At 41.7% G+C, this 130665-nt stretch overlaps 1 protein-coding gene across 6 annotated transcripts; it reads left to right on the top strand.

Annotated features, from left to right (window-relative positions):
• The first annotated feature begins 29693 nt into the window (after nt 1–29693).
• TEX15 (testis expressed 15, meiosis and synapsis associated) lies at nt 29694–123652 on the top strand. Of its 6 annotated transcripts, none has more exons than XM_051834099.3 (11): nt 29695–29953; nt 46316–46391; nt 59400–59550; nt 64347–64512; nt 78172–78409; nt 87883–88029; nt 92500–92662; nt 103331–110637; nt 114008–114066; nt 116504–117765; nt 121832–123652. In XM_051834099.3, the coding sequence occupies exons 3-11, from the start codon at nt 59412–59414 to the stop codon at nt 121867–121869; spliced, it is 9519 nt and encodes a 3172-aa protein (XP_051690059.3). In that variant the 5' UTR covers nt 29695–29953; nt 46316–46391; nt 59400–59411; the 3' UTR covers nt 121870–123652. The 6 variants fall into 6 exon arrangements, with proteins under 6 accessions (XP_089183453.1, XP_051690059.3, XP_008250521.3 ...); XM_008252299.5 differs by lacking the exon at nt 29695–29953 and adding an exon at nt 30437–30658; XM_008252281.5 differs by lacking the exon at nt 29695–29953 and adding an exon at nt 30665–30903.
• Nucleotides 123653–130665: the final 7013 nt, after the last annotated feature.

Below are 130665 nucleotides of genomic sequence, written 5' to 3'. Positions count from 1 at the left end.
TTTTTGTTTCTTTTTCATTATTTTTCATTTCTGGTATATAATAGTGATTAACTTGTGTATATTAACTTTATATGCTGAAACCTTGATACAGCCACTAATTGTGCTAGGAGGGTATTTCTACATCTTTGGGATTTTCTACATAGCTTCTTCCACCTGAGAATAAAGTTTTCTTTCTTCCAAATCTATACATTTTTTTTTTTGACAGGCAGAGTGGACAGTGAGAGAGACAGAGAGAAAGGTCTTTCTTCCATTGGTTCACCCCCACAAATGGCCGCTATGGCCGGTGCACTGCGCCAATCTGAAGCCAGGAGCCAGGTGCTGGAAGAGGAGCAACCGGGACAGAATCTGGTGCCCAAACCAGGACTAGAACCTGGGGTGCCGGTGCTGCAGGCAGAGGATTAGCCTAGTGAGCCACGGCACCATCCTATACATATTTTATTTCCTTTTCTTGTCCTATTGCATTTTCCAGGACTTTAAGTGAGACGTTGCATAGGAGAGGTTGGAAGGGACCTCTTTAGCAGGGTCCCAATCTTTAGAAGAAAGCACACTGTGGTGCCGGTGCTGTGGTGCAATAGGTTAATCTTCCACCTGTTGCGACGGCATCGCATATGGGTGCTGGTTCTAGTCCTGGCTGCTCTGCTTCTGATCCAGCTCTCTGCTCTGGCCTGGGAAAGCAGTGGAAGATGGTCAACATTGTTGGGTCCCTGCACCTATGTGGGAGACCCAGAAGAAGCTCCTGGCTGCTGGCTTCAGATCGGTGCAGCTCTGGCTGTTGTGGCCATCTGGGGAGTGAACCAACGGATGGAAGACTTCTCAATGTTTCTCCCTCTTGCTGTCTATAACTCTACCTCCCAAGTTAATAAATAAAATCTTTAAAAAAAAAAAAAAAGAAAGAAAGAAAGCATTTCGTTTCTCACTATGTACTCTTCTGAGGTTACCCTAACAAAGCACTGCTGCCCAATGGCTTAAGCAACAGAAATTTACTGTCTCAGAATTCTAGAAGCCAGAATTCTGAGATCAAGGTGGAGGCAGGATTTGTGTCTTCTGAGGCCTCTCTCCCTATCTTGCTGTTGGCCATCATCTCTCGGTGTCTTCATATGGTCCTGCCTCTACCTCTCTGTGTCTCAACCTCCTCCTCTTATGAAACCGGTCATATTGGATTAGAGCCCACCATCACCACGTCATTTTAACTTACTTTCCTTAGATACAGCCACAGTTGGAGATATTAGGGGTTAGGACTTCAACATATGAATCTGGGAGGTGAGACAAACACAATTCAGCCCATTACACTCATTGTTAAGTATGATATGCTGTCAGCTGTAGTTCTTCTTCTTCTTCTTCTTTTTTTTTTTATTTTTATTTATTTTTTTTTTTTTTGACAGGCAGAGTTAGACAGTGAGAGAGAGAGACAGAGAGAAAGGTCTTCATTCCATTAGTTCACCCCCCAAAATGGCCGATACGGCCGGCACACTGTGCCAATCTGAAGCCAGGAGCCAGGTGCTTCCTCCTGGTCTCCCATGCGGGTGCAGGGCCCAAGGACTCGGGCCATCCTCCACTGCCTTCCCGGGCCACGGCAGAGAGCTGGACTGGAAGAGGAGCAACCGGGACAGAATCCAGCACCCCAACTGGGACTAGAACCCAGGGTGCCAGCGCCGCAGGCAGAGGATTAGCCTAGTGAGCCGCGGCACCGGCTTCTTTTTTCTTTTTCAATGATTCATTTTATTTATTGGAAAGACAGTGTTATAGAGAGACAGAGAGACAGAGAGGTCTTCCATCTCCCAGTTGACTCCCCAGATGACCACAATGGCCAGAGTTAAGCTGATCCAAAGCCAGGAGCCAGGAGCTTCTTCCAGGTCTCCCATATGGGTGCAGGAGCCCAAGGGCCTGGTCCATCTTGTACTGCTTTCCCAGGCCATAGCAGAGAGCTGGATCAGAAGTAGATCAGCTGGGACTTCCACCGGCACTCATATGGGAATGCCAGTGCTGCAGGTCGGGGCTTTAACTCACTGCGCCACAGCACTGGCCCCTACAGTTCTTTTGATAGATGATCTTTGTCGCTCCCCCTCTTCGTGGAGGAACGACACAGGACCCTGCGCTGTTCTTTTGTCTGCTCGGCCCTCCCTGGGTTTGCTGCTGGTTCTTCCCGGGTTGGCTACTGTCCCTTCCACCTCCATGGAAGGGCGGTTCCCCCTGGCCACTTTCCCCACTTCCGCAGGGGAGCGGCACACCGCCGGCCGGCTCTCTCGGGGGCTGCACAGGTGTTCCCCTTAGATGTTCCCCTTAGATGTTCCCTGGTGCATGCCGTCTCTCTCCTCCTTTATAGTCCTCCTCTGCCAATCCCAACTCGGCTGCCCACACGCCGAGCACGCTGCTCTCCTCCAATCAGGAGCAAGTCCTACAGTTTATTGGCTGAACTGGAGGCAGCTGTGTAGAAGCTGTTTTCTTCTCTCCCAGCGCCATATTGTGGGAGAGCAGATGCATAGAATAAGTCTTAATTCCAGTAACTTAGTCTAGTCCGAGTTGCTCCCCACAGATCTTCATCAAGTTGAACAAGTTTCCCCCATTCTTAGTTTGCTGATGTTTAGATGTGCATTGTTGAAAGTAACAGCAAAGGTATCCTCTAGGGATCCTTAGAAAACATCAATCTGATCTCATCACTCCCTAGTGTAAAACTGCTCGGGACTTCCCATTTCTGCTAGGAAAAAAAGCTGGCATTCTAATTGCGTCCCCCAGGGATGCCTCTCCTGAGCTCTGCAGTCTTACCGTGGGCCACGCTTTACTTCCCTTCCCTCTCGGCCCTGAGCATCCTGGCCTGCTTCCCTCTCGTCTGAAAGAAGCAGAGATAAAACTCCCTCGCTGCTTCCCACTCCGCCTCTGTAGCGTTTTCGCATGTTTTTATGTTCAACGCCTGCCTTCCTTGCTGTTCTTGCTATAAGCAACACGAGGCAGAGATTGTGTCAGTTTCGCTCACCATCAAAAACTGGCAAACATGTAATACAGGAACCTGTAAACTTAGGCTAGTTTGATTGACCTACTTACCTTATCAAGTTCTCTATCTGTGGAGTTCTGGTTTTATATATGACATATTACACAGATGAAAGGTGCCATTATTATAACCTGCCTATACCTTGGCAGGGGCGGGGGTTGTTTTCCTGTATACCTTGTCCTGTCTGTCCTTCCATAATGTCCCCTCATGTCTCAGGTTTTTTTTTTTTTTTTAAGATTTATTTTTTATTTATTTGAAAGGAAGAGTTACAGAGAGAGGAGGGGAGACAGACAGAGGAGAGAGAGTGAGAGAGAGAAGAGAGAGAGAAGAGAGAGAGAAGAGAGAAATTCCATCTGTTGGTTCACTCCCCAGATGGCTGCAACAGCCAGGACTGGGCCAAGCTAAAACCAGGGGCTTGAAGCTTCTCTGAGTCTCCCATGTGGGTGCAGGGGCCCAAGCACTTGGGCCATCTTCTGCTCTTTTCCCAGGCACATTAGCAGAGAGCTGGATCAGAAGTGGGGCAGCCTGGACTTGAACCGGTGCCCATAAGGGATGCTGGTGTTACAGGTGGAGGCTTAACCTGCTACGCCACAGGGCTGGCCCTCATTTCTCAGTTTTATCTCAACTGTCCTTCACCCTTACTCACTGTGCTCTAGCCACTCTGGTATTTTAATGCTTAACCCTTATTTTTAATCTCATAAAAGCAAGCCTTAAAAAATTCAAATAGTATTGCAAATTTTCAAAATATAAAGCAGCAATTCCCAACTCAGGCTACAGTTTGATTCTACTTGTCTGATAGTTTCTACGTTAGAAATATTTTCCCTTAAGGTTTAAAGATATTTCCCCTCTGCTTTATGCTTCCAAGATTATTGCTTCTAAGTGTGACACATTTTTTATTCTTGAGCCTTTCTGAGAATTTCGAGCTTCCACTGTATTAGAGTGAGGAGGATTCTGGGAAGAGAGCAGCAGCAGTAGCTGCAGCAATGCTTCTGAATCCTTCCAGATCCCCACATTAAAACACAGTAATTATAGAGCAAAACTAGGTGACAAGATAGTCCTACAGGGTCGGAAACGGAGCGGCCAGGATTCAAATCAGCACCCGTATGGGACCTATAGTGCCGGCTTTACCCACTGTGCCACAAAGCCGGTCCCAAATCATGGATTTTTGAAAGTCAAAGTTAAAAGAGGCAGAGAGAGAGAGAGAGAGAGAGAGAGAGAGAAAGAGAGAGAGATCTTCCATCTACTGGTTCACTCCCCCAAATGGCCACAACAGCCAGGGCTGGGCCAGGCTGAAGTACGAATTCAGGAGCTTCCTCCGGGTCTCCCATGTGTGTGCAGGGGCCCAAGCACTTGGGCCATTTTCCACTGCTTTCCCAGGCCATTAGCAGGGAGCTTGGTCAGAAGTGGAACAGCTGGGACTCAAACCAACGCCCATATGGGATGCTGGTGCTGCAGGCGAAGGCTCAGCCTACCGGGCCACAGGGTTGGCTGCACCAATTGATCCTTTCAATGGTTTTATGGAGGTGAGCTTGCTCCTTTTTTGTCATTCTCCAATCCCATCCTGTAGGTTTCAGCCTTCTCTGCTCTTCATTATCACCCTGTCTCTGCTTCCTATCTCCCAAAAAATGTGTTAATATCATCAGTCCATTGTGGGTTGCCTCTGCATATCTGTAAACAGATACAATTCCAATTCATTTTCTGTCCTTTCAATGGGTACTTGGGAGGAAGGCATTATACACGTACCTGTTCAATTTAGGCTTACATGGAAGCCCTGCTTCTCTTTCATGAATGAAAGTATTGTTTTGTTTGTGGGTTTTTTTTGTTTTTTTTGTTTGTTTGTTTGTTTTTGTTTTTTTGACAGGCAGAGCGGACAGTGAGAGAGAGAGACAGAGAGAAAGGTCTTCCTTTTTTGCCGTTGGTTCACCCCACAATGGCCGCCGCAGCCTGCGCATTGCACTGATCTGAAGCCAGGGGCCAGGTACTTCTCCTGGTCTCCCATGCGGGTGCAGGGCCCAAGGACCTGGGCCATCCTCCACTGCACTCCCGGGCCACAGCAGAAAGCTGGAAAGCTGGACTGGAAGAGGAGCAACCGGGACAGAATCCAGCACCCCGACCAGGACTAGAACCTGGAGTGCCAGCACCACAGGCGGAGGATTAGCCTAGTGAGCCGCGGCGCCAGCCCTGAAAGTATTGTTACCTACAGCAGTCTCCAGACCTGCTGTTTCCTCCCTTAGAAGGCTCTTCCTTTTTATTTCTTCTCTTCAGGCTGCCCATTTCCTTGATGCAGTGGCTCAAACTGTGCATCCAAGAAAGACATGTCCAAGCCCTGATGCTTGGTATCCATGAAATGTCATCTTTGGAAGTACAGTGTTTGGAGATGTGACTAAATTAAGGGTCTTGAGAGGCGATTGCCTTGGGATCTATGCTAAATCCTGTGAGTGGTGTCCGTATAAGAGAAAGGAGAGAGAGCTTTGAGACACACTGTCTCAAAGTTGAAGAGAAAGCAGAGGGAAGGAGGTCATGCCAAGACAGAACTCGAGATGCAAGTGAAGATGCTACAAGCCGAGGAGTTCCAGGAGGCATCAGAAAGAAGAGAGACAAGGAAGGGTTCTCCCGCTTGAGCCTTTGGAAGGAGCACGGCGCTGCTGACATATTGATTTTGGACTTCTGGCCTCCAGCACTGGGGGTTTTAAGCCACCAGAACTGTTGTTGTAAGCCACCAAGTTCACGGTCCTTTGTAGCAGCATCCCTAGGAAATGAATGCACTTGGATAATAGCAATTCACTCTGTCTGAACATCACTCTAATGTGAGACTCCCACATCAGATCTCTTTCAAATATTCAAATACGACCGCACTGCACACTAGTTTCCTTCCCTTCGTAGTATCAAACAATTCTCACTGTATGATTACTTACGTATTTCTTTTGTACATGTCCCTCTTATGGAGTAGGACTGTATCAGTATTGCCTCTCTTGTACCCACAGGCCCTGGCACAGCACCCTCATGTAGCGGATGCTGCATTCACTCATTCACGCACTATTCTGAAATGTCAATGTCTTTAGCTCTATGCATCTTTGATGGTGTAGCTGCAAAACATTGCCTTGATATTCTGACTATATTATTGGTGATCTGAACTTTTACTATTGTAATGACTTTTTCACGAGTGCATAATTTATCGCTCCAACTCTATTATAAGATCTTGGCATTTCCATTACTTTGTCAGTCATTTATCCACAAATACTAGTAAAAGCTACCTATATGTAAGCTATTGTACTAGCTACTTTCTGTTACAGAGCTGACCTTTGGATTGGTTTGGTTATTTTGGTAGCATTGTATGTGCTGCTAAGATGCCTGTAAATCAAGTCTTAACATTGTATGGATGCTGATCCATTCTCCATCCACTGTTGTATTTGCTTTGTGATTCTGTACATTAGCCTGCTGTGGCAATTCTTCCACAGTGAAGCAAAGGACAGGAGCAGCTCTAGTCTTCCTTAATGCAACTACTGCTATTGGAATGTGAACAAGTGAATCCTGATGGCAATTAAACAATGAGGGATGCAAGTGTGGGTCCAGAAGAAACCTGCCAGTTCCGAGGAGTCCACACACACACACACACACACACACACAGATTCACCATCTCAATTCAACAGACACAATGCAAACAGTCTCCTGGCATGGCCCTGCTGTTGCCTGTATGTTTGTGGTTTGCTCTCCTCTCTCGCACCAGAGGTCCCATTGCTCCATGAGTCAGGAGAGTATCTTGGGAGAGCCTCCAGTGTAACACCATGGCAATCACTCTGACCAGGGCAGAGGGAATTGGGGGAGGCAGATCCTGTCACATTCATTTAACCATTTCTAAGGTCTCTGCCCCCCTCTTTGCTTCTGACAGCCCATCCCAGCAACTCCCTTCAGAGTCAGTTAACAGTTAGTGGATTCAACGATGCACTGGAATGGAGACTTAATTAATTAAGGCCTCTGGTAGGTGGGCTTGGTGGGAAGTCTTTAGGTCACTGGGAGCTCACTCTTGGATGGTAGCTCTCGAAACAGGGTTGGTTGGTGGACTGAGTGTGCTTTTTGTGTGTCTCTCTCTCTTTCCTGGCTCACCATGTGATCATTCCTCTGCACCTACTCTGCCAGTGACTGTCCCCACCAGATGCCAGGATCATGGGGCAGCCCCATCCTGAGCTATGAGCTGGCTTAGCTGCTTAAGGGCTACTAGTGCCAACCGGCGCCAGCTGGTTCACACTTGCAGCGTGGAGGTTTGCCTCTCCCTGATGGAGCCCTCCTTAGCCAAAAGCTGATGTGTGTGTGTGTGCCCATGTGTAAGCCCATCTCGCTTGTCCTGAGGGGGTCTATCTTTTTGGGTAGTAAACACCTCAGAGTGAAGCTCAGAATTTCACATGTGCTTCATTTCTCCCCTTCCCTATCCTGCTTCCCTAGTTCCTTGGGGTTTCTCCCAAGATGCCTCCTTCTTACATCACGTGCTCACAAATCCTTGTCTCAGTGTCTGCTTTGGGGGAACCGAGCCCAAGGCACTTGGTTCTGAAAGGGGTGCTAGGAAGCTGACTGAAGCCTGAGGTTCTGGAGTTACGTCACCTGCCCAGCAAATGGCAGCCAGGGCTCCCTGATGATTTGCATGATTTGTCTGCTGTTGGAGAAGGAGAAGGGAAATAGCAATTATAAGAACGATGAAGTTGATTATTCTGGGGCATTACTGAGACACTGAGAAAACGGCAAGCTTGGGTGTGAAAGTCAGAGGCCTCCTGGGTAACATTTAAATACACTTTCATTTCCAGACATCGTGTGCTAAAGATCATGCTAGCTCCTAGCTGTATGGAATAGCAGAACTTCAGAGAAAGCTGAATCTGCAGGCTCACTGAGTCTCCCAGACCAGAGGCAGGGCCAGGTGGGGCGAGGAGTGTGAGCCTGAGATTTGGGATGCAAACATCCGTTAGATACCCTGGGGCACATGGAGCTCTCTGCTGCAGAAGAGAACGCCCCCTCTTGCTGGAAAGCATCAGCCTGGCCCTCACCTGAAGACCGGGTAGAGGCCCGTGCCTTGTGTTTCTCAAGACAATACAAGGACTCAGCTTCCACCAGTCCAGCAGCCTCCTTGCCTGTTGGCCACAAGTCCAATGATGAAGGACCGGCCACACTGCCACTGCTGCCTAATTGGGAAAGTGTCAGCCAACCAAGGAAAGAGGGGAGTGACCCTGGAGGAGTTTCAAGGTCTGGCGGGCATGTCTGGGAATAGATATTCAGAGTGCTGGAACAAGTTGGGGTCGATTAAGCTGGATCAAGGAGGATCTTTAAATGTGGGCATGGTCACGATCTCGGGGCTCGGAATCTGGCACTGGAACCAGTCCTAATGCACTGTTGAGATGGCTTTGAAACATTTACCAGGAGAAATGGCCCCCATGAAAAGAGGCAGCGATGGCAGCAATACCTTGCAAGGATGTTAAGAATGGTATTGGAGAGCTCAGCGATAAGAACCATCAAAATGACTCCTTAAAGACTCCTGGGCCCACTTACTGTCCATGTTCTTTGCGAGGGCCCAGCGGACACTCCTTTCACCAATGTGACAGCCAGCTTGTCGTCATCTTCACTTAAAGGCCTGTGAGGAGCTTCTTTGGGAAATAAAAGGTTGATTTTGTCTTACAGTTTTGAGGCTCATAGCTCAGGATGGGGCTGCCCCATGACTCTGGCATCTGGTGGGGGCAGTCAATGGCAGAGCAGGTACCGAGGAATGATCATCTGGTGAGCTAAGAAGGGAAAAGATAACACAAAAAGCACACTCGGCCCACATAACCATCCCTGAGAGCTACCTTCCAAGGGTAAGCCCCCAGGGACCCAAAGACCTCCCACTAGGCCCACTTATCAGAAGCCATAATCAATCGAGTCTCACCTTCAATGCACCATTTAATTCATTAACTGCTAACATAAGACTTTGGGGTTTAAATGTCTGCACACATCTGGGAGTCAAGTCTCGGTCAATCCATAACATACCATAAGGAATACACTGAAGAGCAGACACAGCACCCATGAGACACTCCATTGTGGGCTCCTCCATCACCCAGGGCAAACAGCCCCAGACGCCATTACAGAACTGTTTTCCCCGAGGACAATGAGAATGATAGAACGAAGCAAGCTAAGTGGTAGCTCTTGAACACCAGAGAGGCAAGGGGAATTCAATTACTATCATGGTTGGCAAGGTTGGAGTGGTTCAGAGATGAACACACAAATTGACTAGGGTACACTACACACCCATCTGAGAGTGGCCCTGAAAGACAATGGTGGAGGACATCCTTCCCAATGGACTGAATTTTAGGAAGTCCATGGGATCATCCACTTTGTGCAGAAAGAGAACTGATCTGAAATAAAGTCGTTGTGAACTCTTGGGCAGAGAGCCACCAAGTTTGGGATAGGGCAGTGGGAACAGTCCACTCCTGTTAGGAGGAACACTCACATTGTTTAGGACTACCACTGTACATTAATAATAAAAGGCAGATGACTCCCAGGCTTTTATTGTTTTTAGTATTTATTTCTTTTATTTATTTGGGAGAAAGAAAGAGGGAACAATCTCCCATCTCCTGACCCACTTGTCAAAAGCCACAGCAGCCAGGGATGGGACAGGCCAACGCCAGAGCCAGAAACTCAATCCAGGTCTCCCACATGTGTGGAAGGGACCCAAGTTCTTGAGGCATCACCTACTGCCTCCCAGGGTGTGCATTAGCAGGGAAGTTGGAATCAGAAGCAGAGCTAGAACTCAAACCCAGGTACTCAGATTTGAGGCGCAGGCATCCCAACTAATGCCTTAACCACTAAACCAAGTACCTGCCCCAGAGCTTTTATTGTTGTTTGTAAATTCTCTACAGACAAGGGACACATGTCTTGCCTAAACAGGGATGGACAATTCCACCACCACCTCCTGGTTCAGTGCTGCTCATGGACAGGTGAATATGAGTAGTTCTGTTGGTTTGTCAGAGATCTGAAGAGTAGGAACATGACACTTTGGGTTCCTATAGGAGTGGACTCAAAGTACAAGGAGCCCACCAGAGAGGATTCATTGTGGAGGAAGAATTAAATAACTAAGGACTTGTCCAGACAGCCTCTGGCTACCTGTGCCTTAACAAAGATGCACTTAGCACAGATGGGCTCAACAACAAGAATTGTTCTCGTCAAGATCAGTTTAGCTATTATTTCTGCTGAATGCCTGGTCTATCTACAGCAGGGACGGACACTGAACTCTCAATCTGGTACTTCTCTCTAGGAGACCGACCATCTCCACGGTGGCAAGCGGATCACTTCATCAGAGAAAAGGCAGTGATTGACATTGCCTGAGACTGACGCATTCTTTGGGCCTCATTTCCTTGACCACAATACCTTGTGAATCTCTCATAATAAAGCCACAGATAAAGAAGTCACAGGTTGGGCCCCTGGCCGCAAGATCCACAGGTCGTACCCCAGGCAGGCCTGGCAGGTCTGATAGAGCATTGGGATGTCCTTACGGTGCAGCTGTGTGAGGACAGGCATTGTCCTTAAACTAACAAATCCTGCAGGGTTCTATGTGCCCCATAGGTAGAGCACAGGAGCCTAGAAACCCAGCAGTGGAAATAGAAGTAGGACTGCTCTCCCATCTAGTGACTCCCCTTGGGAAATTTATTCTTCCGTGCTCTACAAGTTCAGATTCTATGACTCTAGACATCTTAGTTGCCAGAGTGGAAATCACAGGACTTCATAACAGTCTTAATAGAGCCGGCACCGCGGCTCACTTGGCTAATCCTCCACCTGTGGCACTGGCACCCCAGGTTCTAGTCCCGATTGGGGTGCCGGATTCTGTCCCAGTTGCTCCTCTTCCAGTCCAGCTCTCTGCTGTGGCCCGGGAAGGCAGTGGAGGATGGCCCAAGTGCTTGGGCCCTGCACCCGCATGGGAGTCCAGGAGGTGGCACCTGGCTCCTGGCTTCAGATCGGCACAGTGCTCTGGCCGTAGCAGCCATTTAGGGGGTGAACCAACAGAGGGAAGACCTTTCTCTCTGTCTCTCTCTCTCACTGCCTAATTCTGTCTGTCAAAAATAAATAAATAAAAAAATTTTTAAAAACAGTCTTAATAAACATAAAATTACAGCTGCTACCTGGTCCTGGACTGCTCCTTTTTCCTGTAGAATAAAAGCCAAATAAAGGAGTTACTTCCCTTTGTCACAAGGAAGTGGAGCTGCTGCCCCAGAACATAGCAAGCAGAATATCTTTGGGACTCCCAGGATACAATAGGGCAGTATGGTGTTCTTATCCCCAACTTTAAATCTGAGTATACAATTGCAGCGAAGATGGGTGGATATGGGCCTGGTGACCAGGGTTCAGGCCTCCTGGGTCCCCTCAACAGGGAAACCATGCAGACCAGCAGAAATCCTCACTCATGGTGAGAAAGTAATGGACAGCAGAGAAGGAGGGTGACAGTAAGTATCAGGTCAGTTATGACCTCAAGACCAGCTTCAGCAATGGGAGCTTTTACTGACTTCATCAGTTAAACTTCGTAAGTTGTCCCTCCAGAAATGTGGTCAACTATCACCTTGAAGGAGCTGTGACAGAATGAAGTGACCTTAAACTGAGACCCAGGTGGCTCTAGGTATTAGAACTGAACGGCCGTACTGACTATATTGCTAGTGATTTACCCAGCTTACCAACAACTCCTTAATTCATCCTGAATTCTCTTCCCTCATCTTAAAAGTCCTTTAAAAAAATTTTTTTTAGTTGAGAGGCAGAAACAGAGAAATGCCTGCAGCAGTCCTAGGCCAGACCAAGGTTGAAGCTGGGAGCCAGGAATTCAATCCAGGTCTCCCACGGTGGATGAAAGGAGCACAACAACTTAAGCCGTCACCAATGCCTCTGCTTAGGAAGAATCTGGAGTCAGGAGTGGGAGTTGGAGTCAAACCCACGTGCTCCAATGTGGAACAGGTGCATCTTCACCGTTAGGCCAAATGCCCGGCTCTCCTTTTGTTTGCAATGGCCTGAACCTGCAACTTTCTTCATACAACTGCTTAAGAACTATCAGAGACCGGCGCCGTGGCTCACTAGGCTAATCCTCTGCCTTGCAGCGCCGGCACACCAGGTTCTAGTCCCAGTCGGGGCGCCGGATTCTGTCCCGGTTGCCCCTCTTCCAGGCCAGCTCTCTGCTGTGGCCAGGGAGTGCAGTGGAGGATGGCCCAAGTGCTTGGGCCCTGCACCCCATGGGAGACCAGGAGAAGTACCTGGCTCCTGCCTTCGGATCAGCGCAATGTGCTGGCCGCAGCACACCACCTGTGGCAGCCATTAGAGGGTGAACCAACGGCAAAGGAAGACCTTTCTCTCTGTCTCTCTCTCTCTCACTGTCCACTCTGCCTGTCAAAAAAAAAAAAAAAAAACTATCAGAGCCTCTGTCCATACTTGTGGAGAGCCTAACGTGCCTGCAAGTTTATTTCCCTTGGAGAAACTTGGCTGGGGACTGACAGAGAGAACATGAAATCCACGTTGCCTGGCCTCAGGTTTCCAGAATTGTGAGGTATAATTTGCACTTCATAGCTCCCTATGGGAATCATAATGAGGATTATAATATCCCTGAATAGACAGAATTCCAAGACGGCAGCCAATAACCCACATTCTTACATAACGGCCTCCACTTGAGTGTATGCAGGGCATGCAAATAGGCCATAGCATCACCGCCGTGATTATGCCATATTATGTGGCGAAGGGAAAGGATTTCGTAGATGTAAGTTCCCTAAAGTTAACTTTGAGTTTATTAAAGAAAACAACAACAACAACACTGAGTGGGCCAAATGCCATCAGGGGAGTCTTTAGAAGAGGACTTGGGGGCAGGCATTAGCACAACAGTTAGACACTGTTTGGGACACCTACCTCCCATATTGAAGTGTCTGGGTTCAAGTCCTGGCCCCACTCTCCATTCCAGGTTTCTCCTAATTCATATCCCAGGAGGCATCGGTGATGATGGAAATACTTGGTTGCTTGGAACCCATAAAGGAGACCTGAATTCAATTTTAAGCTCCTGGCTTCAGCTGCTGTGAGCATTTGGGGAGTGAAGTAGCAGGTGGGAGATCTCTTCCTGTCTCTCTGCCTCTCAAATAAATAATAAAATAAATAAATACTTTTTAAAAAAAACAAAACAGGCTTAAGTCTCCCCCAAGATCGAGGAGATGCTCTCTGGCCACCCAGAAGAAGCGAGCCACCATGAGTTTCGAGCAGCTGCAAGAAGTAGATTCTGCCAATGTGAGCCATGTGAGCTTGGAGCAGGACCCTGAGCCTCAAATCAGACTGCATCCCAGATGTCACCCTGGCCCCTGCAGCCCTGAGCAGAGCCCTCAGTTACAGGTGCCCAGACTTCAGACTTACAGAACCTGAGGAAACCATTGTTCGAGCCATTAAGTTGGTGGTATACAGCAATAAAAATGTTAACATGGGGGCTAGCGCTGTGGAGTAGCAAGTAAAGCCACCACTTGCAGTGCCGGCATCCCATATGGAAGCCGGTTCGAGACCTGGCTGCCCCACTACTGATCCAGCTCTCTGCTATGGCCTGGGAAAGCAGCAGGGGATGGCCCAAGTCCTTGGGCCCCTGTACCACATGGGAGACCAGGAAGAAGCTCCTGGCTCCTGGCTTTGGATCAGTGCAGCTCCGGCTGTTGCAGCCATCTGGGGGAGTGAACCAGTGATGGAAGACCTCTCTCTCTCTCTCTCTCTCTCTCTCTCTCTCCCTCTCTCTCTGCCTCTGCCTTCAAATTAATAAATAAATCTTAAAAAAAAAAAAAAAGTGAACATGGCACCCGAACGCTGATGGCTGCTCAGCTCCTCTCCTTTCCCTGGCCTGTGTGCCCTCCCTCCTCGCCAGTTTTTGCTGGAAGCACTTCTTTCATAAATTACTTGCACATGAATCCTTGACAGAGGATCTTCTGGGAACTCAGATCCATGACAGTCACCTCGCTTTCCGAGTCCGTAGACAGGCACTGCTCAAAAATAACCTCATCTCATTTCCCTCTCCCTACTCCTTTAATTTAATTTTTGTCCTCAAATGCTCTCTTCTTGAAAAGCGCAGCTTGAGCAGCACAGTTAGCTCAGGTCACTTCCCTGCCTCATTTCAAATCTGCACAAAAGGATGTGGCAGCGGAGGACTGGGTGTGCCCCTGTCTCGGCAGTACGACTGCATTGAAAACCACCCCATCTAGTCTGTCCCATAGGAAGTAGGCAGCGTTCCATTAGATAATAATATATGGGCTGTAGGAGAGCAGTATCAGAATTGCGTCCAGCAAGTGCTGAGCTTGTGCACTGTGCCCTGTTTCGTATCTAAAACGGGCTATCTAGTCAGTGACACTGACGGCAAAAATCAGAATTTAAGGAGCAAAGGGGAAGGAAGAAATCACTGGAGGTGACCTTGGCCTTTTCATATTATTGGCCAAGCAAAATGGAAGTCATCTGAGTTAATCATATTCATATTCATAGTAGAGGCCAAATCCTGAAGCTGGTTTTTACCCATTCCTCGTACATCCTATGTGGGTGAATTTAGTTCATTAAAAGGAGCCAGGGGCGGGTGTTTGGCACAGCAGTTAAGATGTCACTTGGGAAGCCCACATCCCATATTGAAATGCCTGGTTCGAGCCCTGGCTCCACTTCCAATTCCACCTTCCTGCTAATGCACTCCCTGGGAGGCAGCAGGTGATGGCTCAAGTACTTGGGACTTAGTTCCCAGCTCCTGACTTCAGCCTGGATCCACCCTGGTTGTTGTAGGCATTTGGTGTGTGAACCAGCAGATGGAAGATCTCTCGCTCTTGCTCTCTCTCTCACTCTCGCTCTCACTCTAGCTTTGCCTTTCAAATAAAATGAAAATAAATAAATAAAAGGAGACAGAACGGTGTAAAAATTAAGATCCCAGTTGATCCAGCTCTGTCTGATTTTCTACTCCAATTTCCCACTCAACACAAGATGGATCTTCACGGAGTCATAATATTTCATTGATGAGGAATTCGTTTTCAGACAGCCCTATTGAACAGAACCCTTTTTTTTTTTTTTTTGAAAGGCAGGGTTAGACAGAGAGAGAGAGATGCAGAGAGAAAGGTCTTCCTTCTGTTGGTTCACCCCCGAAATGGCCGCTACTGCCGGCGCTGCGCCGATCCGAAGCCAGGAGCCAGGTGCTTCCTCCTGGTCTCCCATGCAGGTGCAGGGCCCAAGCACTTGGGCCATCCTCCACTGCCTTCGTGGGCCACAGCAGAGAGCTGGACTGGAAGAGGAGCAACCGGGACAGAATCCGGCGCCCCAACCAGGACTAGAACCCAGGGTGCCGGCGCCACAGGCAGAGGATTAGCCTAGTGAGCCATGGCGCCAGCCGAACAGAACCTCCTTCTCTATGGAGAGTCAGGTCTGCCTCCCATGACTCTGCTCTTGAGTCCTTGTTCCAGGTTCTGCAATGGCAGCAGAGAACACTACTCCCTCTTCCACCGCTGGCTGTCACTCGCCACTCACTTGTGTCCTAACCCTTTGCAGACTCAGCCCTGCCCATTTCTTAAACCCATTAAAAACCCAGTCTTGCAAGAAATAAGATGCTTTCCCCACTTGTGTGTGGGCTATGGAAACAATTTAACACCCCTGGTGAAGCAAGCCTGTGATGTCTGCGTGAGACCTGAGAGGCAGCCTATCTGTGTTCTACTTCAGCAAACACACAGCACTCACGTATCTCAGTCAGTCTGTCCAATTGATCTGCCAGAGCTACCTGCCCCATGCAGATTTCCCAGTGAAAATCAACCTTGGCCCTGAATCCCAGCGTGGGAGACTATAATCCAGATACCCTCCACTGAGTTCCCCAACTCTTGGTATTCCTCCAGTAGCTCTCCTTGGATGGTCCTCCCAGATTTATGATCCTGGAAACCCACCTGACGCCTGGAATCGCCACTCTCTGGAAACCCTGCACACAAGCTGTGCCCACTGCTGTTGCATTAGATATCCAGTGACCTGCCCCTCTTGCAGAGTACTGCTGACCTAGATGCATCCAGAGTTTGCCACATCCCCAGGGACTTGCTGACTTGTCTGCACACTCTTTCCTAAGGGAGAGTCGGTGTGCCTGCTGGTTTCTCCATGGCACTGCCATTCTCTGGCCCTGGCTTCTATGAATTAGAATGTCCCAGCATGTCATGTAGCTCTGATTGTAAATTATGACACGTGAGTGAAAGAATGTTGGAATTTAAAGGAACCTCCTTTTTTCCCCCAAATTTTTGTTCATATATTCCAGAGGCAAAAAGACAGAGAGAGAATGAGAGCATCCATCTGCTCATTCACACTCCAAATGCTAGCAATGGACAAGCATGGGCTTGACCAAAGTTGGGAGATGGGAACTCAATCCAGGTCTCCCATGTAGGCTTAGGGACCCAGCACTGCTGCCTGCAGGGATATGCATTGGCAGAAGCTGGTGTGAACAGCAAGAGCCTGGACCCCAACCCAAGTACTCTGTTAAGGGCTGTGGACACCCTAACCAATGTGTTAATTACTAGGTATACTGCTCACCTCTTAAAGAAATCTTAAAGATCATCTTTTCCATTGGTTCTCAACTTTTTCTTTGAGTTGCACCCCGGAGGGTAAAACAAGAACAACAGCAGATGAGACCTTCTTTTTAAAGACAAGAAAAAAATCAAGAGGGTAAGATTCTTGCCAAACATCTGACAGCCAGTTATGACTAAAAATCAAGTACTTCACACAGAGGATAGCATTTTGCATATCATTAATAGTCACATTCATTTGGGCCTTTCTTTCTGTGGAGCTGGGCTTACAGCTAACACATGAGAATTTTTGAAATTAGTATGTGTACAATTAAAATTAACTCAAACCATTTTTTTTTTTTGACAGGCAGAGTGGACAGTGAGAGAGAGAGACAGAGAGAAAGGTCTTCCTTAGCCATTGGTTCACCCTCCAATGGCCCCTATGACTGGCGCGCTGTGCTAATCCGAAACCAGGAGCCAGGTGCTTCCTACTGGTCTCCCATGTGGATGCAGGGCCCAAGCACTTTGGCCATCCTCCACTGCCCTCCCGGGCCAGAGCAGAGAGCTGGACTGGAAGAGGAGCAACCAGGACTAGAACCCAGGGCCCATATGGGATGCCGGCGCCGCAGGCGGAAGATTAGCCAAGTGAGCTGCAGCTCTGGCCAATTCAAACCTTTTTGATCTATAGCTATCTGTCTATATTACATACATTAGGGGCCATGTTAGATATCAAAACACAATGATATTCATAAGATAAAGTTCTTATGATGTTTTTAAAAAGCAATAGCTTCATCTGACGACTGCTTGAAAAGACCTCATAACCTCATAGACTGATAAGAAGGGCCACCATTTTTCAATCTGTATTCAGATGCATAAATTTAATACAAAGAGTATAAAGAAAACAATGCGAGCCGGCACCGCGGCTCAATAGACTAATCCTCTGCCTAGCGGCACTGGCACACCAGGTTCTAGTCCCTGTCGGGGCGCAGGATTCTGTCCCGGTTGCCCCTCTTCCAGGCCAGCTCTCTGCTGTAGCCCAGGAGGGCAGTGGAGGATGGCCCAAGTGCTTGGGCCCTGCACCCCATGGGAGACCAGGAGAAGCACCTGGCTCCTGCCTTTGGATCAGCGTGGTGCGCCGGCCGCAGCGCACCGGCCGCGGTGGCCATTGAAGGGTGAACCAACGGCAAAAAGGAAGACCTTTCTCTCTGTCTCTCTCTCTCACTATCCACTCTGCCTGTAAAAAAAAGAAAAAGAAAAAGAAAAAGAAAGAAACAGAAGCTGCATGCTTGGGGCCTGGGTTGTGCCACTGAAGTTTAAGCCACAGCCTGAGATGCCGGCATCCCATACAAACTCGGGTTTGGTTCCAACTGCTCCACTTCCCATCCAGCTCACTGGTAATGCTCCTGGGAAAGCTGGGGAAGATAGCCTTAATGCCTGGGCCCTGCAACTGACACAGGAGGCTCCTGGCTTTGGTGGAGCCCAGTCTCAGCCATTGGAGCCTTCTCCGAACTGAATCACTGGACGGAAGATCTCTCTCTCTTCTCTGGATCTCTCCTTCTTTTTCTGTTATGCTGCCTTTCAAATAAATAAATGAATCTTTTTTTTAAAAAAAAATCTTTATGCTTTTCTCTTGTTGATCTGTTAACCTGTTAATCTCAGGTTCAGTTTAAAACTCTAAAAGGATACAGGTAATGTTTTATATCCCCTGCAGTTGGAGAAGCAATTCATGGTATTATTTTTTAAAATGTTCCAACAACACAGGTATATGTATAAAAATTAAAATCTTACCTACCTATCCTACTCTTATCAACCTCATTCCCATGCAGTATGGTTTATCACCTAAACAGTCTGATGTGTTTTCTTCCAGATCTCTTATTAAGTGTGATACTCACAAGCATGGCCACACATACGCACACACAGTTACTTTTTAAATAAATATTGGGAGGCCAGCGCTGAAGCGTAGCAGGTAAAGCTGCTGCCTGCAGTGCTGGCATCCCATATGGGCACCGGTTCAAGTCCTGGCTGCTCCACTTCCAATCCAGCTCTCTGCTATGGCCTGGGAAAGCAGTGGAAGAAGGTCCAGGTCCTTGGGCCCCTGCACCCATGTGGGAGACCCGGAAGAAGCTCCTGCCTCCGGCTTTGCATTGGTGCAGCTCCACCAGTTACGGCCATCTGGGGAGTGAAACAGTGGATGAAATATCTCTCTCTCTCTCTCTCTCTCTCTCTGCCTCTCCTTCTCTGTGTAATTCTGACTTTCAAATAAATAATTAAATCTTTTAAAAATAATAAATAAATAAATAAATAAATATTGGAAGATACTATGTGTTTAGCTCCTCAAATATAACATGAACAAAAGAAAGACACAGATGAAATAAGAATCGCAGAATGCTGGTAATTACCAATGCTGAACAATGGATAGATAGAAGTTCATTATTCTTGTTTGGGGATTTCAAAATATCATAAAAATCCTTCAATATGAGTAAGTAGAAAAAGATCGGTGTGTTTTTAGTGACCGTGGTATAAATGCATTATACTTTTCTACCTCCCAACTAATGAGTGCTCCTTTTTTCTCCTCCCATTTTTGACTCATTTACTCTTTCATTAATTTAAAAATATTTATTGAGGTCTTACAGTATCTGTAGCCCTGGGATTTTTATTCATTGTTTTCTACATCTACATAGAAATATTCTAGTAAAGTGGAAGCTATAGCAATAATTATATTTTGGTACACTCATAATATAAGTTTATCTGTTCTATTGTTAATTTATTTCAATGTGTGAATTCAACATATAGTTATTTAGTACAGCAACCGTTACAGAGGGAGATTTATATTGGGATAACTGAGTTTTTCATATGTTACATCAGATTATGTCTAGTAACTCTCTTTCCTGCCGCCACTTCCTTGCCCTACATCGGGTGGTGCTTTATCCGTAGCATTAATTCTAATTCAGAAAGAAAGCGCTGCAGGAATCCTAACCCAAAGCACTGTGTTTCACATCATCACGTCTAGTATTTTGCATCTCTGAGACTCTACTTAAGTTACTGTGCCAGCATCCATCTGTCTTGTTCCACATTTCTGGTTCTAATCTTGGTGACCTTTCCAGGGTGACACTGTTTGTAGGATTGAATTCTGCATGTTGATTCTAGTGGTTGATACCTCCGGCTCCCAGTCTGGTTTTCGTTGCTCCCAGAAGTCACCTTTACGTATTTCCAAGCTTCACAAAGCACTGGCTACCCTGCTTTAGACTACCTTGAGATCAATCTTGCTGGATTTTCTGGATCTCTTGAATCCCTTAAAAATTTTATTTCTCAGGGGCTGGCACTGTGGCTCACTTGTTAATCCTCTGCCTTGCAGCACCGGCATCCCATATGGGCCCTGGGTTCTAGTCCTGGTTGCTCCTCTTCCAGTCCAGCTCTCTGCTCTGGCCCGGGAGGGCAGTGGAGGATGGCCCAAGTCCTTGGGCCCTGCATCCCATGGGAGACCAGGAGGAAGCACCTGGCTCCTGGCTTCGGATCAGCACAGCGCCGGCTGTAGCAGCCATTTTGGGGGTGAACCAACAGAAGGAAGACCTTTCTCTCTCTCTCACTCTCACTGTCTATAACCTGTCAAATAAAAAAATTATTTCCCTACAAGCTGGATGTTTTCCCACCCTTCCAGGGATGCTGATTATCATTACTGGAGGGCCTGGACTAGCTTCCAGGCCTAGCTCTAGATCTGGATATCCTGTCCTTTAGTGATGGTTTAGATCTGTAATGACTCTGAAATGCTCAAAGACCAATATCTACATACCCCCAAAAATTACAGGAGCTGGTGTTTAACCTAGTAGTTAAGATACTGGTTAAGATGCCTACATCCCATTTTGGAACAACTGGGTTTAATACCTGGCTCCAGCTTCCTGCTTATGCAAACTGAAGAGCTGTGGTGGTGGCCCAAGTAACTGAGTCCCGCTACCCACTTGGGAGTCCTAGTCTGAGTTCCTGCCTACTGACTCAGCCTGGCCCAGCCCACACCCAGTCACTGTGGGCATTTGGGGAGTTAACCAGTGAATGAGAATTTCTCTTTCTCTCTCTCTCACTCTCTCTCTCTTCAACTTCTCTTTCTGTCAAATACATAAAATTTTTTAAATATTAATTTTGAAGGATTTCATACATGTTTCCAGAAGTGGAAGGGAAATGGAAAGGAAGAGGCCTTCAGAAGAGAGAGAACCCAGTAAGAGTCAGATTACAGTAGTTCAGGTGAGGTTGAGAAAGACCTGATCTGTAAGTATAGTGATGTGCATGAGTGATCTCAGGAGGGTAGTTAAGAATGAGTCTTTCGGGGCCGGCGCTGTGGCATAGCCGGTAAAGCCACTGCCTGTAGTGGCGGTATCCCATATGGGCACCGGTTCAAGTCCTGGCTGCTACACTTCTGATCCAGCTCTCTGCTATGGCCTGGGAAAGCAGTAGAAGATGGCCCAAGTCCTTGGGCCCCTGCACCTGCATGGGAGACCCGGAAGAAGCTCCTGGCTCCTGGCTTCGGATCAGCATAGCTCCAGATGTTGCAGCCATCTGGGGAGTGAACCAGCGGATGGAAGGATTGGCGTAGTGTGCCGGCTATAGCGGCCATCCGTTGGGTGAACCAACGGAAGGAAGACCTTTCTCTGTCTCTCTCTCATTGTCTAACTCTGTCAAATAATAATAATAAAAAAAATCCAAATAAAAAAGACAACAACAAAAATGAGTTTTCAGGAATAACTGCAACCCATGGGGACTAAGAGATCATATAGTTAACAAATAATATATTTCACAACATAGAAATCCCTGGCCAAAATAAAATTTAAAATAGAAGTTATCATCAAAAAATAATTTTAAAGAAAGTAATTTCCTGGAAATAATAAATGACATCTTTAAATATCTCTTGCATAAAATAGAAATTAAGACTGAAGTTATTATTACTTAGAATAGCAGTAAGATACTCTACATATCAAAACTTTCAGGATATAAAAAAAACTAAATTTAGAGAAAAAAATAAAATCCATAAATAATTACATCAACAAGCAAGAAAAAAAGCAATTGAGCATCTACATCAAGAAACAAAAATTCAAAAGAAAATAGGATAAAGGAATATTCTAAGCTATACACTAAAATTAGAAACTATAAAAAATTGACAGGCTGGACTACAAAACTTACTTTTAAACTCTAGAGAAAAATATGCCATACATAAAAATAAAATACAAATGACAATGTGAGAAAAAAGCACTCAATATATGCAAAAATATCATACTATATTTAAATGTATAACTATCTCAAATCAATAAAAATGAACAAACACCTCAGTAGAAAGTACATGAGGGACTGGCGTTGCAGCATAGCGGGTAAAACCACCTCCTGCAGGGTCGGCATTTCATATGGGCACTGGTTTGAGTCCCGGCTGCTCCCCTTGCTATCAACTCTCTTCTGTGGCCTGGGAAAGCAGTGGAAGATGGCCCAGGTGTTTGGACCCCTGAAACCACGTGGAAGACCCAGAAGAAGCTCCTGGCTCCGGATTGGTACAGCTCCGGCTGTTGCAGCCAATTGGGGAGTGAACCAGAGGATGAAGACCTCTCTCTCTCTCTCTGCCTCTCCTCTTTCTGTGTAACTATGACTTTCAAATAAATAAATAAATTTTTTTTTGACAGGCAGAGTGGACAGTGAGAGAGAGAGACAGAGAGAAAGGTCTTCCTTTACCGTTGGTTCACCCTCCAATGGCTGCCGCGGCCTTCGTGCTGTGGCAGGCGCACCGCGCTGATCTGAAGCCAGGAGCCAGGTGCTTCTCCTGGTCTCCCATGGGGTGCAGGGCCCAAGGACCTGGGCCATCCTCCACTGCCTTCCCGGGCCACAGCAGAGAGCTGGACTGGAAGAGAAGCAACCGGAACATGATCCAACGCCCCAACCGGGACTAGAACCCGGGGTGCTGGCGCCGCAGGTGGAGGATTAGCCTATTGAGCTGCGGCGCCGGCAAATAAATAAATCTTTTTAAAAAAAGCACAATGAAGATATAGCATAAAATAGACAGGAAAAGAAACTAAGAAGTTGTTACACAGATGAAAAGATACTTAACTTCACCAACAACCCAAGAAAAATAAAGAAAAAGCAAGAGAACAGCTTTTCAATCTGTGACGCTAAGGAAGATTTAAAGGAGAGATTTTCATCCGGAGCTGGCATGGGAATGGGGAAATTGGCACTCTCATCTGCTGTTGATAAAAGCGTAAACGAGTGCAAATTTTGTTTTGGAAGGTTGATTTTTGACAATATGTTTTAAAATTTAAAGCTCGTATTTTAACTCATTAAAGATGGTGGTCTAAGCAAATGTGTTTATCGCTCATCCCTGCCAAAATCGCACTGAAGTGATAGAAAATACATTGAAGGAGGTCCTTTGCCTGATGGAGAAACCACAAGGAAGCTGCAGCCCCGGAGGCCTGCTGCACAGCTGAGCGCCACGCCCCCCCATGGTTTCTAGGAGGCATTCCATGTTCATAGTGAGTTGGCTTTGTAGGGAGTCATGAAATCAGGTAATTAATTGTGATGTTTGTATTTAGAAAAACAGGTTGAGACATCCACACTCAAGTTAGGGATGTTAAGAACAAATTTCTAAGTGAATCAGAAGACCAACAGAGAGGATGCCAGCGTCCAAGAGGGATGAAAAGCAGAACCTGGTGTGGTTTGCAATTCCGCGGTAGACACAAGGGAAAAAAAGAATTAGAGCAAGCTGCAGGGGGCGCACTATATGCATACACTCAATCTCCACTTGAGGTCTGCCTAAACCCTGCTGGGCTCTTTCCACCTGTGTGATCTGTACACATTCTCAAAGGAGCTCTGTCTGTCAGCACAGCCCTGCCCACTCTCCTAAAGCACGTGTCTCCCCTCCTAGTCACCGTAACAGCTGCCAGAACTTCAGAACTCTGCAGGTACCCTAAGCCAGTGAATGTACTACACAACCTACTGTGTCATTGACTATGGGGGAGAGAGATCCAAGATGGCTGAATAGGGTGTAGCCACACTAACTTCATCTGCTCTGAGATCTGAAAAGAACACATTGCCAGGGGTCTGACTGATGGGAATTTTTGGCAAAGAATTGAAAAAAAAAAAAAAAAAAAAACAGTAGAGATTCTGTGGACAGGAGGAGAGAGCACAGGGACACGGCTGCAGCCAGCCACTTGGTGCAGCCAGCTGCCGGCAGCGAACCACCATCTTACGACGACAAGGTAGGAAGAAATCGCCAGTTTTAGCTGAGAGGGAATTCCACAGTCAGCCATTGACTTTTACTTCTGAGCAAATGCGGAGCTTGGAGCAGGGAAGCCGAGCTGCTTCTTCCCCTCCACAATCTATTTCCTTAAAGAGAAATGAGAGCAGGCTGCAGCAGCCTGTGTCGCTGGTGATGGTGCCTGAGGGAGAACCTTGCAGACTACACGGACTTTGAGCGTGACACAGACTTTGAGTGTGACCTGGAGCGCGAGTGGGGTGCAGGGTGCCCCCCTAAGCCCATGAAATGAGAGCGCATTGCCTGCTTCCCATCCCCGCCACACCCCTGAGTCTTCAGGTCTTTTTTTTTTTTTTTTTTTTTTTTTGACAGGCAGAGTGGACAGTGAGAGAGACAAAGAGAAAGGTTTTCCTTTGCTGTTGGTTCATCCCCCAAATGGCTGCCACAGCCTGTGCATTGCACTGATCCGAAGCCAGGAGCCAGGTGCTTCTCTCGGTCTCCCATGGGGTGCAGGGCCCAAGGACTTGGGCCATCCTCCACTGCACTCCCTGGCCACAGCAGAGAGCTGGCCTGGAAGAGGGGCAACCGGGACAGAACCAGCGCCCCAACCGGGATTAGAACCTGCGGTGCCGGCACTGCAGGCGGAGGGTAGCCTAGTGAGCCGCGGCGCCGGCCGAGTCTTCAGCTTTTGCAGGCACTTTTAGTAGACCGAGCCAGGGTGTTCATGCAATTGCTTTTCATTGTTATTGGGTTTGGTTTGCAATCTCTCAAATTTATCACCATTCTGAGAGGCTGACAGAGACATGCAAACAGTTGACTTTAGTTTCTTTTTCTCCTATGTGCCAAGTATGATAGAAATGGATGTGCAGAACCGGTGCTGTGGCATAGCAGGTAAAGCCATTGCCTATAGTGCCAGCATCCCATAGGGGTGCCAGTTCGTGTCCTGGCTCCTCCTCATCTGATCCAACTCTCTGCTATGGTCTGGGAAAGCAGTGGAGGATGGCCCAGGTCCTTGTGCCCCTGCACCCGTGTGGGAGACCCAGAGGAAGCTCCTGGCTCCTGGCTTTGGATCAATGCAGTTCTGGCCATTTTGGCCATCTGGGGAGTGAACTAGCAGATGGAAGACCTCTCTCTCTCCCTGCCTCTCTCTAACTCTTTCAAGTAAAACAAATAAAAATAATTTAAAAAGTTCATGAAAATGTGTATTATGAGAAAGCTACGCATGGATTTCCATTTGTTGCAACAAAAGAAATGTGTCTTTTAATTCTAGTTTTCCATGAGTTTTTTTGAAGCCCCTTGTGTGCATGTGTGTGTGTGTCATAGACATTATTGCAGCTCACTGACAATATCTTTTTACCATATGGGAATAATCTTACCTTTCTCCTCTATACAGTTTTTATGAACACAATTACTTTTGTTTTCTTTGATAAGCAGATTAGTATAGGATATGAGCCAAAAATTCATATAGAAATTATTTTTAAAATATTACATTAATGGAATATGTCAAAAAGAATATAAAAATGCCTAGAATATTTAGAATTCTCTGTAAATGTATCAAGCCATCTGCTATAGATCAAAAAAAGAGATCACGTGGATTGATTTGTTTTTTCAAATATTTTCAGGTTAGAATTCCACATTCCTGGAGAGAAGAGAGGATGAGTTGAGATTCTCACTGAACTTAACAGTAAGAATCTTTTACACTGATGGATTGATCTTGGTTCTGTATGCATTGGCACTGGCACGGAACGGGAGAGGGGACATGGGGTAGCAATGCTGTTAAGTAGACACCTGGAGGTATAGGCTTTTTTTTTTTTTTTTAATTCAAACGGCTGCTTTGCTCAGCCCTGCTAACAGGATTGCTCTGTGCAGTCCTCTGTGCACAGCTGCCCTCTCCTGGAGGGAATGACAATGTGCCCAAAGCAATCTGAACTGAAATTAACCTACCCACCGGTTCATTAAGCTCTCACCAAATATTTATGTCTATCTCAGGTACCTGTTGAGCTTTAGGGATACAGAGATCTGGAAAAAAAAAAAAATTGCCTGCCCTCAAATAGCTCACAGAAAATGGGGAGAAAACAAGAAAATCAGTAGTTGTATTCTAGTGCTACATACCGGAATAGGGGTGAGCATAGATAGTACTAAATTGCAGAGAAAATATTTTTATAGTCCACTTTTTTTTTTTTTTTTTTTTTGACAGGCAGAGTGGACAGTGAGAGAGAGAGACAGAGAGAAAGGTCTTCCTTTTGCCGTTGGTTCACCCTCCAATGGCCGCTGCGGCCGGTGCGCTGCGGCCGGCGCACCGCGCTGATCCGATGGCAGGAGCCAGGAGCCAGGTGCTTTTCCTGGTCTCCCATAGGGTGCAGGGCCCAAGCACCTGGGCCATCCTCCACTGCACTCCCTGGCCACAGCAGAGAGCTGGCCTGGAAGAGGGGCAACCGGGACAGAATCCGGTGCCCCAACCGGGACTAGAACCCGGTGTGCTGGCGCCGCAAGGCGGAGGATTAGCCTAGTGAGCCGCGGCGCCGGCCATATAGTCCACTTTTTAAAAAAGAGTTATTTATTTATTTATTTGAAAGTCAGAGTTACACAGAGAGAGAAGGAGAGGCAGAGAAAGAGAGAGGTCTCCCATCCGCTGGTTCACTCCCCAATTGGCCCCAATGGCTGGAGCTGCGCCAATCCACCGCCAGGAGCCAGGAGCTTCTTCCAGGCCTCCCACATGGGTGCCGGGGCCCAAGGACCTGGGCCATCTTCTACTACCATCCCAGGCCATAGCAGAGAGTTGGATTGGAAGAGGAGCAGCTGGGACTAGAACCTGTGCCCAAATGGGATGCTGGCACCTCAGGCCAGACCTTTACCCACTAGGCCACAGCGCAGACCCTTTATAGTCTACTTTGACTTACTAATTGGTCTGACTCCTCTTTGAGACCTCACCTGACAAAAATACCAAGGAACTCAGTATCTGCTCTGCATATAAGCTACAGACAAGCAGATAAACAATGCACAAGCTTACTTTAAAAATTATTTGTTGTATTCATTAATTTGTTTATTGCTAATTCTAGCAGCCCTATTTGTAGCTCCTAACTTTGAACTGTCCAGGACCTGCAGGTCAACTTAGGAATTGCCATTTATATGGATTTAAATCAATCATATTTGTTGAGCAGCATTTTTTACTTTTATTTATTTCAGAAGCAGGGAGACAGAGAGCTCCCATCTTCTGGTTCACTCCCCAAATGCCTGAAACAGTGGGGTGGGCCTGGAGTTGAAGCTGGTTTCCCACGTGGGTGGCAGGGACCTATGCATTGAACCATCAATACTGCTTCTCAGGGGCTTCACCAGCAGGAAGCCGGAATCAGGAGCAAAGCTGGGACCTGAACCCAGGCACCCAGTATGAGGGGTAAGCATCCCAAGGGCCATTTTAACTGCTATACTACAAGCCCAGCCCTGAAAATTCTATTTTGAAGTGCCATATTTAAAATTAGGATACAGGGGTTGGCACTGTGGTGTAGCAGGTAAAGCCGCCGCCAGCAGGGCCCGCATCCTATATGGGCATCAGTTCCATCTCAGCTGCTCCACTTCCGATCCAGCTCCCTGCTATGGCCTGGGAGAGCAGTAGAAGATGGCCCAAGTCCTTGGGCCCTTGCACCCATGTGGGAGACCCGGAGGAGGCTCCTAGCTCCTTCCTGCCATTGTGGTCATCTAGGGAGTGAACAAACAGATGGAAGACCTCTCTCTCTCTCTCTCTCTCTCTCTCTCTCTGCCTCTGCCTCTCTGTAACTTTGCCTTTCAAATAAGTTAAATAAATCTTTAAAAATATTATGGGGCCAGCGCCATGACGTAGCAGGTAAAGCTGCCGCCTGTAGTGCCAGCATCCCACACGGGTGCCATTTCGTGTCCTGGCTGCTCCACTTCCAATCCAGCTCTGTTCTGTGGCCTGGGAAAGCAGTAGAAGATGGCCCAAGTCCTTGGGCCCCTGCACCTACATGGGAGACCCAGAAGAAGCTCCTGGCTCCTGGCTTCAGATCAGCCCAGTTCCAGCTGTTGGGGCCAACTGGGGAGTGAACCAGAGGAGAAGACCTCTCTCTGCCTCTCCTCCTCTCCTCTCTCTGTGTAACTCTGACTTTCAAATAAATAAATAAATCTTTAAAAAAATAAAGTTAGGATAAAGCAAGATTTCCACATAAGATTTAGAAATATGTAATCAAGAAATACTGTTTGTGTTACAGGAATTTGGAGAATGATGACATAGACAATAAAGGATGGTGAGTAAAGCACATGAGAGCAGATTTTGTTGAGAAACAGAGACTCCTGCTTGTCAGGAGGGGTCCCTAAGGGAGGGGCTATCCAGGTCTGGGCATTGGGAGCTTCTATAGGGAGTGCATAACAACTGGTCAATTCTTCCACACAGTTTCAGTATGCCAGGGGCCTACTTTGTTTTTTTCCTGTCTCTAGAGTAGCAGTTCTGGTTCCTGACCAGTTTACAGACGTTACCTCGTCAACCACTTGGGAGATGTAACAGTTGAGAAATATTGTTGACCTGACCAGTTAAGGCAGGTTATACCTACCTGCTCAGTGGCTATGCACTTGAGACACGCTGCTTTGTGGTGTGTTCCGGTATGGTGCCAGAGCCTAGTTTCTCACATGGTTACCTAGGGGTGTGGACTCATTGTGTTCCCTAGCAATCTTTACATTTTTTTGGAACAATGTCTTTTGTCTAATCAGCTGATGTCAGGTTTCATATAAACACCTCGTTCCTTATTCCTAAGGAGCCTGGCTTCTGCTTGACCTAATCCTACTGTGGCCATTTGTAGAGTGAACTAACGTATGCAAGATCTCTTGGTCTGTCTCTCCTTTTTAAATAGAATGTTTAAAAACTATATCATGATGTGCTATATTCAAGTTGGAAAATATTCTTAAAACTTGCTTTATAAAAAGTGATTACCAGGAAAAGGACTAGCGCATGTTTTGGGTTCCCTTTCCCACATCTTTACCCACAAATAGTGAATGACAACGAGTGACTCTCAGGCCTGCAACTGTGAAATAAAATCTGAGGGGCTGGACGGCAGGACGTGGATTCTACAATCCACATAGCACCTGAATGGGGCCATAATAACTCATGCTATAGCAGCAGAATTTTCTGTCTGCAAAGTCTTTTTTTTTTTTTAGATCCCCAAAGTTGTTAATTAGCTCCCAGTTTTAGCCTTACCCAAAGGAATCGGCCAAGAGCTGAGGAACAGACAAAATATTTCAAAACTTCCAAGTGCTTATGAATGAAAGTGTAAGACCATAGTAGAATGTTCTAGAATGGGCCAGCACCGTGGCTCAATAGACTAATCCTCCACCTGCAGCACTGGCACCCCGGGTTCTAATCCTGGTCGGGGCACCGGATTCTGTCCCGGTTGCTCCTCTTCCAGTCCAGCTCTCTGCTGTGACCCCAGAAGGCAGTAGAGGATGGCCCAAGTGCTTGGGCCCCTTCACCCACATGGGAGACCCAGAGGAAGCTTCAGGCTCCTGGCTTCGGATTGGTGTAGCTCTGGCCGTAGCGGCCATTTGGGGGGTAAACCAACGGAAGGAAGTCCTTAGAAATAATAAAAAAAAAGCCGGCACCGCGGCTCACTAGGCTAATCCTCCACCTGCGGCGCTGGCACACCAGATTCTAAGTCCCTGTCAGGGTGCCAGATTCTGTCCTGGTTGCCCCTCTTCCAAGCCAGCTCTCTGCTGTGGCCTGGGAAGGCAGTGGAGGATGGCCCAAGTCCTTGGGCCCTGCACCCCATGGGAGACCAGGAGAAGCACCTGGCTCCTGGCTTCAGATCGGGGGCCATTTGGGGGGTGAACCAATAGCAAAGGAAGACCTTTCTCTCTGTCTCTCTCTCACTGTCCACTCTGCCTGTCAAAAAAAAAAATGTTCTAGAATGATCTTTCTAAAGCCTAAGGACCAGGCGGCACTGTGGCATAGTGGGCTAAGCCTCTGCCTGCGGCACCGGCATCCCATACAGACACCCGCTGCAGTCCCCGGATGCTCCACTTCCGATCCGGCTCCCACTCGGGTCTCCCAGAGCCGCCAGCTCAGCCCACTGCGCAGGCGCCGAGGCGACGGCCTGCCGGCTCCGCCCCCTCGCGTGCTCGCGGGGCCTGCGGGGGCGTGCTGCCTGTGTTCCTGAAGTTTTCTGGGACGCCGTGGCAGAAGTTGTTCTCTTGTGAGATTTGCCTTCTAGGGAGCTAAACGAGCGGAGACGGGACCTCAAGGTGTGTAGGGGATTCGGCTGGTGAATGGGAGGTTTAGACGCTAACAGGGGGCCAGGTAGGCTCAGGAGGCAAGATGGTTAATTGTTCAGCTCGAGGATTCTTAACTTGGGCCCCAGGACAGGCCTTAAGGGGGCTGGGGCTGAACGTGAAAGCGCGCTTCTGTCGGAGGGGCTGCACTCCATAATTCATCCCACCCCCCGGGGTCGCCTAGCGAGCAGCAGCCGAGGTCGCACGACGCCTCCGCTTGCAGTCGGGGCAGCCCGGGCGCCCCGAGGAGAAGGCCCGCGGCTCGGACGGGGCCCGGGCTGCGACCCCTGGGAGCCGCTGCTCTCGCAGGGCAGCAGCCCGGAGCCTCCACGCCCCGCGCGTCGAACGTCCCACGCGCCTCGGTCCCAGGTCGCTGCCGCCCCGTCTCTTCCCGGGCCGCGGGGCGGGGCGGGGTCTGCGGTGGGCGTGGCCCCGCCGAGGCCCCGCCCCCCGCAGCCTGCAGGTGGCAGCCGCCCGCCGGGGCTCCCGCCAGACCCGCGCGACGCGGGGGACGCCGAGGCACGGAACGCCGCCCGGGTGACCGGGCTCTCGCGCCGCCGCGAGGCGCCGAGCCGCCCGGGCCGTCCGCGCCGACGAGAGCCCGCGCCCGGAGGATGCCCGCCGGCGCCGGCCGCCCGCGGTCTCGCTGCAGGAGCCGGTGGTCGTGGGGGAGCTCTGGTGGGTGAGCGCGGAGGGCCGCGGTGCTGCGCCCGGGGTGCTCGAGGGGCACTTGCCCCGACTGCCGGCTCGGCGGGCGGCCGCCGCGTGTCCCGGCGCTGCGGCCGTTGTGGGGCTGCGCGGAGGTGCGGCGAGGCTGGCTCGCCCTGGGACCTGTTGGTTTCTTCGACTCGGCTCTGCGATCTTACGGGGACGTTTCGGGTCCCGGCGTGGCCTGGGTGCAGAGGAAGCCCCCGGACCTCCAGGTAGTGACGCGCCCCACCCGCCTCTGGGGCCGGGGCCGGCTCTTGGCGCGCTCGGGGCTGCCTCTCGGTTTGTGCGGTGCCGCTGTTAGCAGCAGGTCGGAGGGTCGAGGGGGCTGTAGGAAGTCCAGGGCTTTGCGCGGCACCCCAGGCGCCCGCAGCTTCTGGGTTTTCGGGTTTTACCTGGGCTTCAAGCCGGGTGTGTAGCAGCCCAACACCCTGAGTGCGCTGTGTGCCGCTGGAGTGACAGATGAGTCTGAGACTATTAGGAAATTATAACTTTTATTATAATTTGAAGAGAATTTGAAAGTAAAATTATACGAAATTTTAGAAGTGATTAGCTTACAGTTTTGAATTTCCTTTTTTTTGACAACTGTGTGTTGCGTAGAGGGGTTAAAGTGGTACAGGCTTTAAGGAAAGTGTCCTTGAGCTCACGTTTACAAAACACGGGAATCTGCTTACTGGGTTTTTCTGTAAGGTTTTAGGCTTCGTTCAGAGAATATCAGGTAGAATGCGTTTTAACATTCGAGGTTAAGGAAACTGGCGAAGTAGTTCAGTGTGTAAAGATAGTTTCAGTGCTGTGGCTTTGCTCATTTTCTGAAATGCTGTGGTTAAAAAACAAAAGTCTGTCTTTACCACCCACGTATTTATAAATGAGCCGTATCTAATAGCCATTAAGATGTCAGAAATTATGAGTGATTCAGTGTCTTGAATACCCAGCATTTTCTTTCTGAAAAAAATTAAAGAAATGTGTTAAGTACATAAAAAATAAGGAATTACCTGTAGCGGCCTTGATAAGAAGACTAACTTGATAACATTATTACATTTTACCCCTAGCACCTGGCGATAATTTCAGTCTAAATATATATCTTATAGTTTAATAAATGAAAAGTGCTTTTCACAGTCAGTTAAATGTTACAGGAATACTTTTTTACCGCTTCCAAAGACCTGAGAATCACTTTTGTCTCAGCACACTGGAAGTACACTTTATACTGAAAGGTGACCTGCTGTATATGGGTTGCAAAATGTTCCAAGTTAGGGAAAACAGTCACCATTGTCATAGTACATAAAGATCAGTTTTAGAAAATTGGTAATTACGATTTTTGGTGAATGTACTCTCCAAGACCTAGATGTGTTTGAAGTTGTTTTCCTCTAAGTCTACAAAATATTCTAACAAAGGAGAAAAATAACCTTAATTTTTTTTCCATTCATATGTTATTACTTTATTAGAAAGGAACCTTTTTGGTTCAACAAGAAAACCAGAGGGTTTTTTTTTTTATTGATATGATGTGTTTAAAAGTGATGTACTGGAGTGATTTACTGATTTTTTGAAAAGCAGAGAGATGCAGATGGACAGAGATTTCCCACCTGCTGACTTACTCCCCAGAGGCCCTATAACAACTGAGGCTGGGCCAGACTGAAGCAGGGAACCCATAACTCACTATAGGTTGCCGGTGTTGGTGGCAGACCCCAACTACTTGAGCCAGTACCTGCTGCCTCTGAGGGTGCACATTAACAGGAAACTGGAATCGGAGGCATAGCTGGAAGCCAGGCACTCCTGTACCAGATCCAGGTCCGCACATGCCAAACTGTGTCCTCATGGCTAAACCAAACGCTTAGGGTGATTTTACTTTTGCTTATAATACTTTATGAAGTTAATCTAGTAATGGGATTAGTTGGTCAGAAATTGACTTTTTAGGACTAGCTGTGTTTTACAAAGTGAAGTAAAGTTGCATAATAAACTTGGCAGCAACACCCAAATTTTTAACACACACACACACACACACACACAAAGTAAATTTGATGATTGCTTTAATGAGCAAATTTGTAAAGATAGCCCCCTTAGTCTGGTAGCAATTCTATATCCTTGGAATGCGTAAACTACATAATATGAAGTCTTTGTAATTACTGTCCGTTAAAACTAATAACAGCTACTTCAGGGGTGGTGGTGGGAGTCTGTCTTTAATTACAACACCTGAGACTTTGGTAGAGCTGCGGCTACTGCTTTCGCCAATACAGCTGTGAATTTGTAAGTGTTTGGACAGTTAAATTACCTGAACCTAATTTTTGCTTTGGGTAGCTTTGTTAGTGTTTATTAGACTGTAAGATATACAACATACACTTTTTTAACATTCTTTGAGAGATTTAACTTACATAACTCAGCTTGAAGATTTGGAGGACACTGATCAAAGAGAGAAAATTACTGGTTTGAGCATCTAGCTTGTCAGGATATAAATTTGAAACTACACTCTCATGTCTCAAGAGAAACAATACTTTTGTTAATAAAGATAAAAGTTCATATCTTTCACACTTTTAGAGGCATGAGCTTGTTTGCGTTTGTAAATTTATAGAATGAACAGCATGATTAGTGAGTGTGTGTGTGTGAGAGAGAGAGAGAGAGAGAGAAGGGGGGAGAAGAGAAATGAGTAAATGGCATTTTTAGTATTAAATTAGCAGGAACCTCTAGAGATTATAAACTTGGGATCCATGGACTTTGTAGATTATATTTGTAGGTGTGAAAAATATAATACTTTTTAAGAAAGATTTATTTATTAATTTGAAAATCAGAATTAGAGGGACAGACAGATTTTCCATCTCCTAGTTCACTACCCAGATGGCCACACTGGGCCAGGCTGGAGCCAGGAGCTTCACCTGGATCCCCCACATGGGTGGCAGAGTCCCAAACACTTGGGACATCTTCCACTGCTTTTCCCAGACTCTTATCAGGAAGCTGGATTGGAAGTGGAGCAGCCAGGTGGAAAGCCAAGACATTGTGGCAAAATGTCCTACATGAAAGATTTCTGTGAGTGAGACCCCAGTGGAAAGTGGCCATCAAAGAAGGATGTACTTTTCTCTGAACGGAGGAGAAAAGTACATTTTGTTTATGGTCCTGTCTAAATCCTGACAGAGATTGCGGATTCAAAAGGCTTCCATAGCCTTGGCAGCTCATGTCAGGAGCCTCGGGTGATCACTGATATCCTATGTAGAAGTGTTAATTGTTAAATTAACACCAGGAGTCACTGTGCACTTACTTCCCATGCAGGATCTCTGTCCTCAGTTTTATTATGAGAATTAGCTGTAAAACAGTGCGTGTGTGTGTGTGTGCGCGTGTGTGTGTATAAATTGTTGAAATCTTAATGGAGAATGGGAATGGGAGAAGGAGGAGGAGGTAGGGTGGAAGGGTGGGTATGATGGGAAGTTACTATATTCCTAAAGTTGTACTTACGAAATTTGTACTCCTTAAATAAAAGGTTTCTTTGGGAATAAATAAATAAATGGAGGTGGGGGAGAAAGTGAAGCAACCAAAACACTTAACAGGCTTTACCCACTATGCCACAGTGCCGGGCCTGGGACATCTTTTCTCAACCATCATAACGGTCATGATCTGTACTTCGATAGTAAAAGACAGGTTAACATGAGGAAAGCATGACACATTTCTTTAACCAGACTTGTACGTGACCTGAGAGCTTTCAGAAAGGGAGACCCAGAGGAAACTTTATTCTTAGCTTAGATGAAGAATGGACAGCCATGTAGAAATGTTTGAATTAGACAAAAGAGTATAATATAATGGTAATAGATGGAGGGAGAAAAAGCCAGCGAAACATGTCCATTCAGATTCTTCTTGGTCACTCGGTGGCAGCATTTCTTCACCGCATGTACAGGTCAGTCCCCTGTAGAGTCAGCTCACGGTAGAAGAGGGCCGGTCACGCTGGGTTTTACGGCTTGCTTTGGAAACAAGAGTGCAGTAGAAGATCAGAAAGAGACTGCCTGTTAGGCTGCTTCTGAAACCTCCTAGTCTGCTTTAGTTCACAGAACTCAGTACGCCGAGGTCTGCACTTCGGTATATTGTTTTCTGAGCCCCAACACTTGATGCTCCAATTGGAAAAGGTGTGGATTGTGTTAGTTTCTGTTGAGGAAAAGCTATATGACTTGAAATTCTCTTAAAGAATATGAGACATCCCTCCAACCAGAAAAACATTTAGCAGTAATAAAATTTGAGAGATTTTAGAGGATCACATTTCAGTTTTATAAACCAGAGTAGTTATATAATACAGAGCTAGGACTCAACACAGGCTTTTTCCAGTGCTTTGCTTCCATTATTCTGTATTGCTTGCTTTTTACAGACACCTTTTTTTGGAAGGCCAGTGTTCTCCACCCTGTGGCTTACTAGTGACACCTTATAAGACATTTTGGCCGGCGCCACGGCTCACTAGGCTAATCCTCCACCTGCAGTGCCGGCACACCGGGTCTAGTCCTGGTCAGGGCGCCGGATTCTGTCCCGGAAGTATCTCTTCCAGTCCAGCTCTCTGCTGTGGCCCGGGAATCAGTGGAGGATGGCCCAGGTCCTTGGGCCCTGCACCCACATGGGCGACCAGGAGAAGCACCTGGCTCCTGGCTTCACATTGGTGCAGCGTGCCTGCCACAGCAGCCACTGGGGGTGAACCAACGGAAAAGGAAGACCTTTCTCTCTGTCTCTCTCTCACTGTTCACTCTGCCTGTCAAAAAAATAAAAAAAGAAAAAAGAAATTTCAAGCACAGCCGGCACCGCGGCTCACTAGGCTAATCCTCCGTCTGCGGCGCTGGCACCCCGGGTTCTAGTCCTTGTTGGGGCGCTGGATTCTGTCCCGGTTGCTCCTCTTCCAGTCCAGCTCTCTGCTGTGGCCCGGGAGGGCAGTGGAGGATGGCCCAGGTCCTTAGGCCCTGCACCTGCATGGGAAACCAGGAGGAAGCACCTGGCTCCTAGCTTCAGATCGGCGCAGCCTGCTGGCCGGAACATGCCAGCCATAGCGGCCACTTGGGGGGTGAACCAACAGAAAAAAGAAGACCTTTCTCTCTGTCTCTCTCTCTCACTGTCTAAAACTGCCTGTCAAAAAAAAAAAAAAAAAAAGAAATTTCAAGCTCACATTTTAATTTATGATTCAGCAAGAATTATGAGCGGAAAAAAAAACAATTATCTTCACTAAAGGAGAGATATGGGCAAATATTTCCTCAGTGTATATAAAAGAAAACATTACTGTAATTTTATCCAATTGATAGAGCAAATTTTAAAAGGGAGAAAGATATAATTACATTAGGGTTGTGTTGGTCAGGGAAGTCTAAATCTTTGGAGCTTAACTTTTACACCTTGTGTGATATATTTTGTGTGAAGTCACATTTAGCCAAGGAATAAGTAGCAGCTTAAGTGAAGAAAAAAGGAAATTTTAGTCTCCACAAACCCATCTTTGTCTAGAAAATCATTTTTTATGTGTCTTTCAGGCCATTTCAGTCAAGTCTAGTGTCTTTCCGTGCCTTGGTGTTTTTATATGTAAAACTGGTAAATGAATAGTATCTACTTGGTTATTAATTCAGAATCAGCCCTCTCCTGTATCATTACCTTTCATGTGTCCTTCAAGCCATTTTCAATTAAACCTAATATTTTAGGTTTTCCAAATTTATTAAGTACTTGCTTGTCTGAAGTATTTAGCCGTTACCAACACAAGTACTTTACACATGCCTGTTCTCTCTCTTCTCCCTCTCTCTCCCTAATGATCTATTTTGTTTATTTGAAAGACAGTTCAGGAGAGACAGATCTTCCATCCACTAGTTCACTCCCCCAAATGAATGCAACAGACAGGGCTGGGCCAGGCCAAAGCCTGGAGTCTGGAACTCCATCTGGCTTTCCCATATGGGCAGCAGACCTATTACTCAGACCATCTTCCAGTGCTTTCTCAGGTGTACTAGCAGGGAACTGGATTGGAAGTGGAACAGCCAAGACTTGAACGAGGCACTCAAATGGGATGCTGGCATTTAGGGAGTAAGCTGCTGTGTCACAATGTCAGCCTGCTTATTCATTCTTAAGGGTAAAACAGCAAGTCAGTATATAATAAAACTGTTTGGAAAAGAGTGGAGAGATGTTAGTTAGCATTAAACTGTAATGATGAAAATAGTACACTACTGATTAAATGTGTACTGATAATAGCGAACACTTACATAGCACTTAGTGAGTTAATTATTGCTTTGTTTTCCCTGTGTTAATTCAATTGGTCAGCATAACAAGATGGGGTGAGTTAACCTACTAAATAGTTACTGATTTCTCCCCATTTAATAAATGAAGAAATGAAGGAACAGAGATATTGAAGTAACTGCTCCGAAGTTAGTTATTGTGTGCTGTTTTCCAGTGAGGTTTGGAACCGCGAGTTGAAAAATGGGCAGGGACTACTGTCAGAGCAATAGTTAAACTTTATTAGTTTTACAAGGGCTTTTATACTCACACAATCACAGCATACTAATTTTCTCAGGGGATTAGTACTAGGAGAACAAGGCTAGTTCAAGGAAATATATTTTCCTTTAAAGGAGATAATATTCATGTTTCATATAATCTGAAGGAACAATCTGTATTAAAAAGGTGGCCAAAATATTTGCCTTCAAGGACAGATATAGCCTGCAGCTGCATGAGAAAAGGAGGTTGTGTTATTGGCCAAGGAACATTCTCATACTAGTACATGATGCATGGTGACTTTTGCCTTGTTCCCTGAAGTGTCCTTAAGGCTTCTCATGTGCATCTCAGATTTGACCTTGTCCAGTCTCCACAATTAAAGGGCAGACTGAATTTGGAACCAGGAGGACTAGTTCACCAAAATGCCGCCAAAAATAGTCTCTTATCTATGGCATGAATAAATAAAAGAATTTTCTTTTAAAGATAAGCTATCTGAACTATTTATACCTGTTTTCTAAAACAGAAATTATTTACTTGCTACTAATTTATTAAGTCTGGAAATTATTCTTTTTTGGTCACTTGGACAATGTAAGAGTAGGACTAAAATTTTTAGTCTAAAAAAAATACCATCACGAGGGTCAAAGGAATGATTCTAGTTCATCTCTCTATTTAGGATGCTATGACCAGTACTCCAATTTCATTTCCTCTGTGGATTCAATAATGTTTGAGTTTGGCCTGCATGTTTCCTTGAAGTCTTTTATGTCTCCAGTTGGTCTACTTTGTGTAATCCCCACAATGTTTATTGCCATATTTGAGACACTACATGATTAAACTACATCAAAGAATTTTTGAGAAACCTGTATGCTATTAATGACAGGTAGAATCTGAAAGTGAATATAATGTTAAAAGTAGACAAATTATATTCAAATTCATTCCTAATAGGAAAATTAGTAAAAATATACATTGTTAACTTGTTGATTTGAAAGAAAATTTTTTCTTGCCTTCTCTCTCTCTTTTTTTTTTTTTGGACAGGCAAGAGTTAGTGAGAGAGAGAGAGACAGAGAGAAAGGTCTTCCTTCCATTGGTTCATCCCCCAAATGGCCCAAATGGCTGCGCCGAGCTGAAGCCAGGAGCCAGGTGCTTCCTCTTGGTCTCCCATGCAGGTGCAGGGCCCAAGCACTTGGGCCATCCTCCACTGCCTTCGTGGGCCACAGCAGAGAGCTGGACTGGAAGAGGAGCAACCAGGACAGATTCTGGTGCCCCAACCAGGATTAGAACCCAGGGTGCCGGCGCCACAGGTAGAGGATTAGCCAGATGAGCTGCGGCGTCGGCCACATTCTCTCTCTCTCTCTCTTTTTTAAGATTTATTTATTTGAAAGGCACCCTTACAGAAAGAGGAGAGACAGATGTTCCATCTATTGGCTCACTCCTCAAATGGCTGCAACAGCCAGGGCTGTGCCAGGCCAAAGCCAAGAGCTTCATCCGGGTCTTCATGTGGGTGGCAGGGGCCCAGACTCTTGGACCATCTTCTGATGCTTTTCCCAGACCATTCGCAGGGGGCTGGATCAGAAATGGAGCAGCTGGGGGATACACAGCAGACTCATAGAATGGCAGATGTCCTAAATAGCACTCTGGCCTCAGAATCAGCCCTTAAGGCATTCAGATCTGGCTGAAGAGCCCATGAGAATATTTCAGGCATGGAAAGCCAAGACACTCTGGCAAAAACAAACAAACAAACAAAAAACTAAACAAAAGATCTCTGTGAGTGAGATCCCAGTGGAAAGAACGGGGCCATCAAAGAAGGAGGTACCTTTCCCTGAAGGGAGGAGAGAACTTCCACTTTGACTATGACCCTGTCTGAATAAGATCGAAATCGGCAAACTCAAAAGGCTTCCATAGCCTTGGCAACTCATGACTAGGGCCTAGGGAGATTACTGATGCCATAAACAAGAGTGTTAAATTGTTAAGTCAACAACAGGAGTCACTGTGTACTTACTTCTCATGTGGGATCTGTCTTTAATGTGCTGCCCAATGTGAAGTAATGCTATAACTAGTACTGAAACAGTATTTTACACTTTGTGTTTCTATGTGGGTGCAAACTGATGAAATCTTTACTTAATATATACTAAATCGGTCTTCTGTATATAAAGATAATTGAAAATGAATCTTGATGTGAATGGAATGGGAGAGGGAGCGGGAGATGGGAGGGGTGCGAGTGGGAGGGAAGTTATGGGGGGGAGCCATTGTAATCCATAAACTGTACTTTGGAAATTTATATTTACTAAATAAAAGTTAAAAAAAAAAAAGAAAAGAAATGGAGCAGCTGGGACTCCAATTGGTGCTCTTCTGGGAGGCCAGCATCACATGCAATGGCTTTACCAGCTACGCCACAACACTGGCCCCTATTTTTTGTTTATAACCAGAAAACAAGCCAGTGGTAGAAAAAACATTGTTTTAATATTACTCAATCCTAGCTAGAAATTTATTAATTTCTAGTTAGCAATTTACTGTCTAGTTATTTTTCCTTTATTGATCAAAATGAATTTTGTGTTTTTTAGTATGACCAATTTGAGAGATAACTTTGTTGAGGGAAGTAACTGATATATCTTCTGCAAGGATTAAATAATGTGCTCTTACTATTATTTTTCTCTTACAAGAGATGGATGTTATTAATTCCCTTGAAAATGGTGTTATTATCTTTAATCATCTGATTATTCCTTTGTATTTCCCTAATGTCTTTTTGAAAGTCTCATAGCCGTATAGATTAGTGACTAATCTTATCCTTGTGCTTTTACAATAATTCCCAACTCTTTGCCTGTAATTTCCATACGCCTAGCAGAGAATGCACTGTTTGGGACTATGCTGATCTGTTTTTCATCTTTCACAGCCTGATAGTACAATTAGCTTTCATATTTTACACCTTTCTAGTAACACATCTTATTTCCAGGACCTTGAACAGCTAGTTACCTTTCTGTTTATAAGCTACATAGGGAAGATAAGTGGCTTTAAACTGGCAAAGTGGTGACTCTGCTATTCGCATCTGTCTTTCAGTGTATTCTTAATACAGTAACATAAAGGATTTGTTACATTTAGTACTTGTACTCAAAATAAAATAACATGGATATGTAAAAGAGAGGTAATTCAGGTAATATTCCTCACTGTGGAATAGGTTGCAAATTACCCTTTGCTAGTTTACTCCAGGTAGAGTCCTATTTCATTGAAGCCATCAGAGCTTGCATTTGAGAAGATTAGAGGACTAGAGCTAGAATATTGATTCAGTGAAGAGCTGAGCTGTTTTCTCACCTTCCTCCATAGCCAGATGACATTGGCCTCTTTGTGGAACTTGATATATTTTTACCACAGCTCCTAGACTCCAAAGGGAAAGAAACCAAGCGAGTCCTAACCCTTTGGGAGCTCCTTATCTGTAATTATTCCCCTGATGAAAATCAGGTGGACTGAAAATACTCCTTCTCATAACGTAGGCTCTTGGGACAGTCTTTTAAGCTGGTAAATTACTTTTAACTTTATTCTCATTTGGCTGTATGTAATTAGAGGTAGGATTCTTCTTGAACCTGGAAGAGAGCCTGCCCCACATTTTTAGAGAAATCTATCTGTATAATATAGATCATTAAAACAAAATTAGAACTAATTTTTGAAAGGCAGGACATTTTTTCCCCATTTTAAATTATTTATTTTTTTCTTTGAGAGAGAGAAGATCTCCTAGCCACTAGTTTACTCCCTAAATGCTTACAACAGCAAAGACTGGACAGGGCTGAAGCCAGAAGCCCAGAATTCAATCCAGGCCTCCCAAATGGGTGACATCACCACTGCTTCCCAGGTGGAGCGTTAGCAAGAAGCTGGAATCAGGAGCAGAGTTGCGACTGAAACCCTGGGCACTCCAATTTGGGATGCTAGCATCCCAAGTGGCATCTTAACCAGCACATCAAATGCCTGTTCCAAGAACTTTTGAGTCAACACAAAATCACGGGAATTGTTGGGTGTTAAGTTTTCGCTTCTGGGTTTGGGAAACTGCATGCATAATCCCCTCTCTTGCCTGTTCTCTTTGCCCCACAACAACAGACAAAATCTGTGCAATGATTTTGAAAGCCTTGAGAAGTGCATTGGCAATCATGAGATTTCTCCTTCCTAGGGTACCAAAATTTTATCGGACCTGGTCATCTAGATTGGTGCTTCTCAAAATATGGTCCCTCCCCTAGTAACATCAGGAGGGAATTTTTTAGAAATAAAAATTCTTGGAATTCAGTCTTGAGATGGGACCCAATAATTTGCATTTTATAAAGATTTACTTATTTATTTGAAAGGCTGAGTGAGAGTGAGGGAGAGAACAATCTTCCACCCACTGATTCACTCCCCCAAATCACTGCAATAGCCAGGACTGAATCGGGATCCAGTTCTCCCATGTGGGTGGCAGGGGCCCAAGTACTTGGGCCATCCTCTGCTGCCTTCCCAGGTACATTAGCAGGAAGCTGGTACAGAAGTAGAGCAGACAGGACTCAAGCCAGCATCTAATATGGGACGCCAACAGAGCACACAGTGGCTTAACATCTGTGCCACAGCATGGAGCCCAGTAATCTGCATTTTAGTAAACTCTCAGTGATTCTGATAATACATTGATGTCTGAGAACCATTAACTCTTGGTTTGCAGAATGAGCCATGGTTTTCTGTTATGCTAGTTTGTTTCTTGAATGTAAATAGGAAAGTACTTTAGAAAGTTTGTGGGAAAATGGAGTTGGGATGGGCATTTGACACAGCAGTTAAGACACCATTTGGTATGTCAGCATCTCACATCAGGGTGAGTAGGTTCAAGTCCCAGTTCCTCTCTCCTCCTGATTCCAGCTTCCTGCTACTGTACATCCAGGCAGATGATGGATCAAATGGTTGGGTCCCTGCCTCACACGGGGAGACCCATATTGAGTTCCTTACTCTGTCCTCAGCTCAGCTCAGTTCTGACTATGACCTGGATTTGAAGAGTGAACAAGTAGGTGGGAAATACCCCTCTTCTCTTTGTCTTTCAGATAAATACAACTTTCTAGATATATATATATATATGTATATGTGTGTACATATACATATATATATATGTATAGGGAGGTTGTCTATATTTTAGTGCCAAGATTTTTAAATCCAACGTAGTTTTTCTTGTGTTCTTTTCCATGAACTTTTTGAAGTCCTTTTATATGGATGGATTTCTAAATTTTATTTTAATATTTTTGAAAGGATTTATTTATTTACTTATTTATTTGAAAGGCAGAGTGACAGGGAAAGATAGAAAAGCATCTTTGATCCACTGGTTCACTCTCCAGATGGCCACCACAAGCAAGTCTGGGCTGGCCTGAAGCCAGGAGCTAGGAACTACACCCAGGTCTTCCCCATGGGTAGCAGGGCCCAAGTGCTCGGGCCATCTTGCACTGTCTCCCTGTATCAGCAGGGAGCTGGGTTGGAATGGGGCAGCTGAAACTTGAACTGGCTCTCCTATATGGGATGCCAGTGTTACAAGCAGCAGCATAACCCACGGTGCCCCAACATGTATACACAGATGTAAACATTTTTTGCAGCAAGATTATCTTTTTTTAGAAAACTTTTATTTATTAAATATAAATTTTGAAGGTACAACTTTTGGATTATAGTGGTTTTTCTCCCCATAGCCACCCTCCCACCCACAAACCATCCCATCTCCAGCTCCCTCTCCCATCCCATTCTTCATCAAGATTCATTTTTAATTATCTTTATATACAGAAGATCAACTTAGTATATACTAAGTAAAGATTTCAACAGAGGCAAAATTACCTTTTAATTCCATTTCCCATAAACTTTGTGAAGTGACTGTATACTTTGCTACCCTTGTGGGTATCACTACATATGTGTTTACCAGGAACAGGCAACCTGTATTATTAGTACATCAGTGAATGACACCCAAGATAAAATTGTTGGTGGCCTTCACACTTCTTTTCTACTTCCTTGCCTGGAACAAGATTGAGAAAACTTGACAAATGTTTGTTAAATGAATTAAGTGTCTGCCTTCAGTCTCCTCCTCCCCACTCCCTCACCTACAAAAAAGCAAAACCATAACTCTTTTTTCCTTTTAGCTGCTGCTTCTGCAGGAGGATTAGACCTGAAAGTGAGGTTCCCAGTTAAGAACATTTATTTTCCATACTAGTGACACCAGCTAAAGAGGTGGTTTTGGGACCAACATTGTGGCGTAGCACTAAAGCCACTGCCTGCCATGCCTGGCATCCTGTATGGGCTCCAGTTCATTTCCCAACTGCTCCACTTCCTATCTTCTGTCAGCTGGTTCATTCCCCAAATGGCTACAATGGCCAGAGCTGTGCCAATCTGAAGCTGGAAGCCAGGAGCTTCTTCTGGATCTCTCATGCAGGTGCAGGGGCCCAAGCACTTGGGCCATCTTCTACTGCTTTCCCAGGCCACAGCAGGGAGCTGGATTGGACAAAGAGCAGCTGGGTCTAGAACTGGCGCCCATGTGGGATGCCAGCACTGCAGGCGGCAGCTTTACCCACTACACCACAGCGTCCCAAGATCACTGCTCTTAATTCACTAGACCAGAAATGCAGGTGGTGTCATTAATGTGCTTGCTAGGTCCCACCATTTGCATAGTCCATGATCTGTAGTTAGAAACCAAAGTACATACCTGAAAAACTTCCTGAATAATATTTTTTTCCTAGCTCTGTGCCATTCTACCTTCTAGAGATACTTGTTAATATCTTTAAATGCATACCTTTATTTTTAAAAGATTTATTTAGTAAAACCTAGCTCAAAATTCTCCTACCTTATTTAGAATTTGAATGGAATGTATTTTGTAAAAACTTTTATTGACTAAAATTTAAAAGATAGGGTGGGGTTCAGGGACAGATATCTCCATCCACTAATTCACTCCCAAATGCCCACTACAAACACCAGCCCCTGAAATAGATGTTTTTCCCTAACTCCTGCCATACTGATCTGCATCTTTTCATTGTAAGCTAATGTAATTTTTTACTGTAATTTTATACCCAAACATATGTTGCTTTGTCTTTGTAATAACTTTTGGTGTTTTGTCATCCTATACAAATACCCAAAGAATGGGAAATTGATAGTTCTTTTGGATCTTTTTTCTCAACTACAGTTTTTGTAGTCTTGACTTGTCACTTAAATTCATGTTACCCGACATATTCTTAACTTCTCATATTTTACTGGATGTTTCACTAATAAAATTACTTTTTCTTAGAGAATGAATGGCATTTTAATCATGAATTAGTACCCTATATTATGTATGAGTATAAAACCATGTAATAGTATTCTTTTTTTATTTATAATTTTTTATTTTATTTTTTTTAACTTTTATTTAATCGATATAAATTTCCAAAGTACAGAATATGGATTACAATGGCTTCTCCCCCATAACGTCCCTCCAACCCGCAACCCTCCCCTTTCCCACTCCCTCTCCCCTTCCATTCACATCAAGATTCATTTTTGATTCTCTTTATGTACAGAAGATCAGTTTAGCATACATTAAGTAAAGATTTCAACAGTTTGCTCCCAAACGGAAACATAAAGTGAAAAATACTGTTTGAGTACTAGTTATAGCATTAAATCTCAATGTACAGCACACTAAGGACAAAGATCCTACATGAGGAGTAAGTGCACAGTGACTCCTGTTGTTGACTTAACAAATTGACACTCTTGTTTATGGCATGAGTAATCACCCTAGGCTCTTGTCATGAGCTGCCAAGGCTATGGAAGCCCCCTGAGTTCACTGACTCTGATCGTATTTAGACAAGTCCATGGTCAAAGTGGAAGTTCTCTCCTCCCTTCAGAGAAAGGTACCTCCTTCTTTGATGACCCATTCTTTCCACTGGGATCTCACTCGCAGAGATCTTTCATTTAGGTTTTTTTTTTTCCCCCAGAGTGTCTTGGCTTTCCATGCCTGAAATACTCTCATGGGCATTTCAGCTGGATCTGCATGCCTTAAGGGCTGATTCTGAGGCCAGAGTGCTGTTAGGACATTTGCCATTCTATGGGTCTGCTGTGTATCTCACTTCCCATGTTGGATCATTCTCTCCCTTTTTGATTCCATCAGCTAGTATTTGCAGACACTATTCTTGTTTATGTGATCCCTTTGGTTCTTAGTCCTATCATTACGATCAATTGCGAACAGAAATTGATCACTGGGACTAGTGAGATGGCATTGGTACATGCCACCTCGATGGGATTGAATTGGAATCCCCTGGTATGTTTCTAACTCTACCGTTTGAGGTAAGTCAGCTTGAGCATACCCGAATTGCACATCTCTTCCCTCTCTTACTCCCACTCTTATATTTAACAGCGATCACTTTTCAGTTAAGTTTCAGCACTTAAGAAGAATTGTGTATTGATTACAGTATTCAACCAAAAGTATTAAGTAGAACAAACAAAAAAAATACTATGAGGGATAACATATAATAGTATTCTTATATTAACATAAGTTAAAAGTTACATAGCTTACATAAATGTAAAGCTAATTATAACAGATTATTGAGATTTGGATTAATTACCATTCTTTATAAATGTTTCTGTGGTACCTGTGATAAGAATTAAGGTTTAAATGACCCCAGAAAGAAACCTAGGAATTGGATTTTGGATAATGTAGTGATTTAGAATCCAGGCTTGGGCATCAAGCCTGGACTTGAAAACCAACTTAGCAGTTTGGTAACTTTGGGCAAGTTAGACTTTCTGAATCTGTTTCTCATCTGAAAATGAGCCTAGTAATACCAATCTTGAGGATAAAATGAGATAGTATATATGAAATACCTACACAGTATATAGTATGTCTCCTGTGCATAGTGATGATTAATTAAAATTCTGCTGTCAGTATTACTTAGTGTTCATTTTTTGCTTTGTGAAAATACGACAGCAAGCTCATCTGAAGTGTCAGTATTGTTTTCTCTGCGAAAGGCTGCATGAATAGCAGAGGAGAATGTGCTGAAGGGAAGAAAAAGAAAAAATCCCAATGAGAAAAGAGGAATGGAGGGAAGCAAAAGAATGGAAGGGTGTGAGAGAATAAGCACTGAGATAGCAGACAATAGACATTGCCCTCCCGTCCAGATAGACAGGAATAAAAAGGCAGAAATGAGGGGAAACAGTTCATGGAGAGGACAGTAAAGAGATGATTCTGTAGGAAGTTAGTTCTGACCATAATCCTCTACATGTTTCCTTTTTTTGTAGATATTCCTTTATCATCTTTCATGTATGGGCTGAGTCCTGATCCTAACTGTATGATGCTAGATAATATTGAAGAGTGGTAAGTATTTCAAGTAATGGTTTGCTACTGCATATAATACTGTATTGATTTTTTAAAATCATCCTATAATTAATTTATAAATAATTTTGGAAATAAGATATATAAAGAATGTGTTTTGTCACACATTGCAATACTTCGAAAGTTTGTAAATATTTATCATGGGTAGAAATATTTACTTGATACTGTTTTAGTCCATTCAGGCTGCTATTATAAAATAGCATAAATTAGCTAACTTATAAACAACAGAAATTTGTTTCTCATGGTTCTAGAGACTGTAAAGTCCAAGATCAAAGAGGTAACAGATTGAGTGACTAATGAGGCTGGGAAAAGGGATTGGCTAATTCCCTGGAACCTCTTTTGTGAGGGTGCTAACCTTCATACCTAATCATTTTCAAAAGACTGTGGTTCTTAATACTGTAATGTTGATGATTAGGTTTAAATACATGAATTTGGGGTACACATTCAAACCATAGCGTGTACATATTTTATAAGGACCTATACTTTGTGCAAGAGATAGGGAAATGAGTATGTTATAGTCCAGTGAAAAAGTGAGGCCAATAAATAAGTGTTCTTAATGTAACGTAAGAATTGAACCTTTAATAACAGAATTGGAAAGTCATACTGATATGCAAGTATTGCTTAGAATACTTGTGGTATACAGGGTTTGGAATTGGCATTTTGAACTTACGCACAAGTAGAACACAAAAATAAATTATTTTGTAACCAGATTTTTTCCATTTTTACTCAAAAGTGATATATCATATAGATTTTAGTTTTTTTTTTTTTTATTTTGACAGAGTTAGACAGTGAGAGAGAGAGACAAAGAGATAGGTCTTCCTTCCATTGGTTCACTCCCCAAATGGCCGCTACGACCAGAGCTACGCCGATCCAAAGCCAGGAGCCAGGTGCTTCCTCGTGGTCTCCCATGTGGGTGCAAGGGCCCAAGCACTTGGGTCATCCTCTACTGCCTTCTGGGGCCACAGCAGAGAGCTGGACTGGAAGAGGAGCAACCGGGACTAGAACCCAGCACCCATATGGGATGTTGGCGCTGCAGGCGGAGGATTAACCAAGTGAACCACGGCGCCAGCCCCAAGTCTTAGTTTTTAACTATTTATCTGAAAGGCAGAGTGACTGAAGAGTTGGGGGTAGGAAGATAGAGATTTTCCATCTACCGGTTTACTGTCCAAATGCCTGCAACAGCCAGGGGCTGGGACAAGCTGAAGCCAGGAGCCAAGAACTCCCATCTCAGTCTCCCACGTGAGTGGCAGGGACCCACGTGCTTAGGTCATCATCTGCTTCCTCTCAGGTACTTTTGTAGCAAACTGGATTGGAAGCACAGGCAGATGTGGGATACAAATGTTCCAAGCAGAAACTTAACCTGCAGCACTATAATGCCCACTCCAATAATACTATTTAGTTAATTCTAAAAATGGAGTTTACTTTCCAAGGATGGAAATCAGACTCACTGTTCACATATTGCAGAAGAAAAGTGCCATAGTCGGGGAATGAAATAATTCTAAGTAAATACATTTTCTATGTAATTTTGAAAATTAGGGGAAAATCTGAGCTGTTTAACATACAAAGTTACCAAACTGTAAGGCATTAACTAGCATCTCCAGCTTGGCCCAGCACTGGCATTGTGACCATCTAGGGAGTGAACCAGCAAATCTCTTAAAAAAGAGAGAGGGAGAAAGAGAGAGAGATTTACTTGTTTGAGAGAGTTAGAGTTTCCATCTACTTGTTCACTCCTCAGATGGCCGCAATGGCCAGGGCTGAGCTTTGTCTGAAACTAGGAGCCAGGAACTTTATCTAGGTCTCGTACATGGGTGGCAGGGGCCCAAATACTTGGGCTGTCTTCCTTGCATTACTCTCCCCAGGCTGTTAGCAGGAAGCTGGATGAGAAGTGGCGCTACAGGGACATGAACCAGCCCCATATAGGATGCTGACATTGGAGGCAGCAGTCCTGCCTGCTATACCACAGCCCCGATGTAGCGTATCTTTCTAAGGAAGTAGTTAATATGACTGCTGATTTTAAGAAGCACACAGGTTCTGCTTGTTGGGGCCAGTGTCGTGGCGTAGTGGGTAATTCACTTAATTGGGGCCAACATTGCAGTATAGCAGGTAAAGCCACTGCTTACAGCCACTGTCTGCAAAGCCAGCATCCCATATAGGTACCGGTTCATGTCCTGACTCCACTTCTGATCCAACTACCTGCTAATGGGCTGGGAAAAGCAGTAGAAGACCTTGGGCACTGCTGCACTCATGAGAGACCTAGAAGAAACTGCTTGCTCCTGGCATTGGCCTGGCTTAGTACTGGCCATTGCAAACATCTGGGGAATGAATCAGTAGGTGGAAGATTCTCTCTCTCTCTCTCTCTCTCTCTCTCTCTCTGACTTTCAAATAAATGAATCTGAAAAAAACAAACAAACAAAAAAACCCGATTCTGTTTGTCTAAATCTTTTAAACCTGAGTAAAGTATCAACGGAGCAGGAATGTTCACTTGGGAGTTATATTGACTTTAAAAAAAAAAAAACAAACCTTTGTTATGCTTACTAGTTCAGATGACTACAGGTATTACTGTGCAGTTGTTATAAACCTTTGTCCCTGAACCACAATGCCCTCTTGAGAAACAGAACTCAACAGATGGCTCAGCTAATAAAAAATAATTTGTTTATGTATACATAGCATTCATTCTAAAAGAGTCTGAGATTGGCAGTGGCACAGAAAACAAGATGAGAGAAAAATTTAAAATAACCCCTGGTGGTCATTTTAATTAAAAACATAATAGAACTACCACTCTGCCTCCTTTGCTATTTTGATTCCAGTTTTCTGTTAATTTAATTTAAAGGAATGGGGATAATCTAGAATCACTTTTTGTTTTAATTTGTATTTATTTGAGAGGTAGAGTTACAGAGAGAGAGAGAAAGGCCTTCCATCCACTGGCCCACTCCTCAGACGGGCCACAACAGCCAAAGCTGAGCTGATCCAAGCCAGGAGCCAGGAACTTCCTCTAGGTCTCCCTTGTGGGTGCAGGTCCCAAGGCTTTGTGCCATCTTCCACTGCCCTCCAAGTCCACAGCAGAGAGCTGGACTGGAAGAGGGGCAGTCGGGACTAGAATTGCATCCGTATGGGATTCTGGCACCACAGTTGGAGGCTCAGCCCACCACACCACAGCGCCGGCCCTAGAATCTCTTTTTAAATAATTTCTGCCTTCTGTATATAACACTGAGTAACAAGAATTTTTTAAAAATATATAATCATCATTGTCCTGCATTTAGTTATTCCAGATACTTCTCTTTCCTCCCTAGTTCTAAGTCACATAGCAAAACCTCAAAGGACTTGGGAAAGAATAAAAGATAGAACTATATAAGTCAACTCAATAAACTTGAACTTTCTGTGAAATGTAGGTGTCCAAAAAGAGTTGACATGTATACCCTTGAATAAACCTATACATAAACCTGGTGGGATGCCATATAATAATGGCTTCAAAGACGTTGAATCTGAAGTCAGTAAGAAAAAATGATCTGCTACTCAACCAGATAGATGCTCCTATCTGAATTGAAAAAAGGTCAACAACATACTTTTTTTTTCTAAAGATTCATTTTATTTATTTGAAAGGCAGAGTTACAGAGATGCAGAGGCAGAGAGAGAGAGAGAGAAGTCTTCCATCCACTGGTTCACTCTTCAGATGGCCTCAACAGCTGGAGCTGAGCTGATCAGGAGCCAGAAGCTTTGTCCGGGTCTCCTACATGGGTGCAGGGGCCCAAGGCTTTGTACCATCTTCCACTGCCCTCCCAGGCCACAGCAGAGAGCTGGATTAGAAGAGGAGTAGTTGGGACTTGAACTGGCACCTATATGGGATTCTGGTGCCGCAGGTGGAGGTTCAGCCCACCATGCCACAGCGCCAGCCCGGTCAACAACATTTTTAAAACAAGAGGATTATTAACGGATGTACTTTATTGATAGCAGTTTAAAAACATCCTGTGAACCTTCAGCAAAGCTTGGTTCCTAACTTTCAGTACAGGAAAAAAGTATTGTTTAACTTTACCTCTTCAGGCTCCTCATCACCAATTCAATAGACTTTTATTGACAATTTTTGCAGGATTATATGATAACCTGAATAGTTACATTATGCATTGTTTTGGTTTGAGTTTTTCTTTTTCATCATTTGGATCATAATCCTTTTATGAACTTGTTGACTAAAGATCTGTTTAATCTGGCATATAAGGTATCTTCTAAAAATCTTCTTAGTGTGTTTAAGCTACTGTAACAGAATACCATAAACTGGGTAATTCATATACAGCCAAAATTATTTCTCATAGTTCTACAGTCTGAGAAGTACAGGATCACGGTGCTGGCGGATTCATTATTTCATGAAGCAGCACTTCCTGGTTCATAGATATCCATCTTTTTGCTGTGTCCTCACATGATAGAAGGAGTAAGGAAGGTCTCTGGGATCTGGTTTTTTTTAAAAAAGATTTACTTATTTATTTATTTGAACAGCAGAATTCCAGAGAAGCAGAGAGAGAGAGAGAGAGAGAGAGAGAGAGATCTTCCATTTGCTGGTTCACTCCCCAAATAGCTGCAGCTGCTATACCTATGCTAGTCTGAAGCCAGGAGCTTCTTCTGAGTCTCCCATGCGGGTACAGGGGCCCAAGGTCTTGGGCCATCTTCTGCTGCTTTCCCAGGCCATAACAGAGAGCTGGATCGAAAGTGGAGCAGCCAGGTCTTGAACCAGGGCCTATATGGGATGCCAGCACTGCAAGCTGAGACGTTACCCACTACACCACAGCACCAAACCCCGAAATCTGTTTCAAAAAGGCACTAACTGCATTCATAAAGATGCCACCCTTGAGACCTAATCACCTAAAGGCCTGATGGTACCACTTCCAAATACCATCAACATTGGACTTTTTGTCAGGTTTTGTTCAGCTTTGTAGATTTTAGCTTAGCTCTTACATTTAGGTCCATTTTGAGGTAATTTAGTACATAGTTTAAATTAAAGGTCCAACTTCATTCTTTGGCATGTGAGTATCCAGTTCTGGCAGTATTTGTTGCAAAGACTGCATTCCAATGGAATGGCCTTGGCACCCTTGTGGAGCATCATTTTATCATATATGTAGTTTTTTGGTGACTCTTCATTCTGTTCCATTGGTTTTGATGTCTGTCTTTACACCTGTACCAAGCTCCAGGAATAATAGGAGCTTACGGAAGTGAATAAATGAATGTAAACAAGTGAATGGATAAATACACACACACATACATATGTATATTTCTCATACAGGAAGCAAAGTATTATAAATAAAAAGTACAAAAAATAAAGAGAAGACACACTTAAAAGCATTCAAATGTTGAAATCACCAAAATATTTTTTAAAGAAATGGGAGGAGGTTGAAGGTGTGTGTGGTGGATATGAAGGGTAAGATACAGATTTTTCAAAGAGTCAGATGTAGCTTTTAACAAGTGAAAATCATAATAATTGAAATTTTAAAAATTCAGTGAACTCATGGCAGATCAGACATGGCTGAAGAGAGAATGAACCAGATATGATGTGAAAGTCATGATATGATTATTAGATAAGAAGGATAAGAATGAAAGGATTAAGAAATATTAATAATAAAAGTAGAAATTTGAACATAGATAATCAGAAGTTATATACTAAGGAAACAGAACAATGCTACAACAATATGTAATGATTATATTGCTGAAAATTTCATATAACTTTTGAAAGATAACCAAATCTTAGATACAAGTTCATAAAATACTTAGCCCCAAATATCACAAAGAAAGTGCAGAACACCAGAGACAATGAGATTTTAAAATCTGCCACGAATTAATGACTATTTATTTGAAAGAATTACAAAGAAACTGAGAGACAGTAAGACAGATCTTCCATCTGCCAATTCACTCCTCAAATGGCCACAACAGCCAAGGCTAGAGTAAGCCAAAGCCAGGATCCTGGAATGCCACCCTGCTCTCCCATGTGGGTCGCAGTGGCCCCAGCACTTGGGCCATCTACCACTGCTTTCCTAGGCACATTAGTAGGGAAGCTGGATTGGAAGCAAAGCATCCAGGACTCAAACTGACACTCACATGGGATGCCGATTCAAGTCCCAGTTTTCTCCCAAAATTGATCTCAAGATTCAATGAAATTTCACCTAAAACCTGAACAAAATTAAGACAGACTTGATTTAATATGTGTGTAAATGCGTACTCTGGCCTCAAAATCAGCCCTTAAGGCGTTCAGATCTGGCTAAAAAGCCTATGAGAGTATTTCAGGCATAGAAAGCCAAGACACTCTGGCAAAAAAAAAAAAAAAAAACCTAAATGAAAGATTTCTGTGAGTGAGATCCCAGCGGAAAGAACAGGCCATCAAAGAAGGAGGGACCTTTCTCTGAAGGGAGGAGATAACTTCCACTTTGACTATGACCTTGACTAAATAAGATCAGAGTTGGCGAACTCAAGAGGCTTCCATAGCCTTGGCAACTCATGACAAGAGCCTCGGGTGTTTACTGACACCATAAATAAGAGTGTCAATTATTAAAGCAATAACAGGAGTCACTGTGCACTTACTCCCCATGTAAGATCTCTCTCCTTAATGTGTTGTACAATGTGAATTAATGCTATAACTAGTAGTCAAACAGTACTTTATACTTTGTGTTTCTGTGTGGGTGCAAACTGTTGAAATCTCTACTTAGTATATACTACATTGATCTTCTGTATATAAAGATAATTGAAAATGAATCTTGATGTGAATGGGATGGGAGAGGGAATGGGAGATGGGATGGTTGCAGGTGGGAGGGAGGTTATGGGGAAAAAACCCGCTATAATCCAAAAGTTGTACTTTGGAAATTTATTAAATAAAAGTTCTTTAAAAAGTGTGTAAATGCAAAGATGCAATAGAAAAATAAGGTTCTTTTTCTTTTCTTTTGCTTTTCCCAGATATACTTGTATATGAGATTTATTACAGTAGTGCAGAGATACAGACTGAAGAGCCCAGAATTTATGCATTTATACAAAGTTAATTTATGTCAAAGATGGCATCACAAAAAAATAGAAACACGAAATGTTATTGAAATAAATGCTAACAGACTTTAATATTCTTATGGAAAATTCAGCTTTTATTTCTTACCTTTGATAAAAAATGAATTTGAGGCAAAGTGAAAACTTACAGGTGATAGGTAAGACTATAGAAGTTTTAGAAGAGAATATAGGGTATTATCATTATGACCTGGGAGACAGCTATTTCTTAAAGTTGACCAAAAGCGCCGGCGCTGTGGCTCACTAGGCTAATCCTCCGCCTTGCAGCGCTGGCACACCGGGTTCTAGTCCAGGTCGGGGCGTGGGATTCTGTCCCGGTTGCCCCTCTTCCAGGCCAGCACTCTGCTGTCGCCAGGGAGTGCAGTGGAGGATGGCCCAAGTGCTTGGGCCCTGCACCCCATGGGAGACCAAGAGAAGCACCTGGCTCCTGGCTTCGGATCAGCACGATGCGCCAGCCTCAGCGCCCCAGCCGCGGCGGCCATTGGAGGGTGAACCAATGGCAAAGGAAGACCTTTCTCTCTGTCTCTCTCTCTGTCTCACTGCTCACTCTGCCTGTCAAAAAAAAAAAGTTGACCACAAGCAAAAAAGCCCAAAATAGATGATGTTCATAATGTTTACATTAAATATTTGTTTAAAAAAGAAGACAAATTTAACAATTGAGGGACATTAAATGCAACATGCATAACCAAAGAGATAGTACCTGATAACAGTGATTTCTTCCAAAACAATAAACAGCTTCATGAAAAAAATGGGTAAAAATCATGAACAGAGATTTCACAAATTACCAATGAACATACTGAGCTTGTGATTCATCTCATCAAAAATTGGGGAAATATAAACTAACCACAATGAGATACCATTCATACCTATCAAGTTGGCAGAAAGTAATATATTCTGACATCAGGTATTGGTAAGAATATGGGACAGCTTAGGCCAGCATAGTGGCACAGCCAGTTAAGCCACTGCCTGCAATGTTGACATCCCATATGAGTACCAGTTTAGTCTTAGCTGCTCCACTTCCAATCCAGCTCCTTGCTAGTGAGCCTGGGAAAGCAGCAGAGGATGGCCCAAGTACTTGGGCCCCTACACTCATGTGGAAGATCTGAATGAAGTGCCCAGCTTTGATCTGGCCCAGCCCCAGCCGCTGCAGCCATTTAGGCAGTGAACCTGTGGATGGAAGATCTCTTTCCCTCTCTCTGTCACTCTGCCTTTCAAATAAACAAATTTTGAAAACGTGTATATATGGGACAACTGAAAGTTTTGTATACTACTGGTGGTAATGTATAATAAAAGATTCAAAAGTTAGCTTATGGGGCTGGTGTTGTATAGCAGGTAAAGCCACCGCCTATAATGCAGGCATCCCATATAGGCCCTGGTTCATGTCCCAGTTGCTACACTTCTGATCCAGCTCCCTGCTAATGCCCTGGGGAAAACAGAAGAATATGGCCCAAATGCTTGTGTCCCTGCTACCCACGTGGGAGACCTGGAAGAAGCTCCTGGCTCCTGGCTTCGTATTGGCTCAGCTCTGGCCATTGGAGCCACCTGGGGAGTGAAACAGCTGATGGAAGACCTCTCTCTCTCTGCCTTTGCCTTTCTGTAACTTTGCTTTCAAATAAATCTTTTTTAAAAATCGGGTTATAAAAATATTAAAGTTTTTCTGTAGGAATAATTTAACAAAATTAAAGACAAAAATTTCACAATATGTGTGCACTTGACAGACAAAACTAACTTCTCTGTATAAAGTCTTTACAAATCATTAACTAAAATGCTTCTTCCCTGTAAGAATGGAAATAAACAAGAAAAGGTGGCAAGGAGTGAGTCACAGAAAAAAAAAAGCTCAAACTCACTGATAATGAAAAAGGCAAATTAAAACCACAAGGTTCTATTTTTATGTATCAAGTTTGCTAAGATAATATTTGGTGAAATAATAAAGACAATTATTTTATTAGTAGTAAAAAATTGATTTAAGCAACAGTAAAGACCAGGTAGAGAATGGTGAACTGAGAAGTTAAGAAAGCACCACCTGGGAAGTAGCTGTAAGGTCAGCATTATGATGTCATAGAAGTCTGTTTTGAAAGTGCATTATTTCAGGAGAAGGGTGGTGTTACCACTTTCAGACTTAGAGAGGGAAAGTCAGTTATGAGCCAGAAATGTGCTAATGGGAATAAGGGACTGCTGGGGAAATTGTTGATGACTTTGAAGATCGCTGTTTAGGTAAAGTAATACGGCAGAAATGAAGGTAATCATTGAGGGACTGCAGATGAACTAGATAAGAGCACCTGTGAGCCTAGTCAATTCTATTTATTTTTAAATGATCAACTTTGAGGCTGTTTACTGCTATTGGGAAGAAGACAGAGAAGCACAGAAGTGATGAAATTCAGAATATGCTAAGGAGACGATTGAGACAATGGCCAGTGTAGGAGAAAGAGCCCTGAAGTGGAAGTGGTGAGACCCAGGTTTCATTCATGCCAGCTCTTTAAGTTGCTTCACCATGAAAGGGTTGGCAGACTTTGTGTAAAGTGATAGATAGTAAAAATATTTTAATCTCTGTGGGCCAGAGGGTTTATGCCATACTTAGTCAACCAAGTTTTCCTAACAGGGAAGTAGCCATAGATAATAGAGAATGCCTGGGTATGGCTATGTTTCATCCAGTAAAATGGTGGACAGTGATATTTGAATTTCATATAATTATGTGACATCAAATATTCTTGACTTTTTTTAGTCCTTTTAGAGTGTAAAAGCCATTGTTAGCTTGTGCGACTTGCAAAACAGATAGTGGATTGGATTTGGCCAACAGGCTGCCAACATATGTTCTATAAAATGAAAAGTTGGGCTAAAATATGTTTATTATCTACATTGTGTAGACTTGTGTGAGGAATTCTTGTTGACTTAATTGGCCTGTTTAAGTTTATCATCTATACTGATTATGTTGAGCAGAACCAATTCTGTCCCATTTAGAACTCTGCACAACATAGAATTTGTGTTTGTGACTAAAATTCCAAGAATATTATTTATGCAACAGGAATTCTCCTGAGATAACATGGGAAATGATATATAATAATAATGTCTTTAATATTTTAAAACAGAATTTAAGGGGCCAGCACCATGGCTCACTTGGTTAATCCTCCACCTGCGGCGCCAGCATCCCATATGGGTGCCGTGTTCTATTCCCGGTTGCTCCTCTTCTGGTCCAGCTCTCTGCTGTGGCCCAGGAAGGCAGTGGAGGATGGCCCAGGTGCTTGGGCGCCTGCACCCACGTGGGAGACCAGGAAGAAGCACCTGGCTCCTGGCTTCGGTTTGGTATAGCTCCAGCCATGACGGCCATTTGGGGGGTGAACCAATGGAAGGAAGACCTTTCTCTCTGTCTCTCTCACTCTGTCAAATAAATTTAAAAAAATTTTTTTAAAAACCCAGAATTAAAAAAAAAAAGTATATTTTGGGACATAAAGTATTATTTGGCACAAATAAAAAGAATTGGTAAAAGAAAAGTGTTTCTCAGAAGACCTTGAAACTATTGTTTGTTTTTATTAAGAAAGATTAATAAACATTTAACAATGTTAAAAAATAAATGACAAAATGATCTGTGTGGAAGTTTAAAACAGTACTAAGGCCAGCACTGTGGCTCAATTGGCTAATCCTCTGCCTGCATTGCCGGCACCCCAGGTTCTAGTCCCAGTCGGGGCGCCAGATTCTGTCCTGGTTGCTCCTCTTCCAGTCCAGCTCTCTGCTGTGGCCCGGGAGGGCAGTGGAGGATGGCCCAAGTGCTTGGACCCTGCACCCGCATGGGAGACCGGGAGGAAGCACCTGGCTCCTGGCTTCAGATCGGCGCAGCGCCGGCCGTGGTGGCCATTAGGGGAATGAACCAATGGAAGGAAGACCTTTCTATCTCTCTCTCTCTCACTGTCTATAACTCTACCTGTCAAATAAAAAAAAAAAAGTACTAAAAAATTTTGTACATACTAATGCTTTGTATATTTCAAATTACCTTCAATTGCCTCATTTTTGGAAACTTATCACAACTGACCATAGAATTTTGTTAAGGACACTGGAATTTCTAAGTTCAGTTGAAAACATTTGTTATTAAGGACTGATAGTAATCAGGTAAAACACAACAGGTTCTTTTTTTTTTTTTTTTTTTTTTTTTGTAATCTATGGTCCATAACCAAGTGATCTCAAGTATTCAAGTTTCTGGTGTTTAGGAACACACCCAAGAAACTCACTATAAATGTTAGCCTAAACTAGACCTTGAAGGGATTAAGTCTAGTTTGGTCACTTGACATAAAAGTTCATTTTATTTTCTGCTAACTTGTCTTTGAAAATATGCTATCATTACTATGCTCCTAAGTACTGAAACAAAATCAGTGAGTTTCAGAAGTCTCTCCTTTATTTATAAATTCTACTACAGAAACATCTTGTAGGATACCATATGGCTGAAGTCATCCAGCTTTCCTGAATATATAATTTATCTGTAGTTAAAGGCAATAATGAGGATTGTCTCAGCAGTTGGCTCCAAGTAAAATATTTCAGCTGATTGTTCTGCACTTTCATATGCTGTTGATGTAGATCCTAATTAAAGAGGCTTTGTTGGTTTCTCCACCGACTACATTGCCATGTGAAAAGTGGAGTTTTGGCAGTTATCTCTGGAGTTGATTGATGTATCTGATGTGACTGGATGTGAGGAGGACTAATTTTCTACTTCTTGTTTTAGAGTTCTCTGTCCATTCTGTCTTCTGATTCATATTTGGCAAATAGATCACAAGACCACCTTTTTATAAGAGGCAGAGGGGAAAAGGGTAGGGAATGGAGGGGAAAATCCTTTGTGAACATTATGTAGAATCTTATCCATTGTGATCATTCTGTAGAATTCTGCCATCTCCACCTGGATTGTGATGTAGTGTTTCAACTAAGGAGTTAATAGGTATCTAGAGGCCCATGAACTATATTATGAAATGGTATGGGAAGTGCCTGCTTCCACATATTTCAGAGCTCTATAGGTTTCCTTTGATACTCTATAGGTTTCCTTTGATACTTGGTTGTGTTAAAAAAAAAAAAAAAGAGGGAGAATAGGGTTGGAGAGAGAAGACAGGACGGAAAAGGGAATATGGAGGAGCATCTTTGTTAAATACGGCAAAAGTGTTTTCAACTGTAGAATGATGTTATGGAAGAGTAGCTAATGCGTGATTGGTGCAGCCCATCAACTGTAAGATTGTCATGTAATTTTTTATGACATTTTTAAATTTTTGTTAAATCCAGAGATTCTGATTAGTCACAAAGTGTATAGAGACAATACTTTAAAAAAAAGTTTTTGGCAAGGATTTTACCAAATGTTTGTAAAAATTGTTAATGACTGGAAGTCTTTTTTTTTTTTTTGGACAGGCAGAGTTAGAGACAGAGAGAAAGGTCTTCCTTCCTTTGGTTCACCCCCAAATGGCTGCTACAGCTGGCACGCTGCGCCGATCCAAAGCCAGGAGCCAAGTGCTTCCTCCTGGTCTCCCATGTGGGTGCAGGGCCCAAGGACCTGGGCCGTCCTCCACAGCACTCCTGGGCCACAGCAGAGAGCTGGACTGAAAGAGGAGCAACCAGGACAGAATCTGGCACCCCAACCGGGACTAGAACCCGGTGTGCCAGCACCGCAGGCGGAGGATTAGCCTAGTGAGCCGCGGTGCCGGCCCAATGACTGGAAGTCTTTGAGCTTTTCAGGAACACAACTTTTGGTTACCCAGTTACATGAATTACAAGGAAAAGGTCTGTTAGCAGGGAAAAAGAACAAGGGTTTTTAATAGTATATAAAAACAAAGTTGTAAATTCATTTTCTGTTTTGGGGAACCTGGAAAATTGAGTTGAAACCTATTGATGGTGTGACCAAGAATATATTAAAGTCCGTTTAAGAACTTCTAAATGGTCTTACTGCCATTGCCTTTTGTGTATTAATTGACCTTGTTGCTTGATAACTTGCATTGATTTTAGGCCTCCAACAAAATGGAAATGAAAGAGATTACTAAACCCAAGGCGCTATGGAAAATGAGCTCACCCAGTGAACCTTCATTATTTACTGGTGTAGAAGTCAGTGCTTTAAAGAAATTTACCATTCCCAAGATCAGGAAGACAGCTGAGAAAGGTAAAATTTCTGTAGACAATAGGATTTTTATAAATAACTACTATTAAACTTCTCTGATTCTTAGTTTATGTTCCTTTTCTACTTTGACTCTCTGTAAAATAAGATCACATTTTTAATTCTTTAAATTTATACATGTACTTCTAGTTTCTCACAAAATGGAATAGAAAACATCTCATATCCTTCTCAGTAAGTATGTCTTAAAATCCCTAGACACTATATATTTATAGCAAAAAAAAAAAAAAAAGGCTTTCAGATGTGAAGAGACGAGCCGGCTATGAAAATGAGACTAATTGAATGACATAGCAGTGAGTTCCCCAGATTTTCTGTTTCCTTCCTGTTTCAGACTGTATGTCTGTAATACGGAATGGTATACAGCCATTCCATCCCTGCCCCCACAAAAAAGGCTGTTCTGTGTTGCCAAAACAGTGAGGGAGACAGCCTAAAAAGACAGAAACCTAGGTGATATTAAACCACCCTGTTCTTGTAAAAAACCCTGAAGTAGGGGGATGTGAAGCAGAGAACATGGCCCTTGCACTTTTTTCATCACAGACAAAATTAAGAGCAGAGACTTGGGCTTGTGCTTCTTCCCCACCCTGCTGCACCATATGGGTGCCAGTTCAAGTCTAGGCTGCTCCACCTCCTATCTAGCTCTCTGCTACAACCTGTGAAAGCAGTTGAAGATGGTGCAAGTGCTTGGGCCCCTGAACCCACATGCGAAAACTGGAAGACGCTCCTGGCTCCTGGCTTTGTATCGGCCCAGCTCTGGCCAGTGCAGCCATTTGGGGAGTGAACCAGCAAATGGAAAACTTCTCTCTCTGCACCTCTGCCTCTCTGTAACTCTGCTCTCAAATAATAGGGAAATCTTTGGGGGAACAAAAAAGAAGACTCAGTGACGATGTGGACTTGCCACAAATTATAGCTTAGTTGCAGTTCCTATCAAAATCCCTGCAATATGTTTTGTAAATAGAAAAGTTTATTCTGACATTATCATGGGAAGGCAAAGAAACTAGAGTAGCTAAAACAATTTAAAATAGAAGAGAAAAGGTATATGGAATTATTAACCCAGAATTAAACCTTACTGTATTGGCCACAGTACTCAATATAATGTGATATTGACAGAGGATAGACACATAAATCAGTGAAGCTATGTAATAGTTCAAAAATAGACCCACACAAGTCTGTTTAATTGACTATCAGTTGATTTTTAATAAAGATGCATTCGGTTGAGGAAAGGCAGTCTTCATCAACTGTTGCTAAAGCAACTGACATCCGCAAGCCAAGAAATGAGATTCACTCTGAACCAGACAAAAAATAAATCAGTAAAACACAGTTTTAGATGCAAATGGGAGGACATCTTCAGGGTCTTGGCCTAGAGGAAGAGTTCTTAGACATTGTACCAAAATCATAATCAGAAGATCTTAACAAAAAAATCAATGAAGTAGGCTTCATCAGGATCAGACATTTTTCCTCTGTGGAAGCCCCTGTTGGGAAAGAGAAAAGGTGAAGAATGAGAGAAGACATCCTCAAATCATCGATCTGACCGAGGAGTAATATCTGGAATGTATAAACCCTTTCAAAACTTAGTAACAAGAAATAATCCAATTAGAAAATATGAAAATATAATAGTAATGTGGACAGAGTTTTCATCAGATTGAATCTATGGGTGGCAAATAAGTTCATAAAGAGATGTTCAGAATTATATCTGATGCATATGACCTGTTCCGGAACCTGTTCTCTTGCCTTCTCCCCCACCTGTCGGGCTTCCGCCACCCCCCAATAAACCTTTCCTCTAAAAAAAAGGAGATGCATATGAAAACCACAATGAGATATAACTGCGTACTTGTTAGAACAGCTGGAAAGAATAACAATGACAAATGCTGGTGAGAATGTGGAGAACCCAAATCAGATTACTCACATTCTGCCAGTGGGAATGTGAGAGAGCGCTGCTGCTCTGGAAAGCGGTTTGACAGTTTCTTTAAAAGCTAGACATATGCAGTAGTAATAGCCAAAAATTGACAATGGCCCAAATTTCTAGTGAGGGAATGTTAAATTATGGCATATTCATGTCATGGAATGCCACTCAACAATGAAGAAATGACCTGATACATAGAACAACCTGGTTTTGATCTCAGGGGCACTGTGTGAATGGGAAAAAAAATGAGGTTTCCACAGGTTACATACTGTCCCTGAGAGGTAGCAAAAGTATGAAGATGAAGGACAGATGAATAATTTTCAGGATTTAGAGTTAGGGCAGAGGAATGGAACGAGGGGAGTCATTATGAATATGAACATACATATGAATGTTTATCAAAGAGTGTCACAAAGGAGACCTTTTGTGATGGTACAGTTCTGTATCATGTAGTGATTGTTGGGTGACTATATTTGTGTCAAAATATTAACAGCACATAAAGCTATGTTATGAAACTATCAAAATTTGTAACAATTATTACAGAATGGTAGAGGAATGAGGAATGAATTGTTTTTGAAAATCATCTGGTTTTCTGTTAGTTTTAGCACTGTTTTAACTTTATCAATAAGACTGATAAGTTTTTATGAGGAACAGTTTTATGTTAGTTGTATTCATTTATATAGAAATTGCCTTAAGCATTATATATGGTTGATACTAGTAATTTGAGGATTTTATATTTGCAAATTCCTTCTGCTTGCTAAAATTTGCAGTCAATACTTAGCAATGCCCTTTGTATCCAAGTCCAAAATTGAAATTTAGCGATGTTTTCTTAAACATGTGGATGGGGCCAAAAATTTGAATCACCTGATGCACATATTTCTAGCTAAGATCGAATGAGATGATGTTCTGCCGTTCCTTTTCAGTTCTTGGTACTATGTAAGTGTTCTTTGCATAGTCTTAGCTCTACTTCTTTTGCATTTTTATTAGTGATTTCACTGTTACAAATGTGCCCCCGTGTGATGCTGAAGTTAGGAGGTTATGATTACCTTACAGAGAATTTTCATGTGTTAGGTCATCTTCTTTCAGACTTGAGTCAGTTTTAGTGAATTTACAATGTGGTGGGCCAGTGCTGTTGCCTAGTGGGTAAAGCCGCAGCCTGCTGCACCAGCGTCCCATATAGGTGCCAAGTCCCAGCTGCTCCACTTCCATTCCAGCTCTCTCCTATGGCTGGGAAAGCAATGGAAGATGGCCCAAACCTTGGGCCCCTGCACCCACGTGGAGACCCGTAAGAGGCTCCTGCCTCCTGGTTTTGGATTGGCCCAGCTCTGGCCCTTGTGGCCATGTGGGAGTGAACCAGCACATGGAAGATCTCACTCTCTGCCTCTGCCTCTGCCTCTCTCTAATTCTACCTTTCAAATAAACAAGTAAATCTTAAAAAAAATGTGGTACGTCCTGAAAAAGGAAGAAATTCTTTAATTTGTAGTTAGGCCTCAGCAAAAAGTGCTGAAGAAACATTTTATAATGCCTGGTGAGACCATAGAAAAGTTGAGTAGGGGCCAGCATTTTGCTGTGGCAGATTGAGCCACTGCCTGCCATGCTGGCATCCCCTACAGGCGCCGATTTGAGAACCAGCTGTTCTACTTGCGATCCAGCTCCCTGCTAATGTTCCTGGGGAAGCAGAGGAAGATGACCCGAGTGCTTGGGCCTCTGTACCCACTTGGGAGACCCAGATGAAGCTCCTGGTTCTGCTGAGGCCGTTGTGACCATTTGGGTAGTGAAACAGCAGATTGAGGATCTCTTTCTCTGTCTCTCTGTAATTCTGTCAAATAAATCTTTAAAAAGAAAAGGTGAGAAGCAGTTAACTTAATAGATTTATGAGATGGTGGCTGACTTAAAAAAAGCTTAATGGGCAGTGTTGTTGTGAGACTAAGAGCCAGAGGAAGTTCAATAACAGCATTACCCAGGTCAGGAAATTTTTAAGCCCTTCTCGCCTAGGGTTTGGCTGGCTCATTTCAAGAAATGATACCATCTGAAGAAATGTTGACCTTGCAGGGAAATTGGTTCTACACATCAGGAGGTTTGCAAAGAACATTTTAAATACCTGCAAAATGTTATGTAGGAAAAGGATTATGTGGAAAAGCAAGTTTCGACACTGAGGAGACTGTCTTGATGCTGGCAAATGAAACTATATAGTGTAAATGTGATTTCAGTTCTTAAAAGTGATCAATGCTCACAGGAATCTTTCCTCTAAGAACAGTTGTTCAGTATTCACTAACTCTGATAGAATATACTATCACAAATAATAAGAATCAACTGTATTTGCCTGCTACCTCTGAATCCTCTTCCTTAAGGGAGTGTTTATTCTTTTATGCATGTAGTTAATTATGATAGTGTTCTTTAAAATTGCTCAATGTCCTTAGAATGCATATTTCCTCTTACTCATGCCTCTGTATCAGACAGCAGTTCACAAAAGTGTTCTAGTACCTTTGCAAATCAAAATAACTGAGTCAGATTCTGGTATGTATATTACCTCATTTTTTCTCTAGAAATACAGAAAGATTTATGTGGTAGCTTGTGTAATGATGTGCATTGTAGAATCAGTTTTCATCTTAACTTGAAAACGAGTAACTTGAATTCTCTATATCAACTTTTAAGAACTCTAATAGGTATGTAGAGAAAAATATGGGTAATGTTTTTTCATTTATATAAAATATAGACAGTCCATATTACTGTTTCAGAATAGGATAAATATAAATTGATGCCTTCAATTAATGAAAATTCTAAGTACTTGGTTATTTTGTGTCTTCAGATACATAGTTGATACAGATATACAGTAGTGTCATTTTAAACACAAATAACGACTTTCCACTTTCTTTCTTCTCTCTAGTTTATTTGTCACCTTGTTGCACCAATACTAGAGAGTATAGTTTCATACATGATACTCTCAACCAGTGCAGGCTTGATGTAAGCTGTGATCTGCAATTGTCGTGGCAGTTTGGTGACACAAAACTTGTCCACAATGAAGATCTGGAAAAAAAATTCACTGCTAAGAGGTAAGTTACCATGACCTAAATGTGTTTGAGATTTTGTTTTAGTTCTATTTTCTATGCAGTCTTATGCTAATTTACTTCTGCCATTTGAGATTTAATAAGTATTACCAAGAAAATAAGTAGAGATAACTATTTTGTTACCTTCTCATAGCTCTTATAATATCAAAAAGGTTAAGTGTAAAATTTGTCAAATTTTATTAGTAAGTTTCATGTATTGTAGTCAGATTTCAGACATCCCCTTCCAATTTTTTGATCTTGATAAATTTTTTCAGAAGCATGCATCACTGTTTATTAAGCAGCCATTTTGTAGTTCCCTAAAACAACAGCTAAAGTAATCAGAAAGTAACTTCTTTTCCATTTTCCCAACTATTAAGAGACTGAGTTGGATTTTTTTTTTAAATATTTTATTGGGGCCAGCACCGTGGCATAGTAGGCCAAGCCTCCAGCTGAGCACCAGCATCCCAGGCGGGTGCCTTTTCATGTCCCAGCTGCTGTTCTTTCAGTCCAACTCTCTGCTTATGGCCTGGGAAAGCAGTAGAAGATGGCCCAAGTGCTTGGGCCTCTGCACCCACATGGGAGACCCAGAAGAAGCTCCTGTCTCCTAGCTTCAGCCATTGCAGCCAATAGGGGAGTGGACTAGAGGATGGAAGACCTTTCTTTCTGTGTCTCCCTCTCTCTGTCTGTAACTCTGCCTCTCAAATGAATAAAGAGGGGCTGGTGCTGTGGTGCGGCAGGTTAAGACCCCAGCCTGCAGGGCTGGCATCCATGTGGGCTCCGGTTCGGGTCCTTTCTGATGCACCTGGGAAGGAGGCGGAGGATAGCCCAAGTCCTTGGGAACCCTGCACCCACGTGGAAGACCCAGAGGAAGCTCCTGGCTTCAGATTGGCCATCCATTGGCAGCCATTTGGGGAGGGAACTGGCGGATGAAAGATCTCTCTTTCTCTCCCTTTGTTTCTACATCTCTCTGTAACTCTGTCTTTCAAATAAATAAGTCTTTTATTTAAAAAATCAAATAAGTATTTTAAAATATTTTACTTATTTGAAATGCAGGGTTAGAGGGAAAGACAAAGATTTTCATCTGATGGTTCACTCTCCAAATGGCTGCAACATCTGGGACTGGGCTACACTGAAGTCAGGAGCTTCATCTGGTTGGGTACAGGGTCCCAAGCAGCTGGGCCATCTGCTGCTTTCCCAGGTGCATTAGCAGGAAGCTGGATCAGAAGTGGAGCAACTGAGTCTCAAACCAGCACCCTTAGGGGATGCCATGTTGGAAGCAGCAGCTTAATCTGCTGTGCCACAACTGCAGCCCTGAGTTGATGTTTTAATTTCGGATTATTGTGTCTGTCTTTTTCCAACTATTCCACTAAAACCAGTCTTTCTCGGCGGCTTCCACTATTTTGGACACTTAAATAATATTTCTGGAAAGCATATTGGTATTTTGACAACAAAAATAACTGCAAATGCAAAATTCTCAGTGTAAATATATTTTTAAAGATTTATTTATTTACTTGAAAGAGTTACACAGAGAGAGAAGGAGAGGCAGAGAAAGAGAGAGAGGTCTTCCATCCACTGGTTCACTTCCCAGTTGGCCGCAATGGCTGGAGCTGTGCCAACCCAAAGCCAGGAGTCAGGAGCTGCTTCCAGGTCTCCCATGCAGGTGCAGGGGCTCAATGACTTGGGCCATCTTCTACTGCTTTCCCAGGCCACAGCAGGGAGATGGATCAGAAGTGAAGCAGCCAGAATACAAACCGGTGCCCATATGGGATGCCGGCACTGAAGGTGGCAGCTTTACCTGTTACGCCACAGTGCCAGCCCCCAGTATAAATATTTTGTATTAATAGGATAGATCTTGTGTAAGTACAAATTTGGTTTGGTGTTTTTCATTTTTTCAGTCTTGCCTCCTTTACCATTTTGCAGTTTAACTTAGAACCTAATTATAACTTGCTGGACACACATAGGGAACCTGTTTTGGAATGTTTAGGAGTTGTTTTATTAGTTTTAAATCATTTTTTCTTGACTTAGACATGGTGCCTTACTTGGTGTCAGTTTGGAGATTTAGAATTGGTAAACATGACAAAATTAGTTGTGGCATATTTTTTTCTCTAAAACCACTGCTTTGAGTGACATTAGAAGGGACTGAATATATCTTATCACTTCTGGATTGAAAGAACAAATTGATGAAAAATGAATTCCTGATGTGGTTTTTGATTTTGGTTCTTTGAAGACATTTAAAATTTTATTCTTCATAATCCCTATTAGTATTACAGAAAAGTAAAAACAACTACTCAGTGGTACATGACATGTATCTAATGACCAACTACAATAGGACTTAACTCTTCTTATTCACTCAAATTTGTTTCCCATAGTACTTTTTAAAAACATTTATTTGTTTATATGAAAGTCAGAGTCACAGAGAGAGGGGGAGAGACGGAGAGAGAAATCTTCTATCCGTGGATTCACTCCCCAGATGGCTGCAAAAGGCCAAAGCCAGGAGGTCAGAGCATCTTCCAGGCCCCCCACAAGGATGCAGGAGCCCCACACACTTGGGCCATCTTCTGCTGCTTTTCCCAGGTCATTAGCAGGGAACTGGATCGGAAGTGGAGCAGCTAGAACTTGAACCAGCGCCTATATGGAATTCCAGTACCATAGGCAGTGGCTTTACCAACTATGCCACAGTGCCGGACCCTCCCCATATAGGACTTAAGGCATTATGTTTATTGTTCTCTTCTCCCTTACTATAAACTTACTATAATGTGAGTTTTATCTTTGTTTTTGTGTCCATGGTATAAAACAATCTGGCAACACAGTGGGAGTTTAAATGTCAAATTAATCTTTTATCTCACTTTCCAAAATCAGTGATACCAGGAAGTAATGTTAAGGAAAAATTGGAAACAAAAAATAAACAGAATGGTTAGCAGGACAGGATAATACAATGGAGAAGTGAAAAGTGACTGTCTCTGGCTTTAATTTTTATCAGTCTTCTTAGGGGAGAAAGAATAAATTTATATATCTACACTCTCAGAACAAGTGAATAACTTTAAAAAGATATCAGTCTCATTTATTTTCTTGAAAGATTTATTTAGTTACTTAGTTATTTGAAAGGCAGAGTTACAGAAAGAAGAGGAGAGACAGAGATCTTTCCTCTGGTTCACTCTCCAAATGGCAGCAATGGCCAGGTCAAGCCAGGCCAAAGACAAGAGCAAGGAGTTTCTTCTGGGTCTCCCACATGAGTGGCAGGGGCCCAGGTACTTGAGCCATCTTTTGCTGCTTTCCCAGGCCATTAGCTGGAAGCTGATCAGAACTGGAGCAGCAGGGACATTAACATCAGCCACAGTCTCCATTTCTTATTTCCATTGTGTCTACTACTAAAGCGTGAAATCAGCAAAAACATATCAATAATCTGAATGTCTGTTTGATCACTCATTAAAATTTAAGTGCCTACTGCATCTGACATTATTTCTGATATCTTCAGAAAACAAAGAAGAGTTTTCTCAGAGGCCCTAAAAAGTTTTTATTTTAGTAGAGAAATATACAGCTAAATGTAAAATAATGTAATGTTTTAATAAAGATGTGGGTGCACATATAAGGAACCAGTTGTTCCTCCTAAGAGTCTTGAGAGAAGATCTGAAGTAAGTCTTCAATATTTAGCTGGCCTTAATGAGTAGAAAGCAAGCTTAGTTTAATTCTTATTAAGTCTCCTGCTCTGAGTATTGGTATCATTTTAGCCTTTTTTTGTTTAAGGTAACTTTTGAAAATATCAAACATCTGAAAAGATAATTTTACTTCTTTTTAAGAATTTATTTATTTATTTGAAAGAGTTAGAGGTAGAGAGAGGTCTTCCATCCGCTGGTTCACTCCCCAAATGGCCACAGCAGTCAGAGCTGGGCTGATCAGAAGCCAGGAGCCAGGAGCCTCCTCCAGGTCTCGTATGCGAGTGCAGGGGCCCAAGCACTTGGGCCATCTTCCACTGCTTTTCCAAGCCAAAGCAGAGAGCTGGATAGGAAGTGGAGCAGCCAGGACTTGGACCGACACCCATAAGGGATGCTGGCAACTGCAGGCGGCAGCTTTACCCGTTACTCCACTGTGCCGGCCCCCAGGATAATCATTTTAAATACTGCCTGTTCTCAGCTCGATGCTGTGGTTGAATCTGTACTTAATGGCTGGATTTACATTTTGCCCCAGATATGTAGCCTGAGTCAGCCATGGTTAATTTTATTCATATTATTGATATTTATTTCCAAGAACAGGCAAAACTGAGCTGATGTGGACCAGTGACACACTGAGGCTTTAGGTCTCTGGGGAAGAGAAACCAATCAGATATGAACAAGGAGACTTCCTTTTCTTGCTGTTGAAACTAGCACCCTGGGGAGAATAATGAGACCAATATTAGGATCATCCTAACACTAAGTACAGCAGAGCAGCAGATGGGAGAAACCTGAATGCCTGATGACATGTGGCGTCACAGAACCAATTAACCCTGATAGAGGATGATGACTTCTGAACTTGCTGGGAAAAGTTAACTTATTTTTTAAGCCAGTTTGAATGGATTTCTGTACTTGAAGTCAAAATCTCGAATTGAATTGAATTTGGTCCTAGGACAGGGGTATTGCAGGTAAGAGGTTCTAAGACAGGCATTTGATTCAGAGAACAGGAAGGACCCTCACTGTTCCGGTGTGGTGGGTTGGTGGTAATCTCTACCTTGCTGCACAGATCATGTCTGTCATGAGGCTGCAGTTTTGGGGAAGATTGCTCAGGACATTGAAGATATTAGAGTATCTTAATTATTTACTGCATAGACCCAATAGCAATCTTTTTTAAAAAAAATTATTTATTTGAACGAGCTGTATAGAGAGAGATGTTTTCCATCCACTGGTTAACACCCAAGGTGGTCACAATACCAGGGCTGAGCCAGGCTGAAACCAGGAACCAGAGGTTTCATCCCAGTCTCCCACGTGGGTGCAGGGGCCCAAACACTCAGGCAGTCTTCTGTTGCTTTTCTCAGGCCATTAGCAGGGAACTGAATCAGAAGTGGAGCAGCCAGGCCTCAAACTGTCACCCCAAGGAATGCTGGCTTGCAGGCTGCAGCTTTACTCACTATGCCACAGTGCTCTGAGATCTAGCTTTTAAATCATTGAAAATTCAGATTTGATTTAAAAAAAAAAATTTCTTCTTCCTGCGTAGTTTGATAGTTCAGTTTCTCAAATTGAGCTCAGAGAATTCATCTTTCCAAAGTTAGTGATAATATGGACTAACAAGGAACGACATGTCACAGGAGATAAATGTAGGACAAAGCATAAATCTCTTGCCTTACTTTTTTCCCAAATACCTCTCTTTAAAATATTTTCTGCCCAGTAAATGGAGTTCAAATTCATACAGTAAAGATTTATCTTATTTGAAATTTGATATCAAAATTACAAAAGTAAAAAGAATACCCTTTGACCCAGAACTCCAGTGCTAGGAATTCATTTTCTTGTATCTTTTTAAAAGACTTGTCTTGTTTATTTAAAAGGCAGAGTGATGAGAGAGATATCTTCCATCCACTGTTTCATTCCCCAAATGCCCACAGAGCCAGGCCAAAACCAAGAGCCCAGAACCCCATCTGGATCTCCGTTGTGGGTGGCCAGGGCCCAAGCATCTCTACTGTTTTCCTAGGTTATTATCGAGAAGCAGAATCAGAAGAGGAATAGCCTGGAATCCCACTGGTGCCCATATGGTATGCTGGCACCACAGGCCAAGGCTGGACTTACTACACTACAATGCCAGCCCCCAGTATTCCTTAAACCCATGAACATTAACAGTCTTTCCATTTTTGTGTGTGTCCTTTTCTGTACCTTTCAACAGTGTTCTATCATTTTTGTTTTAGAGGTCATTCACTTCCCTGGATAAATACATTCATAAGTATTTTTATAGTTATTGTGAGTAGAATTGCTTTTATGATTTCTGTCCCAGCAGTTTCATTATAATGTATAAACAGCAACTGATTTTTATGTGTTTATTTTTTAGCCTGCAACTTTACAGCATTCATTTATCAGTTCTGGTAGTCTCTTAGAGGAGTCTTCAGGTATTTTGTATGTATAATCGTATCTGCAGTCAAGGATGATTTGACATCCTCTCTCCCTATTTGTATACCTTTTATTTCATTCTCTTCCATATTTGCTGTGGCTAAGACTAGACCTCTTGTACTGTGTTGAATAAAAGTGGTAAGAGAGAACATTCTTCTCTTGTCCAGATGGCAAAGGTCAGTATTGTCCAGCCTGTAGGCCATGTAAGGCTCATGAAATCATTTTGTCTGACCTTGTCAAGACAACCACAGGCTACACTGGAAATTTCAGTAAATCAATGGCAGGCTAATTTTTAAGTTGATAATTTTGTATGGCCTGTAAATGATATAAATACACGAATGGCCCTTGGCTGAAAAAGGTTCCTCTCCCCATGGCTAGAAGAACTGCTTTCAGCTTTTCTGCCTTCAGTATGATATTGACTGTAGGTTTATATAACCTTTATAATTGATATGCGCTCTTTCTATACCTAGTTTGTTCAGAGTTTTTATAACAAATGGATATTGAATTTTATTTAATGCTTTTTCTGCATCTGTGACTACAATCATGTGGCTTTTGTCCTTCATTCTATTGTATTACATTTATTGATTACATGTTGAACCATCCTTGTATCCCTGGAATAAATTCCACTTGACTGTGATAATGTTTTTGTTGAACTGTTGGGTTCAGTTTGCTAGCATTTTGTTGAGAATTTTTGCATCTGTATTCATTTGGGATATTAATATGCATTTTTCTTTTTTTGTTGTAACAATGTCTAGTTTTAGTATTAGAGTAATGCAGGCCTTGTAGAATGAGTTGGAAAGAAGTCCTTCCCTGTTAATTTTTTTGCAATATTTTGGGAAGAATTTAGTGTTAGTTCTTCCTTAAAAATTTGGTAGAATTCAAAAGTAAAGCTATCTAGTTCTGGGAATTTCTTTGTTAAGAGACTTTTTATTAATGATTCAGTCTCATTACATGTACAACTTTCCTGTGTGTTCATGGTTCAGTTTTGGCAGGTTATATGTTTCCAGAAATTTGTTCTCATTTCTTCTGTGTTTAAAAGTATGTTGCCAGGCCGGTGCCATGGCTCACTAGGCTAATCCTCGTCTGCGGCGCCGGCGCCCCAGGTTCTAGTCCCAGTTGGGGCACTGGATTCTGTCCCGGCTGCTCCTCTTCCAGTCCAGCTCTCTGCTGTGGCCCGGAAAGGCAGTGGAGGATGGCCCAAGCCTCCATATGGGAGACAAGGAGGAAGCACCTGGCTCCTGCCTTCGGATCGGCGCTGTGCAACAGCCATAGCGGTCATTTTGGGGGGTGAACCAACCAACGGAAGGAAGACCTTTCTCTCTGTCTCTCTCTCTCACTGTCCACTCTGCCTGTCAAAAAAAAAAGAAAGAAAAAGTATGTTGCCATATCATTTTTCATAGTAATCCCTAATAATCCTTTCAATTTCTGTGATATCAATTGTGTCTGCTTTTCCATACCTAATTTTATTTCAATTTTCTTTTTGTTGTTGTTGGTTAGTATAAATGTTTGTTGATTTTGTTTATCCTTTCAGAAAACAGCTCTTCATTTCATTTTCTCCCTGTTGATTTTTTTTAACTCTTTTTAAATTTCTGCTTTGATGTTTATTATCTTCTACTGATTTGGGGTTTGGTTTTTTCTTTTTAGTTCTTGAGATGTATCGTTTGGTTCATCATTTCAGAATAGCACCACCCTAGGGACTAAGCTTTTAATATATACCTTTGAAGGTCACTCAAGCTAGTATCTAAATTATAGCACAGACTTTGAAATTGGTGATTATTCAGGTTGTCTGGGTAGACCTAGTTTAATCACAGGAACTCTTTTTTTTTTTACTTCTTAAAAATGTTATTTATATAAAAGAGGCAGAGTTCATGTATTTCATATATACAGTTTTAAGAATGTAATGATACTTCTCACCTTTGCAGCTTCCCTCCTACTCTCTCCTCCTCCTTCCCTTCTTATTTTTCTTTTAATTTTTACAGTGACATATTTTCAGTTTACTTTATAATCACAAGCTTAACCCTCCACTAAATAAAGAATCAAGTAGTAAGTAGAAAAACCACTATTACTTAGGAGTATAGACAGGGCCGTAAACAATAATCAGATCTCAAGATGTCCATTTTACTCACATGTACTACAGGTTTTTTTGTAATCTGTGTATTAGTTACCACAAACCAGGGAAAACATGAAAATTGTCTTTTGAGGATGGCCTATTTCACTAAGGATAATGGTCTCCAGTTGCATTCATTTTGTTTCAAAAGCCAGAATTTCATTCTTTTTTATGGCTGAATAGTGTTCTGTCATGTGTATATACTACATTTTATTTTCCAGCCGTCAGTTAATGGACATCTGGGTTGATTCCATATATTAGCTGTTGTGAACTGGGCTCTACACATTAGCACTTAAAAAATAGAAGAGGGAAGCAGAAGAGTGGATCAGAGAAAGGAAATGAAAGAGAAAAAGAGATTCAGGAGCGACTCAGCCTGCCTTTACAGGCTTCAAAGATGGAGATAATAACCCAAGGAGTGTGGATAACGTCTAGAAGCTGGGAACAGCTTCCAGCTACTAGCCAGCTAATACTACAACTGCTAGTAATTGACTTCTACCAACCATCCCTAGAACTTCACCTATCTTAGACTTAGATACCTGAGATAATAAAGTTAATTATTTTGAATCCACACTCTGTACATTTCCCATCCATTAATCACTTAGTAGCCATCTCAGTTATTAAATTGTCACAGTAACTGTCATAGTTCTCTTAGTAATTCTTAATTGACTTACTCCAAAGTTGAATAATGATGATACTGAAAATTCATATAGGCCTAAGAAGAACTGTAAGAGTGGTTCCTTTAAGTCAAAGGTGGGGAGGGAAACTTTTTTGTGGAAAAGGCCATTTGAGTATTTATAACTTTATTTGTGGACCATATAAAATATCAACTTAAAAATTACCATGCTATAGATTTTTTGTTTCACCAGTAAATTATTTATTGAAATCAGCAGGCCAAGTGATTTCACAGGTCTTATACCGCCTGCAGGTTGATGTTCCCTTCCCCTGCTTTAAGTGAAAAACAGAATTTTCAGCTGTTGAGGAATGAAAAAAAAGTGTGCTGAGGTTGTTGCCAAGGCTACAGTCAGCATAAATCTTGTATCCATGAAATTATAAAAGAGGAAAAAAATTCATATTAGTTCTGCCATTATACATCCAACTGGAGAAGTTACTGTAGTGCACGATTAAGTGCTTAATTAAAATGAAAAAAGAAATTTGGATTCCATACTATCCACAATTTTAAAGTATCTACTGAGGGTCTTGGAATGTATTCCCTGTGAATAAGTGGGGATTGGAATATTGTACTTTGGACCTATTGTATAATGACTTCTTACCAGTAGCAATCTGATGGACTTGAAAATTAGTAAATTCTCTTTCTAGCTCTCCAGAGAAATAATCTCATTGCTTTATTTTCTAAAAGTACTTACTTGAATAATTTAATTCTGTCCTGTAGGCACCCCTGGTATCTAAATATCTCATTTATACTTTTGTTTCCAGTTAAACTTAGGGATAAGATACTTCCTGTGTTGCATTTACTCAACAAAAACTTTTGTTTCTCTACTGTATGCAGTCTGTCTTGGAACCTATTCTGGATGATGTGATTAGCTATGACTAGGTATTCCATCTGAGGCATATATACCTTCACTCTGTTGGTTTCAGTAGGGAGCTAGCGCAGTAGCACATACTTAATTAAAAGTTCATGATCTTCAGAAAGATACACAAGCTTCTAGTCCTGTTTTTACCACTTATTAATTTTATATTAGCTTCTATAACGTCTTGATTTCTTGAAAATTGAATAAAATAGTAATTTTAAAAAATAATAACCCAAATGAGAAACCCACAGACAAGACTGTAAATATAAATTCCAACACCTGAATACTGGGCTAATTTTGGTCTTTCCACTCCAGAGCTTAAAGAATCTGTAAGGTGTAGGTTTGACACAAAATCTTCTGTAGTATTGCTGCATGAAAACATGGGAAGGATGGACAGGCAGTGTGGCTAAATCACCACCTGGAATGCCTGGAACACCTTCATCCAATGTCAGATGCTGTTGGAGTCCCTGCTGCTCCACTTAAAATCCAGCTTCCTGCTAATGTGCACCCCAGCAGCAGATGGTGTCTCAAGTATTTGGGTCCCTTCCACCCATATATGAGACCCAAATTGGGTTTTTGGCTCCTAACGATAGCCTTGCCCAGCACTGGCTATTATGGGCAAGGATGTAAACCAGCACACCCTTGCGTCTGCCTTTCAAAAACTGCAATAAAAACAAATAAACATTTTTTTAAATGGGGAGATATTTGGCATAGTGGGTAAAGTGATTAGGACACCCACATAGCGTATCAGTGTGCCTGGGTTTGATCCCCAGCTCTGGATCTTCACTACAGTTTCTTGTGAATGTACACCCCAGGAGCCAGTGGTGATGGCTCAAGTAGTTGGGTTCCTGTCACCCGCATGAAATAATTGATTGAGTTCTCACCTCTGGTCTTCAGCCTCAAGCTTCTGCCCAACCCCAGACATCGTGTGCCTTTGTGGCGTGAATCAGCATATGGGAGCACACTGTCAGTGTGTCTGTGTATATGCATCTGCCTGTAATATAATAAATACATTTAATTTTTCAACATGGGAAACATTTCTGAAAAATTACTCTTTTTAAATATAAGATAATATTGTATTAGCAAAAAGTCTGATGCTTACTAATGTCTCTTAATAGAGTACTCTGGGCCGGCGCCGCGGCTCACTAGGCTAATCCTCCACCTGCGGCGCTGGTACACCAGGTTCTAGTCCGGGTCGGGGCGCCGGATTCTGTCCCGGTTGCCCCTCTTCCAGGCCAGCTCTCTGCTGTGGCCAGGGAGTGCAGTGGAGGATGGCCCAAGTGCTTGGGCCCTGCACCCCATGGGAGACCAGGAGAAGCACCTGGCTCTTGCCTTTGGATCAGCATGGGGCGCCGGCCGCAGTGCGCCGGCAGCGGGGGCCACTGGAGGGTGAACCAACGGCAAAAGGAAGACCTTTCTCTCTGTCTCTCTCTCTCACTGTCCACTCTGCCTGTCAAAAAAATAAATAAATAAAAATAAAAAAATAGAGCACTCTGTACATGTTAGTTCTTCATATACTCATCTGATTATGTTATACAAGTCTATTCAGGTTCATTTTACCTGTTGTTTCTGAAATGGAAATCTTGAGACACAAAATTTCTAGTTTTTAACATTATAGCATAAATCCTAGTATGTAAGTGACTCTGGAAAGCCAAACTTCCAATACAACTTTTTAGAAGTCAGAAATAATTATGAAATCTAATTTTGTGTTGGTCATTTTAGAATTTAAATCATATTTATGCTTAAATTTTTTCAAATGTAATTCTGAAAATATCAATTGAAAATTTAAAAAGTATTTACCAGTTTTATTACCAATAATAAAAAAAAACTCCAGGTAGGATTTTCTGCTTTAATTTACAGTGGTATTTGTTGCCCCGGGTCAGATTTTTATTAAGTTAAATTGTTTCATACCACTAAGTCCCTTAAAATGATATAATGTCTGGCCAGAAACATAACTAGATACAAAGAATTTAACCCAAAATGTTCATGTGTATGACTAGGTAAAACAAAAGAATGTGGCCCAAAATGTGAGTGTTGCCACTGTTGAAAAACCCTACTCAAGGATCTCTGCTACACATCTTTACCACAGTGTTTCTTCAGATAATACTATATTTATGTGTAGTACAAGAAACTTAGAATGGTGTGCTTCTCTTTTCTTCCTTCAACCCTGGGTCCTGTTAGTGTTTCCAAGTGGGAATTTTTATAGGCATTGCCCAGAAAGTTAATGTTTTTCCAGATCTGAAGAATCCCAACTGAGCAATCAGAAAAATAGGAGGGGAAGTATTATAATTCTTTCATGAAAATTAAGCCTTAACAGTCAACATAAAGATCATAGTTGTTCACAGAATCTCTGATGCCGAGTTGAAAAAAAAAGAGCAGGAAATGATGACATGTTTGGTCAAAGGTTAAGATTGACATTTCCAATTGGAGGGTGAACCAACAGCAAAAAAAGGAAGACCTTTCTCTCTCTGTCTCTCTCTCTCACTGTCCACTCTGCCTGTTAAAAAAAAAAAAAAAAAATTGACATTTCCAGAACTATGAGAGAAAAGTGGTCATAATCAGTACACTTGTTTCTTACTGTTGCCATGTGTTTTGTGGTCCTGTGTACTGTTAACATTCATTCTTACAAATGAAACAAATACCAGCATGCATATGTGCATAGCGTATATAATGCAAATTCTGTGGTAAAGCTCTAGGAAATAAATATTAAAAGCATATACTTTAAAAAATTAATTTTCCTTTCGTGGTGCATACAAGCATTCCTTTGCTAGGCTCTGTAGCTTTCAATTGCCAAAAGTTATTTGGAATCATATTTTGAACATGTATCCGAACCTATTTTATTACTTGGTGTGCTGGTTGATACTTTCACTGTTCTTGAACAAGCCATGTAGAACACCCGATATGATATGCCAGTGTGAGGTAGGGTTTTCTGTTTTATGCAATTAAATGGGTCTTATTAGGGAAGTACTAGAATCAGGAGTCTCTGATTTTAATCTTTTCTGAGGATGATTTATAATTTTGTTACTACTAAAACAGTCTAGGCCGGCGCCACGGCTCACTTGGCTAATCCTCTGCCTGCGGCACCGGCTCCCTGGGTTCTAGCCCCGGTCGGGGCGCCAGATTCTGTCCCGGTTGCTTTTCTTCCAATCCAGCTCTCTGCTGTGGCCCGGGAAGGCAGTGGAGGATGGCCCAAGTGCTTGGGCCCTGCACCCGCATGGGAGACCAGGAGGAAGCACCTGGCTCCTGGCTTCAGATCAGCGCAGCGCGCCGGCCACAGTGCAACGGCCGTAGTGGCCATTTGGGGGGTGAACCAACGGAAGGAAGACCTTTCTCTCTCTCTCTCTCTCTAACTCTGCCTATCAAAAAAAAAAAAAAATTACTAAAACAGTCTAGAAACAAATATGAGCTTATTTCTCCCACCTGTTTTCTAGATCCCTAAGGAATGAGGAATGTTCCTAGTACTTGATCATATACAAATATGTAGTTACATAGGAAGAAATGCGTGTTCCTTCCTCCATAATACAGTTAGTAAGAATTGAGCTCTGGACCCTAACAGGCAACAGTTGACACATACAGTTCCAGCTCTGTTGCTTTGCCACTTCGGCAAAATTACCTTTTTGACTCTCATTTTTCTCACTTTTAAAATATACATCATAACAGCTATAGTAACTCTTCGGGCAGTTGAGACAAAATGAAAAAATGCATGCAGAGCTTAAGACTTCATACCGGATACATTAACAGCTTTCAGGAAATGTTAGCTCTTGTTACTATCACTAACCTTGTACAGAATGTAGCCCGTAAATCCTAGATGACTGGACTCTAATTCTCATTATCCCAGAGTAATAACACTTCTGAATATTGTCATATACTTTCTTGCTTTCTAACTGTGGTAAACTGAAATTTTATCTTCTCTGTGAAACTGCTGTTGGTATTCTCCTTTAACTATCTGCATTAATTGTTTTAGGTCTGAGATGCGAGAGAACGGAAGACATGGCAGAGAACTTGAGGAGCATTTCTGCTTTTTAGCACTTCCTCAAAGTGATGTGGCAGAGATATATCAGAAAGGAATAAGTACCAAATCCTCTACACTGAAGATTCTAGGAAATCCTCTTCTTGGAATTTATATATTTAGACACGTTGATATTGCCTTGAATTATGCTCATAGTCACAGCATTACTGTGGAAAATATTATAATTTTTAAGGTGGGCAGCATAAAACAGTTACTAACTCTATGGACAATTTGTTTTAAATTAACATGAATATATTTTCCTTTTATTATAAATTATATTTTAATTATATAAAATATATTTAATATTATTATCATCATTCAGAATTCTTCCCTATTCCTCTTTACATGAGTATGTAGCACAGACAAAACTCCCAAGTAAGCAAAGTCAGCTTTTATCATCTGTCTTCCCAAAGCATATATGTTTCTCTGTTTGGTTTATACCATCATTGGTACTATAGCATTTTAAGCTCCTTCTTCTGAAATATTGTAATACCATAATTCTAGCTTAAGATAAAATTGTCAAACCCTTTCCATTTATTTTAGTTATTTAATAGTTCACCAGTCCTAATTTCTTAATTTTGGTAATTGTGCCATTTTATGTAAGATGTAAACAAAGGGAAACTTGGGTACCGGGTATACAGGACCTTTGAACCTGTGTGTGTGTGAGAGAGAGAGAGGGGCTGTGAGGGGAGAGAAAGAGAGAAAGCATTGTTAAAAACAGCTAATTTGTTGGGGCTGCAGCTGTGGTGCAGCGGGTTAACACCCTGGCCTGAAGCACTGGCATCCCGTATGGGCGCCGATTTGAGACCCAGCTGCTCCTCTTCCCATCCAGCTCTCTGGATCGGAAAGCTCTCTGGCCTGGGAAAGCAGTAGAAGATGGCCCAAGTCCTTGGGCCCCTGCACCCACGTGGGAGACCTGGGAGAAATTCCTGGCTCCTGGCTTCCGATCGGTGCAGCTCCAGCCCTGGCGGCCAATTGGGGAGTGAACCAACGGATGAAAGACCTCTCTCCTCTCCTCCCCTCCCCTCCCCTCCCCTCCCCTCCCCTCCCCTCTCCTCCCCTCTCCTCTCCTCTCTTTCAAATAAATAAATAAATCTTGGGGGAAAAAAAAAGCTGACTTGCAGTGCCCAGCAATAGTGTGTCATTAAGTTTGGCATACATTCTTTCTCTGAAATAGGATACATCTATCACAGTTAGGTTTAAAGAAAACTTTTTAAAATTATGAAATCACTTTAAATGCTTTAAAAAAAAAAAAAAAAAAAAAACAAAGATAAAATTCTGTGGGGCAAGCGTTTGACACAGCAGTCCCACCTTAGAATACCCACATTCCATGTCAGAGTTCTTGGTTCAAGTCTAATACCAGTCTGGCTTCTCAAGGCAGCAGATGATGGTTCAAGTAGTTGAGTCTCTACCACCCTGTGGGAAACCTGAATTGAGTTACAGGCTCCTATGTTCAGCCTGGCCAGCCCTGCCTGTTGCAGGCATTTGGGAAGTGAACATTTGAAAGTGGGCCTTTCAAATAAAAAGGAAAAATTTTTTTTTAATTTTTCCACATTTGTGAATTTTGCAGTTTTCCTTCTGTTGATCACTAATTTCATCTCATTTTGGTCGGAGAATATAATTTATAAATTATCCGGGTTCTGGCCGGCGCTGCGGCTCACTAGGCTAATCCTCCACCTAGCGGCGCCGGCACACTGGGTTCTAGTCCCGGTCGGGGCGCCGGATTCTGTCCCGGTTGCCCCTCTTCCAGGCTAGCCCTCTGCTGTGGCCAGGGAGTGCAGTGGAGGATGGCCCAAGTTCTTGGGCCCTGCACCCCATGGGAGACCAGGAGAAGCTCCTGGCTCCTGCCATCGGATCAGCGCGGTGCGCCGGCCGCAGTGCCCTGGCCGCGGCGGCCATTGGAGGGTGAACCAGCGGCAAAGGAAGACCTTTCTCTCTGTCTCTCTCTCTCACTGTCCACTCTGCTTGTCAAAAAAAAAAAAAAGAAAGAAAGAAAAAAAAAATTATCCGGGTTCTAAAATCTATTGAGACTTAATTGGTGGCCTAACATTATAGTCTCCTGGAAAATGCCCTGTGTGCACTTGAGAAAGATGTGCATGCTGCTCTTCTTGGTAGAGTTTTCTGTGTATGTCTGTTAAATGTAGTTGGTTATTTATTTATTATTATTATTTATTTTTTTGACAGGCAGAGTGGACAGTGAGAGAGAGAGAGAGACAGAGAGAAAGGTCTTCCGTTTGCTGTTGGTTCACCCTCCAATGGCCGCCACGGCCGGCGCACCAGGAGCCAGGTACTTATCCTGGTCTCCCATGGGTTGCAGGGCCCAAGCACTTGGGCCATCCTCCACTGCACTCCCTGGCCACAGCAGAGAGTTGGCCTGGAAGAGGGGCAACTGGGACAGAATCCGGTGCCCCGACCAGGACTAGAACCCAGTGTGCCGGCGCCGCAAGGCGGAGGATTAGTCTAGTGAGCCGCCGCGCCGGCCATGTAGTTGGTTATTATGTTGTTCAGATGCTGTTTCCTTATTGATCCTCCATCTGATTGCTCTGTCCATAATTGTAGGTTTTCCTTACTGACCTTTAGAATGTTCTATCCATTATTGACTGGAAAATTGAAATCTCCAATTGTTTACCCCTTTTTAATTCCATCAATTCTTTAGTTATTTTGATGATCTGTTATTTGTTTGTAAATATATTTGTCATATCTTTCTGTATTGAACATTTTTAAAATTTTTATTAGAAAGGCAGATTTACAGAAAGGCAGAGGCACAGAGAGAAGGAGAGAGAGGTCTTCCATCCGCTGATTCACTCCCCCTAGATGGCCACAATGGCTGGAGCTGTGCTGATCCAAAGCCAGGAGCCAGGAGCTTAGGCCATATTCTACTGCTTTCCCAGGCCATAGCAGAGAGCTGGATCAGAAGTGGAGCAGCGGGGACTCAAACTGACACCCAAATGGGAAGCTGGCACTGCAGGCGGCAGCCTTACCCACTACACCACAGCACCGGCCCCATGTATTGAACTTCTTATTAGCACATAACATCCTTATTTGCTCTTATGACCCTTTTGATTTATAATCTGTTAATCTGAAATCAGCATAGCTACCCTTGTTCTCTTTTGGTTACTATTTGTATGGAATACCCTTTCCCATCCCATATTTTCACTTTCAATTAATTTGTATCTTTATATTGAAAATCATTTTGTTACAGGTGGATCATATTTTTTTACCCACCCTACCAATCTCTGTCTTTTGATTGGAGAATTCAGCTATTTCTAGTTAAATTAATCACTATTAAGAAGGAGTTTCTCGGCCGGTGACGCGGCTCACTAGGCTAATCCTTCGCCTGCGGCGCCGGCACACCGGGTTCTATTCCCGGTCAGGGCACTGGATTCTGTTCCGGTTGCTCCTCTTCCAGGCCAGCTCTCTGCTGTGGCCAGGGAGTGCAGTGGAGGATGGCCCAAGTGCTTGGGCCCTGCACCCCATGGGAGACCGGGAGAAGCACCTGGCTCCGGGCTTCAGATCAGCGTGGTGCACCGGCCGCAGCGGCCATTGTGGGGTGAATCAACGGAAAAGGAAGACCTTTCTCACTGTCTCTCTCTCACTGTCTACTTAGCCTGTTAAAAAAAAAAAAAGAAGAAGAAGAAGGAATTTCTCTCATTTTGCCTTGTTTCCTATAGTGTTACAGTTTTGGTACCTCATAACTAATACAGGTTATTTTTCCCTATCAATATTTGAGTCTAAAAGTGTTTCAGACTTGGGAGTTTTTCAGATTTTGGAATATTTGCATAAACTTTCTCAGTTGAACATCCAGAATTCAAAAATGCTCTCATTTTGGTTTCAAATTTTCAGATTAGGGATGCTCAACCTGTATTACTGTATTCTTTTGTGTTTAGTTGTTTGAGGTTTTTTAGTGAAATATTTAAATTCTCTCGTTTCCTTTTGTTACTATTCATTAGCTACTTTCTTTGAGGTTACCATGAGAATTCCACATAATATTCTAAAATTATAGCACTCTAACTTGACAGCTTTGTAAAGACTTGGCATTTCATCAGCTCTGTCACCCGCTTTCAGTTGTTGATATCACAAAATTACATCTTTAATTCATTAGTCTCTTAAATTATGTGGGAAATAAAATGTGGCATTACCACCTCTGGATCAATAATTATTTTAATGTATTAGTCTTTTATATCATATAGAAACAAAATGTGGTTATATACCATTGTTATAATACTCACTTTAATAATTTCCCATGTATTTACTTTTTAAATTTTTTTCCATGTATTTACTTTTACTGAGATCTTTATTCACAGAGGTGCTTGTTACCGTCAAATGTTCTTTCATTTCAGCATCCAGGGTTCTTTTTGACAGGGCAGTATGGTGGGAATGAAGTTTCTTATGGGTAATTTAAAACTCTAATAGGAATGAATTCCCTCGTCTTTTGTCTGGAAATGTGTGCATTTCTCCCTTACTTTTGAAGTATGGCTTTGTAGGATATAGCATGCTTGGCCCACAGTTTATTTCTTTAGCAATTTAAATATATTAACCCACTGTCTTATGGCTTCCAAAGTTTCTGATGAGAAACCTGTTGATTATCTGATTGAGGATCCCTTGTGTATGATGAGTTGCTTCCCTCATGCTTTCAAAAATTTCTGTCTTGGCTTTCAACATTTTTTATTTCACTGTAGCCCTCTGAGTTTTTCCTGCTTGGAGTTCATTGAACTTCTTGCATATTTATTTTCATGTATTTCATCAAACTTGGGAAGTTTTCATCTATGTCGTCATATATTTTCTATGCCTTTTCTCTCTCAGACCTCCACAATGTGTATGTGGGCCCTCGTGGCAGTACCCCATAAGTCTTGTAGGTTCGGTTAACTTTTTTTTTTAAGATTTATTTATATTTGAAAGTAAGAGTTTACAGAAAGAGGGAATGACAGAGAGAGAGAGAGAGAGAGAGAAATCTTCCATCCACTGGTTCACTCCCCAAATGGCTGCAACAGCTGAGACTGGGCCAGGCTGAAACCAAGAGCCAAGAGCTTCTTTTTGGCATCCCACATGGGAGCAGGGGCCCAAGGACTTGGGCCATCTTCTACTGTTTTCCCAGGCTATAGCAGAGAGCTGGGAAGTATAGCATCCGGGACTCGAACCAGTGCCCATGTGGGATGCTGGCACTGTAGGCGGTGGCTTTACCCGCTCCACCACAGTGCCGGCCTCATCTTGTGAGTTTTTATTTTCAGTTATTTTATTTAACCAGCTATAGGATTTGTGTGTTATTTTTTAAATTTTTTTTTCTTTTTTTAATACTTTAATTTTGTGCATAATTATCTGGAGCTTTCTTCTACTTCTTTATTAGTTCTTTTAAGACAGTTGCTTTAAAGTGTTTTTCTAGTAAATCTTCCATCGGGTCTTTTTTTCAGGGACAGTTTGTGTTGCTCTATTTTTTTCCCTTTAATGAGGTACAATTTCCTGTTTCTTCTTCTTTAAGAAAAATTTTATTTATTTGAAAGGCTGAGTTACATTCAGGGAGGGAGGCATATTCCATCAACTGGTTGACCCCCTAAATAGCCGCAGTGACCGGGACTGGGCCAGGCCGGAGACAAGAGCTTCTTCCAGTTCTCCCACATGAGTGAGACCCAAGTACTTGGGCCATGTTCTGCTGAATCTCTCAATACATTAGCAAGAAGCTGGATCAGAAGTAGAGCTACAGGGTTTCGAACCCGGCACACATAGGGGATGCAGGTGTCGCAGACAGCAGCTTAACTCACAGTGCCACAATGCTGGCCCTAATTTCCTGTTTCTTTGTGTGCCTTGTGATTTTGTTGTTGTTGAAAACCAGATATATGAGTTTAAAATGTGGCAACTCTGGAAATCAGATCCCCTTCCCAGGATTTGCTGTTTTCTTGTTTTGTTTTGTTTTTTTTTCTTTTGTTTATTATCTTAGGCTGTTTCTGTGTCCAGAAGCAGCCTGAGGCGTATACATAGTAAGGTTTTCTCCAATCTGTTTCTGAGCCTTCTTGTTCCTCTCTGCTTGCACACTGACTGTTTGATTTCCGCCATGTATGTGGTTGCCTTTGAATGTCAGAATCTTCTCTGTTGGCTCCCAAAATTGGAAAGTGTGAAAAATGAAGAAGGTACTGGCCCTTTAAATCTCTCAGAAGTTTTTGTCAGAAGAAGAGGAAGGAGCTTGCAAAGATGGGGAGAAACACAGCAACACGACAATAGTGGTTGCCGCCTCTGTCTGTACCTTTTATCAGAAGCAGTAATCAGTGATCAGAGCACATGTCTCCAGTGTTACAGTAGCTTACCCTGGCTCCCACAAGAAGTGTACAAAGGAGAGGCACAAGGATGGTGGAATAGGAAGAGAGCTTACTGCTCTAGTCCAGGCAAAGATAATTTTAAAAAACGTGCAGTCTCAGGGAAGAGTTAAGGAGAAAACAGCAGAGGAAACTCCATGCGAATTAGAGGGACAGTGTGGATCTATGTGGAGGGTGTGGACGCACACAGTTCAGGAGCCCTGTAGCCGAGAACCTCAGCACCAGCTTTGGAGAGTGAAACCAGACTGCAGCAGCCCAAGCCACTGGAGGTGAAGCTGTGGGAAGACCCTGGCAGAGTCTGGCTTGCAGCCCTGTGGAGGACAGTATATCTGCCAACCTAGGGGGAAAAAATGGGGTACATTTTTCTCCCCCCAACTACATGGCACCAGTGTCCTGAAGTAGCCAAGAGCAGGTGGATGCTGTTTTGGACATACATAACAGCTGTGCCAGCTTGTCTGCAGGCCCAGCAACCAGCCAAGAGGAGACACCTGAGTCTGGCTGGGAGCATTGACAGGGGTCTGGGTGTTCAACACTGTGGGAGCCTTGTGTGCTGGAACTGTGAAAACCCTGTGGCTGTGTGGGAGGCCACAGTGTGTGGCTGAGTTTTGCAGCAGTCACTGGGTGGCTCCACACGCTCAGGACTCCCTGGTAAGGGTCATTGCTGTGGGATCTGTGCTCACACTGAGGTTTAAACAGATTATTTGTGTGGTACTTGTAGCAACGTGGACAAATACTGTACCCAACTGGGGCTAGCGCCCAGGCATTGGTCTCCTTGGAGGAGAAAAGGTGAGTGGGAAAATATTCCAGCAGAGCTGGGGATTACCTTGGACATCCATTCCCTGCACCCTGGAGCACTGAACAGAGCTCCTTGGTCATACCCAGCACATGCCTCAGATGTTCACTGAAAGAACAGACACTCCGGCCGGCGCCGCGGCTCACTAGGCTAATCCTCCACCTTGCGGTGCAGGCACACTGAGTTCTAGTCCCGGTCAGGGCGATGGATTCTTTCCCGGTTGCCCCTCTTCCAGGCCAGCTCTCTGCTGTGGCCAGGGAGTGCAGTGGAGGATGGGTCAAGTGCTTGGGCCCTGCACCCCATGGGAGACCAGGAAAAGCACCTGGCTCCTGGCTCCTGCCATCGGATCAGCGCGGTGCGCCGGCCGCAACGCCCTGGCCACGGCAGCCATTGGAGGGTGAACCAACGGCAAAGGAAGACCTTCCTCTCTGTCTCTCTCTCTCACTGTCCACTCTGCCTGTCAAAAAAAAAAAAAAAGAACAGACACTCCACTAATCCACAGAGGCATAATGCAAAGATAAAAGCCATCATAGGGGGAAAAAAGCCAACAAATATCTCTACAAATGCCTAAATAGAAACACAGCAATTCAAGACACAAGAATAAGGAAGACAACATGATGCCCCCACAGGAACACAACACTTTAATAGTAGAATGTGAAAATGAAGAGATTAAAGAAATGCCAGAAACAGAATTCAGAAAACTGCTCATAGGATTACTTAGAAGTAATCAGAAGCAAATCCACGAACTGAAGAAATCTGTACATGACATGACAGAAAACTTTTCTCATGAAATTGCTGTGTTAGAAATCCGAACAAAATATTGGAAATGAAGAATTCAATAGAGCAAATAAAAAATATGGTGGAAAGCCTTAAGAACAGACTCAGTTCAAATGACCCAACGTACAAGTCTTAGGAGTACATAAAGGCATGGAAAGAAAGAATGGATTAGAAGTCCTTTTTTGTGAAACAATTAAGAAAACTTCCTAATGTGGAGAAAGGGACATCCAAATACAGGAAGCACACGGAACTCGTAATAGACATGACCAGAAAAGATCTTCACCACAACACATTGTAGTCAAACTCTCCACAGTAAAACCTAGAGAAAAGATTCTAAAATATGCATGAGAGAAATGCCAGATTAATTTCAGAGGAGCTCCGTTAGGACAGGCTAAGAGAGAATTGTGAGATATATTCCAAGTCTTAAGAGAAAAAAAACTGTCAACCCAGAATACCCTGCAAAGCTCTCGTTTAGAAATGAAGATAACTGTAAAGACCTTCCATAACAAACAGAAATTGAAAGAATTTGTCACCCCTTGTACAGCCTTACAAAAGATGCTTAAGGATGTGCTAACCACAAAAACACAGAAACATGGTCATCACTATGAGAAATGGTGAAGGCAGAAAACCTCCCAGTAAAGGTACAGAGGAAACCCAAAGTAAACAATAGTAATATTCATAGAAAAACAGCATGATCAAGTTGTTACTTAGCAATAGTCACCTTGAATGTAAATGACCTCAACTCTCCAGTTAAAAGATACAGACTAGCTAAATGGAAAGTAAAAAAAGAAAAGAAAACCCATCTATTTGCAGCCTACCAGAAACACGTATCACCAACAAAGACACATGCAAACTGAAAGTGAAAGGATGGGTTGGTGCTGTGGCTCAATAGGCTAATCCTCCGCCTTGCGGCACCAGCACACCGGGTTCTAGTCCCGGTCGGGGTGCCAGATTCTGTCCCGGTTGCCCCTCTTCCAGGCCAGCTCTCTGCTGTGGCCAGGAAGTGCAGTGGAGGATGGCCCAAGTGCTTGGGCCCTGCATCCCATGGGAGACCAGGATAAGTACCTGGCTCCTGCCTTTGGATCAGCGCGGTGCACCGGTCGCAGCGCGCAGGCACCAGCGGCCATTGGAGGGTGAAGGGTGAACCAACGGCAAAGGAAGACCTTTCTCTCTCTCTCTCTGAGTCCACTCTGCCTGTCAAAAAAAAAAAAATTTTTTTTTCATTTTGGGATTAGATTAGAAAAATGTTTTTTATTTTTTTCATTGTGTTTTTAATAAGTAACTGTTTAACTTGTTTTATATTTATTTAATTTACAAATTAATAGTCTAATTAAATTTTTTCAGTTGTTCCTTACCATTTATTGAATAACATATTCTTGCATCACTTACTCCAAACAGTACCTTTAGTAATATAATTTATGAACTATATTTTTATTATATATGGGCTTATTTATGGGTTTTTTAAATTTTGTTCTGGTTTTTATTTGCTTTGTTTCCCTCTTTTGTTAAAATATTAAATAAACATTTTAATGTCTGTAATTGTAACTCACCTCTCCTGTCATTCTCTGTAACCTAGATTTTAAAAAAATAGTGAGCTGTTTCTATAGTCTAGAAGATAAGACTTTGTACTAAAATTTGTTTCTAAAAAATTTTCTGAAAATTGTTAAGTCATCACATTCATCAGGGACATGGCTCATCTTTCCATTCATATTTCTACCTGTTTAAACAGCCTTGCTTTTTTGTTTGAAGACTGATTTTAAAAATATGTTGGTATATTCTTACTTTTTTAAGGTTCTATTTGGAAAAGTAAAGAAAATTCAGCCTTCGGTGGATAAAAACAAAGTTGCTTTAGATCCTTCTCCTAACTTTGATTGTCACATGTCAAGAAGTGTACCTTCTCTAAAAGATACCATCGAGCTACAAGCCTACAGTTCAATGGTATGTTAGCATCATGGTTCATTTGATGGTTTGATATGCATATTCTTCACATTATTTAATACAAGACTTAAAAAGAATTTATCTAAGTGTTAAATGAAAAGTCTCCTAATTTATTCAGGGTAGCATGTTGTTAAGCAATAAAAGCTGTTTTAATATTTGGGAATGCTAGTAAAGAAGATTCAAATTTTACATTTAACTTTTTTTTTAAATATTTATTTATTTATTTGAAAGAGTTACACAGAAAAAGAAGGAGAGGCAGAGAGAGAGAGATGTCTTCCATCCGCTGGTTCACTCCCTGGTTAGTCGTAATGGCTGGAGCTGTGCTGATCCGAAGCCAGGAGCCAGGAGCTTCTTCTGGGTATCCCACATGGGTGCAGAGGCCCAAGCACTTTTCCAGGCCATAGCAGAGAGCAGTGAAGCAGCCGGGATATGAACCTGCACCCATATGGGATACCAGCACTGCAGGCAGTGGCTTTACCTGCTATGCCACAGCGCCAGCCCCTTACATTTAACTTTATTCCAAATACAGTGGCTTCTTTCATTAAGGTGTTCCATAGACTATTCCTAATTTATAAAACATATTATCTGTTCTTTTAAGCAAAACTGTACAACAGGGTTAACATAGAATAATGTATTGCATAATTAAAACATCTGAGAGTAAATTTCAGCTGCCTCACCATAAAAATGATGGTTTTGTTAATTATACTGTATATATATTTCTTTTTTTTTTTTTTTTTTTTTTTTCTTTTTTTTAACTTTTATTTAATAAATATAAATTTCCAAAGTACAGCTTTTGGATTATAGCAGCTTTTTCTCCCCATAACCTCCCTCCCACCTGCAACCATCCCATCTCCCGCTCCCTCTCCCATCCCATTCACATCAAAATTCATTTTTAATTATCTTTATATACAGAAGATCAATTTAGTATATACTAAGTAAGGTTTTCAACAGTTTGCACCCACACAGAAACACAAAGTGTAAAGTACTGTTTGAGTATTAGTTATACCGCTAATTCACATAGTACAACACATTAAGGACAGAGATCCTACATGGGGAGTAGATGCACAGTGACTCCTGTTGTTGATTTAACAATTGACACTCTTGTTTATGGCGTCAGTAATCACCCGAGGCTCCAACGCCGATCTTATTTAGACAATGTCATAGTCAAAGTGGAAGTTCTTTCAAGTATCATTTCCGAAATGAAAAGACTTGAAAGTCATTACTCTCCTCATTACAACAATAATAAGCTAAACAAAACAAATATCAACAGCTTCTCTGGGCACACTAAGGAGTTGCAGTTACAATGCAATGAGCACCCAGGAATCATCAAAGGTCGTAAAGCTGGAATCACAGCTGGGACCTGCTTATCTGGAACAGAGCCCTGGCTGAAGCACTTAGAGGGTAACTTTGTGTGAAGGCAATTTTACCCAGTGGCTGGAGGCCATTCCTACCATGAATGGGAAACTCCCAGGCAACATGGACTTAGGGATCCAATACTTTGCTTTATCTTGAGGAATCCCACTAACTTTTCACAGTAGAGGGCTTAGAAACATCATTTATTAGCTATGACAGGGAAGAGGAACAGTAACCATTGTGAAATAGGATGAAAACCATCTTCTTATTTAAAGGCTTAAATGTGAATCGTTTAAATATATTCATTAAAAGATAAAGATTGACAAAGTGAGTATAATAACAATATTCGGCTACATCTTGTCTTTTGGACATTCACTAAATATACTGATTCAGACAAGTTCAAATAAAGCGATAGCAAAAGATATGTTAAAACTAATTGAAAGAAAGCTGGAGGTACTACACTAATTTCAGATAAATGGAATTCAGAATAAGGAAAATTATCAGAGACAAACAGGAAGATTACTTAATGATTAGGCAGCCGTTGCTTTAAAACCTAGCAAATTTGTGTATACACCTAAATTCAGAACTGCAAAATACACTTCAAAAACCTACAGAATGAGGGTGGGCATTCTGGCAAAGCAGGGTACGCCACTGCTTGGGACACCTGTATTCCATTTTGGAGTGCTGTTTGGAATTCTAGATGCTCCCCTCTCAATCCATCTCTCTGTCTTTCTGCTGCATGGTTGACCAGGATGGAATTCCTGGCTTAAGCCTGCCCAGCTTCAGGTATTGCAGCCATTTCAAGTGTGAAACAGTGAATGGAAGATCTCTCTCTCTTTCTGTTTCTCTCTCTCTTTCTCTCTCTCTCTCTTGCACACGCACGTGTGCTCTGTCTCTCCCCACTCCTGCTCTACCCAGATACCCTAACTTTCAAATAAATATATATTTTTTAAAAATTGACAAAATTTCAAGGAGAGAGAGAAAGTTCCACTATTATATTTGGGAACATCAATCTTCCATTAATTGGCTGTTCAAAAATGCAAAAAACCAGAAGCATAAATTTGGCTTTAATAGCCTTATCAATTACTTTGGTCTAATAATATTTACAGAATTCTTTGTCCAACAAGATCAAGCTTCCATGGATGGACCACAGTCTGGACAACAAAATACACCTGAAACTGTGAATGTTCACAAAACACATGAAGAATGTTCCCAGATAATAAATTTTAAGAAACTGTAGCAAGAAGAACAATTGAAGCATGAAAAAGAAAAGGAATGAAAATTGAAGTATAAATGAATAATATTGAAAAATAGGAAAATAATATATGAAAATCAGCAAAACCAAAAGATACTTCAGTGAAATAACAAATCCATAAACTGTATATATACTGTATATATACTGTATATATATTTCAAAACATTCCAATGTACTTCATAAACATGTACAGTTATGATTTATGAATTAAAATAACATTAATTTAAAAACAAGGCTATTGGATTGGGTCCTTAACCTAAAAGTTAAGATACATGATCTCACCTTCCTGGAGTACCTGGGTTTGATTCCTGGCACCTTTTTGCAAGCACAGACCCTAGGAGGCAGCTGTGAATGTCACAGGTATTGGGTTCCTGCCAACCGAATAGGAGACCGACCTAGATTACATGCTCATCTCCTGGTTTCAGCTCTGGCCATTGCAGGCATTTAGGGAGAAAAGCTGCAAGTAGGAGTGATTTCTTTCTCTCTCTCACAATCTTCCTCTCAGATAAATTAATTAAAAAGAAACATGGCTATATAGTACTGATCCTTTGTACTTTGTAAAAAGAGGAAAAAATGTACATAGTAGCTATTAAAGTGAAACAACAGTTTTCTCTTTTTATTACTTTAATTTTTAAAAAATTTATTAATTATTTATTTGAAAGTCAGAGTTCACAGAGAGAGGAGAGGTGGGGTGGGGGGGTCTTCCATCACTGGTTCACTCCCTAATTGGCCTCAACTGCCGGAGCTGTGCCAAACCGGAGCCAGGAGCCAGGAGCTTCTTCTGGGTCTCCCACGCTGGTGCAGGGGCCCAAGGACTGGGCCATCTTCTGCTGCTTTCCCAGGCCATAGCAGAGAGTTAGATGGGAAGTGGAGCAGCCAGGTCTCAAACTGGCGCCCATGTGGGATGCTGGCACCCCAGGCCAGAGCGTTAACCCGCTCGCCACAGCGCCAACCGCAAATGCAAGTATCTTAACCAGAGTCTTAATCCCTAGCCCTAATACCCACCCCATTTCTCTTATATTTTGCTTAGATACTTTGTGGACTTTTAATTTTCCATAGAACATTTAATCGTATGTGTTTTCTGTTATCATAGATGATTAAATGAAGGTAAATCTTCTTCTATAAAGAAGTATATTGAGACCAGTGCTGGGGCATAGTAGGCTAAGCCTCCGCCTGCAGTGCTTGCATTCCCATATGGGCACTGGTTCCTGTCCTGGCTGCTGCTCTTCCAATCCAGCTCTCTGCTATGGCCTGGGAAAGCAGTGCAAGATAGCTCAAGTCCTTGGGCCCCTGCACCTGTGTGGGAGACCCAAAAGAAGCTCCTGGCTCCTGGCTTCAGGTCAGCCTGGCTTCAGCCATTGTAGCCATTTGGGGAGTGAACAAGCGGATGGAAGACCTTTCTCTCTATCTCTTCCTCTCTCTCTCTCTCTCTCTCTCTCTCTCTCTCTCTCTATAACTCTACCTCTCAAATAAATAAGTAAAATCTTTTTGAAAAAAGTAAAATAAAAAATAAGAAAGTACATACATGTTCCCATTTGAAAATGTATTGTTGCTATTTTCCTACCAAATAAAATAGATGGTTCAGAGCACAGGGAAACTGTTTCATTTTTAATGGAAAAGTATTTTTTATTTAGCAGCAGATTCTGTCAGCTTATTGCCAACATTAGTAGCCTATCAAGAACAAAAACATATGATAGGGTAAAAATGAATTTTGCACATCTTCAAAAAAACTAACATTGAGGAAGGCAGAAGGAAAAGACATATTCAGTAAGTAATATCATTCCATTATATATTTTGTAAGTATGAGCTTCATCAAGTCTTACTGTCAAAATTAATCAGCCTATACTTTGCTTATTTTTCAGGTGTACTTCTATGAATACAGTATTCTTTCAAAGCCAGTAGACAGACCTAGGCAGTGTCTTCCATATGCTATAGTAACAGTAAAATTTATTGGTCAGAGAGTAGATAATGGACACCTTATGACATCTTTAAGATTCCTCTCAACAGGATTGCCTAAGAGAGCTGGTAAGACATATATATTATTCTGCTTCAATAGCATTTGTGCTGATCTTAAAATTTCTGAATATTATTATCTAATACATTGCTAATCTGAACAAAATAGTTATGCTTTACTTTTCCATTTTGTATATCTAGAATCACACTGAAAATATTTTAGTGACTTGCTCAATATTTGTGATTCTTCCATGTTGAAACTGTAGTTTCTGCATTTTCATTAGATGGATAGGTGGGTGGATGGATGGAAGGATAGGTGGAGAGTATTTCATTGCGTGAAATACTGGGGATATTTGGGCACTTTCTAGTTCTCCTGTTCTAAACATGTATATAAGGATTTCAGTGCACATATGCAAGAGTTTTTCTATAAATTATATATTTACACCATGAATATGCAAGTTAAATGAAATATGATGTCAAATGGCTTTCTCCAGAGTGGTTGCATCAGATTTTATAACTACATCCTTGCCAATATATATTATACTTTAAAAAAAAATTCCTACTTGTTTGAATGTTATATGTCATATCATTGTAGTTTTAATTTAAATTTCTTTAGTTTTAGAAAATTTTTACTTATTTGAGAAGCAGGGAGCCAGACAGAGCTCCTGTCCTCTGATGACTCCTCAAATGCCTGCAATGGCCAGGCTGGGACTGGCCAAGAGCCAGGAACTCAATCCAGGTCTCCCACGTGGGTGGCAAGATCTCAATTACTTGAGCCATCTCTGTTGCTTTCCAAGGTCTACATTAGCTGGAAGCTGGACTCAGGAACCAGAGTTGGGAATCAAATCTAGTTATTTCAGTATGGGGCGTTGATGTCTTAACTGGCTCACTCCTGAGTTTTCTTGATTATGAGGAGATTGGAGATCTTTTATCCTTGTCAACACTTAGTACTGTCAGACTTATTCATTTTCATTTTCTTTTTTCTTTTACTTGTATAGTGCATATACTACTTTATTGCTTTGTAGTTTTATTTATTTATATTAAAGAAACAGATTTCATCTGTTTCATATATACAATTTTAAGAAATAATGATACTTTCCTCCCTTCCTCCCAAATGCTAAAGAGGCTAGGGTATTTGATAGGTGTACTGGCTGTTTGAATTTCCACTTTGCTGAAATTCTTGGTCAGATCTTTTACTCACTTTTTCTAGTTGAGCTTATTTTATTTAATTTATTTATTTTTATTTATTTTATCATTGATTGTAGGAATTCTTTTGTGTATTGGAGATTGGATCTTGGTCATTTATACTATTACAGGTGTCTTCTCTGAGTTTTTATGGTGGCATTTTTTAGTGTATTTTGATCAATAGGGTTTTTAATATTAGATGTACTGTTCATATTGCTGTTTATATATATCTTGTATAAAAATGCTTTATCTAGTACATGAAGATATTTCCCTGTGTTGTCTTCTTAAAACTTTATAGGTTTACTTTCCCATTTTGGTCTTACCTACCTAGGAATTGTAAAAATGGTCTCAATTTATTTTCTTTCTTTTTTAAAAAAATATTATTTATTTATTTGAGAGAGTTAGGCAGTGACAGAGACAGAGACAAAGGTCTTCCATCCGCTGGTTCACTCCCCAAATGGCCACAATGGCTGGAGCTGTGCAGATCCGCAGGCAGGAGCTTCTTCCAGGTCGCCCACGGGGGTGCAGGGGCCCAAGTGTCTGAGCCATCTTCTGTTTTCCCAGGCCAAAGCAGAGAACTGGATCGTAAGGAGCAGCTGGGACTAGAACCGGCACCTATATGGGATGCCAGCGCTGCAGGCAGAGGATTAACCTACTGAGCCACAGAGCCGGCCCCATTGATTTTTTTTATTTTCTATATTTACATACCCAGTTGTCTCAGTGCAATTTATTGCAGAATCCATTTTCCCCACTGATCTGTGGAACCACCTTTGTAAATACATTAGTTTTCCATAGGTGCTACAAAGATCTCGTACTGGCCACTCCTCTCTTTGCCTATCCTTTTGCCATTAGCATTTTGCCTTACTATAACTTCCTTAACAATGATAATACCTATATTAAGGACCTCTCATCTTTTTTAAAAAAAGAATTTGTTTTTATTTTCTTTGCTGTCCATGAAAATTTTAGAATTAGCTTATCAAAGTCTACCAACAAATCTAATGGAATTTTGATTGAGACTGACTGAATCTAGAGGTTAATTTGTGGAAGATTAATGTCTTCATTATATTGTCTTCTACTCTATTAACAGTGTATTTCTCCCCATTTCATTCATTTCTAATGCATTTTAATATAATTTCTCTATAAATATTCTTATATATTTGACACTTTATTCTACTTTAAATAATTTTAAATTTTATTTATTTATTTGAAAGGGAAAAATGGACAGACAGAGCTCCTGTTCACTGATTTAATTCCCAGATGTCTGTCTCTGCTCTGGGCCAGGCCAGAACATGGATGACATTCTAGGTCTCTCACATAAGTAGCAGGGACCCAACTGCTTGAGCCATCACCCGCTCCCTTCAGGGTCTGTTATTGTCAGGGAGCTGGAATCAGATCAGACACTCTGATACAGGATGCAAGTGTCTTGTTACCTTACCTGTCCCTTAAATGATACCACATGTGAAGGCAGGACACAGGAAACATGAAACATGCTGCTCTGTGTCCTTGTATGTTTCCTTATATGGCCTTCGTGATCTAAGTCACAAAACTCCACCTGGCAGCCTACTCCAACTACTTCCTACAGATTCTTCCTTCTACACAATAATTGAATCAGACCTCCACCCTTAATCCATCAATGTTTAATGTAGACTTTGAGATTTAAACACCTACATAAATTTGGAGAGCCAAACCCCATTTAAACCATAAGATCTGGACATTTCATAGGAGTGAAATCATCTACTTTGTGGCCTGTTATGCCTTTTGTCTTTCACTTTACAGCGTTTTAGGAACTTATCCATGTTTTACCATTTATCAATACTTCATTCTTTTTCATGGAATAATATTCCATTGTGTGTGTGTGTGTGTGTGTGTATGTATACACACTGCTTCTCAGTTGATGGACATTTGAGTTTTTCCCGTCTTTTGGCAGTTATAAATAACTCTGTGAATGATTTTCGTGTAGTGGATATGTGTTTTCATTTTCTTGAGTATATTATACTTACGAATGGAATTGCTAGGTCATATGCTAACTGTTAATCAATTGAGGAGCTGCTAGACTATGTTTGTAAGTGACTGTACCATTTTCATTAGCACCAGGAGTGTCAGAGGTTTAGGATTTCTCTACAGCACTGTCTGACTTTAGTCATCCAGTTGGATGAAGTGTAGTTTGTAGGATATAAGTTTTGTACTTCTTTTGTTAAATTTATTCTTAAGTATTTTTTTTTTTTGACAGGCAGATTTAGACAGAGAGAGAGAGAGCGCCAGAGAGACAGGTCTTCCTTCCATTGGTTCATTGGTTCACCCCCCAAATGGCCGCTATGGCTGTTGGACTGCGGCCGGCACACTGCGCTGATCCGAAGGCAGGAGCCAAGTGCTTCCTCCTGGTCTCCCATGGGGTGCAGGGCCCAAGCACTTGGGCCATCCTCCACTGCACTCCCGGGCCACAGCAGAGAGCTGGACTGGAAGAGGGGCAACTGGGACTAGAACCTGGCGCCCCAACCGGGACTAGAACCCAGTGTGCCAGCACCGCAGGTGGAGGATTAGCCAAGTGAGCTGTGGCACCGGCCAAATTTGTTCCTAAGTATTAATTTGAAACTATCAAAAGTAGAATTCTCTTAATTTCACTTGCATATTATTCATTTTAAGTGCAGATTTTTATATTGATCTTAGATCTTCAATCTTGCTGAATTTATTATTCTAATCTTCTTTTGGTAGATTCCTTGAGATTATTTATATTTAAAATCATATGATTTGTTACCATAGAAGTTTTACTTTTTCCTTTCCAATCTGGATGTTTTTCTTTTTTTTTTTTTTTTTTTTTTTTTTTTTTTTTTTTTTTCCCAACTGCTATAGTTGGTACCTCCAGTAGCACATTTAATAAGAGAAGTGGTGAAAGAAGACATCCCTGTTTTTGTTCTGAAACTAAGGAGGAACACATCTAGTCTTTTAACACCCCCTAAGTATAATGTCAGATGTAGGATTTATATAGATAACCTTTATCATGTTGAGGAAATGTCCTTCTAGTCCTAGTTTATTGAGTGTTTTTATATGAAAAGGAATTGGATTTTGTCAAATCCTTTTCATGCATCTATTAAAGTGAATATGGGGTCTTGCAATTTTATTTTATTGATATAAATTAAATTAATTGATTTTCAGATGTTAGGGGGAAAAAAAGCCTTGTGTTCCTTAAATAAATCCGTTTGATATGGAATTATATGGCATATAATTCACTTTCTGTGTTTCTGGAATCAGTTTACAGCAGTTTCGTTTGAATTTGAGTCCATTTTCATCAGAGTTACTTATCTGTATTTTTCTTAAAATGTCTGTCTGATTTTGGTGTTAGTTGGAAGTAGGTTTTCATAGAATGTATTGGGAAATGTTTCCCTTCTATATTTTTGGTAGCATTTGTGAAGAATTGCTATTAATTCTTTAAATATTTCGTGGTTTATTCATGAAACCCGCTGGGCCTGGGTTTTTGTTTTCAAATAGTGTTTTGTGATTACTAATTTAGTTTTCTGTTTTTTCTTGCATCAGTTTCAGTAGTTTGTGTATTTGCAGGGGTTGGTTCATTCTAGCTTATTGGCATACAGTAGTTCTTAGTATTCCTTTAGGGTCCTTTTATTTTGCTGATGTTGTCCTTTCCTCACGTGAGTCTATTAATTTCAGTCTTCTCTCTTTTTCTTCATCTCACTGAAGGTTTGTCAATTTTGTTGCTTTTTTTTTAAAAAAACAACTTACGGTTTCAATTTTTCCCTGTTTTATTCTCTTGTCTCTTTAATTATTGTTTCCTTTTTTTTGTTTGCAATAGATTTAGTTTGCTTGTATTTTTTCTGCCCATTTTTAAAAATTAAAAATTTAATGTAATACTTATTTTTATGAGGTACAGTACAGTGTTTCAACACATGTATATAAGCCTATACTGATCGAATCAGGCAGTTAACATTTCCATTTCCTTATCTTTTCACTTTTGGGGTAGCCTACTAGCTCATTTTCTGATATATGAAGCTAGAAGTTTGGATTATTGATTTGAAATAACAAACTTAATGTTTGTTATATATAGTTTATTTACAAACTGTGTGATCCTGGACAAATTACTCTTAATTTCACTTTTTCATCAAGGAAATGAATTTTGTTAAGGTTAAGTGGGTTAGCATACATAAAGAAGCATTTAAGGCCAGCACCAGCAGCTCACTAAGCTAATCCTCCGCCTGCGGTGCCGGCATCCCAGGGTTCTAGCCCCAGTCATTCGCCAGATTCTGTCCTGGTTGCCCCTCTTCCAGGCCAGCTCTCTGCTGTGGCCCGGGAGTGCAGTGGAGGATGGCCCAAGTGCTTGGGCCCTGCACCCCATGGGAGACCAGGAAAAGCACCTGGCTCCTGCCTTCGGATCAGTGCGGTGCCTGGCCGCAGCGCGCCGGCCGCGGCGGCCATTGGAGAGTGAACCAACGGCAAAAAGGAAGACCTTTCTCTCTCTCTCTCTCTCAGTGTCCACTCTGCCTGTCCAAAAAAAAAAAAAAAAAAGCATTTAAAACAGTTTCTGGCATTTGCTCTAAGCACTTTTATAGGTAATTACTACCTTCATATGTGTGTATATATATATATATATTTTTTTTTTTTTTTAAGATTTATTTTATTTGAAAGGCAGAGTTAGAGAGCGGGAGAGACAGAGAGAGATCTTCATCCTTTGTTCACTCCCCAAATGGCTGGAGCTGGGCCAAGTCAAAGCCAGGACACAAGCGCCTCCTCAGGTCTCCCATGTGGATGCAGGGGCCCAAGCATTTGGGCCATCCTGTTACCTTAGCAGGAAGATGGAAATGGAGCACCCGGGAATTGAAGTGACACCCAAGTGGGATGCCAGTGCTACACCACAGCACCAGACCCTAGCTTCATGTGTATTCAAAATATATGTGTCATTCTTTGAAAGTGAGATCTTTAAACTTAGTAATTAGGTTTCTTTTCTCATGTTGGTTTGCATGAATCCATCTTAATCTTTATAATAGCTGCATAACATTCATTTTGGCATTTGCTATGCATACAATCATTTTAATATGATAATTATTGAGTCATTTAATGGTCTCAACTGCCTTAGGTTACTATACTAAAAATATTTGTATATAAAACTTGGGATATTTGTGTTGTGTGTCAGAATAATGTGTACAACTAGACTTGCTCTTTTCTTTTTTAAAGATTTTTATTTATTTTTCTATTTGAGAGGTAGAGTTAGAGACAGAAAGAAAGGTCCTGCATCCACTGGTTCACTCCCCAGAGGGCTGCAATGGCAGGAACTGAGCCTGTCCGAAGCCAGGAGCCAGAAGCTTCCTCCAGGTCTCCCACTTGGATGCAGGGGCCCAAGCACTTGGACCATCTTCGACTGCCTTCCCAGGCTACAGCAGAGAGCTGGATCAGAAAAGGAGCTGGCAGGACACACAACCGGTGCCCATATGGGATGCTGGCACTGTAGGCAGAGGCCCATCCTGCTAAGCTACCTTGCCGGCCTGGACTTGTCTTAATATAGAAGATTATGCACTATGTTGTGGTGAATACTCTGAGTCACTTCCCAGGAGATGTGAACCGATTCATACTCCCATGAACATTATAAAAAAGAGTATTCACATTTGCAGGGCGTAAATCACCCTTTAAAATCTTTGCCAATCCAAAGAGTTTTAAAAAGTGAATCTTAATGTTTATACAGTAGAGTTGAACATCTTTTTGTGTTTGTGGACAATTTTTAAGTAATTTGTGATTGATTATTCATATACTTTGCCCACTTACCAGTTGTGTTTTTGTCTTTTATCTTTTTATTAATCCTTTGATGAGGTCTATATGTTCTTTATACATCCTAATATATGTAACATTTAATGTAATAAGCTCTCATTCAGAATATGCCTTTCCTGATAAAAATAGTAGCTTAAGTGTTATAAAGACCAAATGGATAGGATTAAGTTGTAAAGTGAACATAGAGATAGGATCAAGTGATAAAATGATCATATAAATAGGACTAAGTGTATGGAAATAATAATAGAATTAAAAAGGAGTGAAAGAGCCGGCGCCGCGGCTCACTTGGCTAATCCTCCGCCTGCACCACCGGCACCCCTGGGTTCTAGTCCCGGTTGGGGCACCGGATTCTGTCCTGGTTGCTCCTCTTCCAGTCCAGCTCTCTGCTGTGGCCTGGGAGTGCAGTGGAGGATAGCCCAAGTCCTTGGGCCCTGCACCCGCATGGAAGACCAGGAAGAAGCACCTGGCTCCTGGCATCGGATCGGTGCAGCATGCCGGCCGCAACATGCGGGCCATAGTGGCCACTTTGAGGGTGAACCAATGGAAAAGGAAGACCTTTCTCTCTGTCTCTCTCTCTCTCTCACTAACTCTGCCTGTCAAAAAAAAAAAAAAAAAAAAAAAAAAGGAGTGAAGGCTCCAACATGGGAAGCAGTCCATACAGCAGGCTCACAGACAGGGTGACATTCACTTTAAGTAGCACTCCGACCTTATAATCAGCCCTTAAGGCACTCCAGTCTGGCTGGAAAGCCCAGGAAGAGTATTTCAGACATGGAAAGCCAAGACACTGTGGCAAAAAATGTCCTACATAAGGGACCCCTATGGCTGAGACCCCAGTGGAAGGGGCCACCAAAGGATGTACTTTGCTCTAAAGGGAGCAGAGAACTTCCACTTTGCTTATGGCCTTGTCGAGCTAATGGATCCAAAAGGCTTCCATAGCCAAGGCAGATTTTTGTACATAAAACTTTGGATATTTGTGTTGGTGTTAGAATAATGTGTACAACATTATTATGTCTCATAAGTTATAGTTATCTCTAAGAGCTCTAAAAAGATGTATCATCTTTGGGTTCTTCTTTAAAAACAAAGTTTCTAAAAGGGAACAAGGGGGAGGAAGGAAGGGAAAAGAGGAATGGGGGAAAAAAGTGAAATCACCTTTGAGAAGCAGTAACATAGAACAGCCCTTGTATAGACTGTTAAGGAACAGTTCTTTTAGGTTTTTAATTCCATTTGTTCTTTTTTTCTTCTTTTTCATTCTCAGATAAAACGGCGGGGGAGGGGAGAATGGGTGGGAGGGAGAGTAAAATGGGAAGAGTTAAATATTTAATTTATATGTAATTGAAAGCTTTTTTGTTTTGTGTTTTCTGATTTTTTTTAAGATTTATTTATTTATTTGAAAGAGTTACACAGAGAGAGGAGAGGCAGAGAAAGAGAGAGAGGTCTTCCATCTGCTGGTTCACTCCCCAATTGGCTACAACGGCCGGAGCCAGGAGCTTCTTCCAGGTCTCCCATGCGGGTGTAGGGGCCCAAGGACTTGGGCCATCCTCTACTGCTTTCCCAGGCCGTAGCAGAGAGCTGGATCAGAAGTGCAGCAGCCGGGCCTCGAACTGGCGCCCATATGGGATGCCAGCGCTTCAGGCCAGGGCATTAACCCTCTGCGCCACAGCACCGGCCTCGTGTTTTCTGATTTTAATCATGCTTAAGAAGTACTTTTCTGGCCGGCGCCGCGGCTCACTAGGCTAATCCTCCGCCTAGCGGCGCCGGCACACCGGGTTCTAGTCCCGGTCGGGGCGCCGGATTCTGTCCCGGTTGCCCCTCTTCCAGGCCAGCCCTCTGCTGTGGCCAGGGAGTGCAGTGGAGGATGGCCCAGGTGCTTGGGCCCTGCACCCCATGGGAGACCAGGAAAAGCACCTGGCTCCTGGCTCCTGCCTTCAGATCAGTGCGGTGCGCCGGCCGCAGCACGCCGGCTGCGGCAGCCATTGGAGGGTGAACCAACGGCAAAGGAAGACCTTTCTCTCTCTCTCTCTCTCTCACTGTCCACTCTGCCTGTCAAAAAAAAAAAAAAAAAAGAAGTACTTTTCTACCTTGCAGTTTTTAAAATATCCATCCGTGTTTTCTTCTCACACTTTTATGGTTTTATGTTTTTACAATTTTATTTTGGTATAAGGTGGTGCCAGGGATGTACCTTTGTTTTTTATCTGTGGTTGCACTCGCACTGTTAAGAGATACATCTCTTTATTTGTGGTCATATTTCCACCGCAATTTACTGTAATTAATGAAATATAACCACACCTGGGAATAGAATTTAGAAATCTTCAACATAACTACTATTATGAAAAAGAATATTCTATGATACTTTATGTTATCATATCTTTGTGATACAATTATGAATTCACAAATCGTAAATCTCACAAAGAAATATCAATTTCTATTTTAGTAAACCATTTTATGGCATTATTTAGCAGTGAATGTTTTGTGTTTCATGAGAAATTATCACTTGCTAAATAGGCATTTTTATAAGTTTCTGCATTATTACATGAGATGCCTTATGAAATTTTAGGAATATATTTCTGTAAGTTATTTTAGAAATCACTTTTGTTCTCCAGGTTTATTTACATGCACAGCTTGGGCATCTCTAACTTGAAAATATGAAATGATGCAAAATCTTGACATTTTGGAGCAATCTCTTGATGTCATAAGTGGATTTCATGGGTGAAGTTTTGAAAAAGTGTATAAAATGCCCCTTGGGCTGTATCTGTAAAGTGTATATGAGACAAATTAATGTCATGTTTAGACTAGCTTCCATCCCCAAGATATCTCATTATGTATATGTAGATATCCCAAAATCTGAAGAAATCTGAACTCTGAAACACTTATGATTATTAAAATTAGCTTTTAACATAATGAATACTTAATTGTATTATTTGTAGGCATACCTATATTAGTAGGGCACAGGGAGGGCAATGTTTTGCTTTGGTTCTGAGAAAGAGTGTGTAGACCCTTTGGATATCATCCCCCATTTTTCTACCTCTTCTTTTCTTTAATGTTTTGTTCTCCCATTGTAGAAGGAAAAGAAGCAAGTTAACAGTGGATAAAAGGAGACAACTTTGCCTACTGATATGTAGATGCTGTTCTTAAATATCTGAGTGTTGCAGATTAACACAAGCAAAACCTAATCTATTGAGAAAGATATTTTATTATTATTTCACTCAGCTATTTCTTATTTGTCCAAATTCTTGTTTTTTCAAATTCAGTTTTTTAATAGCAAATATATGTTTTAATGATTTTTCCTAGACTAGACTAGGATGGAATTTCAAGCTGCATCATTTACACTTTGTTTTGTTACTCATTCTTTTTTCTTTGTTTTTTCTGCTGAGAATACATTTAAGTCTCCATTTGGATATTATCTTTCTCTTAAAATCATTCATGAGGTATGAGTGTTTGGCATCCCAGGATGCCCTTTGGGATGTTAGCATTTCATTTTGGAGTGGGTGGGTTCAAGTGCAAGCTCTGCTTCCAATTCCAGCCAGCTCCCTGGGAGACAAAGCATGATTGCTTTGTCTCTCACCTAGGAGCTCAGATTGAATTCCGGTCTCCTGGCTATTATAGGCATTTGGAGAGTGAACCAGAGAATGGAAGATTCTCCCTCCCCCGTACCATCATCCCTGTCTCTCTGCCTTTTAATAAAATGAAAATAAATAATCTTAAGTAAAATAAAATTATTCATGACAGTTAATTTGTATTAATAGAGTTGTTTCTAAGGTTTTTCTTCATGTTTTATTATTTTCACAGAAAGACCATGCTCTCTGAATAACTGTACAGTGGCTAAAAGAATTGGAAAAGGAAAAGATGCTACTGTCATCTTCGAGCATTTCAGGAAACCTACAGATCCATTTGTTCAGGAAAATTGTTCGTGTAATTCACTAAATTCAGAGAAAAATCTTTCCAACTCAGATATTTCTAATTCTTATGGAAATATACAAAATGGAAACATTTCTACACTTGAAACATACAGTGGACAGGCAGACCATGATTTAACAGAAATTAGGGGCACTGCTCAAGCAAATGGACATGATTCCAATCTTTCATGTATGCCTAATGATAATAGAGAAAGTGTTGATGGTGACCTTTTGTTAAATTTGACGTATCTTAAAAGTATTTTAAGTAGTCTTTCTACTGCTTTTCCCCTTCATAACAATCCTGAATCCAGCACAGTTATTACTTCAAAACTCATCAAAGATCCAAGACTGACAAAGAGAGAAGAAAGCCTAGGAAAACAGAAAAATACTGCCAGTTTTAATGAGATTGTACCATTCGAGAAGAGTTTGGATTGCATTAATTCAGAAATAAATCTGTCATCTGTGCCAACAAATTCCACCATCTCATCTGAAGTTGTCCCTGGTGACCCTGCTGTTCTTGCTAATTGTGTGGATGCTCCTTGCTTCAGATTTTCTGTTGACGAAACACAATCTCAGGTTCACCACATGGACTATAGGGACAACCATTGTATAACTCCCAGTAAAGTTACCATGACAGAACAATGGAAGGACCAAGGCAATGTTTCCTTCCCAATTTCTCTGTCAAATGTTGTTTCAGACAATGAGACTCAAAAACACAGTGAGGAAAAATCCCAGAGAGCCCAACAGAGAAGCAGCAGTCCATTTTTAATTAAGCACAGAAGTGAGCCATATGACTCTTATAAATCAGCAAATACTTATACAGAAGAAAATAGTAGTCAAGTTCCTCAAGAATTACAGTCTTCAAATTTAAAAACTGTGGATCATATTGGCCACCAAATATCTACAGTTTTCCCACTCCACAAGAAAGAAAGCATAGATGAGTACATTCAAAGTCTTGGAAAGATGAGAAACTTCACTGAACCAGAAGAAAATTCCAGACATGGAGAAAACCACACTTTTTGGAAAGAAATTAACTATTTTACTAATGAAACAAAAGTCAGTCCAGTAGATAATTGTATTTCATTAAACCAAGAATATGAAGAGAATGACATTCTTGATTCTTTTCAGAAAAACTATGATAAAATATTAATTTCTCAAGAGTTAGAAATACCAAAATCTTTCACATCAACCACAAAGGATCCAAGTGAACTAGATCATCCAACTATGGAATTACAAAATAATCTTACTCCAAGTATAGAGAGCCTTTCACAAAATCAGCACTCTTTAGAGTATGATGATAGCATTCACACAAACTTTCCCATAGCTCAGAAGTTAATGGAACTGAATTTGGAAAAAGCAGATCAAAATTGTGTTAACATTTTGACTGACGGTTTACAGGAAGCAGAAAACATTCCCCAAGACAAAGAAGTACTCGTTGGTAAAGTTATTTCATCTTGTGCCATTGAAACAGCTTATGATAATTCAAATTGCAGTGTAAGTGGAGAATATACATGTGTTCACGAGAATAATGAAAATGAGCCAATGTCATTAGAGAACATTCAGAGAGACAACAAACAGACTCTTAATGTTGAAGATGAATGTCAATATCACACTGTTTTCTGCAATGCACAACTGAACAATGAAACATACTTGAGTATTAATTACAGAGAACAAAGAGACAGTGATAAAGAAAACAAAAATGAGGATAAAAAGGAATATAGTGCATCATCTTCAGAAAACAGCATAGAGAATATATGTGTAGACAAGAAGGATTTTCATACAAACATCAATTTGACCAGTATAGATGAAGAAAGAAACAATAAAAATTACAACAAAGTAGAAACTCCTTGTTCTGAAGGATTTTCTTCTACAGTTAACTTGATTTGGGGAGCAAAATATGAATCAACAGAAGCTGCATTATTGGAGAGCAAAGATACTGACATAAAACAAAAAGATACTCTAAATACTGGAAGGAGCGTAGAGCATTTGGATGCTATAACACTTTCTGAAATTCCAGGTTCTTCAGTGTGTGTTACATCAAATACTACAGGACAGGTAGCTGATGCTACTTTGCCTGTATTAAACACAAGTCATGACCACCAAATATACCAGCCTAAAAAATCTTACTCTTCTGAGAATCCAGATTTTGGAGTTTCTGATTCTGAAATTGACATAGATAAAAATAAATTACAGGATTCATTTCATCACGCAAAAAATGAGAATTTAGTTCTTCAAAGTGTTGAATTAGAAAATGAGATTGAACTAGGATCAGAACAGGATGATGATGCTTTTCTGTTTCAGCAAGATACACATAGCCATGAGAGTGTGCTTGATGAAGAATTTGAGGCTTCGTATGAGGCTCTGAAGTGTCGAATAGACTGGGAAGGTCTCCTAGGAAGCAGTAACGGGGAGACAGGAGCCATGGAAAGCACTGCCAGAAGGGAGGATAGTGATCAGCACTGCTGTAAGGAAAGTAATTCTATCTGTTTTCCATCACAGAAAAACACAACAGAGATGCTCAACCCAATTTTACTTCCAGATCTACAAGTTACAGTTACTAATATATTTAGGCTAGAATTCAGCCCCACTTTTGATTATGTTAGGTTGAAGGATAATTTTTACAAATCTACAACTGACTCCACAAAACAAGAAATAAATAAGAAGGGGGAAACTCCAGGATTTGAAATTTTTTCCCAGTTGTCAGGGGAAAATTCAGCTTTCCCATGTGAAGATAAATCTGGTAATATAAGGCAAGAATCAGGACCAGGGAGTAAATCTGAAGTCTCCCTTTGTTCTGACTTGAGTCAAAATCCGCAGGTGAATCTCACATCTGAAAGACAAAATAGGGACTCTTCATTTACTAAACCTTCTGATGTCACAATAGTAAATGATGAAAGTTCCTTTAAAAAATCAAAAACTGATCATAATGAGACAAATAAAAAGGACATGGAATCAAGAACTAGCAAAAGAAAGCTACGCACATCTTTCAGAAGTCAGAACATACCACATAATGATTTCAGACAGCATGAAATTTGTCGGAAGAAGAGGAGGCTATCTAATCAAGATTCATCGGAATGTTTTTCTTCATTATCCCAAGGACGGATTAAAACATTTTCATTGACAGAAAAGCATATTAGGAACGTCCTGGATATTCTAAATAATGAAGCATCTTTATGCAAAAGCAAACGTCTTTCCAGAAAACTTGATAGAGCTGTTCTTCACTTAAAAAAAGCTCATAGAAGAGTTCACACATCTTTGCAGCTTATAGCTAAAGTGGGAGAAAAAAGAAAGGGTCCATTACCAAAAGCATATGCAATAATATGCAATAGTTTTTGGGAAAGTTGTGATCTTCAAGGTTATAGTCCTGTGTCTGAAAGAAGATACTATTCCACTAAGCATTTTTTACCAAAAAGAAAATATGACAAACAGGGAGAGAAAAAAGCTTCAGAATTTGATGTTGCTAAGTCATTAACCAGTGTGTCAAAGCATAATTCTTATAAAACAAATGGAGAAAGAATCAAAAAGTGCCTTTCCAAGAAAAGTATGATCAGCAACATCTCCAGAAGCCAAGCCACTGTTCATGTGACAGAGTTTTGTCATCAAGAACATCGCAAATCACAGGTGTCAGTATCCTCTGCATCCCGAAGTACAAGTCAATCAATATATATTAATAGCTGTATGAGTAATCCATTATCATCAGAACTTCAGCCTTTTTCTGGGAAAACTGAGTATCTGTTTCCTCCAGACCATCCAGTTGAGGAACTAACTGAAAAAGAAAATCACAGTGACAGAAAACTTTTATCTAACATTAGTAAATATGAAAACCTTGAGAACTGTTCACCACCTAATAATGATGCAACAAAAGAAACTTCTGAAGCTAGCAAAGAAATAAATGATTATAATTCAATATCATCAAGTTGCATGAAAGAAAACAATATAAATTATAGCATAGACAAAAATGATGAAGCTTGTTTAGCTCACAAAAAGGTTAAAACTGACATACTTATTTCAGTCTTAGAATCAAATGTAATGAACTTTTTAAATTATATCCACAAACGAGGTAAACTTATTTTATCTGGTTGTAAAATGAATCTGGAAGTAAATTTTCCTATAAAACAGTGTCCTGCACCTTTTGAGAGCTCCAGAGCAAACAACATTACAGGAAATTTTCATATGGACCCATTAAAGCTAACTCTGATAGCAAACAAAAAGCACAGTATTCCTCAATTGTTATCAGCCACTCCAGTAATGGAGAATGAGGAAGAATATTCAAAGTCTAACTTGGATGAACAGGGGATTTTTGCTGTAGATTCTTGTGTAACATCCATGACTGCTTCAAACTGTCAACAGATATGTGATGGAAAAGAGCTTCTAAAGACAAAACAGTGTTCTTTGAGTAATTGCTTCCCTATAGATGGTAATGAAACAAATGTTACTGAGAATTCTGAGTTGGACCTAACATCAGCAACTGAAGAAAGTAAAAATTACAGGAAAAACATAATGAAGAAGCCATCTTCCAATGCTGATTTGCTGATCTTAAAAGATAATAGGGAGGGCTCTTCAAGAAAATGTATTGCAAAGAGACGTATTAAGGACAGAAAGAAATGTGAAGCAGAACAAACCGAAAAAGCAAAAAATTCACGTTACAAGAAAAGAAGGACTGAAACAACAGCTATTAGGACTGCGTATAAAAATCCAAGGAATAATATTTTAGAAGACTCCCGTTTAAATGATAAAATAACTGAAAATAACTTGATTGATTCTCATGTAAGCATTAAAAATACTGTAGAGACAGTTTGCTTAAATAGCACAGTTTCTAATCAACTGAAAAAAAGGAAAGAGAAGGAGGGTGAAATTAGAAGTAGTAACCACCCTCAGTCTGACTATATTTCCCAGCCAAGCATTCTAGAAATTAATCATATGCCTGTTTCACTTGCCCATTCTGAAACCTCTGAAGTCATTACTCTTCCGACAAAGCCTACATTGTACACAAGTGACTTAATAGAAAATCACTACTCAGTTGGTCATATGGCTCTTCTAGTTGAGCTCTCTCAGATTTTGCAGAGGGCAGATGAAGCAACATCTTTGCAGCTTCTACAGGAAGAATCTATGGTTTGCCAAAATATGCTCCCTTTGTTTGTTCAGGCTTTTGAAAAAAAGCAAGAATGTTCCCTTGAACAAATCCTCATTACAAGAGAAGTGTTGGTGGAACAAAACCTGTGGGATAATTGTAAACATAAGTTAAAACCATGTGCTGTTGACACTTTGGTAGAACTTCAGATGATAATGGAAACTATTCAATTCATTGAAAACAAAAGAAGGCTTTTAGAAGGTGAAGTGACATTCAGGAGCTTGCTTTGGTATGATGACACATTATACGGTGAACTGCTTGGCAGACCACGTGGTTATCAACAGCAGTCCAGTTTCTATCCTGGTTTTCAAGGAAGGTTAAAATACAATGCCTTCTGTGAGATGCAGAATTACCATAATCAGTTAATTGAATTATGTGATGATATGAAAAGGAAAAATAATTCATACTATGCATTTTTAAAATACAAACGACAGATTAGTGAGTGTAAGGCCGTATTGAAGAACTGTTCTGATTGTTTTGACTTTTCTCTGTCTGTTCCATTTACCTGTGGAGTTAATTTTGGAGACACTTTAGGAGACTTAGAAAATGTAAGGAAAAGTACTTTAAAGTTGATCAGTTTATGTGAGAACTCAACTAAAACACACTTGTGCCCAGGAAAACAAGACCATTTATGGATTATCATAGAAATGATCTCCTCAAAAGTTAATTTTATTAAGAGTAATGAAGCAGTAAGTATTAAAATAGCTCTTTTTGGTCTGGAACATATCTTTTTTGATGCTGCAAAAAATCTTGTTTGGAAAGAGAAAAGACAGTCTTTCAGCAAAGAATACTCACAGAAAAACAAAGAAATGCTACTCAAAATGAATCAGTGTGCTTTTTCTAAGTTTCAAGAGATATGTGATACCTTGTCTGAAGATTTAAACAGTGAACAAATTTCCAGTATGCAGCTTGAGGAGGCTACTGTGATGGCTTCCAGAAAGTCAGAAGAGCCAATAAACAAAGCAATAATTAGCATAGAAAACTGTAGATTTAATAATACTTCGCTTTCACACCTAAATATTTCTTGTGTTGGTGAAATATTGGATCAAGCTGAATTTGCAGACTTTGAAAAATTACAAGATATCACTATGAGATGTACAGAACACTTAGAAACTTTAAAAAAATACTTTCAGGTGATACAAGAAAACATGGATAATATTTTTATTACAGAAGAAAACGTTTTGGATGTGCTAAAAAATCACAAACAGAGGGCTGTAATTTTAAAACCTGCAGCAATTGAAACATATATTGAAATTCTCATGCTCTCAGAGACAGTTCATTTTCTTAAAAACTCAATTGCAAAGAAACTAGACAAACAGAGGTTTCGAGGTATGCTTTGGTTTGATTTGTCACTTCTTCCTGAGCTGGTTCACTGTCAAGAAAACATGGCTTCTTTTTCATTTCTTAAAGATAACTCAGCAGATTGTCTTTGGAAAGTGATAGAGACTGCTATTTCTGAAGTTAAGAAAGATCTGGATATTATCTGCAAATACAGTGCAGCTGTTAATTGCTCTTATGCTTTTCATTTGTTCTCAAGAGAATTTAAAGAACTTACAGAAATAAAAAATCTTGTAGAGAAGTCTGAATATTCCATTTCCACGTACATTGACTTTGTGCCATATATAGCATCCATAAATTATGGAAACACTGTGACAGAGTTAGAACAAAACTATAGTCAGTTTTCTGCACTACTCAAAAATGTGATGGCTGCCCCTCAGAAAGATTTGGGAAAAATGGCCCATATTATGAAAGTCATGAAAACGATTGAACATTTGAAGATTATATGTGTTAAAAATGCCAAATTAGCTATTTCCTTCATCCTATGCCAAGTGCTAAGTAATAGAAGGAGTACTTCCAAACTGAATATAAAAGGGAATATTGATACTCAAGTTAGAAAACCTAGAAAAAATAACAGTATGTCCAGTATTTCAATGAAGCGTTCTGTTTCAGAGTACATAACTAAAAGTGTTTCAAATACTTCTAAAAAACAACCTGTCACTGCAGACAACTGTGAAGACTCACAGGAAAAAGAGAAAAATACTACTGTTTCCAGTTGTAAAAAGCAAAAGGTATGAATGCTTTAAGGCAGAATCTGTGTATGTAGTCTCTTTGAGAACAGGTTTACTGTTTGAGCAAACAAGTAGTTTTGCAGAATTGTAAAACTTTTCTTTTTTTAAAGATTTATTTTATTTATTTGAAAGACAAGAGTTACAGAGAGAGAGAGAGAGAGAGAGACAGAGAGGTCTTCCATCTAATAGTTCACTCTCCAGATGGCCGCAAAGGCTGGAGCTGTGTCATTCCAAAGCCAAGAGCCAGGAGCTTCTTCCAGGTCTCCCACGCAGGTGCAGGGGCTCAAGGACCGGGGCCATCTTCTGCTATCCCAGACCACAGCAGTGAGCTGGATTGGAAGAGGAGCAGCTGGGACCAGAACCGGCACCCATATGGGATGCCAGTGCTTCAAGCCAGGGCTTTAACCCGCTGTGCCGCAGCACCGGCCCCGAATTGTAAAATTTGAGAGTGGTTTAAATACTGCCTCACAAAATTAATTTACTAATGAAAGTATTGGATTAATTCATTTTATCCATAAAATTATGTTCATGTGTTCATTATTCTGTATATAAGACATAACTTGCAGCTATCAACTTTGTATTTTTATTTATTTGAAAAGCAGAAGGAGAGAGAGGTCTTCCACCCATGGTTCACTCCTCAAATGCCTGGGCTAGGCCAAAGCCAGGGACCAGGATCTGCATCCAGGTGTTCTCCATGGATGGCATTCGAGACCCAAGTACTTAAACCATCACATACTGCCTCCCAGGGTGTTCTTTTGCAGGGAACTGGATGGGAAGCAGAGGCAGGACTCCTCCTAGGCATTCCAGTGGAATGCAGATGTCCCAGGCTGGGGCTTAACCTACTGTGCCACACACTTGTTCCAACTAAGAAAACATTTTTTTGGAAGAATGTGAATTTTAATAATTTCTTAAGGGAGAATCCTATATTATGAGTTAAGTGAATGACCAGGTATTTGAGTAGCTTCTGCATAATCCTTTGCCGAGTGTGTAATGAATATTAAAAATTGGGTAAGGAAGCCTATCTACTTGATCATTACCATCCAAAGTAGGACAGTTTTGTTTGTTTTAGTCTTTAAGAAGTAGATACAAAAAGAATGTTGCCATCCAGTGGTTCACTCCCCAAATGCCCACAACAACCAGGAGCTACAAATCTAATCCATGTCTCCCATGCAGTAGCAGAAACCCAACTACCTGAAATACCACCACTGCCTCTCAGAGTCTATATTAGCAAAAAGCTGGTATCAGGACCTAAAACTTGAAGTTGAACTCAGTCACTCTCATGTGAGATATGGACATCCTGTCTGCTAAACCAGATGCCCATCCCAGGACAGAAATTGTTAAACATGATTTTGAAGGAGTTAGAAATCATATAATTGAATTTTATCAAATTTTATATGGCATTATGTATTTGGCATTGCCCTAAGAATGATACAAATACTCATTTTTCTTCATAAAAATGTTACAGTAAACTGTTTTCTTTAAAGGTCAGAAAACTAAGGCATCAAAAAACTAAATTACTTTTCCAAGGTCACAGAGTTAGAAAATGGAAGAGCCTAAAGCTAAACCAGCCAGTCTAACTCCATAAACCATATTAGCAAGTGCTCTGCTTTCAGAGCCTATAACTTTTCAAGAATTCTTGAGTTCAGAAGTAAAGAAACAAACATATGCAAAATAAAAAGTAAGACTGATTGTTTGCTGTCTGTAATTGTGTTTAAACTAGTTCTAGATTGGGAATCTAATAACCATCGATTGTACTGTGTTTATAGGAAAATACTTAAACATCCAGCTGTTTAACATAGTTACGGAGCACAGTAACACATGTTGTATACTCCACATCAAGAATAAATTATGAACAACAACAACAGTAAATTAGAGTGTGAAGGCAGCAGATGATAGCCCAATAGCTGTGCCGTTCACATGGCAGACTCACATTGAATTCTCAGCTCTTGGCTTAGGCCTGACCTAGCCCCAGCTCCTGCAGGCATGTAGGAAGTGAGGCAACGGATGAAAGATTCCTCTCTCGTTCTCTTGTGCTCTCATACTCTCTCAAATAAATAAAATTGTAATAAGTAAATGAGATACTAAAAAAGGTGTAGATACTGATAGGAAAGATAATTAGAAAATGTATATATTTCATGAACAACACAGAGAAAACCTCTGCTTGTAAAGAAAAAACACTATCAGATGAAGATTAAAAATGAAGAGTATGTTTCAGTTCTAGAAGACAAGGTGAGCAAGGCTTACTAGCAACATTTCAGACATGAGTTTAAAATTGAATTTGAAGCAGTTCTAGTAGGCGAGAGAAGCTAAGGTTGGAGAAGATTGTTTCAGATTATACTGTCTTAAATATAGACCTAAAGAATTGAACTTTATTCTGTACACAATGAAATGTATTGTCATGAGAAATATGTTTTTTATTGATTTAAAAGATAAGTATTGTGTTTAGAAGTAGTTTGTCAGTGATGGCTTAGAAAAAGGTGCAGTTTCGGTTGCTCCTCTTCCAGTCCAGCTCTCTGCTGTGGCCCGGGAGTGCAGTGGAGGATGGCCCAAGTGCTTGGGCCCTGCACTCGCATGGGAGACCAGGAGAAGCACCTGGCTCCTGGCTTCCGATCAGTGGCCATTGGTGGGTGAACCAACAGTAAAGGAAGACCTTTCTCTCTGTCTCTTTCTCTCTCACTGTCCACTCTGCCTGTCAAAGGGAAAAAAAAAAAAAAAAAAAAAAAAGCAGTTTAACAAAATAAGAAAGGAAAAATTATACAGGCTAAGTGTCTCTTAACACAAAATTCTTGGGACCAGAAATGTTTTACATTTTGGATTTTTCTGGAATGGGGGCTATTTTCATATGCATAATAGATATCTTGGATATGGAACTGAAATCTAAATATGAGGTTTGTTTATATTTTATATACACTATATACAAGCAACCTGAAGGTAATATTATGCAATATTTTTAATAGTTCTGTGTGTGAATCAGTTTATGATGTGGAATTTTCTACTTGGTATTGTCAAGTCAGTGCTCTGCAAGTTTTGAATTTTAGAGCATTTCGGATTTCATATTTTCAGAGTAGAGACACTCTGCCTGTATTTGTCATTTTGATGGTGCTTAGTATCTATAAAGGGTACAAAGAGCAGCAGGTGTTTGTGGACACAGGTTAGTTTTTAAATGTAAGGATAAGAAGACTTAAAATTTCTTAAAAAGTTACTCCATACATACATGAATATCAGAACTCTAGGGAGTCATTTATTTTTAGAGAAGTAATGGATCATTAATTGAGTTTAGTTGTAGATGGTTGCAGATATCTAGTATTAAAGTAGTATTGGTATTATAATTTGTCATCACCAATGTAGATTTTATGTCTCTCAAACATAGGTTAACATGAAAGATGAGACCAAAATCAACAGAAAAAAGATAGCAGTCAAGCATCCAAGGTAGGAGTTGCCGTCAGCCCTGTCTGAAGAAAAACGTTTTACAAATGCAAAACACTAAGGAATAATAATAAAACAAGTACTTACCTAGTTTTATTGGCTAATTTGTGTAACTTGGGATATGAGAGTAAACTAAGGCAGGAGAAGAAATTTGTTTCACATTACACAGTGTCTTCAGTTAAGCCTGAGGAACTTGAACGATTCTGTAAGTATTGAAGACTAATGGCATGTGAAACGTGTTTCTCTGTGATTTAAAATAAAAAAGGTAAAGTGATTCTATATACAGTATAAAGAAGTTAGCCAAACCTCAAAAAGGTGATTGTTTTAGAGAATAAGAAAGGAAAATCTTTATTTGACAGGTACTACTTAACAAATTATAGGACTGACAACTGTTTTATTACAAAGAACAGAAAAGATTTTTTACATTTGCAGATTTTACAGACTAGCCAAAATTAAAGCAGTATAAATTGCCAATTTATATTACTAAGTGGAAACATTAAATAGTATGTGTTTTGTAGATATATACATATATTCTATTAGTATAGACTTTCATTAAATATTTTAATAGTGTAAAAAGTATTTGAACTGAATAAATTATGAAAACTCACCATATTATTTCAATTATTTATATTCTCATTTTGACATGAAGTAGTGTCACTGGGCTTGTTGACACATCTCGTTTCACTTTGTAAAATTTTAAATCTTATGACTAGCTTCATTTTTGTTATTTTGTGAAGCAAATTTTTATTTTCTTTAAAATGGAGAAATAAGTGATCTCATTACTGTCTTATTTGATTTGGCTTCTTTAAAAAGAGTGTTTTATTTGCAACATTTCTAGAATCCTTTTCCTAACACATTTTTCTCTGAACAGTTGAATAATGACATAAAAATTAATAGGATATTAGGAGGATTCTTTGCTTCTCAAAGAATTACAATCTGTTGACTCACCTTAGCAAAAAATATTAATTTTAATTTAAAATTAGTATAGGAAGCTTTCTTCACAGAAGTGAATAAACGGACAGAGCATCCAGGGAATTGGCAAATCTATAAGGTCGACATCATTGGAAATATGATAAAAATTATACTTTCTTTTTTATTTTATTTATTTTGAAGTACAGAGTTAGAGAAGAGGAGAGAGAGAGAGAGAGAGATCATCCATCCACCGATTCACTCCCCAAATGACCGCATGGTTGGTTCTGGGCCAGGCCACAGCCAGGAGCCAGCTGCTGCTTCTGGGTCTTCCATGGAGGTACAGGGGCCCGAGTACTTAGGCCATCATCTGCTTTCCCAGGCAGTTACCGGGAAGCGGGATCAGAAGAGGAGCAGCCAAGGCTCAAACCAGAGCCTATATGGGATGTTGGCACTGCAGGCTACAGCTTAACTCACTGTGCCACACACCAGCCCCAGAATTATATTTTCTGAAAACTCAGAAGTATTACATGGTATTGGATGACAATGCCGGTCATCATTAAAATGCCTTTTGAGGTAGCTGGCTTCAGTAAAACATGGGACTTTTAATTTCCTAAGGGGGATATACAAATTCTGTGTCCAAGACAAATTTCTCTTGACTGTAGATAGTAATACTTCTTTTTACTTCTCTTTTCCATCTATAATTCAGAAAATTTGATTGAGTGCCAAAAAATACAATTATACTGGTACTGTTTATTTTATATTACTCATTTCCTGTCATCAGGTTATATTGGAGACCTGTGTTAGCTGGTTTTAGATACTCCCACAATGAGTTAGACTGTCTAAATTTAGCTAAGAATTGCAGGGATATTAAAACTATAGTGAACAATTAAATAATAATAATTTCCAACTTTTTAAAGCCTCTATCAGAAAATATTCAAAGCACAAGATAATTACAATATTGAAAGTACATTTGGGGGCCAGCTCTGTGGCGCAGCAGGTTAAAGCCACAGCCTGCAGCGCCGGCACCCCATATGGGTGCCGGTTTGAGTCCCAGCTGCTCCACTTCCGATCCAACTCTCTGCTATGGCCTGGGAAAGCAGTGGAAGATGGCCCAAGTCCTTGGGCCCCTGCACCTTTGTGGGAGACCCGGAAGAAACTCCTGGCTCCTGGCTTCAGATCAGCTCAGCTTTGACCATTGTCATTTGGGGAGTGAACCAGAGGATGGAGGATTCTCTCTCCCTCTCTCTCTCTCTCTGGTTCCACCTCTCTAGCTCTGTCTTTCAAATAAACAAAATAAATCTTTTTTAAAAAAAATACATTTTAAACGTGTAGTGTTACAACTTTTGCAGGAAAAGTGTCTAAATTAAGGTGAGTAAAACTGAGAAAATGTTTTGCTTGTATACTGCCAATAAAATGAGAAAATGGTCCATCAGGATATTCCTCCTGAATAAAGATTTCAGATACACATTTCTGTTAAAATTTTGTGACTCTATAAAGTTGTACCATGTATTGTTATATCCATATTTAGGATTGCAGGATATCACCCCCAAAATGAAAACCAAGTGAGATTGCATTTATCTGACAACCGAAGAAGAAAGCCTGTATCTCCAGAAAAGGTTGAAATGCAGAGATCACCACTTGGCTCAGTCTCACCTTTAAAGAACCTAAAGGAGAGTTGCACTACAAAAGCAGAAAGCAAAGTAGATTCAATTAATATTTCATTGGATACTTCAGAACACCTCAGTGGGCAACAGGGAAGCTTAAATAGAATAAAGAAAAGACATGTGAATTTCACTGCTACTGAAACAAAAAGTGATATGAAAGATTGTGCTGCTTTTGTGATTTGTGAACAAAAGAGTGCAGATGGCACATTTTTGAAGGACCTTGAGACACCTCCTCAGATATTTCTAAAAGATTCCCCAGATCTCACACAGAAATCTAGTCTTTCAAACATAAAACCAGGAAATAATGATTCTCTTGGGCATCATGCGTCAGTGCTGTCAAAGACTGTGTTACATTTTGATATCCATAGTAATCTAGAAGTTAATGATACCATCGTTGAATTTCAAGATAATGAAATATTGAATTCATCTATTAAAAATTCTACATGTACCAGTTCTCCAGAACCCGTATGTATTCAGGACAAAATTCCTGTTCTGGAAATAAATAAAATAGAGCCGGGAAAACCTGAGCTGGAGGGAAAATGTTTGAAGGACACATTGAATCCCAGTAGCGTACCTTTTGGAGAATCTGGGGACATTAAACTTAATGTGAATCAAAGAGCAGAGTGCTCTTTTTTCGATCCACAGACTGATGAGAATTCCAAAGTCCTAGCTCAGAATGCTGCCTCAGATTGGAATGGGCTTCCACAGCTTCCCTACACCCCGCTGGGTAATTCTTCTGAGCATTCATTTGGAACTTCGTATCCGTACTATGCTTGGTGTGTTTATCACTACAGCAGCAGCAGTGGCAATGCCATTACCCAGACATACCAAGGGATAACATCTTACCAAGTACAGCCGCCTCCTGGGATGATCACTGCAGTTGCAAGTACTGTCCAGAACACAAATTCTAATCATCTTTACTCTCAATCGTTTAGTTACTTTTCTGGGGAGAGACAAGCAAATGGTTGGGTGCCAGTGAATGGATATTTTCAATCTCCGATGCCAGTTTCTTACAATTTTCAGCAGCCCACTTTTTCACAGTATGCTTCTCATCAACCATTGCCACAGACTACATACCCGTACCCTCCTAATACAGGTGTGCTTCCAGAGGTTCCTTGGGTTTTTGGTGAGTTTCACAAATTTTAATACTTCCCTGAATTTGCATTTTTAACCTTGTCCATTTATGTAAATGGAGCTCACAATAAGTGATGCAGCTAGCATTCCTTCTGTAAAGTTTGTAGAGTTGTTCATGTATCAGGCAGAGTTGAATTTCATTTTCTGGGAAATCTAGTTACCTGAGATTAAAGAAGCTTGGTCCTATCGTTATGTCCTATGGTAGAACCCAAATTTAAGAAATGGTTTAGTAAATTATAGTTTATATTTTGCAGAAATAAAATGCAACTATTAAAGGGTTTATAAAAGTTTTTTAATGACATGACACTTTTTAAAACTGTATCTTGTAAAACTAACCTGTATAAATAAATAAGTAAATAATAATAAATAAAAATACTGAAATGAGGGGCTGGTGCTGTGGCATACTAGATTAATCCTTCGCTTGTGGTGCCTGCATCCCACATGGGCATTGGTTCATGTCCCAGCTACTCCACTTCCTATCCAGCTCTCTGCTATGGCCTGGGAAAGCAGTGGAAGATGGCCCAGAGTGCTTGGGCACCTGCACCCACATGGGAGACCCAGAAGAAGCTCTTGGCTTCAGAACATCCCAGTTCTAAGCTGCAGCCATTTGGAGAGTGAACCAGAGGATGGAAGACTTCTCTGTCTCTCCCTCTCTTTGTAACTCTGCCTCGCAAATAAATAAATAAATCCTTTTAAAAAACAAAAAGGAACTACTGAAATGAAATACATCAACATGTTAACCTGACTACCTCCAGGTGATAAAATTTTGCTTTAGCAGAGAGGTTTTCTGTATTCTATACTGTGAAAAACATACATTGTTTTGATAATCAAAGGGGAAAATAGAGTTAAAAACAAGATAGCAAAAAATTCAGTCAGATAAAGCAAACTCTATCTTGCTCTCAGTATTCTGATATCTTGGTGTAAGTAGATGGAGTTAATTGAAACATTTTATTAGAAGAGCTTGGTAGTTTGCCTCTGGATCTTGGAAATTTTCCTATTTTAAATACTTAATTCTGTTTTTAAACTATCATGATTAGAATATAGGTTTATAAGTTGAATTGAAATATGCATTTATCAGAGCTAAAGTTTAAAATTAACATAAAAATATTCTAATATCATAGATAAAATGTACTTTAAACAAAAGTAATCGTCTCTGTGTAACCTTAAACATTGAAATGCAAGAGAATTTTGAAAAGTTCTTCTCAGGGGGCTGGCACCGTGGCGCAGCAGGTTAAAGCCCTGGTCTGCATCCCTTATGGATGCCAGTTCAAGTTCCCGCTGCTCCACTTCTGATCTAGCTCTCTGCTATAGCTTGGGAAAGCGATAGAAGATGGCCCAAGTCCTTGCGCCCCTGCACCCATAGAGATCCAGTAGAAACTCTTGGCTCCTAGCTTTGGATTAGCACAGCTCTGGCCATTGCGGCCATCTGAGGAGTAAACCAGCAGATGGAAGACCTCTCTCTCTCTCTGCCTCTGCCTCTCTGTAACTCTGCCTTTCAAATATATGAATAAATAAATAAATCTTTTTTTAAAAAAGTTCTTTTCAGACCCTGGATGCTCTTAGAAATTAGTAAGTAGAAAAAATGAGAAGACATTTGCCTGAATGAGACACAAAGCTATTTCAGTAATTTGTTTTTGATGGGCACCTCTGTGCTGGAGTTACCACTGATTCACCATAACCTATAGAATAAAATTCAGATACTTCAGCTTCACAATCCTTTGTAACCACCCTCGTCTCCCACAATTTCCCCGTCATATTCAAGCCACATTGAAGTCTTTCTGTATACCCATGTGACAATGTCTCTGGTACTTCTGTAGTACTTTTTGCTTCTTTTTCTCACATGATAGGGTATGTATTAGGTAGGTTTTTTTTTTTTTTTAAGATTTATCTATTTATCTGAAGAGTTACTCACAGAGAGAGAGGTCTTCCATCCGATGGTTCACTCTTCAATTGGCCGCAATGGCCAGAGCTCCGCCAATCCGAAGCCAGGAGCTAGGAGCTTCTTCCAAGTCTCCCACACAGGCTCAGGGGCCCAAGGACTTGGGCCAACCTCCACTGCTTTTCCAGGCCACAGCAGAGAGCTGGATTGGAAGTGGAGCAACCAGGTCTCGAACCAGCGCCCATATAGGATGCCAGTACCTTAGGCCAGGACGCCAATCTGCTGCGCCACAGCACCGGCCCCATTTATTAGGTAGTATTGCAATAAACTGTTACTGTTCTGTTCTCTCCTTGGCCCACAAAATGTTTTAAACAGGATTGGAAACTTTTTATCTGAGAAAAACTGCACAGGAAGATAGAAAACATGACTTTTTTTTCTCTTTGGGTGAATTTTATACCATTGCTGATGATACAGGGATAAACGCCAAACACAGTAGATGTAGCAAACCTGTAAACTTAAGACACTTCAATTTCTGAAATAGGGAATTCTTTTTTTTTTTAATTTGAGAGGGAGAGTGTGTGTACATGCAGGCATGTGTGTGCACTGGTTCACTCCTCAAATACCCATGGCGCTGAGGCTGGGCTGGCCGGGGCAGGCCAAAGCTATAATCTCAGTGCAGCTCTCTCCCACTTCGGTGGCATGAACCCAGTTCTTGAGTGATCACTGTTGCTTCCCAAGGTCAGCACCGGCATAAAGCTGGAAACACAGCTGGAGCTGATAATCAAACCCAGCCATTCTCTGGAATGTGGGCATCCTAACTGCTAGGCTGAAATACCAGTTCCCCGAAATAAGAAATCTTGATTGCAGTTACTTCATAAAAGCTCTCATTTTTTTGGACTTTCTTGTGTTGTTGTTGTTATTGTTGTTGTTTTGGACAGGCAGAGTGGATAGAGAGACAGAGAGAAAGGTCTTCCTTTGCCGTTGGTTCACCCTCCAATAGCTGCTGCGGCCGGTGCGCTGCAGCCAGCGCATCGCGCCGATCCGAAGCCAGGAGCCAGGTGCTTCTGATCTCCCATGGGGTGCAGGGCCCAAGCACTTGGGCCATCCTCCACTGCACTTCCGGGCCACAGCAGAGAGCTGGCCTGAAGAGGGGCAACCGGGACAGAATCCGGTGCCCTGACCAGGACTAGAACCCAGTGTGCCGGGGCCGCAGGCGGAGGATTAGCCTAGTGAGCCACGGCACTGGCCTCTTGTGTTCTTAATAGTTGTTTGTGATGTTTAAAAAGATAGCTCTGAATCAAGTCCAGCTGTGACTATGAAAAATCTGAATGACTGTCTCCTTGGTTATTTTGGTTGAGTGAAAATAAAAGAAAAAGTATTACTTCCAGTAGTCAAGCATCACTCTTAAAAAAATGAAGCAGTTACAATGTTAGAAGAACATCTTTTAGTTTTCTTGAGTGCAAATGATCCACAGAAATCACTTCTCTTAAAAAGATGTAAGGAACAAGCACTTAGCTGAGTGACTGTACACCGATGGACACATATCCACATCAGTTTGCTACGGCTGGTGATGACAGCTCCAGCTCCTAACTCCAGCTGCTGTTGTTGCAGACCCTAGGAGGCAGCATACTAGCTCATGCAGTTGGGTTCCTGCCACCCACTGGAAGACCTGGTTTGAGTTCTAGGCTTCTGGCTTTGGCTTCGCCCACCCCAACCATTAGAGGCTTCTGGGGAGTGACCCAATAGATAAGAACGTGCTCCTTTCTCTCTCTCTCCCTCTCCCTTCTTCCTCTCCCCCCCCCCACCTCTGTCTATCCTTTCCTCTCTAACCCTCTTCATCTCCTTGTCAAATAAACAAAATTTAAGGAGAAGATGTGAAAATTCCTTTGACCCATTTTATCACTGTTTTGCTCATGACGCTTTGTGTTTGGCCCCAGGAAATGGGACTTAGGAAGATGCCTGGTTGAGTCAGGTGAGCCAGTGCCTCATGTCCTTTGTTACATCTGATTCGTCCATGATACCTGAGAAATGAGGGAAGTTCCCTCCTAGAGCCTTAAATAACTGAAGATCTTATAGCTGGGCTGCCTCTGGCTTAAACTCAGATTCTTTCCACTGTGCCATTATATTCCACTGGTCTGCATCATCGATCTCCAATTTTTGTGTCTTCTTTTTCTTGCAGCTCCATGGCAACAAGAACCCTTTCATCCAGGATGTTGAAAGTAGTCTTCTGTCTACTGAAATAAAGGAGATTTAACAAGTTTTTCCAAGTATTTTTTACTTATATATTTTTATTGTAACATTTAACATTTTAAGTGTATGTAAATGTGGTAGAAGATACCATATGGCTCTTTATAAAATTATAAAGACAACAATATATCACATAGGCAATAGGAAATCAATTTCTAACATCTGAAACACCAAAATTATTTCTATGTAATATAAGGGGAGTTAATGTAACATTTAATATGATTAAGCATTAAGTGGTGCTGGTAAAATCTTTAAATCCACATTCTTGTTTCTGTTATTTTTTTAGTACTTTGTTTATGGTGCTGTGCCATTTGGCTTGAAAATAGTTATTTTCTTGGATAATTTTATATTTGTTTCATACTTTGTTCATATAATTTATAATTCTGTGTCAGATATGGTGAATTATTTTAATTTCAATGTTTTATAATTTTTACTTGTAAAATATTTTTAAATAGAGGAATTGGTTTGTATATTTTGAGTGTTTACTTGAGTAGAGTTTTTTTTTAATTTTATGTTAAAAGCAGTTTTAATTTACTATGTTGGAATTAAAGCACTTTTAATGCCTTTTTCCACAAGAGCCATCCTCACAATATTATAATTATTTATTTTTATTTCAGAATTTAAGTAGTTCTTTTAATGATTTTGTAGCAAATAATAGGAAATAGTGTTTATCTTAGGCAGTTAGCTGTGTTGCAGTAACTCAAATAATGCAGCACAAATACCAAGTTTTTTAATGCTCTGGTTATTTTTTTTCTTTTTCAATACTTAGCAAAAGTAAATTATCTCTAAGTAATAATTATCATAGGACAATAGAATTTAATATGAAGCTACAGTCTTGAGCAGTGTCTGTGTGCATCCATTACCTCTCTTGCTCAGTCAGCAACCAATCCTGTTTTCTCTTAAGCTCGCAGTCAGAAAGTCTTCAGAATTGGATAGCCTTTCCTCAAGCTCTGCTTGGCCTGAAAATGTGGCAAGGGATTTGCTTTGACTGAACTTAAATAAGTAGCAAAGCTTCAGTGACTTTTATGTTAGCAAATGTTGTTTGTTACCTGGCACAGGCCTCCAAAGAGTATAATCCTTCCTTGTTTAATGTAAAATAACTATTTTTTCAGTTTAGAAATAACACTGAGGAGCTCCCAAGAGAAGACCCTTCAGATATATTAACCAAATATAGTGGAATTCAGGATACTTAGTTAACTTTTATATCTTTAAAAAAAAAAGAAAGTTAAGGAAGTTATTGTAATTAAAAGAAAGAATTTGGAAAGGTAGAATTAAAGCAATTTTAAAATAACAACTTTTTGTTCAGAGAGTTGTTTTATTTGAAAATAGTCTGTGAAACTCAGAACTCCAAATTGGTATGAAAGCAGTAGTATTAACTGTTAGTCAAAAATTGATTTTGTCTCAGCTATTTATGTTTGGTTGTAGAAAGATGTTAAAAAGTTTATTAAAGAACTTCTGTGAGATAAACCAAAAGTTAAATATTCTTACTAAGAACTCTTAGACTACTTTCAAATTCTGTTGACATTGTCTTTCTGATACTTTTTATTTCATGGGTTTTAATGTATAAAAAATAAAGAAAAGGAAAAAAAAACTAAGTATTTTGTTTCATTTAAAGATACATACTTTTGACAGAACACAAAAAAAAATTTCCCTCAGGTATGTTGTGATTCTAAAAATAAAAATACAACAAATTAAAATAGAGCAAACATTGCAAGTGCAAGAAACGCTTTATTTGCAGATATTGTTTTGGGAATTGAAGAAGTTTTTAACAAACTATATTTCTTCTAATTTCAGTTATTTTTGCCTTTTTGTTTTTTGAATAATGAGCATAAATGATGGTCCTTGCTTCACACATACTCGTTACACAGAAAACCCACAAAAAGCTGACTTCAGTAGCTGACTAAACAGACTGCTGCAGCAGCCCTTGTCCTCCAGCTGCTTTGGCTTCACCTTCATACGTATTTTTCTCCTTATTTTTAGAAACTTCATTAGTGTCTGCAGTTTCATATAACAAGCCAAAATCCCTACCCTCATGCAATTCTCATTCTAATCAAGAAAAACAAGTAATAAATATGTAAATTTAAATAACTACACATCATGATTAGTGACAAATTGAAACAAAAACTGATAACAAAATAATGGACTAGGGAATGACTGAATACTGCATAAGCTGAGAGGTCGGGGAGGCCTCTGAGGAGTTCGGACACATAGAGAGCTGTGGCCACTTTTCCCAGTGAGTGGACTGCTGCACAACAGAGTGACCCAAATGTCAAAAACAGATCGGCGTCTTGCTGTCACAGCTCACACTCAGTGTGGACCTTTCTCAAAGTTTGTATTGTGTGTTTGTCCAGAACTGCCTGGAGGAGAGCCAAATTCTTGGCCATGTTTGATGGGAAATTTTTTCAACCAGTAGGCCTGTTTTCAAATTTTCGTGTACATGTAGAACAGGGAATGCACACTGGAAGTCTTGTGTAAATGTTGACTCTGGCCTTTCTCCATCCTCAGGCTCTCATCAAGGTGGTGAGTTTGGCTTTAGAACTGAGCTGTTGGGTAATAATGCCTGAGTTTCCACAATTTGAGTAAAGTCTGCTATTGGCATCTCCTGCCTCTCTGAATACTTCATGAAACTGCTATCAATGAACCAGTCAACATCCCGGCTTTCCAGAAGTTCATCTTGTAGACCTGATCTAGGTCTGCTAGAGTAGACCTGTTCTGTGGTCCCTAGCTTCTCAGTGTCTTTAGGTGGCAAAAGAGTACCTGGACTGAAGACCTGGAATGCCTGAGAGTTAATTCTGGTCGATCTAGAAGGAGAACCTGATATTTAGCAAGGCATTGGTGTCCTTTAATCTTTAGAACCCTTTGTACTAGGTGTGGCGATTGAACTTGAAGAGGCTGGCCTAAAGTCAATTTGGTGGTTTCCTCTACCAGTAAAGTGTGGTAGCAGCAACTGCTCTCAAGTATCAAAGTTACCCTGTGGCCACTAAGTCCAGTTGTTTAGAAAAGTAGGCTACTGATGATGCAAGTAGTCCCAGTTTTGGGGTGAATACACTGTAGCAGAAAGGCAAAGAATAGTCCTCAAACAGGGTTAAGAGATTTAGTGCAAGGGCCATTATCAACAGACCCTTAATCTTTTGAGAGTCCTCAAGTTGCTTTCCTGTCCATTTAAGTGAACCAATATCAGGAACCTTTAAGGCCTCATACAGAGGTCTAGCTGTCAACCCAAATCCAGGAATCCAGATCCTTCAGAATCCTGCCTTCTCAGGAATGCCCTTCAGCCATCTGTGTGGCAGCCTGACACACAGTATGGCTTCCTTTTGTTTAAGCAAGAGTATGCTTTCCTGGAATCAGGACATATCCCAGGTAGACTACTTCTTGTTTGGAGATCTGGGCTTGATTGGGGCAAATTTTATATCCTTATTCCCCTAAAAAAATGTATGGCCTGATTGGTGTTTTCATCCAAACCCTCCTTAGGGGGGGAATTGCAGATAAAGATCTCATTTACACATTGTAAAATAACTCTGATCTTTAATTTGAGCTAAGTTCCTTGGCAAGGGCATTACCAAACAGAGAGCTATCCCCAACACCTTTAGGAAGGCCTCTCCAGGTGTATTCTTAAGTTTGATGCTGGATGAATCCATTCAAATGTGAACTGAGATTCTGAAGGGTATATAGAGTCTTTCAGGTCTAGGACTGACCTAGGTGGTACTTTCAGACAGCTGGGCTAGATAATATAGGGGTTTGGTACAATAGGATGAAACAAGATGACAGCCTCATTTATAGTCCTGAGGTCCTAAGCCATTCAGTATTCCTCATGTGACTTTTTAAATTTTATTAAAGATTTCATTTATTTGAGAGGTAGAGTTACAGACAGGGAGAGACAAGAAAGAAAGGCCTTCGATCTGTTGGTTCACTCTCCAAATGGCCACAACGGCCATAGCTGGGCAGATCTGAAGCCAGGAGCCAGGAACTGCTCCTGGGTCTCCCACGTGGGTTCAGGGGCCCAAGCACTTGGATCACATGGGTTGTGGAAGCCGCCTGAGTTCCTTAGTTAGCCCTGTCACAGTTGAAATGGGTACTGAGTAAAAACTGTCTTTGAGCAGTGTCAGTCTATGTTGGTGAATCTCATGAAGGCCTCAACTAGCCATCCCTGGAATAAAACTGTTATATGCTGTTACCTCCTTGACTGTCCTCATTTATGGGCTTGATAATATTTTTTTCATCCCAGCCACTAGATGGATAGTTATATATGCTCATGGCACCCTAAATCCTTAGGACCTCTTTTGTAATTCAAAGTAGATTCTGTTGACTTCCATGGTTCCCACAGCGTATTGGCTGGGCTCTTAAGCTGCCAGGGAGTCAACATGAGCTTGGGCCTCAACCCAGATTCAGTTTTTCCTCTAGGGTGCAAAAAGTGGACAGGACAGGGCCGGCGCCACGGCTCAGTAGGCTAATCCTCCGCCTGCAGCACCAGCACCCCGGGTTCTAGTCCCAATTGGGGCGCCAGATTCTGTCCCGGTTGCTCCTCTTCCAGTCCAGCTCTCTGCTGTGGCCTGGGAGTGCAGTGGAGGATGGCCCAGGTCCTTGGGCCCTACACCCACATGGGAGAACAGGAGGAAGCATCTGGCTCCTGGCTTCAGATTGGTGCGGTGCGCCGGCCGCACTGCGCCAGCCATGGTGGCCACTTGGGGGGTGTACCAACAGAAAAAGGAAGACCTTTCTCTCTCTCTCTCTCTCTCTCTCTCTCTCACTGTCTAACTCTGCCTGTGGGGAAAAAAAAAAGTGGACAGGACAATGTATAGGTCACTCAAATCAAAGGCCAGAGGTAGGTCTGAAAATCCTTAGCTGCTGTTTTTGTTGAATTCTATCAGTCACAGAGGGACATATGCTGTAATTCAGCATCTCCATTAGCCACCTCTCTCAGAAAACCAAGCTTGCTTGTACCCAGATGGAAACAGGACCACTGTGAGTCATTAAGAGCCAGGCTGGTCTCTAGGTGAGGGTGATGGGTCAGGTTATAGGGTGGAGGCCATAGGCTTGTGAGATGTGAAAGAATTGGGATGTGAGGTTGAGGAGGGCCAGCACTCCCTGGAGATGGTTCCCAGCCCAGGGACAAGCTGGGTGGTGAAGGACCACTCAGGTCATCCAACACATCCATCTATTGCTCCTCTATCTCATGTGTCTAGGAGGGTATAGGCATAACAGAGCCTGCAGCTCCTTCTAAAGGGATTTTGGAAGAGTTCCATAAAGGCCTGGATGCAAGGAATTTCCGACCAGTTTTTTCTGTCTCTTACAGAAGAGGTCAAGTTGGAAGATAGTATTAAAGTTGAGAGTCCTGTTTGGTGGCCATTCTGTATTCTGATCAGTGATGCTAATAATGATAATTATGTTTTTCTTGTTGACAACACCTATTCTAAGAGTTCCCCAGTTTTTAAGGAGGTGACCAAAGGGTGAGTCAGTGAGGGTGGAAGAGGAGTTATCCATGCTTGAAAAATTGTTCCTGACTTAGAGAACTAAGTAGGGGGAGGAGGAATTGCTCTGTGATAACCCTGTTAGCCCCTCCACGTCCCCTGGGGCTTTCTGTGAGGTGTGGACCGGGCCAGATCTGGTGTCTCAAGATCTCAACCAGGTCCTTCAGCACCTCAGGTATCCCCAGGGGTTCCCTTGTGGACTGATTCAGATCTGGCATCCCAAGTCTTATTTAAGCTCCATGGTGCCCCATTATCCTTGGGCTCCTTCATTGTGTCCAGACAGCCATGGGAGGACAGGTGGAGGATGGGTTGCACACAAGGACTTTCAGCAAAATGGTGGCCTGCCTGGCCCTTCAGGTCCAGCCAGGAGCAGTCTGATATGCCTGTTAAAATAATTCTGAAACTTACGGGAGGCTAGATGGCCCTTTTGAAGAATATGGAGGAGGCCGGCCCCGCGGCTCACTTGGCTAATCCTCCACCTGCGTCACCGTTACCCCGGGTTCTAGTCCCAATTGGGGCACCAGTTCTGTCCCAGTTGCTCCTCTTCCAGTCCAGCTCTCTGCTGTGGCCCGGGAGTGCAGTGGAGGATGGCCCAGGTCCTTGGGCCCTGCACCCACATGGGAGACCAGGAGGAAGCACCTGGCTCCTGGCTTTGGATCAGTGCAGTGCGTCAGCCGTAGTGACCATTTTGGGGGTGAACCAACAGAAGGAAGACCTTTCTCTCTGTCTCTCTCTATCTCACTGTCTTAATTCTGCCTGTCAAAAAATAAAAAAAATTAAAATTAAAATTAAAAAAAGAATATGGAGAAGCTTCCTAATGGAGTGTCTTAGAGCACCCATTGTTAGTCATGTCCCAGCACCGCATCCATACCCCTCGTTCTGGGATTTGCCATGAGAGATGACAATATCTTAACAGTGAAGAAAACAGAACCCCAAAGTAAATGGAGAGGTGTTGGGGTCACACAGGGGTTGGGCACAGGAACATGAGGGTGGCCATATGCCAAGGGGTTTTCCACAGAATATTTAAGGAATCAGGGGATGACAGAATTTATTTGCCATCTCTAGGCAGATGCTAACTGCCGTGGGCCCAAACACCTCATTGGTAAGGGTGACAAAATATGCATCAGGTACTCCTCTTGAAACAAAATGCATAAGTGAAGAAAACAAAAGTGAAAGAAACAAAAGTCATAAGTGAAAGATTAGGCAATGTAGAAAGTCCATGGCCAGATGCTGAAGAAACTGGGAGTCCTGCTGGGCACTACACAGCTTGGGAGCAAGTCCCAGCTTCTCATCAGCTTTTACCACAAAGGACCCAAAGATGTTGATCTGTGTGGTGCATCTTGGGCCTTCCCATGTCCACAGTCTTTGGAAGGTGCAGATATGATTGAGTTTATAGGAGTTAGTCGGTAGTGGGTAGGGACAGAGTAAAGAAGAGAAAGAAATGAAGCCAAAAGCCTCCAGCGCAAGACAGGAGGAAGTTGGGAGGAAAAGCTTAGCGGCCAGTGGCTGGGAGGGCTTTGAACTCTGGCTCCAGGCCCCTGGCTTGCTCGGCTCTGATGTGGGGTGGCTGCGTCCAGCTCTTAATATCTGACACAAGAAGGAAATCAAGAAGGCAAAGGTCAGCAAAGAAGCAAGACTGACTGACATCCAAAGTGAAAGTAAACACTCAAGAAGGAGTGCAGGCAAGTTTGATTGAATTCAGCCATCAAAAGATGCATTAAGATTTGTAAAAATGTGTTTCGCTGTTCTGTCTTCAATTCTATGCCACCACCAACTGGGTGTCTTCAAGTGCAATTTTGATGCTTAACGTGGAGTTAGCACAGACCCCTTTAAGTCAAGGGCACACTCTCACAAGACTGTCCTGACTTCAGCCTCCAGCTCAAACTTCAGATATTCTCAAGCTTTGCTGGCTACAAATTGGTAGATCCCCTTGACCCCCTCAGTCTCCATAATTAGGTCAAGTGACTCACAGAATTTAGTGCAGGTGCTATACTTGTGAATACAGCTTTGTTAAAAAAAAAAAAAAAAAAAAAAAGGAGAGAGACCAGGAACAGCCCAAGAGACACATAGTCCAAAGTCTTGGGAGATGGAGAAGAATGCAGTGTCCTCAACTTGTAGAATCCAGGCACATCCAACACATCTGTGTGTGAACCAGTCAGGAAACTCCCTTGACTTGTGGTGCTTTTTACATAAGCACAATGGATTGCATCATCAGTCATGTGATTGAATTTAATCTCTGCTCCCCTCTTCCCTGGAGGTCAAGCTGGCTAAAAGCTGACTGATCACAAGGTTGGTCTTTTTGGTTACCAACAATGGGGAATTAACAATAAAAACAAACTGCTGGTAGTAGAGTCCAGCATTGTGGAATAGCAGGTTAGTGCAATGCCAACATCCCATGTAGGTGCCTGTTTGAGTCTCAGCTGCTCCACTTCAGATCTAGTTCCCTGCTAATGTGCCTGGAAAAGCAGAGGGAAGATGGCCCAAATGTTTGGGCTCCTGCACCCATGTGGGAGACCCAGATGAAGTACCTGGCTTGGGCCCATCCCGGCTCCAGCTGTTGCAGCCATTTGAGGAATGAACCAGTAGATGGATGATCTTTCTCTCTCTCTCTCTCTCTCTCTCTCTCTCTCTCTTTCTCTTCCTTTCTCTAACTCTGCCTAACAAATAGATAAATAAACCTTTAAAAAATACTGATACACACACAGCATGCATATGCAAAGTGTATGAATTATACAAAGTGAAAGAAACAGACACATAAATATGATAAGAGTCGGTGAACTCAAAAGGCTTCCAAAGCCTTGGAAACTCATGACTGGAGCATAGGGAGATTACTGATGCCATAAACAGGAGTGTCAATTTGGTTTTTTTTTTGGTTTTTGTTTTTGTTTTTGTTTTTTTTTTGACAGGCAGAGTGGACAGTGAGAGAGAGAGACAGAGAGAAAGGTCTTCCTTTGCCGTTGGTTCACCCTCCAATGGCCGCCGCGGCCGGTGCGCTGTGGCCGGCGCACTGCGCTGATCCGATGGCAGGAGCCAGGTGCTTTTCCTGGTCTCCCATGGGGTGCAGGGCCCAAGCACCTGGGCCATCCTCCACTGCACTCCCTGGCCACAGCAGAGAGCTGGCCTGGAAGAGGGGCAACCGGGACAGAATCTGGCGCCCCGACCGGGACTAGAACCCGGTGTGCCGGCGCCGCTAGGCGGAGGATTAGCCTAGTGAGCCACGGCGCCGGCCTGGAGTGTCAATTTGTAAAGTCAACAACAGGAGTCGCTGTGCACTTACTCCTCATGTAGGGTCTCTGTC

Source organism: Oryctolagus cuniculus, chromosome 2, assembly GCF_051225735.1.
Source record: "Oryctolagus cuniculus isolate XC-2025 breed Fujian yellow rabbit chromosome 2, ASM5122573v1, whole genome shotgun sequence".
NCBI lineage: Eukaryota > Metazoa > Chordata > Mammalia > Lagomorpha > Leporidae > Oryctolagus > Oryctolagus cuniculus.
This window is presented reverse-complemented; position numbering and strand designations above follow the sequence as displayed.

What these genes read in the sequence shown, in the direction of transcription:
- TEX15 (XM_051834099.3), top strand. Translation starts at nt 59,412, where the DNA reads ATGGAAATGAAAGAGATTACTAAACCCAAGGCGCTATGGAAAATGAGC. An exon ending in CAGGAAGACAGCTGAGAAAG is followed by an intron (nt 59,551 to 64,346) that starts GTAAAATTTCTG and finishes TCTTCTCTCTAG; the next exon opens with TTTATTTGTCACCTTGTTGC. An exon ending in TACAAGCCTACAGTTCAATG is followed by an intron (nt 88,030 to 92,499) that starts GTATGTTAGCAT and finishes CTTATTTTTCAG; the next exon opens with GTGTACTTCTATGAATACAG.